Below are 136,660 nucleotides of genomic sequence, written 5' to 3'. Positions count from 1 at the left end.
TCCTGGGCGTCACTGCTGGGGGATTTTACCCCAGAGCTGGGTCCTGGATGTCCTCTGGGACAGGGAGAGCCCTGTGCCACCTCCTGTGCCCTCTCTGGGCACTGCTGCTCCTCCAGCTGTGACAGACACTTACCCCAGTCACAGAACTCACAGAACTCACAGAATTCACTGAATCACTGGGTTGGAAGAGACCTTCAAGATCATCGAGTCCAACCCAGCCCCAGCACCTCAACTCAACCCTGGCACCCAGTGCCACATCCAGGCTTTGTAAACACACCCAGGGACGGTGACTCCACCACCTCCCCGGGCAGAACATTCCAGAACTTTATCACCCTTTCTGTAAAAAACTTTTGCCTGATATCCAGCCTGTATTTGCCTTGGTGCAGCTTGAGGCTGTGACCTCTGGTTCTGTCAGTGCTGCACCAACATCTCCAGATGGTGCCCAAAGACCTTCCCTGCCTCCCCACAGCTGCCCCTGGGTGGGGACAGGTTTGGTTCATGGCCATGGCAGTGTCCCCATGGGTGGTGGCATCCCCAGGGTGGGGATCTCATCTGGATCCATCTCTCCTGATCTCTTCTCTCCTTCCTCATCCTCCCTGAAGAAGCCCTGGAGAAGCCAAAGAAGCCGGAAGGGAAGGGAAGGGAAGGGAAGGGAAGGGAAGGGAAGGGAAGGGAAGGGAAGGGAAGGGAAGGGAAGGGAAGGGAAGGGAAGGGAAGGGAAGGGAAGGGAAGGGAAGGGAAGGGAAGGGAAGGGAAGGGAAGGGAAGGGAAGGGAAGGGAAGGGAAGGGAAGGGAAGGGAAGGGAAGGGAAGGGAAGGGAAGGGAAGGGAAGGGAAGGGAAGGGAAGGGAAGGGGCAGCCCTGCTCCCCATCTAACCTAAGCTAATTCCCAGCAGCTGAAGTCATCTGGGATTGCTGGAAACCCCAGATCCTTCTCCAGCACTCAGGATGAGCCAGCAGCACTGTGAGCAGGGCGTTGTGGAGAGGAGCAGAGCAGTCCCAGTGCCCTGCAAAGCCAAGGTGTGCTGGTTAAACTGGGCCAGGAGGGAAAACAACCCCCACAGGCTCCTGAAGCGCCCACAGACAGCTCGATCTGAGCAAAGCCTTGCAGAGGCTGATGCTGGGTGGAGGAAGGGATGAGGGGAGACAGAAGGACAGTAGGGGGACAGCCAGGGAAGGACAGACCTCAACACCCGTGGGCCCTTTGCTTTCTGTCTCTGCCACCCTAAAACAACCCCAAATCCCACCCAAGAAAGGAAACAGAGGCACGGACGAGACTCGGTGAGGAGACATTTGGTAAGAAGAAACTTTTAATCAGACTCTGATACAGCTCTTACAGGGTTTCTCCCGGCGGCCGAGGAGCCGGGGCAGCGCTGCCCGGCCCCGCCCGGCACAGGGGGAACTACTGCGGAACCGGGGCCGGGGACGCGCCTCAGAGCTCTGTGCTTCACCTGTACACCAGGGTTTCGCTAGGGTTGTGCTTGTCCCACGCATCCCGCGTGTCCCCGGGGCTGTGCCATGTCCCCCCCCGGCCACCAAGGCCACCCGGCCCTCTCCTGCCACGCTCGGGAAGGGGGGGACCATTGGAAGGCAGTGGGAGCTGCTCCTGGGAGGAGCTGGGGATTAATGTGACCTGTCAGGGGCTGGGCAGGAGCTGAGAGGTGAGGAAGGGGCTGGTTTGGAGGGGCTGAGCCGTGGGACACCCTGGGGACCAGCTCCACAGGCCCTCTGCCTTGTACTGGGGTCCCTGCAGCAGAGAGCAGTGCTGGGGCACAGAGCATCCCAAATCCTGCCCTACAGCCCGGGGGACAGAGCATCCCAAATCCTGCCCTACAGGCTGGGGCACAAAACATCCCAAATCCTGCCCCACAGTGGGGAGCAGAACATCCCAAATCCTGCCCCACAGGCTGAGGATCACTGCATCCCAAATCCTGCCCCACAGGCTGGGGCACAAAACATCCCAAATCCTGCCCTACAGCCTGGGGAGCAGAGCATCCCAAATCCTGCCCTACAGCCTGGGGCACAAAACATCCCAAATCCTGCCCCACAGGCTGAGGATCACTGCATCCCAAATCCTGCCCCACAGGCTGGGGGGCAGAGCATCCCAAATCCTGCCCCACAGGCTGGGGAGCAGAACATCCCAAATCCTGCCCCACAGGCTGGGGCACAAAGCATCCCAAATCCTGCCCTACAGGCTGAGGATCACTGCATCCCGAATCCAGCCCCACAGGCTGGGGCACAGAGCATCCCAAATCCTGCCCTATAGGCTGGGGCACAAAACATCCCAAATCCTGCCCTACAGGCTGAGGATCACTGCATCCCAAATCCTGCCCTACAGGCTGGGGCACAGAGCATCCCAAATCCTGCCCCACAGGCTGAGGAACACTGCATCCCAAATCCTGCCCCGCAGGCTGGGGCACAGAGCATCCCAAATCCTGCCCTACAGGCTGAGGATCACTGCATCCCAAATCCTGCCCCACAGGCTGGGGGGCAGAGCATCCCAAATCCAGCCCCACAGGCTGGGGCACAAAGCATCCCAAATCCTGCCCCACAGGCTGGGGCACAGAACATCCCAAATACAGCCCCACAGGCTGGACCTGCACCTCCAGCAGAGGCCGGTGCTAGGAGCAGAGCATCCCAAATCCAGCCCCACAGGCTGGGGCACAGAGCATCCCAAATCCAGCCCCACAGGCTGGGGAGCAGAACATCCCAAATCCAGCCCCACAGGCTGGGGCACAGAGCATCCCAAATCCAGCCCCACAGGCTGGGGCACAGAGCATCCCAAATCCAGCCCCACAGGTTGGACCTGCAGAGCATCCCAAATCCAGCCCAACAGGTTGGACCTGCAGCTCCAGCAGCACAATGTCGTAGTTTTTCCAGCTCCCAAGGGCCAGAGTTGCCTTTTCCAGTTTGTTTTTCCAGTTTGACTCCAGGCCGTGCCCCTCCAGCAATTTCCTTTGTGCTTTCTCCAGAAGCCCCAGAGAGGGAGCAGGGTTTGGAGCCCTCCTGCCCTACCCAGCAGCAGGGACCCCACACTGCTCTGAGCAGCAGGATCTGGGCTGGGAACCCACCCAGGAGCTGATGTGGGGGGACAGGGACATGGGCAGAGGATCCCCCCCTCTTTGTCCCACTGCCTGAAGGAAAAGAAAACAGAAAAGTGCCTGTGCTCACAACTAGCAGCTATTCCCTGTGCCTCTGTGCAGAAAAAGAGGAAAAGTGATTTCTAGGGCTAAAAGCCACCGGGGGTCGGCCCAATCCGCAGCCTGGCACCCCGAGGAGGTTGTGTGGAGGGAGAACCTGCCCTGGCAAGCAGGAGAAACCCCCAAAAGTGAGCAAGTCCAGGCCAGAAGTGAATCCTAAAGGCAGCCACGCACACGGACACGCACACCCCACGGACGAACACGCACACCCAACACGGAGCTCCTAAACCTAACACACACACACTCACACCCACCCCAAAACCCCGTGTCTAACACCGAGCAAATGCCACGACAAAACACGAGTATTTCCACAGGTAAAAGGAAAGGGGGCGTCCCTCCTCCTCCTCCTCCTCTCTGCTGGATGCCCAGGGTGCCCCAGGCTGGGGGGAGAAGGGGACGTGCACCCAGCACACACAAGAAATAAAAAGGTAAAAATATGCCCTGCTCTAGAATGAGAATTGATCTGTACAGCACTGGGAATGAAAATAGGTCATGGGCCACTTTGGAATACGATTTTGTCATTTAACAGCATTTACAGTGACATTTACAGAATAAATATACAATAGAAATAGAGAATCTCTAGGTTATTATTCCATCTCCTCTCTCTGTATATATTTTATATATATATATAATATAGCTTCTTTGTTACCTTCTCAATGACTCTGCCTCTTATTGATGCTGCAAGAAGGGAGGAAAGCGAGCTCCTCCCTGGCTGGTTTGGGAACAGGGGTGGGGGAGAGGGAGGGCTGGATCCTTCCCCTGGGGTTCAAGGAGCATCCTGCCATGGGGGCACATGGGGCTGAGTGTTCTGGAGCACATGGGGCTGAGTGTTGTGGCTATGGAGGTGTTCCTGCTCCATTAACTCCATGGGAGCTACGGTGGGAATCCAGCCCCCGGGCTCAGGGGTGATGGGGAGGTGATGCTGGGCATGGATTTGACTCATCCTCTGTTCTGCTGGTCAGTGAGGATGGATTCCACAAGAAATGTTGCCTAATGATGGGGAAATGCCACTAGATTTGAGGTTCTCCCTTCCAGAGATGATGCCATGGGGACATTTCTGTGTCCCTCTTGCATGGGCAGAGGAAGGAGAAAGAGATGGGAGGGGATGAGGAAGGGGGAACTTCTGGAGGAACGTGGCTGATCCTGACTCACAGATCTTGGAACCATCACTGAGTTGCTTTGGTTCATTCCACTCCTCCATCTTCCCCCCAGAAAAACAGTTAATGAAGGGCTTGAGCTAATTGTCCTGGAAGAGTCTCCAGGTCACCAGCCAAGCCCACGGAGAAGGCTGTGAATGAAGGATCACACCCACTGTGGGAACCTGATGGCCCCAGGGATGCTGAAATTAAGTTAGAGGTGTGGTGAATGGACCAGCAGCTTCCTGCCTTCACCTCCAGCCAAGAGGAGAACCAAGGTGAAAGAAAAGCAATGCACAGGGAAAGCAGAGGGGATAAGGGCTCATGAACCAGCACCCACAAACGTGGCCTTCAGAGCAGCCTCAAAGATCTTCATGCACAACCCAAGTCCAGCAGGGCACAGGGTGAGGCATTCCCCAGCCCTTGGAGGCAGCAGAGGGCAGACTGTGCTGCTTCTGTGTCCCCAAGGAAAAGGGGACAATGCCAGGCTATCCTGACACCCTTGGCAGAAGTGCTTGGTTACAGGTGGGACTCAGGGAAATGACCCTCAGGACTCAGAGCTAGAAGATCCCACCCTTTCCAAACAGCCTGGGGAGAAACAACATAAGGGTCACATCATGGATCACATCCAAAACCATGGATGGGCACGATAGAGGCCCCTGGACTTCACAAGGGCTCCCCAGGCTGGATCCAGAGCTGCTGGGGACCTGGCACTGGCTCCCAGGAGCTGCTGTGGTCCCCAAGAGCTGCTCACCCCCATCCAAAGGCTGCTGAGCTCCTGTGGGTGTGACAGGAGGCAGTGACAAACCCAGGCTCGGAGGGGACACGAGGAGAAATGAGGAGGCACATCCAGAGAGAGCCAGAGCCCAGCTCACCTTGGCAAGGAGGGAAGTCAGGGGTGGTTTCCTGAGAGCTAAACCAGGAGTGTGGTAGGACTGGATGTCCCACAGCTCCTCTGCTTGTCCCTCTAAAGGGACATCTAAAGAGAGGAGTGAGAGGAGATGGTCACCATGCCAGGGATTTTGGTTCAGCAGAGCATCCAACACGTCAGGAGAGCACTCCTGACCCCCATCACATCACACCAACCCCATCCAGACCCCACACAGGCTCACAGCCCCAAACCACTGCCACTTCTGGGGTCCTCCTGACACTCAGCACCATCCAACCCATGGAGCATCCCAGCTACTCCATCCCATGGCTGTGACATCTCCCAGCCACCGTCCCTGTGCTGGTGGCAACAAAGATTCCAGGGATTCACCCTGCCCTGTCTCACACGCCCCAACATCTCAGCCAGCCCCACGCTGCTCCCTGCCAACCCTGGTCAGAATTTGGGGGGTTATTTGGGTGTGTCCACAGCTATAAAAACCTACAGGAGATACAACAACAACAACGATGGTGACAACAACAGCACCTTCTTGTGCTATGAACATCGATGATTAATTGTGCTCGTTGGAATAAGGCCATGACTCCTCCCGGCTAAAGGACAACAGACAGGGAGGGAAGAGCTCTGGGTGACAGGGGGAAGTGTGATTGGCTTCCCACCTGCTGCCAGGTCCTTGTTCCAACCATCAGCTGCTTAGAAAAGAGAGATTCTTTGCTTCGGATTTGAGCTGCACGAGAACAACTCTTGGAAAGGTATTGCAGCATCTCTTGCTCCTCTTCCTTTCCCTGGAGGTGAGTCCAGGGCTCCTGCCTTTCCACCGAGGGCTGCCAGAGGAGTCCTGCCCCTCCTGCCATCCCTTCTTCCCCGACGTCACCTCAGAAATGGCTGCTTTGCTTAACGATTTTAACAGGGGGGTTTCTTCTTCGTCTTAGTCACTAATTCATCTTCGCCCTTGATAATTAATTTTCCCGTCGCCTGGACAGCCAGGAGCGCCCTCCTCTCCTGGTGGGGGTGGCGGGCAGGCCACCATCACAGCTCAGACTCGGGGGTGCTGGCCAGCAGGTACCCGCTGCCGTAGCGTCCGTTGGGCGCCGCGCTCATCTCCAGCGGGGAGCTGCTGCCGGGGCCCAGGTAGGAGCGGTGCGTGGGCATGGGCGACGGCGTCTCGCTGGGCACCTTGCTCAGGATGAAGCGCGTCTCGTCGTTGTCCTCCAGGTTGGAGATGTCCTTCATCATCCGGCCCTTCTTGTAGGTGACGGAGAGGGCGTTGGAGCCGTCCGACACCAGGTGGAACTGGCGGAGGATGAAGACCAGGGGCAGGGGGAGGGAGGCCAGGATAATCAGGGAGATGAGGATGGCCATGGCCCACGTTGGGTAGAACAGGAACTTTTCAGCGGCCTGGAAGAGACAGATATCAATGTTTCAGGGCTGCTGCAGCGGTGATGCCCACCATGTGTCACAGATATCTTTTATGAAAAATCCTTTCCTAAGGATTTTTCTCCTGAGAAGCTGAGTTCAGGATTCTGGATGGTTATCTGCTGCTGTGGAATGCAGCAGGCGGATCTTTGATTAGTCTCATGTAGTTGTTGCTAATTAATGGCCAATCACAGTCAGCTGGCTAGGACTCTCTGTCCGAGCCATACGCCTTTGTTATCATTCTTTCTTTTTCTATTCTGAGCTAGCCGTCTGATGAAATTCTTTCTTCTATTCCTTTAGTATAGTTTTATTATCATATATATAATAAAATATTAAATCAGCCTTCTGAAACATGGAGTCAGATCCTCATCTCTTCCCTCATCCTCAGACCCCTGTGAACACGGTCACACACCAGGTACTTTAAGAGCCTGAATGAGGGATGTGGGACTCCAGGCAGTTCTCCAAAATGCAGTTTATTCCATCCAAGACATCACAGCAGTCCAGGGTCATGGGTGACAGAGCTGTGCCTACAGCTGTCAGCTCCAGCTGCAGGCAGGCCTGGAGACCCTTAGTTTAGGTTACAATGCACTATGTACTTTTCTTTTGGTTACAATCCATTCTATACTTTGCTGAGCATCTTAATACAGTACAACCAATGTACACCTTAACTATTATCTCTAGCCTATCATAACTACTATAATTACCATATTCATGTTACTGTTCTCCAATCACTCAAAGTTAGTACATTACAGTTTAAGCTAGAAGTTGTTTTTTAGTTTTCTTGCAGTGGAAAATTCTGAGACCTTTTTTCTACTTGCAACATTTGCTGACTTGTTTGCCTGTGCTATCTTTCTGCTTGGTAAAAACATCTTCTTGTTTGGGGTGGGTTTATCCTTTGCTCTAAGCCATAAAAACCCCTTCTAACTAACACACCCTTTGCCTCTTTAGATATCCAGTGAGACTGGCTCAGCAATGAGTTCCTTCTATATCAAAACTTGCTTCCATCTCTATTCCTTCATCAGACTCTACATTTAAAAATCTTTCTGCTAGGCACACATATCTGTGAGACTTTCTTGTCCAACTTTCATCCTTCCCAACAAGGTACGACATCTCTGAAACACCAGACAGCTCCTCCTGCCTCCTGCGAGACCCAGGGACACCACACAAAGGTGGGCTCAGGTCGAAGGGAAGGATCCTCACACAGGCACAGCATGGAGCTGTGGGAGCCAACCAAAATCAACACAAACTTCAGCCCGTGGGCAGAGCTGGCTGGAGATATCTGGGCAGCTTGAGCAAACTGCTCCCAGAGGATGAACAGGGTGGGAATGTCACCCAGCAGGAGAGGAAGGAGGAATGGGCAGAGCTGGGATGAGCAGAGTGCTCTGCAGCTCTGAGCTCCCCCTGATGTGCTGGGGTGTCAGAGCTCAGTGCATTCCTCCGGGTGTCCAGAGCTGCCCAGGACCCCACCAAGGGGCTCAGAGACCCTGGCACACAGCCCAGAGCACCTGGGGATTTGACTGTGACCCCTGGAGCAAATTTCCAGCTTTGTATGAGGACATGAAAGTCACAGAGTTTTGAATAGTATAATAATAAAATGATCACAGGGTGAAAATGTAGATTTTAGGATTTTTGGTATGGGAGTTATGGGGAAAAGATGGAGGAATCTGGGTGTGTCCATCCTTTCTTCTTCTTGTTCCCCATTTTCTGCTGTGATGTTGGCACTTTGGGATTGGTTTAGAGTAGAAGTGCACTGTCTAACATAGGTAATAGGTATTGGGAATTAAGTGTAAATATGTTATACGTAGTTTGTAGTAAAAAAAGACAACACCACCTTGGGGGCGGTCAGAGTGCCTGTGGCTGCCCTGCTGAGCAGACCTTGGCTGGGCAGAAAGAAAATTTTATAGATAAGAATTAATAAACAACCTCAAGATCGAAAAGTGAAGAGCTCTGACTCGTTCTTCGGGCACACTGGCCGAAACAGAGACATCCTGCACATCTCGGGGCAGCAATTAACAACCAGAAACCCAAGACTGGGGCAGGGTGGGGAAGGGGAGGGAGCTGTGCTCACCTCCTCTCTGATCCAGGCGCTGTATCCCGGGGGGCTCACTCCCAGCTGGATGATGCTGGCAGTCATGAGCACGGCCATGCAGATGGGGGACACGTACTTCCAGGCGTAGTAGTAGAACTGGTAGGGCCTGAAACCCAACATTTCCGTCAGCTCCTGCATGAACCTGCCGAGGAAAAACATTGAATTGGGGCATCCTGTTGCAGCTTGAATTGCTGCTGGTGAAGTCCAGGGTAAAGAAGCAAAAAAGGCTTTTGCATAATATCCATTGTCACAGACATCTTTTTACGAAAAATCCTTTCTTAGGATTTTTCCTTCTGAGAAGCTGAGAGGCCTCAGGAACAAAATGTAAACAATGGTTATCTACTGCTGTGGAATGCAACAGGTGGATTCATGATTGGTCTCGTGTAGATATTTAGATTTAGTGACCAGTCACGGCAGAGCTGGCTCTCTCTCTCTGTCCGAGCCAGCTGCTTTTGTTATCATTCTTCTCCATTCCATTCTTAGCTTAGCTAGCCTTCTGAGATGAAACTTCTCCTTCTATTCTTTTTACTATAGTTATAATGTAATATATATATCATAAAATAATAAATCAAACCTTCTGAAATATAGAGTCAAATCCTCATCTCTTCCCTCATCCAAAAACCCCTGCGACCACTGTCACCATCCACAGATGTTTAATTGAGCTGCGCAGTGAGATGTTCTCCTCTCTGACACACACTCCCCCAAGGTCCAGCTCTCTCCCCCAGGGGCCTCCTGGCTGACCTTGGGCTCCAGGCAGTATCAAGGTGAGATCCAATCAGGGAAAAGGGAGGGAGAGCCTCAGGAACACCTCTGTTCAAGCATAGGAACAGGGGAAGGAGCCAATGGGGTGTAACTTAGGAGAAGCCCCTCAAGGGTGTCCCCAACATCCCCCATCTCTGAGCGAGAAACAACCTCCCAGGAGCCCTGATGATGCTCAAGGTAGAGCCTGAAGAACCCAGTTGACCATCACAGCATCCCTCAAGCCTGAAGAACTTGTGGAAAACTTAGGACAAGATTATCTGAGCGATATCCAGAGCTGCCTTTGCTCTGGACAACTTTTGAACAAGGAGAACTATGGGGAACAGCCTCCCCTTCCAGGAGGACCTGGAAACCTCAGAAAAAAGGGTCATCACAAGTAACAGAGCATCACAACCAAGAGGAGATACCCATGAGAAGGGGCTGTGTTACACCAGCGCAGGGCAAGAGGATCAAAGTGAACCAAACTCCTGCCTCTATAATGATCCTTGGAGCATTTTCTCGTGAAGAAAAACCCAAGAGGTGGAAGGAGAGGTTTCTAGTCAGGAGTTACACCCCAGTTATTCCTTTTGCTGCAGGAATTCCTTACTTCTTGGTGCCGTAAATCCAGGCCACAGCGATGTTCTCCAGGATGACCACCACGGTGAGCGGCAGCGTGGCTGAGTAATCGTCAAACATGGTGACAAAATAGTTTCCAGAACGCTGCACAAAGATCAGCCCCACCACGAAGGCGAAGATGCAGCAACCGACTGTGGGGAGCAAACACACCTGGTCAGCAGAGCCTCCTGAGGGATACCAGGACCTCCAGAAGGTCCATTCCCTGCATGGGCCTGGTCAGCAGAGCCTCCTGAGGGACACCAGGACCTCCAGAAGGTCCATTCCCTGCATGGGCCTGGCCAGCAGAGCCTCCTGAAGGACATGAAGACCTCCAGAAGGCCCATTCTCTGCATGGGCATGGCCCAGTTCACCTCCCACCATGTCCACCCTCTTCTGGAGTGACTCCTCAAGGCAATGGGGACCTCCCAGCCCTTCCCAAGGAGGTTGCAGGAGAAGAGGCCTCACCTGTGAACACTTCCTTGCGCACCTTGAAGGTGTCGATGATGGGCGTGGTGATGCCCGACATGGTCCCGATCATGCTCCCCAAGCCCAGGTTGATCAGCATCAGGAAGAACATGACAGACCAGAAGGGCGAGGCTGGGAAGTGGGTCATGGCTTCTGTGAAGGCAATGAAGGCCAGGCCGGTCCCTTGCACCGACTGTTGAGGTGGGGAGAGGACCAAAAGATGAGAAGAAGCTTGTCAGGGACACAGAGTTTGAGCCCCTCTCGGGTTTCCCTCACCAAACCCTCTTAAAGGAAAGAAAATCCCAGCCTGAGTTGGTGATGACCCTGCTTGATTTGTAGTGGACAGATCTTCTCCCACCCCAGTACGACCCCTTTGTGCTGGGTAAAACAACATGGAATTGGATTCTCCATCCCTGGAGGGTCTCTAAAGGTTATTTTTCCAGATTCATGTGCCAGGATTGACACAGGGAGAGGCAATGGGGAGGGTGACCTGTTGCAGACATTTTATGAAAAATTCTTTCCTTATGACTTCTCCTTCTGAGAAGCTGAAAGGCCTCAGGAACAAAATGTAAACAATGGTTATCTGCTGCTGTGGAATGCAACAGGTGCATCTGTGATTGGCCCATGTTGGTTCTTTCTAATTAATGGCCAATCACAGTCAGCTGGCTCAGACAGAGAGTCCAAGACAGAGCCTTTGTTATCATTCCTTCTGATTCTATTCTTAGCTAGCCTTCTGATGAAATCTTTTCTTCTATTCTTTTAGTATTAGTAGTATTATTAATACTATATATTAGTAATAATACTATATATTAGTATACTATATATATACCACATTTTATATATATACTATATATATTATATATATACACATGCACATATATATATTATATAATATATAACATATAATATATAACATATAACATATAATATATCATATATCATATATAATATATCATATATCATATATCATATATCATATATCATATATCATATATCATATATCATATATCATATATCATATATCATATATCATATATATACACCGTACTATATATATACTATATTAGTATACTATATATATATTAGTATACTATATATAATACTAGATATTAATACTATATATATTATTATATATAATATATAGTACTATATATTATATATATAGTACTATAGTATTGCTATAGTAATACTATAGTATTACTATATATTATATATAGTACTATATATAATACTATATATTAATAATAATTAGTAATAATACTAGTAGTATTATTGATACTATTTATTAATATTAGTATTTAGTATTTTTAATGTAATATATATCACAAAATAATAAATCAAGCCTGCTGAAACATGGAGTCAGATCCTCGTCTCTTCCCTCAACCTGAGACCCTGTGAACATGGTCACAGTCCTGCTGGTCCCTCCAGGAGTGCCACCAGGTACCTTGTTGAGCTCATCCTCCAGCAGGCAGGCGTCCAGGCCCAGCTCTTTGAAGTGCCCCTCCTTCACCGTCATGATCACCCTGTACATCTCGTTGTAGTCCTTGGCAGTGAGGTGGGAGAAGTTCACGTGGGGTGGGATGAGGTCGTGGCTCAGCACATTGGTGTTCAGGTAGCCCAAGATCTTCTCAGCGTTTCTAAGGGAGAGCAGAACCCCTCAGCTGATGCAAGGCACCTGAGACACGCCGGATTCACAGCCCAGCTGCAGATTGAGCCCATCTTGGGGCTGGATTTTAGCTTGGAGGAGCTCAATGTCCAACTCCCTGAGCTACAGAGGTGCATCCCTGCAAATCCAGCTCCTGACCATCTGGAATGTGGGTCCACCAAACCCCAGCATCATCCAGCTCCAGACCCACCACAACTGGCAGCATCAAAGACCTGCCTACCCCAAACAGAGAAAAAGCAAATCTTACTCCACCACGCATTTCTCGTTCATGATGTTGGCCTTGAAGCCCAGCACAGCGAACACAACCAGGGTGGCCAGCACGGACGTGAAGAAGTTGATGAAGGAGACGAGGGTGGCATCGAAGTGGCAGTTGTTGTCCTGCTTGTTGTAGCTGGAGAAGGCAATGACCCCCCCAAAACCCAGGCCCAGGGCGAAGAAAACCTGCGTGGCTGCTTCACGCCACACCTGGGGGTCCAGCATCTTGTCCAGCTTGGAGGAAAGACAGAAGAAGGAGTTAGGTGGTCCCACAGCTCATCCCAGAGTGACATTAAAAGGGCTGAGGTGGTTTTGGGCGCAGCTGTGGCTGCTTTGGTGGGGTGGTGGAAGGAAATGATCTCTGAGGCTCCTTCCAACCCAAACCACTCTGTTATTCCATGATCTGCCATACTCAGGTCTGGCTTTACCCAGCAATCACAGATCCTTCTCATTGCGGGAATCCATAAAATCAGAGGGTTTTGGGAAAGCTGCAAAAGGCCTCAGAGACAGCAGAACTGTGATTGGAGCTAAGTAGTAGCCATGAGATTGGTCAGCAGAAAAATTACTTAAAAAGTAGAAAAGCAAGGACAGATAGAACAATCGTCTGTGTATTAACGCTTGTCCAGAATAACTCCCTAAGCTGCAGAAAAGTTTATCTAGCAAGATATTAGGAAGTTTGAAGCTTAATAATGGAGCTCTGTGCATTGTGTTTTAAGGCTTACAAGCAGGTATTGTATTCAAAATCAGCAAGCATTGTTTTAACCAAAGGTACGTGTGCTTATAGTGATTGGATAGAACTACTGTCAATATAGAATATATACCATACAGATATAAATACTGTCAATGTGCTTTTGCTTTGTGTGATTGGGCAAAAAACTTATAAAGTGAATTATAACATTGAGTTCTTTGTCTGCTACTGGGGATGTGAACTGATGGCATCTTCCCATTGTCATAACCATGTAATGAGACTGATGCTGAAAAATAAAACAGCTCAAGGCAGTTCCACAGCAGTCCTGTCCCATTTATGATTTGTACACAGACCCCAGTTGGTGATACTCCTCATTCACAGAGAGGGAAACTGAGGCACGGAGAGGTCAGGACACACACCACAAACCATATAAAACAATGACGTACTAGCAAACCAATCAGCATCATAATTGCCATCTTAACCACCATGTCCATCATCCTCCTTCCTATCTCCCCTGTAATCCTTACCATTGTCTAAGAAACTTAGGATTACCTAAACTGAAGGCCTTCAAAGCCTTAAACAAGAGTTAAACCCTCTTAGTTTCTGCTGTGGTCCCCCCCAGCCATGTTCTCCCTCTCCCAGGAGCCAGAGCTGCAGCCTGGAGACCTCCCAGCATCATTCATCAAGGAACCATAATTAATGTCTTCTAACAGCCTCGCTGGCTGAGCTGATTCATCTACATCTCTGCCTAATTAATTAATTAGCTGCTTAATTAATAAGTGCATACCACCAGCAGAGGTTTTTCTGCCAGCCAGCATCTCTCCATTAAATCTTTGTATTTATACATTCTCTTGGGCACCTCTGTGCCCCCCAGAAATATACTGGGGGCACAGAGGTGCCCAAGGGAATGTATATAGAAATATATTAAAATACTGATATTTCAAATATTGATATTTGAAAATTTTAATAGAAGCAATAAATATAATGTTGCATCTGGGTAGCTGAGGATGGAGTCTGTGAGGCTCGTGGCTGTCCTGGCCACATCCTGAATTTTGGGAGCCACTCCACACCCTGATGATCTATCAGAATCCCCAAGTTTGGGGCTGGTACTTTGATTTTCGGGATGGGGAGGAAAATAAGGGGAATAATAAGAGAATAAGGGAAAATAGGGCATGACCAGCCAGGAGGGAAAGTAGAACTTGGAACTCTCACCTTGGGTGTGAACATGTGCATGATCCCATCCACTGCCCCACGCAGCAGCAGCCCCCGCACCAAGAAGCAAACAAGCACCAGGTATGGGAAGAGGGAGCTGAAGTACATCACCTGGAGCAGGAGGGATGAACACACACACAGCCTCAATTCCTGCCCCTGGGCCCAGCCACCCTCCCACCCAGCACTGGGACAGCTCACAGGGGGGAGAAGGGAGCGTTTCCCTCCCCAGGATGGGGCTGGATCCCCAGGGATGAACTGTGGGACCCCTCGGGCAGGATGGTGCAGGTGGTTGGGCAGTGGCCAGGCTGAAAGGGACCTGGGGGCACTGATGGGATGCAGCTGGACATGAGCCAGCAGAGTGCCCTGGTGGCCAAGGAGGCCAATGGCTCCTGGCCTGGATCAGGAATGGTGTGGCCAGCAGGAGCAGGCAGGGATTCTTCACCTGTTGTTCCAGATTGCAATGCAAGATGTTTTCCATTACCATCTGTATGGCAGATTTTCCTTTGTCAAGTGGGCAGTTTTCCTTCTCTCTCTCTGAGTGATCACAATCACTCCTCCCTCGGGAGGGGACATCTGCTGATAACAGCTATTGAATGTCCCTGCATGGCTGATAAGAACTACAGCATCCCATTGGGAGATGTGAGCCCAGAGGGAGGAGCCAAGCATTCCTACCCAGATAGAATCTGGAGATTCTGCAACACCAGCACAGCTTCTGCACTGGATTGCCCAGAGGAACAGCAGCTGCCTCTTCTTCCCCTGGATCTTCAGAGGCAGAGACTGCACCTTTCTCCAGGATCCCTGCTCCAGCAGAACCAGCCCTGACACTGCAGGAGGGCTGAGCCACAATTCCAATGGGACTGCTGCCCACACCCTGACCCACAGGGTGTCAGGCTGGGCTCTGACTCTGTCAGTGTTGTTTATCCTGGAGAAGAGGAGGCTCAGGGGTGACCCCATCACTCTCTACAGCTCCCTGACAGGAGAGTGCAGCCAGTGGGTGTCAGGCTCTGCTTCCAGGACAAGACAAGAGGACACAGCCTCAAGCTGCACCAAAGGAGCTTTAGGTGGGATTTGGGAAGAAGATCTTCACAGAACAAGTGAATGGGCATCACAGGGGGCTGGCCAGGGAGCTGCTGGATCACCATCCCTGGAGGTGTTTAATGAAAGGCTGGATGTGGCTCTCAGTGCCATGGTCTGGCTGACAGGGTGGTGTTGGGCCACAGGTTGGACTTGATGTCCTCAAAGGCCTTTTCCAACCTAACTGATTCTGTGAAGTGCTGGAGCTCAGGGGGATTCTCTGTGCTGGTGACCAAGGCCTTGCTGCACGTGTCAGTTGGATTAAACCTCTTCCCTAAACCCTCTTCTGATCTTATTCTGGATCCCTCCAGAGGTGACCCCAGCTTTTGGGGGGGTGTGACCATCCCAGGGGACACAGCATTCCCCTGGAAATGGGACACAGGACAGTGTGTCCAGCACGTTCCTGCTCCCAGGACAGAGCCCAGCCAGGCTCAGGTGGCCACCAACACCCACCTTCCCCGAGGACTGGATGCCTTTGATCATGGCCAAGCCAACAAGGCTCCAGGCCACCAGCAGACACAGGGTCATCTTCCAGTTGAGCCCCCCGCTCTCAGAGATGGAGTTGGAGATGTCCAGGGTCTCCCGGTACCAGAAGTAGGTGGTGGCTGAGCTCCTCTCACATTCTGGCTCCACAACTGCAGGAGAGAGGCAGGAGAGCATGAGGGGAGAGGCATCCACTGTCTCCTGGGCTGGTCAAATGTCAGAGACCTGTCACAGACATCTTTTATGAAAAATCCTTTCCTTAGGATTTTTCCTCCTGAGAAGCTGGGAGGCCTCAGGACCAAAATGTAAACAATGGTTATCTGCTGCTGTGGAATGCAACAGGTGCATCTGTGATTGGTCTCATGTGGTTGTTTCTAATTAATGGCCAATCACAGTCAGCTGGCTCGGACAGAGCCTGAGCCACAAACGTTTGTTATCATTCTTCTTTGCTATTCTATTCTTAGCTAGCCTTCTGATGAAATCCTTTCTTCTATTCTTTTATCACAGTTTTAATGTAATATATATCATAAAATAATAAATCAGCCTTCTGAAACCTGGAGTCAGATCCTCATCTCTTCCCTCATCCTCAGACCCCTGTGAACACAGTCACAGAGATCTGCTGGAGGCAGCCAGAGAAGGGAGAGACACCTCTGGAAACTGAGGGGCAGAAATTTATGGGGCTCATTCTTAGCAGGGAAAAGAAGAGACAGGACATAAAACTACTGCTGGGTGAAAATGAGATGTTAAATACGGGGAGAGATGTTTTCATTTGCTATAAAACCTTTCAGAGAGTCCCAAGCTGATGCTCAGATGTTATAAAACCTCATTAGCTCCATCCATGTCTCAGTCAGGCAGTGGAGCAACCTCTGCCTGATTCTCTCTGCCTCCCTCCACGGTCCTGGGTCAGAGCCTGGCCTCAAGCACTGAGGCAGCCTGGAAATACCATCAGTGGGGACTCTGGATTGCCAAAGTGGCATCAAATCCCATTCTGGATACCCAAACTGGTATCAAATCCCATTCTGGATTCCCAAACCGGCATCAAATCCCATCAGTGGGGATTTGGGATTCTGGATTGCCAGAGTGTCATCAAATCCCATCAGTGGGGACTCTGGACTCCCAAACTGGTATCAAATCCCATCAGTGGAGATTTGGGACTCTGGATTCCTGAAGTGGCATCAAATCCCATCAGTGGGGATTCTGGGTCGACAAATTGGAATCAAATCCCATTCTGGATTCCCAAACTGGTATCAAATCCCATGAGTGGGGATTCGGGATTCTGGATTGACAAACTGGCATCAAATCCCATCAGTGGGGACAGAGAACACCAGAGACACTCATCCAACCCAAGGGGAGGTTCTTCACATGGTCAGTTGGACCAGAGAGGAACCTCTACCTGCTGTGGCCCCATGTTCTGCTGGGGTTGGTGACATGTCCCACAGGGTCCCAGAGCCTCCCTCGCCTGGTCCCTGCTCCCTCCCAGCCCATTCCCTGTGCCTCACCAGCCACCGAGCCGTTCCTTACGATGGGGCACTCGCTCCAGGGCAGGGGGTACTGGAAGGACTTGAAGAAGTAAAAGATGCTCCAGCCAATGATGACGTTGTAATAGAGACCAACAAAAAAACAGACCTGGAAGGGAGGAAGGAGGAGAACACAGCATCAAACCACAGGGCAGTGAAATGTGCCCAGAGCACTTCCGGGGCTGCTGGGATCCGGGGTGGGAGCATTCCAAAACCAGCCCCTGTCATAGACATCTTTTAATGAAAAATCCTTTCCTTAGGATTTTTCCTCCTCAGAAGCTGGGAGGCCTCAGGAACAAAGTGTTATCTGCTGCTGTGGAATGCAACAGGTGCATCTGTGATTGGTCTCGTGTGGTTGTTTCTAATTAATGGCCAGTCACAGCCCAGCTGGCTCAGACTCTCTGTCTGAGCCACAAACCTTTGTTATCATTCCATTCTATTCTTAGCTTAGCTAGCCTTCTGATGAAATCTTTTCTTCTATTCTTTTAGTATAGTTTTAATGTATTATATATAATAAAATAATAAATCAGCCTTCTGAAACATGGAGTCCGATCCTCACCTCTTCCCTCATCCTCAGACCCCGTGTGAACACCGTCACAAGCCCCTAGCCATGGGTGGAGCTGCAAAAACGCCTCTTGACCTCTCCAGCCTCCCCCTGGTGTTACAGGAGCTTCTTTGAGCCAGGTCTCATAAGCTCTTGGAGGTCTATTACTCACCCAAGATAGCTCAGCTACCTTTGGAGGCATAAAAATCAGCAGGCTGGCTCTTGTTGCAGTGTTGGAAACAAAAAGGTTTAATAAAAGGCAAAATAACAAACAGAAAAAAACTGAGCTAAGTGCAAGAGGTTCTTGCTCCTGGTAAAACACCTCACAAAAGCCATTTGTTTCTTTGTTCCCTTCTTTTTCTAGTAAATTGATTAGGTGAGACTTTTCAGCTCCTGTCAAACTGGCTATCCTTAAGTTTGAGGTGAAGTCCCCCAAGTCCTATGAGGTGTCTTTTCACCTAATCGGGGACAGAAACTTCTGGGGTCTTTTCCTTTTTGAGGAGACAAAGGATAATTTGTCACTCTGTCAACAAGGGGCCCATTCCTACACCCTGGGGCTGCTCGAGGTTTGCCTCACCCTGCAGACCCCGGGGTGGCCCTGGAGGGTCCTGGGGTGGGGCTTGAGAGTCCCCAGAGTGAGGCTTGAGGGTCCCCAGGGCTGGAGGGACCCCGGGTTGGCCCTGGAAGTTCTCTGGGGCTGGAGGGTCCCCAGGATGGGGCTGGAGGGTCCCCAGGGCACGGTTGGAGGGTCCCCTGAGTGAGGCTGGAGGGTCCCCAGGGCTGGAGACCCCTGGGGTGAGGTTTGAGGGTCCCCAGGAGTGGCCCTGGAAGTTCCCGGGCTGGCCCTGGAGAGTCCCCAGGGCTGGAGGGTCCCTGGGGTGGCCCTGGAAGGTCCCGGGGTGGCTCTGGAGGGTCTCAGGGCAGGGCTGTGCTCACCAGGCAGCTGGCATAGCCGATGCCCCCCAGGCGGGGGCAGATGTAGTTCCAGACGCCGATGCTGCCCCGGCGGATCCTCTGCCCCACGGCCAGCTCCAGGAAGAACAGGGGCAGCCCGATGATGATGAGCAGGACCAGGTAAGGGACCAGGTAGGCACCTGGAAGGGGAGAGAAAAGTCATTCCTGATTGATCTCCCTGCTCCGAGGACAGATGGACAAGCAGGGCAGAGCTGGGCAGGCTCTGCCTGGTCCATCACTTCATTTGCAAACAGCCTCAAGTTGTACCATGGAGGGTGAGATTGGATATGGGGACAAATTTCTTCATGGAAGGATGGTCAGGCACTGGCACAGGCTGTGCAGGGCAGCAGGGCAATCCCCATCCCTGCAAGGGCTTAAAAACCGTGTGGGTGTGCCAGCTGGGGACATGGGCTGGGGGTGGCCTTGGGCTGGGTTTATATTTGGACTCAATGATCTTAGAGAGGTTTTCCAACCTAAACGTTTCCATGGTTTTGTGGTCCAGGAATGCAGATCAGAGCTTGGCCTGAGGAGAAGCTGTGGAGAGGAAGAAACACACATGTGGAAGCAAAGGCTGTGGCATTCCCTGCCAGTGTGGATCATGTGGGATTGACCCCAAGGTCCCCAAGGACTCCCTGAATCCACACAGACAAATCTCCAATGTGTCCTGGATTGCAAAGCAATGTGCATTTCATTGCCATCTGTCAGAGATGAGGCAGTTATCTTCTGTTCATTGGGCAGTTTTCTTTATCTCTCCTACAGCCAATCCTCCCTCCAGATCTCTTCTGTTCATGGCCACTGAGTGTCCCTGCATGGCTGATAAGAACTACAGCATCCCATTGGGAGATGTGAGCCCAGAGGGAGGAGCCAAGCATTCCTACCCAGATATAATCTGGAGATTCTGCAACACCAGCACAGCTTCTGCACTGGATTGCCCAGAGGAACAGCAGCTGCCTCTTCTTCCCCTGCATCTTCAGAGGCAGAGACTGCACCTTTCTCCAGGATCCCTGCTCCAGCAGAACCAGCCCTGACACTGCAGGAGGGCTGAGCCACAATTCCAATGGGACTGCTGCCCACACCCTGACCCACAGGGTGTCAGGTTGGGTTCTGACTCTGGCAGTGTTGTTCTAGTGTACTGCATTGTTTATTTTATCCTTTTATTTTCTTTCTTAGTAAAGACCTGTTATTCCTGCTCCCATATTTTTGCCTGAGAGCCCCTTAATTTCAAATTTATAGCAATTCAGAGGGAGGGGGTTTACATTTTCCATTTCAGGTGAGGCTCCTTCCTTAGCAGACACCTGGCTTTCCAAACTGAGACACCATGTGCAAAGAGCCACCTCCATGAGCTGACCCCTCGGGACACAGCCACATTCCTGGAGCTGTCCTGTTCCCCCTGTCCCAACACATCCCCCTGGACGTCCCACATTCCCAGCAGCAGCATCCCCGTGCCATGTGCCACGCTGCATGGCGAAGGAGTGGAAACAACTCAGATTAAAACTCAATTAATGTCTGTCTGAGTGCTGGGGCTGGAGGAGCTGGTGGTTCCCGAAGCAGAAGCGATGACCGTAAGGGATGCGATGACTCACGCTGCAGCTCCTGCCTGAGGAACAGCTCCAGCTCCTGCCAGCAGCTCAGGAATGGCCTCAGGAGAATGTGCCCGGCTCCTGCAGGGTAGCAGAAGGTCCAAAGACAACCAAAATTCCCGCCTGGATTGACACTCCAGTGACAGCCACCACTGTCACAGACATCTTTTATGAAAAATCCTTTCCTTAGGATTTTTCCTCCTGAGAAGCTGGGAGGCCTCAGGAACAAAATGTAAACAATGGTTATCTGCTGCTGTGGAATGCAACAGGTGCATCTGGGATTGGTCTCATGGGGTTGTTTCTAATTAATGGCCAATCACAGTCAGCTGGCTCAGACAGAGAGTCCAAGCCACAAACCTTTGTTATCATTCTTTCTTTCCTATTCTATTCTTAGCCAGCCTTCTGATGAAATCCTTTCTTCTATTCTTTTAGTATAGTTTTAATATAATATATATCATAAAATAATAAATCAAGCCTTCTGAAACATGGAGTCAGATCACCATCTCTTCCCTCATCCTGGGACCCCTGTGAACACGGTCACACCCCACTCCCCAGGCCAGGCAGGACCTGGGCAGGGGGTGCTGCTCCAAGCAGGGACTCTGCAGAGAGAATCAGCCCCAGCACGGGTGGGGATGGTGTGTTAAAAATGGGGGCAGGGAGAGAAATTGAGTGTGGGAATCCACAAAATCAGAGGGGTTTGGGAAAGCTGCAAAAGGCCTCAGACACAGCAGAACTGAGATTAGAGCTAAGCAGCAGCCATGAGATTGGTCGGCAGAAAAATTATGCAAGAAGTAGAAAAGTAAGGACAAATAGAACAATGGTCTGTGGATTAATGCTTGTGTAGAATAACTCCCTCAGCTACAGAGAAGTGTATCTAGTGAGATATTAGTGAGTTCTAAGCTTAATAATGGAGCTCTGTGCATTGTGTTTTAAGGCTTACAAGCAGGTATTGTATTCGAAATAAGCAAGCATTGTTTTTACCACAGGTACCTGTGCTTATAGTGATTGGATAGAACTACTGTCAATATAGAATATATACTATATAGATATAAATACTGTCAATGTGCTTTTGCTTTGTGTGATTGGTCAAAAAACTACTAAAGTAAGTTGTAACATTAAGTTCTTTGTCTGCTGCCTGGGATGTGAGCTGGTGGCATCTTCCCATTGTCATAACCATGTAATGAGACTGATGCTGGAAAATAAAACAGCTCAAGGCACATTCCTAGCAATCCCATCCCATTTGTGATTTGTACATAGACCCCAGCTGGCAATATTGAGGTGCAGCAGCCCAGGATGAGTGGGAGGGTAAAAGGAGAGGCAGAGAGCAGAGCTGGAGCTCAGGGAAATTCAGGAAGGACCACGAGCATCCCATCTGTGCAACACTCTCCTGGCTATCTGACCCTACAGATGGGTGGATGTGAGGCAGATTCAGATGCAAATTTGTCCAGCATTGGAGATTTCCTTGCTGTGGTGCCTGTAAAGGTGAGCAGCAGCTCATGCCTGTGCAGCACCAGGGCAGAGCTGGCAGCCCGTTCTGGCTCCCGGCATGCCGAGTCCTGGGGATTTGGCTGCAGCCCATGCTGGCAGCAACAGCAGCCTCTCTCCCCCGCACACACCTGCTGGGGAACAGCAGGGAAAGCAGCCACAGCCACCGCATCCTGGAGCTGCTCAGAGCACCAGGAAAGCTCTGTCTGTCTGTCTGTCTGTCCGTCCCCCCCAAATGTCAGAGCATCGGGAGTAGGACGGTGGGGATGGATGGAGAGGAGAGATCTCTGCAGCCAGGGCTGGGAACTTGTGGGTTATTGCAAAGGGCCTGGGTGCAGGGCCCTGCTGGGAGCTGCCAGCCACAGCTGGGGCAGGGCTGAGAGAAGAGAGGGGCAGAGAGGATGAGAGGGTGAGAGAGTAAAAGGGGTAAAAGCGTAAAAGGCAAGTGCTAATAGACAAGAGCTAAGAGCTAAGAGAGCAAAGTTCCCGTTACAATACCATAAATCTTATGTGTTGAATATTCTAATTCTCACAAACCAATCTAGTACAAGATACAAATCCTATAGCATTTCCATACAGCCTATAAGAATCATTACATTACCACACTGTGTTACATTTTAAGCCCTAAAAACTCCTCTTTGGGCCCCTTCTGCCAAGCTGTAGGGTCTGCTCTGACCCTTGGGCCTGTCTGCAAGCAGAGGGTGTTGTTCCATCAAAAGGGGATCACCTTCAGCCAGCCACACCATTGTTTTCCAGCTGTTCAGTAACTGAGGTATCTCAAAGCTTGCTTTCATTTCAATCTCACTTATAGTTTCCATATTCTCAAAATCTTTTGCCAGGCAATCATATTTATAAGGCTTTCCTGTTTCATCTTCCTCAACACACAAACCCCTGCACTGCTCAGCTGAGGAAAAAAACCCCCAAATAACAGGACAGCAGAGAGCTCAGCCTAAGCTGAGGATTTTTCACTGAGTGCACTAATTATGGTTAATTACAGATTGCTGTGGCATGGGGAAACTGAAGCACAGCCGGTTTAATCCTTGCAGAGAAGAAGGATGCTGGTTCTCCAACCTCTGACTCTAAATCTGGTTTAAAAATCTCATTTAATGGGGAAATCTGGTTCTAAATATCCTTTAATGGGGAAATCTGGTTCTAAATCTCATTTAATGGGGAAAACTTTCCTAGCAATCAGAGGCCAGCTGTGTGATGAAGCCAGCAGGGCTGTGCTGACCCCTCCCGGCCCTGAATTTGGGGTGAACACCCATGAAGAGCTGTGCTTAGCCAAAACCAAGCCAAACTGAGCCAAGCAGGGCTCTGGGAGGTGCTGGGATGCAGGAGTCAGGCACTTCCAGCTCCATCCTGGATGGGGAGGGAAGGGAATGGGGCTGAGCAGCCCTGGGAGGGAGGGGAGTGCTGACTGCACTCACGAATGACTCATCCTGATGTGACACAGGAGATGTTTGAATTATTGAGGGCAGCTGCAGGGCTGGGGCCATGGTAAAAGATGGAGCACTGGGAACACAGAGAGGACAGGGGCACTGTCCTGGCTCCCTCCAATGGGACTGGGTTTGGATTAATAATGAGGAACCCACCCTCTCATTGGTGTCATGAAGGGTGGTGGGGCTCAGCACAGCTGGGAGAGACCTGACCCTCTGGGCTGCTCTGGGAAACCTGCTGGACAGACCTCAGCGGGTCAGAGAAAGAATTGAATAGATAAGGAAAAATAAACAACCTTGAAAACCAGAACCAAGGAATCGCAACTTCTTCCTTGGTCACACGGCTGGGAAAAAAGACTCTTTAATCCCTCAGGAGCCATTTCAGCAACACCAAACCCGAACCCATCCCTGCCGCATCTCTCACCTCCTCCATTCTTCTGACGTGTCTGGCACTTCCCCATTATTGTAAATAAAGTACGCGTAGTTCTTAGTATAAAGAACTAGAACCACCCCAAGGGCAGTCACTGTGCCACAACCCAACCTGCTGGACAGATCTCAAAGAGTGGAATAGATAAGGAAAAATAAACAACCCTAAAAACCTGAGCTGAGGAATCTCAACTTCTTCTTTGGTCACAGGGCTGGGAAAAAAGACTCTTTAATCCCTCGGGGGCCATTTCAGCAACACCAAACCCAAGACCATCCCTGCCCCATGTCTCATCTCCTTCATTCTTCTGGCAGAGGTAGGGTAAATAAAGGTAAATAAAGTACACATAGTTCTTAGTATAAAAAACTAACACCACCCCAAGGGCAGTCAGTGTGCCACAAACCAACCTACCGGACAGATCTCAGCAGGTCGGGTTGAGGTCAGAGAAAGAATGGAATACATAAGAGAAAATAAACAACCTTGAAAACCAAAACCGATGAATCTCAACTTCTTCTGTCGTGGGGTTGGGAAAAAAGACTTTAATCCCTCAGGAGCCATTTCAGCAACACAAAATCCTAGCCCATCCCTGCCCCATCTCCATTGTTCTGGCAGAGGTAGGGGAAGCACCAGATGTTGCTGGCACTTCCCCATTATTGTAAATAAAGTACAGGTAGTTCTTATTATAAAGAACTAACACCACCCCAAATGGCAGTCACTGTGCCACAACCCAACCTGCTGGACAGATCTCAGTGGGTCAGAGAAAGAATGGAATAGATAACAGAAAATAAACCTTGAAAACCAGAGCTGAGGAATCTCGACTTCTTCTGTCACGGGGATGGGAAAAAGACTCTTTAATACCTCAGGAGCCATTTCAGCAACACCAAACCCGAGCCCATCCCTGCCCCATTTCAAACCCCGAGCCCATCCCTGCCCATGTCTCACCTCCTCCATTCTTCTGGCACAGGTAGGGGAAGCGCCAGACGTTGCCCAGCCCCACAGAGTAGCCGATCTGCGCCAGGATGTACTGCAGCTTGCTGTTCCACGCCGGCCGGTTCTCCCCCTCCAGGTCCTCATCCCCCTCCTTCTGCTTGTCCCACGCGTCCCCTGTCACGTTGAGGACGCTGCGTTTGTAGTCCACGGGCTCCTGGTGGGCCAGCAGGTCGGCCACCGACTCGGTGACATGCTCGCTGCTGTGCTCCCGCTGCGTCACCTTGCTGTTCTTCGGCATCGGGGCGGCCCCGCAGCGGGATCGGGCACGGAGGAGGAGGAGGAGGAAGAGGAGGAAGAGGAGGAAGGTCCTGCAGGGAGCAGCACAGAGGGGGAGCTACAGCTCGGGCCTCACCTCCTCTTCATCAGCAGGACCTGTGTGGGGAAAGGGTCAGCCAGGGTCAGTTGGGTTTGGCTTATCTGCAGTGGTACGGCGGGAAGGGCAGCACCAGGAGAGAAGGGTGAACATCCCCTGTGACTGGGACCTGGAGCACCAGGAGAGAAGAAGGGTGTCCACCACTGTGAGCTGGTGGGAATGGCAGCACTCTGAGAGAAAGGTGTCCACCCCCTGTGAGCTGGGACCTACAGCACCCAGAGAGAAGGGTGTCCATTCCCTGTGGTTTGGGACCTGCAGCACCTGGAAAGAAGGGTGTCCATCCCTGCAGCACCCAGAGAGAAGGGTGTCCATCCCTGCAGCACCAGAAGGGAAGGGTGTCCATCCCCTGTGGTTTGGGACCTGGAACACCAGGAGAGAAAGGTGTCCACCCCCTGTGAGCTGGTGGGACCTGCAGCACCCAGCGAGAAGGGTTCCCCTGTAAGGAGAGAAGGAATTTCCTGTGATTTGGGAAACCTGCAGCACCAGGAGGGAAGGGTGGCCATCCCTTCATGTCTTGGGACCGGCAGCAGCAGGAGAGAAGGGCATCCATCCTCTGTGTCTGGGACCTGCAGCTCTCAGAGAGAAGGGTGTCCACCCCTTTGATTTGGGACCTTCAGCTCCAGTAGAGAAAGGTGTCCATCCCCTTTGAGCTGGTGGGACCTGCAGCACCCAGAGAGAAGGGGTCCCCTGTGAGGAGAGAAGGAATTCCCTGTGATTTGGGACCTGCAGCACCAGGAGAGAAATGTGTCCATCCCCTGTGATTTGGGACCTGCAGCACCAGGAGAGAAGGGTGTCAATCCCCCATAACTTGGGACATTCAGCTGAACCTGGAGGGTGTCCAGCTCCAGGAATGATGGACCAGGAGCAACGTTCTGGTTGAGAATTAGAGAGTACCAGGATGGTATGGGTTGAAGGGACCTTAAAGCTCATCCAAGCCCACCCCTGCCATGGGCAGGGACACCTTCCATGGACCAGGGACACCATCCATGGACCAGGGACACCTTCCATAGACCAGGGACACCATCCATGGACCAGGGACACCTTCCATGGACCAGGGACACCTTCCATGGACCAGGGACACCTTGCATGGACCAGGGACACCATCCACTGTCCCAGACTGCTCCAAGCCCCATCCAGCCTGGCCTTGGACACTTGCAGGGATCCAGGGGCAGCCACAACTGCTCTCATCCCTGGAGAAATGGAGAAGAGCCTCCTGTGTCCCAGAGAGAGGAGTTTCCCTGTGCTCCAGGGGACAGTGACAGGTGATGACAGGTCACATCCCTGTGACACCTCCAGCCCAGCAGCTGAACCTCACAAGGCCTGACACCAAACCCAGCCTCTGCCCTGCCTGTCCTGCTCCCTCCCCTCCTGACCATCAGCACAGCCCCAGCTTCGCTCCATGACAGCTTGGGAGCACTCAGGGCACGGTGACACATGCCCAGGCTATCTCTGCATCCCAGAAAGTTATCAGGAGTGACTGAAAAGCCTTGGAGCCTGATGCTCAATCTCCCCAGGCAGCTTTACAGCAGATAACAGCTGCAAAAACAGCAGCAGCCAAGGCAAAGCCATCACCCCTGGCACCTTCACTTCCCCAGCCTTCAGTGTGGGTCAGGAGGAGCAATCCTGCACAGAAGCACCTCAGGAGATGCCCAGAATCCAACCCAGCCCTGCAGATTTCCCCCCTGCCTCAGAAATCTTGGGTTCATTGTGGAAATCTGCTCCACTGGGCTGGGGATCCCCAAACTGGGAAAGCACCATGTCCTTTCTCTCCATACTGGGAGCACTGGGGTCAGATGGGGCAGAGACTGGACCCAAACTGGATCATGGTGCAATATCAGCTGGGGAGGAAAACACAGAACTGCCACAATAAATCCCTCAGCTTGGAGAAGGGACCCTCCTGAAGAGCTGCACTCTCCTCTTTGCTGTCCTCTCCATCTCTGCTCCCAGGGGACACCAGGCTGGTGCCTGGGCCATGGTGGTGCTCTGCTCCCAGACCTGACCCACCCCAGCTGGGTGCAGTACCACCTCTTCCCACCCTGGGGGCTTTTCCAGAGCCATTCCCAGCTCTTCTCTCCTGTTATAAGTAAAAAATCTGCCTTTTTTTTTTTTTTTTTTTTTTTTTTTAGAAAAAAAAATGGTTGCAGAGTGAAACCAGTGCTGCCAAGGTGAAGTTCTACCTGTTTTTTTGTTATTGTAACCATCAGTCATTTTCATTAAATGCTCCTTTTGTATCAATATAGCCCTGCTTGGGGCTAAGTTGGTGGTTCTTCTCCCCAGATGGGTGAGAGGCGGGGACATAAGAGAGAATGCAAAATAACCTCGGGACCAGCATGCCATGAGAAGCTACCCCACCAAACTTACCGAAAAGACCCCAAAAACAATGAGCCAACACAGAATTAAGAGATCAGAGTGATGTCTGGACATAAGGAACAGAGTGCTGAGCCTGCAGAGATGCCGAGAACCTTTGTTGTCCCTCATCCTGAGCAAAGACCTCAGCTGGAACCAAGACCACAAGACTGGAAAACCCAAAAGCTGTAACACAGGGTATATCCCCGCTGTTTTCATGAGGATGGGACCCTCAGCTCTGCCCTTTAGTGGATAAAGCTGCACATACCTCCTGCTACGAGTCACCCTGGGAGCAGCGATGGAGAAGCTGCAGATCCGTCGAGCTTCCCAACCTTGAGCTGATCACTTTTAATAAAGGCATTAAAAGGAGAAAAAGCCTCCTGCCCTGTTTATTTCATCTCCTCTTGGGCATTTTTTGCTCCAGCTCAGCCCACAATCCCATCCCTATTCAGGGCAGTGGGTTCAGCCCAGGCAGCAAAGCCCATCAGCCAAGCACCGGGAGCAGGAAACCTCCCCCTCAGCCACCCTCACCTCGGTGTTTTCTCACCCTTGTCGGAAGTTCCCCCTTTGCCAGGCCCTGTTCCTATATGAAAAAAAATAAAAAAATTAAAAAAATCTATTTTCAACTGTCGGCTGCATCCGTTGCCAGGCAACCATCTCGGCTCCACATCTTTCCTGGATCCGGCTCCTCCGGAGAAGCCGCTTGAGTTATTTTGTCGAGGCCAGGCCAGCGATGTTTAATTTCCTAACGAGGGCTCATTCACAGCAGCCGCTCGCTGCTCGATCGTGGCAATTACCGGCACGTGGCTGCCCGGGGCTGGAGCATCCTCAGCCGGCTGGGGATGGGCGCGGAGCGCGGCCAGGGCACCACCCGGCAGCCAGGAAAGGGCAGGATTCCCATCAGCGCTGGGTTTGTGCAGAGCTGGATAAATCACCCACGGGCTGCTCGCTGCTCCCTGTCTGCTCAGCAGCTCCTGCAGAGCACCAGGAGGGCTTGGGGTTCCAGTAGCTCTTAGGATTCTCTGAAGTTTCTCTTTAGGACCCATAAAATATCTCTTTAGGACCTCTAAAGTATCTTTTTAGGATCACAAAAATATCTCTTTAGGATCTCTAAAGTCTCTCTGTAGGATTCTCTAAAGTTTCTCTTTAGGATCTGTAATGTTTCTCTTCAGGATCCCTAAAATATCTCTTTAGGATCCCTAAAGTATCTCTTTAGAACTTCTAAAATATCTCTTTAGGATACCTAAAGTTTCTCTTTGGGATCCCTAAAGTATCTCTTTAGAACCCCTAAAATACCTCTTTAGGATCCCTAAAGTATCTCTTTAGGATACTTAAAGTATCTCTAGGATCTCTAAAATATCTCTTTAGAACCCCTAAAATATCTCTTTAGAACCCCTAAAATATCTCTTCAGGATCCCTAAAGTTTCTCTTCAGGATCTCTAAAGTATCTCTTTAGGACCCCTAAACATCTCTTTAGGATCCCTAAAGTTTCTCTTTGGGATCCCTAAAATATCTCTTTAGGATCTCTAAAATATCTCTTTAGGATCTCTAAAGTTTCTCTTGAGAACCCCTAAAATATCTCCTGAGGACCCCTAAAATATCGCTTTAGGACCTCTAAAATATCTCCTTAGAATCTCTAAAGTTTCTCTTTAGGATTAGGGAGAGAGCCAAGAAGATCCAGGACATGCTGGCCAAGCCCCCAGAGTACAGTGACCCACAGTGAGGGCACCCAAAGAGCTTTTTGGGGACACCCCAAGCCCTGGGAGATGCCAGCTGCAGGGTAGGTGGTGCTGAGCCAGGGGTCAGCACAGACCCCACAGCATCCCTGTGGATCCCAGCCTGTTCCTCTCCTCAGTTTAGGTCCCCCCAAGTTGTTCTGAGGAGCTGGGAGGCACCAGGACACAGATCCTGAAAGAGCAGGGTCCTTCCAGCACCCACAAAACCTCAGAAGTTCTCAGAGCCTTGGGAACATTGCTGTCTGGGGTGTCCTCCAAAGGATCTGGGAGAGGAGCAGGGTCCTCCCAGCACCTACAAAGCCCCAGAGCCTTGGAGGACACTCCAGACAGCAATGTTCCCAAAGGATTTGGGGGATCAGCAGGGTCCTTCCAGCACCCACAAAGCCCCAGATGCTCTCAGAGCCTTGGAGGACACTCCAGACAGCAACATTCCCAAAGGATTTGGGGGCTCAGCAGGGCTGCTTTAATGGGATGGAGATGGGCTCTCCAAACATTAGCAGGAGGGTGAAGGACAGGTACAAGTCTTCCCGTCCATGCTCAAGCTGAATTAGAGGGGAAAATCGAGCAGAAATCCAGATCCTGCTCCTGGCATGGCTCTGGCAGTGCCCCGTGGCTGCTTTGGGGAGTTCTGCTGTGTCCCCACGCCTCAGCCCCAGCCTGAGATCCTGGCAGAGACCCCAGCTGGAGGAGAGAGGATCATTCCCGATTCCATGAGCACACCCAGCCTTCTCCATGCCCATCCCTGCTGGGAATGGGAGATGAGCCCAGGCAGAGCCTGCACGAAGCCACCAGCCCACACAGACAGGAACAGGGCCCAGGGAAAGCCAGGTCAGCAGGGCTCTTCCTCCTCATTTCCTCAGCTTTCTGCACCAGCCCCGAGGGCTGCACCCTCAAACGAAAAAGCACAGCCCAAATCCATCTGAGAAAGGTATTTCTGCACATTCCTTTGGTAGGAAAAGGGAATTTAATCAAAAAATCATCTGCCAAAAATAACAACCACCCTGTGAGAAAGACAAGGCAGATCAGCTGACGAGCAGGAGCTTTCCGGGCTGGAGCGAGATAGAAAACCCTTGTCACTGACAGATGGAGATTCAGCTTGTTTACTTAGTCCCCATGACCTTAATTTTCTTAAATGTGCATTTTTTCCTCTCTCTTTAGAAGACAGATTAGGGTCTTTGAGAGCCCATGGCTTGCAAGAACCTCACTTGTGCTGCCAGACCAGGGCTGCCTTTGCACCCACAGCTTTGCCCAGGTAAAACCAGCACTGGTGGCACCCAGCTGGAGAGGGAACGTGGCTTTTGTCACAGCAGGACCCTGGAAAGGACCAGTTTGTGCTGCAGGCATTACAAGGGGAGGGAATAACTCACCTCATCCTGCTCCATGTCCCTGAGTGCGTCCTTGAATGGGATTCCCACTTCCCTGGTCCCAGTGGAAACCTTCACATGGAACTCATCAGACAGCAAACACCATTCCCTGAGCCCTGAGCACCATTCCACCATTCCCTGAGCCCTGGGCTGAGTCCAGGGCTCCTGCTGGCACAAAGTGAGAGTCCCCATCCATGCCCAGGTGGCACAGGGTGACCCCAACTACCTCCTCCCTTTCGACTGGTGTGGGAACCACCACAGCAGCAGATCCAAGGCACTGGGGACTGGTTTGCCACGGGACAAACTGGATTTAACCCACCAGGGGAAGGGCAGGGATGGAGAAGCTCCTGCCTTGTCACACCCAGGGGTTTAATCCTTGCTCAGAGCTTCCCATTGGTCCCAAAAGCAGCCATGGAGAAAATCTGATTTTTTCGGTGCTATTTGGGGTGAGTGAAGATTCCCCATACCCCCAGCCCTGACAGCAGCATCACCAAAGGTCAGGGGAGGAGGGAAGCTCCTGCCTTGTCACACCCAGGGGTTTAATCCTGCTCAGAAGCTTCAAACAATCCCAAAAGCAGCCATGGGGAAAAGCTGCTTTTTGGGGTGCTATTTGGGGTGAGTGAAGATCCCCTAGACCCCCAGCCCTGACAGCTGCATCACTAAGGGTCAGGAGAGGAGGGAACCTCCTACCTTGTCACACCCAAGGGTTTAATCCTGCTCAGAAGATCTCAACAATCCCAAAAGCAGCCATGGGGAAAAGCTGCTTTTTGGGGTGCTATTTGGGGTGAGTGAAGACTCCCCACATCCCCAGTATCGCTAAGGGTCAGGAGAGAAGGAAAGCTCCTGCCTTGTCACACCCAGGGGGTTTAATCCTTGCTCAGAGCTTCCCATTGATCCCAAAAGCAACCATGGAGAAAATCTGATTTTGGGGTGCTATTTGGGGTGAATGAAGACCCCCCAGACCCCCAGCCCTGGCAGCGGCATCACCAAGGGCCAGGGGAGGAGGGAGGCTCCAGGCCACGTGTCCTGGCTCTGCCCATCCTTGCTTTCTTGGGAAGGCAGCTGGGGAGCAATAACAGGCTGGAAATGTGTCAGCAAAGCTTTCAGCTGGGCCTGGGAGAGCAGGGGAAGGCAGGGAGGAGATGGGGATTTACAGCAGAGACAAGGAGAGCAGCAAACGTGCTCCGGGTCCAAATGATGGGGTGCAGGGGAATCTCTCCACTCCTGTGTCCAAATTCTACATTTATCCCTCATTTGGGTCCAGAAAGGAGAAACTGAGGCAGGAAAAGCCACAAGATGAGATTGGGTGAATTAAAAATGAGCATTTCAAGCCCTGGGGACTCTGCTGGTGCCTCCCTGCCCCAGCATTAGCATTTCTCCCCCTTCAGCTTGCACAGAAATCCCCCAGAGCTCCTAAAGGAGAGGGCAGAGATGCTCCTGGTGCAGCACCCAGCTCAGCAGGCCTGGGAAGCTCCAGCTCACCCCATCAAGGTCACAGAGCAGGGAAAGGAGGGAGGAGTGGGGACAGAGGAGCCGAGGGATTTCGGGAGGTGGAAATCTACTCTCAGCTCGGGGCTGGGAGAGCTGAGCATCAATTTGCAGCTCCTGACACACACACAGAGCCAGGGAAATGCTGCACCCAGGGCAAGGCTGCTCAGTGAGGAGGGGAGCCTGGCCCAGGGAGGAGAAGGGACAGATCCAAGGTCACCAAGGAGCAGAGGAGGAGGAAGGAGCACGGATCCCTCCTGTCCTCCCTCTGTGCTGCACAGCCAAGGGCCAAGGGAAGGAGACCAGGATGCTCATCCCACTTTGGTCCAAATCATGAGAAAACCATCTCCAGGCCCCTTCCTGCTGCTCCCTGAGGTCAGGGGAGCCTCTGTGCTGCGGTGGGGATGGCCCTGGCAGAGCTGCTCATTTGGGAAGCATCCTGCTCCTCCAAGCCACAGGAAACCAAGGGCAGGGCCCTCCCAGCACATCCAAACTTCTCTTCAAAGCCCCAGGGAGAGATTCCTGCCCAAGGCAGAGTTTTTGCAGCTCTGCCCATCCCTGCCCTGCTCTGAGGACTTTCCCACAGCCTCCACCACTCCAACCTCCCTTTTCCACCAGAGAGACTGGTCCAAGACACCTCCATCTTAAATCTGCTCCTCCTTGCCCGGCCTGTCGCTCCTTGGAAGAAGGGTTTTCCATCTGGGGTCACTGGGGTTGCTCCCATTGTCCCCTCGTTAAAACGAGCCCTGCTAATGTGTGGAAGGGACACAGGGTGACACAGTGCCACCAGGAAAGGATGCAGGGTGACACAGTGCCACCAGGAAAGGACACAGGGCGACACAGTGCCACCAGGACTGTCCCCTCCTCACACCCACCCCTGGGGAGGCACAAACTGCAGCTGGGGTCGGTGTCAGAAGGTGACAGAGCACGGGAAGCACCCCAGGGCTGGCTGGGGTTGAAGGCAGCCCAGCCTCTCACATTTCCCCCCCGAGCTGGAACCGCCCCTCGTCCTTCCCTTCCCGCTTTAGCATCGTGACACAGGAGAGCTGATGAATCAGAGCTGCCCCCGCTTCTGTCTTACACCCACCCCGCTGGCTGAGAGCGCCCAGATGTTATAAATATCCCAAATTCCTCTCCAGAAATCAGGGCTGGGGCTGCACCAGCTCTGCCCAGCCCAGGCGGGTCTGTCCCACCTCAGAGGGACACGGCTGTGACCCAACAGCAACTCTTTGTCCCCAGGAGGTGCCAAGGAACCTCCAGATGGGCTTTGCTGGTGGATCACAGGAGGAGCAGCCCCGGGTCCAGAAAGGAGAAACTGAGGCAGGAAAAGCCACAAGATGAGATTGGGTGAATTAAAAATGAGCATTTCAACCAGGTGGGTCTGTCCCACCCCAGAGGGACATGACTGTGACCTTACAGTGACCAGGAGGTGCCAAGGAACCTCCGGATGGGTTTTGCTGATGGGTCATGAGAGGAGCAGCCCCGGCACTCGGGATTGTCACGAAGCTGTGAGCTCATGGGTTCATGGGCTTAGGGCTCCTTTCATGTCTCATTCTTTGAGCTCATGGGTTCATGGGCTTAGGGCTCCTTTCATGTCTCATTCTTTGAGCTCATGGGTTCATGGGCTTAGGGCTCCCTTCATGTCTCATTCTTTGAGCTCATGGGTTCATGGGCTTAGGGCTCCTTTCACGGCTCATTCTGTGAACTCATGGGTTCGTGGGCTTTAGGGCTCCTTTCATGTCTCATTCGGCAGCATGAAAACACACACAGCTGCAATAACGTGACACCAGAGCAAAGGCAACCATCATATGATCCCTTCAGGGCTGGTTTGATTCACCAGATGATCGTTTTCCACTTAGACCTCAGCGATCCTTTGTAACTCACCCACTTCCAGCCAAAGGTTACTGAACGAGCCCCAAACCAGCCGAGATTTACCCTAAAAAGCAACGAAAAGGCAGCACCCAAAGCCCGCCCTGATTGCTGCTTTTCCCCGTTGTAATTCATGGAGCTGCTGCTACGTTTGTAAACAAACAAACCCAAACCCAGCCTGGGATGGGGTAAAAGCAGGGCTGCTCCTCCCAAGGCAGTGATTTCACCTGGACGTGGGCAGGTCAGCATCTGATTCGGGGTGAATCTGATCCTCGTGACTCCAGCTCTGCTGGAACTCCAGATTTCTCTGCAAGCCTCAAGTAGCAGTGGAGTCACTCCAGATTTAAGCTGAACCCTTTTATCCCTGCTGGTTTCAGCAGAGCCGTCTCCATTCCATCCCAGTGGACAGCTCAGACCCACATTTTATTTCCCTGGGAGCAGTCACAGCCCCAGCCAGGTTCCTTGACCTAGTCCTGACACCTCTGGAGGAATATTCACAAGGAACTCTCCACCCTGCCGAGAATAGCTCAGCTGCCGCCCTGCTCCGGGTTTTTTTCCTCCCAAGACCAGAAATAGTTACATCAGCTCCTGATGGATTGGAAGCTCAGGTGCTTCAGACACAAGGCGTGATCCAGGGAGCAGCATTTCACCTTCTGGGTCCTCTACAAAGAGCTGGGAGCAGATTCCTCAGCTGCTTTGAGCCCCACATTGCCGGAGTGATGGAAATTTGGACCAGCCCAAAAAACACACCTTTGGGTTTATCCAGCGTGCACAGAGGGCTCCCCACACCCAATCCTGGGAATTTCACCAGGAAATTCCCATTTCCTGGTGAAAAGGACGCCAAACCCCGTTTTCTACCTCAAACCAAACACTCAAGGAAGAGCACAAAAATAAAAGAAGGGACAAATCCCCCCCACACCACCACCACTCCAGGGACCAGGACTGAAATATTCATTGCAGCCCAACGCTTTCTCCTCTCCCAATGTTATCGTCAAGGTCAACCTGGAGGCTGCATTCCCACCCATCCTCACACGGGATGAGCCCCCCACAGCAGCAGGAGCCGGGCAGGCACCCAGATCCAACCCGGGCCGTGCCCCCCCAGCCCCTGGAGTGCCCCCAAATGTCCCCCCAGCCCCGGATGCCAGCACCCCGAGGGCCACGCCTGATGCCTCCAGGCTGGGCTGTCCCCTCCATTAACCTCACCCAGGTCCTGAGCATCTTTTCCCCGCTGGGGAGGGGGCACCAGGGCGGGCAGGGCGGGGATGAGGGGAGCATCCTCACCTCGGCGCTGCGGCGGCTCCTTGGGAGGATAAAACCAACCCGATTCCAGGAGAAATTCGCCCGATCCCGGAGGAAACAGCGCAAAATCCGGCAGGAATCACCAGGGGAGAGTGCGGGCGGAGGGAGGTGGCAGGGAGCCGGGCAGACGGGAGCGGCAGCGGCCGGGAACGGCGGGCAGGGCTCGGGAAGGGCTCCCGGGGGATGCTCCGAGGTGCCGGCGGCTCCGCTCCGCTCACGGTCCCCGCCCGCCCCGCCGCCGCCGCCCGGTGGATGCGCGCTGGGCTCGCCCGGCCCCGCCGGAGGGAGGCAACTCCGAGCGGCTCCCGGGAAATCAGCGGAGAAACGGGATAGAAAATTTAAAATAAGAGAGAAATTATAAAAGAAAAAAAAAAAAAAATCAGCGCGAAGGGACACGCAGCCCCTGACGCAGGCTTGAGTCACCAGCGCTGCGCGTCAAAGCTGGGGTGCCCGGCCACCCCCCCTGCAACGAGGGAGGCTCTGGCAGGCGAAAAAAAAGTAGCGTCGAGTCCTGACACAAAGGGGTGGGTCTGGTTTTGCTGTGGGGAAAAGAAAATCCCTTTAAAATGGCCCTGCTGGCTGCTGCTTCCCCTGGGGGAGGGAGGGTTTGGGGGGTTTGGGAGCCCCTTTGCCCTGATTTATTGTCAGAGATTTGCAGGGTGGTTTGAATTGGATGGGACTTTGATGATCACCTCGTCCCAGCCCTACCATGGCAGGGACACCTTCACTGTCCCAGGTTGGTCCAAACCCCATCCAGCCTGGCCTTGGGCACTGCCAGGGATCCAGGGGCAGCCCCAGCTGCTCTGGGCACCTGTGCCAGGGCCTCAGCACCCTCACAGAGAAGGATTTTTCCCAAAAATCTAATCTAAACCCGCTATATTTCATTATTTGAAAGAGGTTTTTCATATCTCTTTTATTATTTGGTGTTTCAGAGGATTTTCTTTGGCTGGGCCCGCACGGGAGGGAGCAGGAGCAGTGGCCAGGCCCCAAATTCTGCTCCCCTCACTCAGGTGTGAATCCTTCAGCTGCCCCTTCAGCGTGAGGGTGCTCAGTGCTGGTGCTGAGCCCAGGGACACTCGGGGAGCCCAGAGCCAGCCCTGGGCTCAGGGGACACCACAGCCCTGGGCACAGCAGTTCCCCTGCCAGGGGAGCCCAGGAGCAGCCCTGGCCTGATGGGCTGAGCTGGGGGCAGCCAGCTCTGAGATATTGCAGATTTTTGCATTTATTACAGAATAATTTATATTGATTTATATTTATAATTTATAATATTTGTGTATTTATATTTATATTATAGTATGTTCAATTCATAATATATGTATATGTATCTGTATCTGTATATGTATATGTATATGTATATTTGTATTTATATTTATATTTATATTTATATTTATATTTATATTTATATTTATATTTATATTTATATTTATATTTATATTTATATTTATATTTATATTTATATTTATATTTATATTTATATTTATATTTATATTTATATTTATATTTATATTTATATTTATTATGGAAGGGTTTGGCTTGGAAGGACCTTCAAGCCCTTCTCATTCCACCCCACCATGGCGCTCATCTTCCACTGCCCCAGGCTGCTCCAAGCCCCATCCAGCCTGGCCTTGGGCACCTCCAGGGATCCAGGGGCAGCCACAGCTGCTCTGGGCACCCTGTGCCAGGGCCTGCCCACCCTCACAGGGTAGGATTTTTTCTAATATCTGACCAAAATTCTCCTTTTTTCAGTGCAAATCCATTCCCCCTTGTTCTATCACTCCAATTTCTGGGGTCAGTCCCCCTCTGGCTCCCTTGAAGGCCCCTCAGCTCCTGCAGGGCTGCTCTGAGGGCTCCACCTTTAACCCACCCTTGATGCAGACAATAAAACCCTTCAGGTGAAAGGACACCACTTCCCAGCAGGACGTGGGATACAGCAGCACATTCCATTTGGACAAGGCAGAAATGCCTTGCACAAACATCTCCTGGGGCTGAGCAAACCCCAAATCCAACTTTTCAGGCCCAATTTCCCACAGCTTCTCAGGCTGCTTGGTGTGGGGAGCACAGACAGCTGTCCTGGGGCTGAGCAAACCCCAAATCCAACTTTTCAGGCCCAATTTCCCACAGCTCCTCAGGCTGCTTGGTGTGGGGAGCAGAGCCCAGGACAGAAGGAGGGCTCAGCCTTTCCCATTTATTCAGTGCTGCCCTCAGAAAACCTCTAACCAGATTTATCAGGAAAAGCACAGGGCTGTTAGGTTGGTTCACTGCAGGGAAAACAGGGGAAAAATTTTCAGAAGAGTTCATTTCTGGTTCAATATCTCATGGAAAAGTCTCCTCTCCTGAAAACACACATTCAGCAATGGAGCCTGGCTGCATTTCCCAACCAGTGTATTTCTGGTGCTGATGATGCTGGTACCAAGAAAAACCCTGATAGGAGGAAAAGCACCTTTGGAAGAGACAAACTCCAGAGGATTCAAACCTCCAGCCCCAAGCCACGCTGCCTCAGCTCCTGGATCACAGTGTTTATACACATTCCTGGCCTTTCCAGCCTATTAGGCACAGAAGGATCAATTCTCCCAGGTGCTTGGGAGCTGGGCCAGCAGCAATGGCCATAACTCTGCCTCTCCCTGGGAGGAACAAGCCACACTCCATTAACTGTGCCTCTCCCAGCCTGGCTCTGGGGAAGGCAGCCCTGGAAAGGGAACGAACCCATCGCACTCATGATTTAAAAGTCAAAACACACTCCCAGTGTGGCAACATCTCCTCTGATCCAGGAGCGATGGATGGTGGATCCAGCCATGTCCTGGATTGCCAAACAAATTGGATTCCATTTGCCATCTGGGTGGCACTTGACTTCTGTCCAGCGGGCAGTTTTCCTTATCTCCCCTGTTGGAATGTTGGGGGACACAAGACAGATGATGGACTTTGGACCTGGTTAACATAAGAGATTTGATAACAGGATGCCTTGGCAAAAACAAATGGAACTTTGAAAATTAGATCTGGATTGCAAGAAGATGAAATCAAACGGGTTACCAGAAAAAGAAAATCCCATTAAACTCTGCAAGCAAGAGATGTTGCTATATGCATAAGTTTGTGTATGTGATTTTAAATAATAAAAGTTTGTGTATGTGATTTTAAATAATTTAAAAATAAAATCATAGTCTCCCTGAAATAGTATATAAGCATTTGTATCCCGCAATAAAATTGGATTCTGATCACTGAGTCAGTCTCCCTGTCTCTCTCCATTGCCGACATCATCCACCCAATCCTTCCTGTGAAGAGACATCTGCTGATAACAGCCATTAAATGTCCCTGCATGGCTGATAAGAACCACAGCATCCCACTGGGAGATGTGAGCCCAGAGGGAGGAGCCAAGCATTCCTACCCGGATAGAATCTGGAGATTCTGCAACACCAGCACAGCTTCTGCACTGGATTGCCCAGAGGAACAGCAGCTGCCTCTTCTTCCCCTGGATCTTCAGAGGCAGAGACTGCACCTTTCTACAGGATCCCTGCTCCAGCAGAACCAGCCCTGACACTGCAGGAGGGCTGAGCCACAATTCCAGTGGGGCTGCTGCCAGCACCCTGACCCACAGGGTGTCAGGCTGGGCTCTGACTCTGTCAGTGTTGTTCTAGTGTACTGCATTGTTTATTTTATCTTTTTATTTTCTTCCCTATTAAAGAACTGTTATTTCCTACTCCTATATTTTTGCCTGAGAGCCCCTTATTTAAAATTGATAACAATTCAGAGGGAGGGTTTACATTCTCCATATCAGGGGAGGCTCCTGCCTTCCTTAGCTGACTCCCCTCTTTCCAAACCAAGACAGCCTGGGAGAGGTGGGATGTGGTCAGCACCTGCCAGGGGCTGCTCTGGACTGTGGTCAGTCCTTGCGACCTCTCCAAAGATTTGGCATTTCCTGTCTTTGTGGCACAGCCCTCCCTGTGGAACATCCCTTGCATGGTGGGGAAGCAAACAGGGAAGCCAAGGAGGAAATGCCCAGGCTGGGACAGGCAGACATGGACAAGACAGACAGTCAGGACCTCAATGGGGTTATGCAGGTATTGTGGGAAATGAATTTGTAGAGAATTCTCTACAAAGCTTGACAGAAGGCTCACATGGTGTGCATCTGCAAACCTTGAGATAAGAAATGTAAACCTTGAGATAAGAAATGCTGGCTTGGAAATGTCATGGAATAGGACAGAGAAATGGAGATAGAAACAAGAAATGGAACTAGAAACAAGAAATTGAACTAGAAACAAGGTCAGAAAAGGGCATAATCTGACAGGGGACACCTCAGGGAGGTGAGGCCATGGCACAGGGTGCCCAGAGCAGTTGTGGCTGCCCCTGGATCCCTGGAAGTGTCCAAAGCCAGGCTGGACAGGGCTTGGAGCAATCTGGGACAGTGGAAGGTGTCCCTGCCATGGCAGGGGTGACACTGGATGAGCTTTAAGTGCCTTCAACCCAAACCACTCCATGATTCCCTGAGTCTGGTTTCTGAAGATGGGGATTTTTGTTGCCTCCATGGGAAGATGGGCCTGAGCTAGGAGGGCTGGGGAAGGGGAGCTGCAGATCCCACAGGCTGCAAGTGCCAGCAGCAGCAAACTCTGCACACCCAGATTAACAGAAAGACAATCGAGCAACTTGATTAGGGGGTCTTAAGCAAAGAGAAACCAAGGATCCTTCTGAACGAGGGGCTGAACCAGCCACTGAGCTCCCTGCTCCTGCACATCTCATCAGGGAGCAGGGATAACCCCACTGCAGATGGGCTGACTCAATTTACACCTTAAGGTCTCACAAATCCTCCCCTGTGGATTTAAAATCTCCCTTTGGTTCACCTCACATCACCAAAGTGTTGGTTGGTAAACTCAATTACACCTTAAGGTCTCTCAAATCCTCCCCTGTGGATTTAAAATCTTCCTTTGGTTCACCTCACATCACCAAAAGGTTGGTTGGTAAACTGAGGCATGGAAATAATCCCAGATGTATCAGAGCTAAAACCAGATGAGACAAAGCTGGATTTGGGCTCTGCCATGAACATTTCCAGGACCAAAAAATTCAGGTTATGGCCCAGGCAGCCACCAGCAGAGGAGATGCCAGGGGCAGATGCAGGAAGGTTACGGCTGCGTTTGGCTGAGGCTGATTCAGAGAGATTCAGGCACAGGAAAAAATAAACCAGACCCTCTGCCCGGTACTTTTCCGACACCAGGCTGAGCAGCAGGAACAGTCTGGATTAAAGCAGAGCATGAGTAATGTCTCTCCTGGAAGAGCAGTGCCCCGGAGAGCCGGCGGAGGGCTGATAGCACGGTCCAAGGCAGACGCATTTCCATAAACGCTGGAGCAGCAGCCTATAAATAACTGCCTGAATTTACCGCTGCTCTCATGTGACCCTGATCCCCGCATTTCCCGCTGCCATCTGTCACCATGGAAATGGCATCACACGGCCACCAGCCATTCATTCATCGCGCTGGCCCGGGGGAGGGGGTCCGGCGCGGGGGAGGCTTTTTAAAGGATTGGAAGTTGTGATTTCGGGAGGAAAAATACAAGGGGGGAGGATCCGAGGGAGACGGTGAGGATGGAGCAGGCGGAGAATGAGCGGGGCCTCCCGGGAGGGATGCGGCAGAGCCGCTCCCAAAGACGCTGTGGGGAGGGACGGACAGACAGACAAACCGGGATGGACAGACACCAGGCATGAATGGGCACCTCCAAGGAGCGCAGGGATGAATGAATCTCCCCCTCAGGCATTTTGGAGTATCAGGAGGGAGCTGCTTTCCCCATCTCGTCTACCCTAGCCTCCTCCTGTGCCTTTAGAACCCACCTGAGCATCTCTTGTGCCTCTATAACCCACCTGAGCGCCTCCTCTGAGGGTGAAACAGCCCCCAAAAGGCAGATTTATCCCCCAAAACCAACTGGGAACAGGCTGGGGATTAACAGGACAGTGAGTGCAGAGTGCCAGAACGCTCTGGAGATGATTTTCCACCTAAGCTGTCAAGCCGACCTACATTCAAGTGATAATAATTGCAGGGGATAAAGCCCTCTGGTTTCTAAATAGGAATTTGCCTGCAAAGCCAGGGCCTGTCGTGGCTCATTCGGGGCCAGAACTGCAAACAAGGAGGGGAAGGAGCAGACCCGGGGAAGGAGAGCCCAGCCTGACTCAGAGCAGAGGAATTTCTGGCTCTTACAGAACATTTTGCACCCAAGAATCCCAGTCCCAGCTCTCTCTGCCAGCATGTTCCTCTCATCCCATGAGGCAGAGAGAAGTGTCCAAGAATGGGAGAGGCTGCAGCACGGCTGGGATCCCAAGCAGGGCATTCTTCTTGGGTTTGCCTTCCCCATCACAGAGATGTCCCTTCCTCAGGGACAGCTTGAGCCTCTGACCATCGACCTGGTGGCACTTCCAAGGGCTCCCAAACCTCTTGGGTCACTCAAGAGTGAGATGACAGCACCACAGGGCAGTGTGTCCCCAAAAAAAGGGGTTGATCGCAGACAGCCCCAGCTGGAAACATCAGGAATCACAGAAAAAATCACCTTTAAAATGATCATCTCCCTTTTTCAGAGATGTCCCTTCCTCAGGGACAGCTTGAGCCTGTGACCATCGAGCACACAGAGACTTGGTGGCAATTCCAAGGGTTCCCAAACCTCTTGGGTCACTCAAGAGTGAGATGACAGCACCACAGGGCAGTGTGTCCCCAAAAAAGGGGTTGATGGCAGACAGCCCCAGCTGGAAGCATCAGGAATCACAGAGAAAATCACCTTTAAAACCATCATTTCCCCTTTTCAGGGGTTCTAATTAACCCAGCCCGGTGCCCCTCCATGCACTCACCTGTAGGCTGTGTTAGAAGGAGCAGGGATCATCTATTTTTGGCCTAAAGATCATGTCAGGAAGACAAAAGCGTGGTTGGGAGGAGGCAGCAAGCCATGTCTGAGCACAAGAAAACTACACTGCTTCCCTCAGCCCCGGGGGACAGGCATGCAGGGAATAAAGGGGACTCTGCACAATAGAGGGAAAAATAATAAACCCCAGCCCAGGCAGAGGAATGAGAACCATGTCCCACGGCCCCTGGGAAGGGCTCCAAGCACTGGGACATGTTTTAAAGAGCTGCTGCTGCTGCTCCAGAGTTCTGGTATTCATTTTCTCCACATGCCAAGCGGGGCAGAGGCAGCCAGGGCGATGTTGTGCAACGGGGCGAGCTCAGGAGCACCAGGGCTGGGTGGCACCACTCCAGCTCAGCCTGGCACTGCATTTCCAGCTGCTTTTGGTGGCCTGGATGCATTTTTCGAAGGGATTTGGGTGATCTCAGAGAGCTTTTTAGGGTTTTTCCCATAGTTTGGGTGATGTTGATCCTCACATCAGATCTCTGGTGCTGCCCCTCGCCGTCTGCAGGGCCCATCTGAGCCAGCTCCATCTCCCTGGAGGATTTTCAGTGGGACAGACCCCAAAATCCCTCTCTCACAGCTGTATCCAGCCCTCTCTTGCCCTGCGCAGAGGCCTGAGCTGGGATCTGGGATGGTCTCAGTGCCTGGACCCACTCTGGGGAGCTACACGGTCCTTGGACATTTTGTCCTTGGAAATGAAAATAAAAATAAAAAGTAAAAATAAAAATACATGAAAAATAAAAATAAAAAGTAAAAGTAAAAATAAAAATAAATAAAAATAAAATAAATATAAATATAAATATAAATATAAATTTTAAAATAAAAATAAAATAAAAATAAAATAAAAATAAAAGTAAAATTTAAAAAAATAAAATAAAAATAAAAAATAAAATAAAATAAAATAAAATAAAATAAAATAAAATAAAATAAAATAAAATAAAATAAAATAAAATAAATATAAATACAATAAAAACAAACTAAAAATAAAGACAAAATAAAAATAAAAACTAAAACTAAAATATAAGTATGAATCTAAATCTAAATCTAAAATTATAAAATATAAATATAAATATAAATGTATAAATAGAAATATACCTATACCTATAAATATAAATATAGATATAAATCTCAGTCTGACTTGGGGCCAGTTTCTCTGAGTGGGGCTGGTTATAAGATGTCAGCAGAGAACAAAAAGAAGGATCCTGAAAGCGACACGTGTCTTGTAGGTGATCACACAAGGAGATGGGAAAGCAGATGAGAGCTGGCTAAAAATATAATAGCAATACTTTATAAATAATGCTTATCATGAAAATCAATACATTCACATTATACAATCAATACATCAGCAGTAAGTGTTTCAGGAAGTTAAGATAACATTTTTTACATTTTTTAAACATTTTTTTAACATTCCTTTTACATTTTTTTATGTTACATTTTTTAAACAGAGCAAAAACTTTAAAAACAGTTTGACATTAACCCCAAGGCCCAAAGGGAGGGCACAGCCCCTGCAGGGAGAGAGTTTGCAATGGTTTTGTCTGATGCTGCCCAAACCAACACTGTGCTTGCTCCTGCAGTGCTCACCCTGACTGCAGACCTGCCTGGTGGGCTCTGCAGGGCTCAAAGTGCCAAAAATGCAGGATTTTTACCCAAGCCTGCATCTTCTGTGTGGCAAAATCATGTCCTGGGCTCCTGAGCCAGCCCTTCCAAGCTGCTCATCATCATGACCCTCAGCATCTTGGCACCCAGCAGCATTTTCTGCCCAGCTAATGAGAAGCAGCCAGACATCATCCAGCCAGTCCCCACCAGTAGCTGCTTCCAACAGAAGTCACCCAAAAATCGCCTCGGGGCCGTGCAGCCACAGCCCCGGCTGTGGGAGCAGATGGGAAACAGGCGGCCACCTGCTGTCCCCAGCCCTGCCTGCTGTCCCCGTCCCTCTGCTGTCCCCATCCCTCCCTGCTGTCCCCATCCCTCTGCTGTCCCCATCCCTCTGCTGTCCCCATCCCTCTGCTGTCCCCAGCCCTCCCTGCTGTCCCCATCCCTCTGCTGTCCCCATCCCTCCCTGCTGTCCCCATCCCTCTGCTGTCCCCATCCCTCTGCTGTCCCCATCCCTCTGCTGTCCCCAACCCTTCCTGCTGTCCCCATCCCTCTGCTGTCCCCATCCCTCTGCTGTCCCCAACCCTGCCTGCTGTCCCCAGCCCTCTGCTGTCCCCAACCCTGCCTGCTGTCCCCATCCCTCTGCTGTCCCCAGCCCTCTGCTGTCCCCAACCCTCTGCTGTCCCCATCCCTCTCTGCTGTCCCCAGCCCTCTGCTGTCCCCAGCCCTCTGCAGTCCCCAACCCTGCCTGCTGTCCCCATCCCTCTGCTGTCCCCATCCCTCTGCTGTCCCCAGCCCTCTGCTGTCCCCAGCTGTAAGAGCTGTCATGAAACATGTGGGACTCCAGGCAGCTCTTCAAAATGCAGTTTATTGCATCCAAGATGTCACAGCAGTCCAGGGTCGTGGGTGACAGAGCTGTGCCTACAGCTGTCAGCTCCAGCTGCAGGCAGGCCTGGAGACCCCTTGGTTTTGGTTACAATGCATTATTTACTTTTCTTTTGGTTACAATGGATTCTATACTTTTCTTTGCTGGGCATCTTCATACAGTAGAACCAATCTATACCTTCACTATTATCTATAGCCTATCATAACTATTGTAATTACCATATTTGTTGAGGAAGATTAAACAGAAAAGCCTTACAAATATGATGGCCTGGCAAAAGATTTTGAGAATATAGAAACTATAAGCGAGATTGAAATGAAAGCAAGCTTTGAGATCCCTCAGTTACTGAACAACTGGAAAACAATGGTGTGGCCAACTGAAGGTGATCCCCTTTTGATGGAACAACATCCTCTGCTTGCAGACAGGCCCAAGGGTCAGAGCAGACCCTGGTAGCTTGGCAGAAGAGGTCCAAAGAGGAGGGTTTTGGGTTTAAAAATGTTACTATTCTCCAATCACTAAAAGTTACATTACAGTTTAAGCTAGAAGTTGTTTTTCAGTTTTCTTGCAGTGGAAAACTCTGAGACCTTTTTCCTACTTGCAACTTTGCTGACTTGCTTGCCTGTGCTATCTTTCTGCTTGGTAAAAACATCTTCTTGTTTGGGGTGGGTTTATCCTTTCCTCTAAGTCATAAAAACCCCTTCTAACTAACATACCCTTTGCCTCCTTGGTTATCCAGTAAGACTGGCTCAGCAATTCTTTTCTTCTATATCAAAACTTGCTTCCATCTCTATTCCTTCATCAGACTCTACATTTAAAAATCCTTCTGCCGAGCACACATATCTGTGAGGCTTTCTTGCCAAACTTTCATCCTTCCCAACACCCAGCCCTCCCTGCAGTCCCCAGGCTGGCAGAGCAGCTCCCTGGTCATGGTGTTAGCATTCAGGAGCACGGAGTCACAGGATGATTCTATGCAGGTGCTTTTATTGAAGAGCTCTGGGTGTCAGGGGTACAGACCCAAACCTGATTCCGACATGGGTTCACTATGAACATATTTTTATACCCTTATCATTATATAACTCTGAGGTTTCTGTGGTTGAAATGGCTCCTGAGTTATTAGAAAGGCTTTTTCTCCCAGCCCCACTACAGAAGAAGTTGAGATTTGTCAGTCTGCTTTTCAGGGTATATTTTCTCTTATCCATTCCATTCTTTCTCTGACCTGCTCAGATCTGTCCAGCAGGTTAAGTTGGGGCACAGTCCCTGCCCTTGTGGTGGTGTTAACTTTTAATGCTACAAACAACGTGTACTTTATTTACAATAATTTTCCAATACCTATCACCTTCGTTAGACAGTCTGTCTCTACTCTAAACCAATCCAAAAGTGTCACCATCACAGCAGAAGATGGAGGACAAGAAGAAGGATAGGACACACCCAGATTCCTCCATCTTGCCTCTTGAACCCCCATTCTAAAACCCCAAAATTCTACTTTTTCACCTTGTGATAAATTAACTATCATTCTATTCAAACTCTTGTGGCTTGTAAATCTTTACACAAAGCTGGTAATTGTTTCCATGGGGTAAAATCAAAGGCACAGGTGTCTTTGACTCTGTGCCAAGGTCTCTGAGCCCCCTGCCAGGGTCTCCAGTCCTCCAGGGCAGCCAGGGGAATGTCCTGGGCTCTGACATATAACTACATATTAATTATTAAACTTATATTGTCTTATTGTATACATTGATTTCATCTGAACATGGATTTTTGTAATTTCCATCAACCCCCCCAACATATTTTCTCATTATTCTTGTCAGGATTAAACAATAATTATATCCAATTACCAAACAATCACCACATTTAAAATTCATATCATTTATCATACAACAACAATATCTTTTATCACAGCCATTCAATGATTATACAGGTGCAGCTTCACATGATCCAGTAAAGCCTAACATCTTCCCAGGGGCCAACCTTTCTTTCCAACTCCCCTGAATACCCCATGATTTTAAAAACATTTTATCCCTAAATTATCAATGGCAAGGGCTGGGAAGCAGCTCCAGCAGGAGCACAAATCCCCAGGCTCCCCTGGGACTCGTGCTCAGAGCTCCTGTTTCACCAGCTGCCATGTGATTTTGCCCTGGGTATATTTTAAGCGCTGCGTTTGACGTCACACCTTCTTCCCCAGGATGCTGCTCTCTATAAGTTTCCAGGCAAAAACGTTCCCAAATCTCCTTTTCAGCTTCCCCCCAGCAGGCACAGAGCCACCCTGGCCTGGATCTCCCTCTTTCCCTGCAGCATTGGCTCCACACAGCCAGGTCACACCTCGGCAGCTGAGCAGAGCTGAGGGCAGGGAGGGGTTAATGATCCCTTGGGGAGAACAGGGAAAAGGTGGAAAAGCAGGCTGTGAGATGCCCAGCTCAGCCAGCAACCAGGATGGCTCCATCAGCCCCACGTGGGGCTGGTGGGTGTGGGGAGTGAGGAATCAGGGATGGATCCATGCAGGGTGGTGGGTTTGGCCTGCTCCTTTCTTTTTGGAGCACGGCACGAATGAAAAATCCTTCCTGTATGCCAACAGGGTGGGTCTGGGGAGCCAATGCTGCAGGGATGGATCCATGCAGGGTGGTGGGTTCATCCCGCCCCATTCTTCTTTTTGGAGCTTGGCACAAATGAAAAATCTTTCCTGTATCCCAATAGATGACCTCAAAAAACCCCATCAAACCCTGTTGCATCATCTCCACCCCAGCTGCACTCCTGGATCAAATGAAGTGCTGCATCCTTCCCCAAACCAGCATCAAACCTCCAAATTCCTCCTGTCCCAGGCTGGAGCCTCTCCAGCCACCTGAGGCAGAGGACCTGGGCAGGCACAGAGCAGCAGGACGCTGTGCTGGCTCTGGTGGCCCAACAGGGCTCGGCAGTGCTGCAGCACAGCATGAACTGACCTTGGAGCTCACACAGCTCATCCCTGAAACACCCCCAGAGAGCCTCACCCGAGCCTCCCACCACCTCTGACCCAGCAGTTTGGGCTGGGCCATGACTGATGCAGAGCAGAGGGGGTGATGATCCAGCCTGTTCTCTCTCCTGCTGGCAATTCTCACCTGTGGCTGTGTCTCAGCACATCCCACTGGATCTCAAAGGCACACAAATGCTCTTTGTTCTTCCCTGGATGTCCCCAAAGGCAGGAGGTGCTTTAGGAACACCCACTGACCCCCACATGGCACAAAGCCACCCTTCAGTGCCCTGAGAGCACCCCTGGTCTGAAATAAACCCAGAACACCTGGCTGTTGGGATCTTTAGCTTGTCACAGTGACCTTGAGAAAAGCTGGAAAGTCTCTTTTCCCTGCCCAGTGATTGAAGAAGGAGTCAGGGCTCTTCATTTCTCGGTCTCAAGGTTATTTATTGCATCTTATCTAGAAAATTCTTTCTCCTGCCCTGCCCAGGTCCGTCCAGCAGGACAGTTCCAGGCACTGTCCCCCCGGGGCAGTGTTATGTCTTTATACTTAAAACTATGTGTACAATATTTACAATTACTTTCCAATACCTATCACCTGTGTTAGACAGTGAGCTTCTACTCTAAACCAATCCAAAAGTGCCACCATCACAGCAGAAGATGGAGGCCAAGAAGAAGAAGGAGAAAGGCTGGACATGCCCAGATCCCTCCATCTTGCTCCCTGAACCCCCATTCTAAAACCCCAAAATCTACTTTTCCACCCCATGATAACTTCACTATCATTCTACCTAAACTGTTGCGGCTTGCAGATTTTCATCTAAGGTTGGTAATTTGCTCCATGGGTCATAATCAAACCCACACAGGCATCTTGGGCTCTGTGCCAGGGTCTCTGAGTCCCCTGACAGGGGTCTGGGCTGCTCAGGACAGCCAGAGGGATGTCCTGGGTTCTGACACCTGGCCAAGGGATTCTTTCCTTCCCCTGAACAGGCACAGCCCAGGTTTCTCTATTGGGAACACCCAGCCAGGTGTTCCCACAGCTGTCCTGTACCAGAATGTCTCACTCTGTGATCCAGCCCCACTTGAGTGGCCCAGGCACAGGAGGGCTCAGGCCTGGGAGATGTCACTGGGAGGACTAAAGCAGCTGATAAAAAAAAAATAAATTAAAAATCCCATCGCAGAAATTCAGCTGGAAATGATCATCCACGTGAAGACAGGCGGGTTGGGATGAGCTGCCCTGCCCTCCCCTCCCCTCCTTGGTGCCCCTCAACCCTCCAGGGTCCTCATCGAGCTTTAAGGACAGAAAAAGCCCCGAGGAATGAGGAACGCTGCTGGAGAGAGGAGCCTGGATGCCGTCCCTGCTCCCATCGAGCCAGGCTCCCAGCAGGGCTGGCAGCAGCCAGGGCAGCCCCCCTTGTCAGCCTGGGGCTGGTTCTGCTCTCCCATCCTGCACACAGCCCCAGCCCGCCTGAAACACAGCCAGGGGAGGGAATCAGGGAAACACAGCCAAGGGGAGGGCTTTGAGGAGCCATCCTACCCCAGCAGAACTGTGGGATCTCAGCACCTCAGTCCTGATGTGCAGAGTGGCCGAGACCACCCTTGGGGGGCTCGGGAGTCCTGGAATGTTGCCAGAAGTGTCTGGTGGCTGGACTTTGATCCTGCACGGGAGACGACACCTGTATGAGGATGGGAGGATTTCACTGGGTAAATGGTGAAGGGATAAGTTAATTAGAGTGTGAGACACAGGGTTTAGGATTTCTGTACAGGGGGGTCTAAAGAAGTAAGATGGAGGAATTGGGGCGTGTCCTGTCCTTCTTCTTCTTCTTCTTGGCCTCCATCTTCTGTGGTGATGTTGGCACTTTGGGATTGGTCATTACTAGAAGTGCACCGGTTAGTAAGGGTAGAAGGTATTGGGGAAAAATTATAAATATTGTATACGTAACTTCGGGTATAAAGACAAGTGACCACCCCGGGGGGCTCTCAGTGTGCTCATGGCTGACATGCTGTGCAGACCTCTGTTGGGCCGAGAGAAAATCTTTTAGATAAACAATTAATAAACACCAAGACCAGAAGTCTCTCCTCGTCCTTTGAAGCTCCGGCTGTCCAAGGCCACCCTGGGCCTTTCCAGGCCACCTAAACAGCCGAGAAACCGACACAGAACCTCCTGGGGTGAGCTCAGCGTGTCACCAGGGGTGCGGGGTCGTGCCTCGAGCATCCCACACGGAGAGAGCTCTGCAGGGACAGGGGAATTTTTCAGGCTGGGAAACATTTCCTGCAGTTTGGCAAGGCTCTCTGAGAGACGGATTTTCATCCTTACCTGACAGAAGCCAGGCATTGTGACCGTGTTCACAGGGGTCCGAGGATGAGGGCACAGACGAGGATCTGACTCCACGTTGCAGAAGGCTTGATTTATTATTTTATGATATATATTATATTAAAACTATACTAAAAGAATAGAAGAATGGATTTCATCAGAAGGCTAGCTAAGAATAGAAAAAGAAAGAGTGATAGCAAAGGCTTGTGTCTCAGACAGAGAGTCTGAGCCAGCTGGCTGCGATTGGTCATTAATTAGAAGCAACCCCATGAGACCAATCACAGATGCACCTGTTGCATTCCACAGCAGCAGATAATCATTGTTTACATTTTGTTCCTGAGGCCTCTCAGCTCCTCAGGAGGAAAAAATCCTAAGGAAAGGATTTTTCAGAAAATATCATGGCTACAAGGCATGAATGGACACCACCAGGGATCTCCCCCCAGGTGTCTCGGAGCATCAGGAGGGAGCTGCTCTTCCCATCTCATTCATCTCCTGTGCTTCTGGGAGGAGGCAGCCGCCTTTAGAACCCACCTGAGTGCCTCCTCCGAGGGTGAAACAGCTCCCAAAGGCAGACTTCTCCCCCAAAACCAAGCGGGAGCAGGGTGGGGATTAACAGGACAGCAGGAGGTGCTCCCAGCCAGAGTTTCCCACCGGTACGAGCAGGGCTGGCTGTGCTTGAGGGTCTGGTTTGTACCTGCTCCATCCTGCCTTGTTTCTGGCGTCTCCTCCTTTCCCCCAGAGCTTTCTGAGTTGGCTCCAAGTGGAGATTCCTCTGCCCTGCCCCATCCCTTCTCCCACAGCTCCAGCACCACCCGGAGCCAGGGGAAGCTGCAGCCAGCGCTGAGATCAAGCAACACTTGATGGGATCAGGGGAGGATTTACAAACGGGACTTTGCTCCCTATCCAAGAGCATTTAGAGCTTCAGGATCCCGCTGGGAACACCCTCCCACCCCTCCCACGGGCATCCCCGAGCGCGGGGGATCAGGGACACATCTTCCAGTGGAAATGCAGATCAGCATTAGAGGGAAACCAGCCAAGCCATCCTGCCTGCGGGTGCCCGTCCCTCCTCGCTGCCCAGCCCGCAGCACGCCCCATTGTCCGCGCCGCATCAGCCGCTGCCACCCGCGAGGAGCTCCGGGCATCCAACAAAACTGGCACGGCCTAAGAGAGCCCGGAGGAGGCGAGGAGACAAACGAGAGGAGAAATCAACCCCTCCGAACAAACAATGCGGCTCTCGGATCAAGCAGGGATCGTCCCCGCTGCTGCAGGGCTCGGGGGGAAAGGGAGTGCGGAGGAATGCGGGCAGCGGGGGTCCGGGCAGACGGGGAAATTCGTGATTGGGACAGGGGAGAGGGGATTGCAAAGCCCGTGGCCTTTTCAGAGGCTTGGGGCTCCACTTTGGCTGTGCCACCTGGGGATTTAACCCCTGGGCTGGGAACAGTCAGGGATTTGGGGAGTCAAGGGAAGAGTTTGGGGGTGCAGAGGGAGATAAACCATCCAATGAGGCTGATTTTATGGACATTTAATCCCTGGGGCTGACAACAATCCGGGAGTCAAGGGAAGAATTTTGGGGTGGAGAGGGAGACAAATCCAATCAGGCTGATTTTATTGAGATTTAACCTCCGGAGCTGGGAAAAATCTGGGAATCAAGGGAAGAGTTTGGGAGGGGGGAGAGGGGATTGCAAAGCCCGTGGCCTTTTCAGAGGCTTGGGGCTCCGTTTTGGCTGTGCCACCTGGGGATTTAACCCCTGGGCTGGGAACAATCAGGGATTTGGGGAGTCAAGGGAAGAGTTTGGGGGTGCAGAGGGAGATAAATCACCCAATCAGGCTGATTTTATGGAGACTTAACCGCTGGAGCTGAGAACAATCTGGGATTTGGGGAATAAAGGGAAGAGTTTGGGGCTGCAGAGGGAGATAAATCCAATCAGTCTGATTTTATGGACATTTTAACCCCTGGGGCTGAAAAAAATCTGGGAGTCAAGGGAAGAATTTGGGGGTGCAGAGGGAGATGAATCATCCAATCAGGCTGATTTTATGGGCATTTAATCCCTGGGGTTGACAACAATCCGGGAGACAAGGGAAGAGTTTGGGGATGCAGAGGGAGATAAATCATCCAATCTGTCAGATTTTAAGGATATTTAACCCCTGGGGCTGAGAACAATATGGATGTCAAGGGAAGAATTTTGGGGTGCAGAGGGAGATAAATCCAATCAGGCTGATTTTATGGACCCCTGGAGTTGAGAACAATCTGGGAGTTAAGGGAAGAGTTTTGGGGTGCAAAGAGAGATAAAACACCCAACCGGGCTGATTATGTGGAGATTTTATCCCTGGGACTAAGAACGATCCAGGAATCAAAGGAAGAATTTGAGGGTGCAGAGGGAGATAAATCACCCAATCAGGCTGATTTTATGGATGTTCTAACCTTCCCTTCTCTTTGGTACCTGGAATTTACAGCTCCTCCAAAAAGATGCTAGGGTCTGGAGCCAAGGACACGAAACACGTGGCAGCCTCTCTGCAGCTGGGAGAGGAAGGTGGAACCAGCAGGTCCCAGCCTCCTCCGTGCCTCAGTTTCCCCTCGGAGGGAGCTGTGTCCTCATCTCAATGCCTCAGCAGCTGAATGTGACCGTGTTCACAGGGGTCCAAGGATGAGGGAAGAGATGAGGATCTGACTCCATGTTTCAGAAGGCTTGAGTTATTATTTTATTATATATATTATATTAAAACTATACTGAAAGAATAGAAGAAAGGATTTCATCAGAAGGCTGGCTAAGAATAGAAAAAGAAAGAATGATAACAAAGGTTTGTGGCTCAAAGAGTCTAAGCCAGCTGACTGTGATTGGCCATTAATTAGAAACAACCACATGAGACCAATCACAGATGCACCTGTTGCATTCCACAGCAGCAGATAATAATCGTTTACATTTTGTTCTTGAGGCCTCTCAGCTTCTCAGGAGAAAAAATCCTAAGGAAAGGATTTTTCATAGAAGACGTCTGTGACAGCTGAAGCTTTGGCTTTGCACCGTGCACAGGGTGGGAATAGGGGCTGGGAATACAGGAGAATGTGGGGGTCCTGCTTGGCTGGGAAGTCCTTGGGGGGATAAATCAGCAAAATAGAAGAATAAGAGGAGCTGGGAGAAAGAAGGAGGAGAGGAAGAGCGAGGAGGCGGCGGTGGGGACCAGACGGCACCGACCATCTGTGAGCGCTCTGCACCGCTCGGGCTCGCTCCAGGTCTGCTGCCACAGCTCCTCTGAGGGGCTGCAGCTGAGGGGAACCATCCCCAGCACCAGGGAACCGGGCAGGACAAGCCGCAGCCCCCGAGCAGCCCGGAGACGACGGCAGAGCCGCGTTTTGTGAGGCTGAGCTGTGTAGGGCTTGGAACTTGTGGGTTATTGCAAAGGGCCTCAGTGCAGGGCCCTGCTGGGAGCTGCCAGGCCCAAAAGAGGGAGAGAGAGGTGAAGAGAGAGGTAAAGAGGATGAGAGAACGACGTTCCTGTTACAATACAATAAATCTTCTTCTGGTCTTGGAAATTGTGGTTTCTTGCAAAGGGCCTGGGTGCAGGGCCCTGCCGGGAGCTGCCACCCACAGCTCAGAGCAGGCCCCAGAGAGGAGAGAGAAGTAAAGAGGTCGAGAAAGAGAGGATGAGAGGATAAGAGAGTAAGAGAGCGAGGGTCCTGTTACAATACAACAAATCTTCTTCTGATCTTGGAACTTGTGGGTTATTGCAAAGGGCCTGGGTGCAGGGCCCTGCTGGGAGCTGCCAGCCACAGCTGGGGCAGGACTGAGAGAAGGCAAGAGCATGGTAGAGAGGATGAGGGAGTAAAAGAGAGGATAAAAGAGTAAGAGAGTGAGGTTCCCGTTACAATACCATAAATCTTCTTCTGTGTTGAATATTCTAATTCTCACTAACCAATCTAGTACAAGATACAAATCCTACAGCATTTCCATACAGCCTATAAGAATCATTACATTACCACACTGTGTTACATTTTAAACCCTAAAAACTCCTCTTTGGGCCCCTTCTGCCAAGCTGTAGGGTCTGCTCTGACCCTTGGGCCTGTCTGCAAGCAGAGGGTGTTGTTCCATCAAAAGGGGATCACCTTCAGCTGGCCACACCATTGTTTTCCAGTTGTTCAGTAACTGAGGTATCTCAGAGCTTGCTTTCATTTCAATCTTGCTTATCATTTCTATATTCTCAAAATCTTTTGACAATCATATTTATAAGGCTTTCCTGCCTCGTCTTCCCCAGCAGAGCTGGAGAGCAGCATCTGCCAGGGATGGCTCTGACACCAAACCAGGGCCAGGGAACCTCCAGCAGGAGAGCCACGCTGGAGCAGGGGAAGGAAAAGCTGCTGGGAGCAGCTGCAGAGGCTTCACAGAACCAGGCAGATGCCTGAGCCCTTACAGCTTTTTAAGGATGCCTCAATTGGAGTGCTCAGAGTGCACCTGAGGCTGCTGAGCTCTGCTCCAGGCTATAAATACCCCTCTGCTCCCCACAGCAACTTCTTGGCATCCCAAACACCTCCCTTGTGCTCTCCATTGCTGCCCTCACACCTGTGAACCCCCCCAAAACCCTCACCCAGAATCCCCATTCCTGTAGCACTGCTTTCCCCACACCCCAAAATCACCTTTGTCAATGGGCAGGAGCAGGAATGAAAATCAAAATGTAAAATAAAATAAATTTTTAATCATAAAATAAAATGAAAATAAAAAATAAAAATTAAAAAATAAAATAAAAATAGAATAAAAATAAACAATAAACATAAATAAAATAAAAAAATAAAATAAATATAAAAATAAAAAAATAAAATAAAAATAAAATAAAAATAAAATTAAAATAAAATAAAAATAAAATAAAAATAAAAATTTGGGCATCCCTCTTGAGTGTGAGATCTCCCACTGGGGGACCCCCCCTGCCAGGCAGCACCACTCTGGGTGGGTTTGGGGGTCCCCCTCATCACAAGGGCTGCAGCCCATGAGGTGTTTTTGTTTTCCCTGCCATAACACAAACAATAACAACAAGCCACCGTTATCCCCACAGCCCTTTCCCCCTTTGTTGGGGTTGAGGGGAGCCCTAGCTGTTAATTATTCCTTGCTGTTAATTATTCCCTCACCACATGTGCAGCATGGATGGACCCAGACCGTGCAGCATCCCCTCTCCAGGGGCTGCTGTTGGTTCACAGCTGGGCACCACCTGCCCTTTAGGGGCTCCCCAGGACCCCCCCAACCCTTCCTGGGCTGGATGGAGCTGCCAAGAACCACCATGGATCCCATTAACCAGGGCCTGTTAATTGCTGTTCACAGCAGGGACGGTCCTGGGAGGGAAATGCAGAGACAATGCTGCAGCCACGTGTCCCCACACAGCAGGAAAAGGCAGCAGGAGCTGTGGTTCCAGCTCCTGGCACTCCTGGGGGTTTGCAGGGTGGCCCCACAAGGGATTCCAGTGCTCCACGCTGGGAATATTGAGCTGTGTGCTGCCCTGTCACAGGGGACACTTTATATCCTACAGAACTTGTGGGGTTGGGATGCAGAGGGGCAAAGGAAGCTGTTCTCACCATGCCAGAGGGCAGCAGGGATCTGGTTGGGAAGCTCAGGGTTTGCACAAGCAGCAGAAGTGCCCATCCCTCCCTGCAGTGTTTACAAACAGGATCAGAGCTGCCAGCAGAACAAACATGCCGTGCCTGGGGTTTAAATTCCCTCCTTAGGGAAGGCTGGTGCTGAAACCCAGAGCTGCAGAGAGCTGCACTCACCCAGTGCTGGGTGTGAGGAGCTGCTTGGGCCTGGTCAGTGCTGTCTCTGCTTGTTAATCCCCATGGGGAAAATGATCCCAGCAAAGCCAAAAGATGGGGATGGACCTGTGGGCATCAGTGGAGGTAAGAGTCCAAGGGCAGTGAAGAGGATGTGTGTCGCAGATATCTTTTATGGAAAATCCTTTCCTTAGGATTTTTCCTCCTGAGAAGCTGGGAGGCCTCAGGAACAAAATGTAAACATTGATTATCTGCTGCTGTGGAATGCAACAGGTGCATCTGTGATTGGTCTCATGGGGTTGTTTGTAATTAATGGCCAATCACAGTCAGCTGGCTTGGACAGACAGCCGAGCCACAAACCTTTGTTATCATTCTTTCTTTTTCTATTCTTAGCTGGCCTTCTGATGAAATCCTTTCTTCTATTCTTTTAGTACAGTTTTAATGTAATATATATCATAAAATAATAAATCAAGCCTTCTGAAACATGGAGTCAGATCCTCATCTCTTCCCTCATCCAAGAACCCCTGTGAACGCCGTCACAGATGTGGAGGTGAATAAGTGCCCTGTGTTTTGAAGACCAAAATAAAAACCTGCCTGAAGGATTTCCAGGCACAACTGGGAAAATACAATGTCATAGTTTGACATGAAAAGAATTTAAAGAAGTAAATTCTTTAAAGTGATTCTTTAAACTAAAACCACCATATACATCAAAAGAGGTCACTCAGCCAGCAGCTCAGTACAACCAGCTGAGAGCACCAACAGGAAAAAGCTGCAGGTGAAAATTGGATCCTTAATCTTGGACCAAATTCTGCTCCCAGCTCTCCCCTCCCCACCTCATCCTGCCCCTTGGAACTTCAGGTTCCTTTTTCCAGCATCCCAGGAAGGTTTATCCAAGGTGGGTCACAGGGAGGGGACAGGCTGGGGACGTCCCTCCACAAGCACACGAGCTCATGGGAGATGTGTCTGAGCTGAACAGGGGATCCTACCCGTGATGAACTTCTGGCATACATGGGGCTGGAATGGACTGGTGCTCCCAAGGGAGCCACCAGAGCCGGGATAAACCTGAGGATTGGACACCTGAGCACTGAAAGGGTGATGAGGAAAGCAGAGAGCACCTCTGCCTGATGTGCCTCAGGGCCACCGAGGGATCTCAGGCAGATCCAGCCCAGGACAGCGACCCAGCCCCGCTTCCCAACTCCTTTCCCTGCCTAATTACCTCTCCCAATTACACCATCAGCATATGCAAAGGGAATTACAGATGGGAGGTGCATCAGCATCGTCCTCACATAGTGATTTCCATGGGAAACTGAGGAATCAAACAGCACAAAAAATATATCGCCTGCAAAAACCAGGGAGCAAAAAATTAAATCATCTGCAAAAACCAGGGAGCAAAAACCAAATCACCTGCAGAAACCAGGGAGCAGGGCAGCACTCCAGCCCTGCACACACCTTTGCACTGCTGTGGGCTGGATAAATCAGGGATACAGCAGCCTCGGAACAGTCTGGGATTGCGGTGGATGAGTTATGTTAATGCACACGAATCCTCTGCCCTGCTCCTTCCTTCTCCTCCAGCACAGAGCTGGGATTTGTGGCCTTTTCCTTCTTTCTAATCGCCCGCAGGGAGGCATTAATGGGCAGCTGGAAGGAGAAATTGCAGGGCTGGGCAGCTGCTGGCAGTTTAGGATTGCAACGTGTTAATTATGTTAAAGGCACTAAATAATTTAACTGTGTTAATGAGAGAGGGAGGAATGCTCTGGATGTCCGAGGCTGTCCTGGTTTGAAAATGAAGTGAGTTTTTTGAAGAATATATTTTCATGGGGGCACTGGCATTGCACCAGCATCAAAGCATGACAGAGGTGCAGGAGGAAATAAGATGAGATATATAAAAAATATATTATATTATATTATATTATATTATATTATATTATATTATATTATATTATATTATATTATATTATATTATATTATATTATATTATATTATATATCATATCATATCATATCATATCATATCATATCATATCATATCATATTATATTATATTATATTCAGCCAAAGCTTCACAGACACCTCGTTCCCCACAATTCCTTTGGAAAAAAAACCCCAGTTTTTAAGATGGAACAGCCCGGTTTGGAGATGTTCGGGTTGTGTTTGCAGGGAAGGAATCAACACGAAAAGGAAAAACCTCTTTTCCTAGGGAAGGACGGTTCCGCTCTCCCCTCCATCCTTTCGGGAGGAGCCGGGAGGACCCAGCGGGGCTGGTGCCACCCCTGTGGCGGTTGCCGTTGTCACTAGATGGCAGTGGAGCATCTCGGTGGGGCTCGGGGCTGTCCCAGCCTTGCAGACCCTCCGAGCCTGTCCCATCCCAGCCTGGGGCTGCTCCCGAGGGGATCCCGGCACCCCCGAGCGCTCTGCATACAGCCCGTTTTCTGGCTGAGATGTATTTGGGTGGAAAACAGAAAATTTTGGCTGCTGGGGCAGGATTTGTCCTGCAGCGGGCTCGGTTCTGGGCTGACATCCCTGCCCAGTCTGGGATCTGTCGGGCGGCAGCACGGGCGGGATGCAGATCCCAAATCCTCCTCTCTATCCCTACAAATAACCCTGTCAGACTGTCGGGATCTTTAGCTGGTCACAGTGACCCCGAGAAAAGTTGGAAAGTCTCTTTTCCCAGCCTGGTGCTTGAAGAAGGAGTCAGAGCTCTTCAGTTCTCCTTCTCAAGGTTGTTTATTGTATCTTATCCATAAAATTCTTTCTCCTGTCCAGCCGAGTTCCATCCAGCAGGACAGTTCCAGGCACTCTGCCTGCCCCCAGGGCAGTGTTATGTCTTTATACTAAAAACTACCTGTACAATATTTACAATTACTTCCCAATACCTATCACCTGTGTTAGACAGTGAGCTTCTACTCTAAACCAATCTGTGAGTGCCAACATCACAGCAGAAGATGGAGGCCAAGAAGAAGAAGGAGAAAGGCAGGACATGCCCAGATCCCTCCATCTTGCCTCCTGAACCCCCATTCTAAAAACCCAAAATCTACTTTTTCACCCCGTGATAAATTCACTATCATTCTACTTAAACTGCCATGGCTTATAATTCTTCATGTAAGGTTGGTAATTGTTTTTTTCCAAGAGCTAAATCAAAGGCACAGGGGTCTGGGGCTCTGTGCCGAGGTCTCTGATTCCCCTGACAGGGTCTCAAGCCCTCCAGGGCAGCCCAGAGGGATTTCCTGGGTTCCCACATCAGATCCTGTCAGACCCCAGCTGTCCCCTCAGAATGGGGACAGCACCAAGAGCGGGGACCCCATGTGCTCCAAGCCATAAAGGGGAGAGGCAAGACAAACCCTGGAGCTCCCATGGAATAAATCCCAGCTCTTTAACCAGGGCACAATCACACGGGAACGACCTCCCCAAGGCAGCTAAACTGAGTTTGCAGCAGAGCAGGGGATCCCAGCACTCCCAAACAAGGAATTCCCCAGGAAAATCAGATTAGTTCAATCGCTGCAGTGGCTGGCACGGAGATGAGCCAATCTAGAAACCAGCTCCATTAAATTACTGTAATTTCTGGGTGTGCATCAGTTCTGGATTTACAGACCTCCCAGCAGGGCACTGTCCAGAGAGGTCTGGTTTTCCTACCTCAGGACCTTCCCTCTGCCCTCCAGGACCAGCAGTCCTGGAGCTGAATCAATTCCTGCCTGGGAAAGAGACCGCAAAACCTGGAGATGGTTTCACCCCAGTGAGGTCAGGTCTGGGATGTGCAGCTGAAAGCTGAAATTCCTACTCAGAATTCACAGGGATACCTGAAAAGGGAGAAATCCACCCCAAATTCAAGACTAACTGGGAGGACAAAGTCCCCAGAGCCAGCAGAGCAGAGGGATGACAGCACACCTGCGTGTGAGAAAAGAGGGCAATAAATAAGCTGGAATTACCCAGGTCCTTGCTGGGCAGAGAGCATTGCTGCAGGGCTGCTGTGATAAGGGACATACCCTCCAGCCCAGTAAAACCAGCATCCCACAGTCCCTTCATCAGGCCAGACCCACAACCTGCCCAAGAGGTGCCCCCAGACCAGCTTGGGAGAGAGATTTTGGGGTTTACCTCCTCCTTTTGGACGCAGGACAGACCCCAAATGAAGGGAGCAGAGAGAGGGAACAGCCCTGACACCTTCCCAGGCAGCAGGTGGGACCCACGAGGCCCTGGGACTCAGCAACCACAGCAAAGCCTAAAAAAGAGATGATATTAATTCCCAATGAGCACCCTGATATTTTTGGGGTGCTTCAGTGGGTGCACCTGGAAGCTTTTAACCCTCAGAACGCAGCACTGCCAGCACAGATCAGGGGGATGAAGCCCAGCACAACCCCAGTGAGAGGCACTAAGACCCCATCCACCCTCCAAAGGGTTTTTTTTTGCAGTGGGAAGGAGGGAAAGCAGAGAGATCTGCTCATTCTCAGCCAGACTTCCACATCCCCCAGGAGCTGTGCTCCTGACACCGGGGCATCAGGTTTCCATGGCTGAGCATCAGCCTCTTATCACCAGGAGCTGCAGGAAATTGGGGCTGATGGGAGGCCCTGGAGGCCAGGATGGGGCTGGGAGGTTGGATCAGCAGCTGCCAGGACAGTCACAGAGCCCAGGTCCCCCTCAGCTCACCTACCTGGGGTGCACTCTAGGGGGGGAATTTTGGGGGTTACCCCAGTGATTGCTTGTTTGGGGAGGGCACAGCTCTCACCTCCTGCCTTCTGCCATCGGCACACAGGGGCTGGGAGGGGTACATGGATTGGGGGAGTGGGGAGAGCATGAGCTTCTGCTAGGCTGTGGAGCCATGGCAGGGAGAAATCCTCATCCTCACCCTCTTCCACAGGCTGCTGTGACAGGACACAGAAGAAAAGATGTTTGTAGGAGCGTCCAAGACAAGAACCCCCAAAGTCACAACCCTGTGTCCTGTTACCCCCAACCTCTGCCCTGAGCTAAGAGCCAAGCAGGAGGATCAGCAATTTCTCAGGAGCCAGGGATGGCAGAGCCTCAGGATGGGGCTGAGACTCAGAATGGGGTTGAACCCCCTCTCTTGGGGTGTCCCCAGCCCACCCAGCTCCTCCAGACAGAGCTGCTCCCCGCCAGGTCTTTCTGCTCCATATTTATTAAAATCACAAACAGGGGCTCTGCCTCCAGGTGCCCTCCCACATTCCTGTTCCATTCCATGTTCCTCCATGCTCCCACATTCCATTTTTCCCTTCAGCCTTGTAAAAAAGCAGCACCCCAAAGGCAGCTGTTGGGTGAAGAGCAGTGTCTGGGTTTGGAAAGCCAGGTGTGTGCTAAGGGAGGCAAGAGCCTCCCCTGAAACGGAGAATGGAAACCCTCCCTACCCCTCTGAATTGCTATAAATTTGAAATTAAGGGGCTCTCAGGTAAAAATATGGGAGCAGGAAATAACAGTTCTTTAATAGGGAAGAAAATAAAAATATAAGATAAAATAAACAATGCAGGAAACCAAAACAACACTGACAGAGTCAGAGCACAACCTGACACCCTGTGGGTCAGGGTGCTGGCAGCAGTCCCATTGGAATTGTGGCTCAGCCCTCCTGCAGTGTCAGGGCTGGTTCTGCTGGAGCAGGGATCCTGGAGAAAGGTGCAGTCTCTGCCTCTGAAGATGCAGGGGAAGAAGAGGCAGCTGCTGTTCCTCTGGGCAATCCAGTGCAGAAGCTGTGCTGGTGTTCCAGAATCTCCAGATTCTATCCGGGTAGGAATGCTTGGCTCCTCCCTCTGGGCTCCCATCTCCCAATGGGATGCTGTAGTTCTTATCAGCCATGCAGTGACATTCAATAGCTGTTATCAGCAATGTCTCCTCCCGAGGGAGGAGTGATTGTGGTCACTCAGAGAGAGATAAGGCAAACTGCCCACTTGACAAAGGTAATCTGCCATACAGATGGTAACAGAATACACCTTGCCTTGCAATCTGGAACAAGCAGAGAGACAGGCTTGGGGATGGTCCCCCATGGGAACAGGGGGCTGCAGCTCATGGAGCCCCAGCAGGGTGGGGTGTCCCAGCAGGATGATGGATCTCACCACACCTGACTCCAGGTGAATTATTTTTCCTGTAGCAAATGCTCTCCCTCCCACCCAATGAGGGAAAATGCCCCTTTTAGGGATGGATGGAACCTCACTCCTTCCTGGGAAGCATCTGAGCAGCTGTGAGCTGCTGTGCCCTTGCCCAGAGGTGGTTGTTTTCCTGGGGAAAAGTGAATTGATGGATCCAGGCTGGGCTGAGAGGCAGCGCTGCCAGAATCAGTGTGTGGATCTCAGCCTGGGAGACCAGGCAGCCTCCACAGGATCAGTGAATGCTGGTGTGGAGCCTCCTCTGAATTAAAGGATTAATGAAATTACTGTGAGCTGGAGGGACACAGAGCCATCCTCGCACCTTCCTCCTCAGGAAAGCATTGCCAGGGGATGCTCTGAGGGACAGGAGTGTGGAGATGCTCCAAAATCCCCTCCTGAGCATCCCCTCCTGCTGGGCAGTGCTGGAGGGATGGAGAGCAAAACAAAGATGCTGCAGCAACCTTCTCACTGCTGCTGCCTGCCAGGATCTTTAGCTTGTCACAGTGACCCCAAGAAAAGTTGGAAAGTCTCTTTTCCCAGCCTGGTGCTTGAAGAAGGAGTCAGGGCTCTTCATTTCTCGGTCTCAAGGTTGTTTATTGTTCCTTATCTATAAAAATTTTTCTCCTGCCCTGCCGAGGTCCATCCAGCAGGACAGTTCCAGGCACTCTGCCTGCCCCCAGGGTGGTGTTATGCCTTTATACTAAAAACAAGGTGTACAATATTTACAATTACTTCCCAATACCTATCACCTGTGTTAGACAGTGAGCTTCTACTCTAAACCAATCTAAAAGTGCCAACATCACAGCAGAAGATGGAGGCCAAGAAGAAGAAGAAGAAAGGCAGGACATGCCCAGTTCCCTCCATCTTGCACCATGAACCCCCATACCAAAAACCCCAAAATCTACTTTTCCACCCCGTGATAACTTCACTAATATTCTATTTAAATTGTTGTGCCTTGCTGGTCTTCATACAAGGTTGGTAATTTGCTCCACGGTCATAATCAAACCCACAGGTGTTTTGGGCTCTGAGCCCCTGGCAGGGTCTGGGCTGCTCAGGACAGCCAGAGGGATGTCCTGGGTCCTGCCAGCTGCCAGTGAACCCTCCTGGGGCAGCTCCATCCCCTTGGCAGGGCTGGGAGGATGGGCTGACCCTTCCCAGCCCCTCGGGGATCCTGGGCATAGACAGGGATGCTCTGCTGCCCTAACAGCCGTGACTCCTCCTGCGGAAAGGGGAAAAGCCTCGCTGAGATCATGGGGCAAGGTTATGGGATTTAGTTCCCCACCACGAGCTGAGGGGAAGGGGCAGAGCCTGGGAGCCATTAAAGCCCATCCCAGCAGGCACACGGGGCCCCAGGAGCAGGGGGGGGGGGACTCTGGTTCCTCCTCCCAAAATAAGGGTCAGGAGAAAAGCCCAGGGGCAGGGGAGGATGGGGCCAGGCAGAGGTGTTGAAGGAGGATTGTTGGTGCAGGTCAGGTCCTGCTCATGGAGCAATTCCACCACCTGGGAGATGTGCTGGGATCTGTTACCCAATTTAGCAGTGTCAGACCCAAATTTGGTGCTCCCTAAAGGCTAAAATTTTATATCTGTGCTCTGAGATCCTCTGTCCCAATGGAAACACCTCTTACAGAGCCCCCCACTCCGCAGGATCCCCCAGGAGCCCAAACCCAGGGTCCTGTGTCCCTCCCAATGCCCAGCACCAGGGGCTCCATCCCCAGCTCCCTCCCACACGTGGGGCCCTGTTCCAGCTCCTCCCTCAGCTTTTGGGGGCTGCACAGCCCAGCTGGAGTGGGGAACCCCTGCTGAAGATGCTCAGAAGGAGCAGCAACAAAAAAGAAAAACACAAATCAAATTTTCACCCAGAATGGCCCATCCTGCCCATTTCCCAAGAGGAATGTAGTGCCCAGACCACAGAGTAATTTTTTTACCCAGACCCACCTCTCTAAAACACTCATTTCCCCCCAAATTACCTGAGTTGATGACTTTCCAACAGGCTTCACATCCTGGATCTGGGTTCTCTGAGTGACCCCTCCGGGAGCATCCTGCAGGTGTAGGATTGGCTGCTGAGTCCTCACCCCCAGATCCAGGAGGTTTTCACCCTGGTTCCATGCAGGAAGGGCTGCTCCTGGCTCTTTCTCCCTCCCCAATCACTCTGGGCACTGGGGTTTAATGGGAAAATGCTGTTTGGGCAGCAGGAGGAAGGCAAGCCTTGCTCCAATTTGGCAGAGGTCGCCTCCACTTATTGCTCTGAGCTTTGCCTCCCGCTGCTGCAGAGGCTTTGAACCAGCTCAGATCCCATTAATGGGGTTGAACAACAGCAGGGAAAACACAGAGTGAGTAACTGAGGCAATAGAGGGAACCTGCTGGTGTTTAGGGCCTCATCCTCTGGGATCCAGGTTTTCCATCCTCTGGAAGTGGAGTTGTTCCTGATGAACACCCTGGAAAAGATCAAATCGTGGACGGAGTGGGATGAGTTTGGGGAAAGCCTCAGGGCACACAGCTCTCCTCCAGGGGCTCTCACACAGCCCATGCCCACACCAATGTGGTCCCCAGAGCCTAAATCCACTCACCAGGGGCCAAACACCCCCTGGGACGTGGGAGCCCTGCCTGATCCCCCCAGAGCAGAGCACAATCCCTTTGCTGAGCCACTGCATCCCCTGCTGCTGTGTTTCCACCAATTAATTAATTGCTCAAAGCAATTAAGGAGCTCCAACACCTCCAGCCATCACCTCCCCATCACAGCATGACCCAGAGGGTGTGAGCAGGAGATGCCCTGGAGCTGGGCTGTGCTGATTTGGGATGGGACAGAAAGGGAGGATGGAGCTTTGTTTCCATAGCTTTAGGCAGGAAGGGACTTTAAAATTCATGGTGTCCCATGGCAGGGACATTTTCACTACCCCAGGGTGCTCCAACCTGGCCTTGGACATTTCCAGGGGTTATTATCCTAAAAATATAATCTCTATACTAAATGTTGCACATATTAATGTGAATTTTACATAGATCAGCACCAGAGAGGTTCATACAAACTGATCCAAGAAAAACACCAACTCAGCTGCAAAGTATTTGTGTTTACAACTCCTACAAAGATGAAAACTGAAAGGCTTTCTGATTTGGATCTAATTCTGACTTCTGCATCCACTGAAATTACAGAATCTCAGAGTGGCTTGGGTTGGAAGGGACATTAAAGATCACCTTCCATTCCTTTGTCCGTCTCACCTTTGTGAGCACAGCAAGTGACAGACTAAACAAAAACTGCACATTTCGTCTAAATCTGAAAATTAATTTCTACTCTAAGTTAATTTTCTGACCCCTCATGTTTCAGCTCCAGCCCTATGCCTTGGACAGGGACACCAAGGGATCTGTCTGTCTGTCTGTCTGTCTGTCTGTCTGTTCCCAGTGCTGGGGCTGGCAGAGGTAAAGGCCTCAGCATCATTGAGGTCTCTCAGGGAACAGCAAAGGAGGTGCCAGGTGTCCCAAAACCCTTTGTACTCCATCAGGGTGTCCAGGGGGAGCACAGCAGCCCAGAGGGAAGGAGAGAAGGGAAGGAAAAGGGAAGGAAGCACCAGACCAGCCCTCCAGACTGATCAGCACCTCCTGCACATGGCCCTGCTCCTCAGCAGGGTTAAACCCACCCCATGCTCCTCGGGGGGGGCCTTTTTGGGTGCTTTAGAGCTTTTGGGGGGTGAAATTCCTTAAAAGTTCAGCAGCAGAGGGGTTTTGTTTCCTATCAAGGAGCCTTTGAGATGCGGAACAGCCCGGGCTCCTGGCAGGGGGATTTGTGGTTGAAAGGTCAAAGCTGTTTCTGGTTCCCCTTATCAGCTTTGGCCGAGCAGGAGGAAGTGAAGGAGACCCCGGGGTCGGGTCAGGGAGGTCACTGAGGGGACAGAGCTCAGGGGCACCAGGATTGGAGATGAGGCACTGATGGCAGAAGGTGTGGAGAAACCCAGGAGTCAGGAATGCTGGCTCTGTCCCTGCAGCCAGGCCAGGGGGGAAAATGTCCCCACAGAGCCATCGGGATGGTGGCACACAGTGGCCACACCATGGCCCAGCGTGGATTTGGGCACTGCAGTTACAGATTGTCCCCAGGAGTGGCCCTTCAGCTCTCTGGACCTGTTCAATGTCCCTCCCAGCACTGCTGGGTTTGGTTTGGGTCATCCATGGACATGGATGAGGATCCACACTGGATTTGGGGGCTCCTCCAGGAACACAGAGATGCCTGGGCACAGTTCCCCCCCTGAGAAGGCCAGAAGCAGTGTTGGCTTTGCAGGACCAAGGCCTCCTGAGCCTGATGAGTCCTGAGGGACAAGGTCTCCACACAGTGTGCGTCCCATGGGACCCCTTTGGCCTTAAACCCAAATAACCCAGAGCAGAAGCATCCGCCAACCCAGCAAAGCTGAAATGCTGCTGAGCTGAGCTCTTGCCCAACCTTGTCTTGTTCACAGCTTTCATCCTCCTCTTTCCATCCATCCATCCATCCATCCATCCATCCATCCATCCATCCATCCCCCATCCATCCATCCATCCCCCATCCATCCATCCATCCATCCATCCATCCATCCATCCATCCATCATCCATCCATCCATCCATCCATCCATCATCCATCATCCATCCATCCATCCCTCCATCCCTGTGTCCATCCCCCATCCATCCATCCATCCATCCATCCATCCATCCATCCATCCATCCATCCATCATCCATCCATCCCTGTGTCCATCCCCCATCCATCCATCCCTGTGTCCATCCATCATCCATCCATCCATCCATCCATCCATCCATCCATCCATCCATCCATCCCCAACCACAGAACCAGGGTGTCTGTCCATCCATCCATCATCCATCCATAGATCCATCCATCCCCCATCCATCCATCCCTCCATCCCTGTCTCCATCCCCCATCCATCCATCCATCCATCCATCCATCCATCCATCCATCATCCATCCATCCATCCATCATCCATCCATCCATCCATCCATCCATCCATCCATCCATCCATCCATCATCCATCCATCCATCCATCCATCCATCCATCCATCCATCCATCCATCCATCCATCCATCCCCCATCCATCCATCCATCCATCCATCCATCCACCCATCCCTCTGAGTTCTTGGACATTCCAAGCTCCCCTTTCCCTTCCTTCTCTTCCCAGGTCCTCCCCCACCCTGCCAGGCCACCCCCTCCATGCTGGCCTCTGGGGCAGGGAAGGAGCAGCCCCTGGGGCCCATCTGGTTTCTGTGTGGCTCCCGTGGTGCTCTCGGCGCTGTCACCTCTCATTCATCCTGACAGGTACAGCCATCACCCCCAACCTGATCCCTTCAAGTCCTGATGGGGACAATCCTGTTATGGGAAAACAAGAGCTCCTGCTGATGTGCCTGTGGGGAAAGCAGAGGCTCAGCAAAGCTGGGAGGAGTAGGAGGCACATGGGAAGGAGGAGAACAATCCCTGGGATGCTTGAAGGGGTTCCTTGGAGTCCACCTCCCTGTTTCTCCAGGTGTAAAGCCATCCAAACATTCCCAATCCACCAATAAACCAGCAAAGGGAGAACTGGGGGTTATTTGCAACCCCCAACACCCCTGCCACAGCCACGTGCCTCAGTTTCCCCTTGGAAAGAGGGGTGTTTTGTCCACTGGTGTTGGCTCCATGATGGAACCATGAGGATGAGGACACATCCAGCACTCCCCACCAAGCAACGCTGGAGAAGCCCTCTGAGCTCCATTCCACGTGTGCCTGGGAGCAGGAGCAGTGGGAAAAGGCAGCCCTGCCCCTGCAGAGCCCCGGCTCGGCTCCTTCCCCCGCCACCAGCCACCAAAAAAACCCCGATTACTTTCAGGTGTTGGCCGGTTAATAAAATCAATCTTCCCTCTAGGAAAAAGGAGGTGTGCAGGGGGGGATTTTTTTCTTTTTTTCCAAGGGCTAAACACAAACCAGAAGGCAGCAGACTCCGGAGCTCTGCTGTCCTTTCGGGACACGCTTGGAGACACTCGGCTTTATTTCTTTTCTCTTGTTTCACCCCAAGAGAAAAAAAAATCTTCCTTAATCTTTAGGAATTGCTACGAATTTATTCCAGGAATCTCAAGTTGATGCCATCCCACCAGCTTGACCTTGGGGAGTTTCTCACGTCGCTGTGTTGCTACAGATTTTTCCGGAGAAAACTTTTTCTTTCCGTGCAATAAATTTCCCACTTACATTTTTTAAGGGAAGAAAATGTTTTCCGGTGCTTTTGCTGCCTCTCTGTCAGGAGTGATTACTCCCAGATTTATTGGGACTTGCAAAGGAGGCAGCAATACCTGAGATCTTCGAACCTTGCCGGGATAATGATGCAGGCAGAGCTTGGCAGCCTCAGATCTGATTTATGGAGCAAGATTTCGCCCATCCCGGTGCGTATAATTTACTGGGATCTGGAAGTGGCTCATTAGGGAATGGGACGAATAAATCCATCAATCCCCCGGGGAGGGGAAGGGCTTTGTCCAGCTCTGCTTGCAGATCTCAGGGGGAATTGGGGTTTTCCTTGGTGGCAGCTGGGTTGGGAGCGGGGCCCTCACTGGAGCAATTCGGCATCCCCGGCACAGCACGGGATGGAAATGAACCCTTGGGGTTGGGGGAAAATCCTCCTGGAACATCCCCAGGCAGCCTGAGGGTCCTGGGTGGGAATCAGGGGGTGCTGAACCCCCAAATCCACAGATCCCAAGGAGCAGGGGAAGCTGGAGCTGGATGTGTTTGCTCCCACAAAGCCGATTTTGGGAACGTCTCCGATTTATCCCCGATCCCTCCCCGGATCACAGGGCTCTTTCAGTCCTTTTGCACTGCACAGCCAGGAGCTAAATTTCCCCCAGCCCTCCCAAATCATCACCTCCCTTTTGAATTTTCCCCCCATTTCCAGCATTTTCCAGCCGTTTTCCAGATAAACTCTGCCCAGGGGTAATCGCATGGAAACTCGGAATAATGGAGCCCAGAGCAAGAGGCTCAGCCCTGCACTAATGATGGGAATAAATTAATTTATGCCCCACAGGGAATTTATATTTCCCTCAAGGAATAAATTCCCCCCACTCTTTAGGAATTAATGCCTCCAAACCAGGCTGTTGTACATCCCATAGGAGGCATAAATCCACATAACTCCCAAATTACTCTGATTTACACCCATTTCTTCAGCTGCCGTGTTAATCCAGGGACTGGATCCTGCTCCTGGTTCTGTAGATCTTAAATCCAAAGTGATCCCACTTAATTTAACACCAATATTTGAGACTTACAACTCTTAACAGGTTCGAATTAAAAACTCAAAAGGATTCAAATCCTACCCCTTCCCAGCAAAGCAATTTTGCCATAAACTCCCTTCAATCAAAGATGGAATAAATTCCCTTTAATCCCTAGCTGCTTTCCTGATTTTCCAAGCACTATCAGGTTTTTAGGAGTCAAAAGAACAATTTTGCTCCCAGTTCCACAGCTTTTATTGGGATTAAACGGCATAAACATTAATAAACATAAACTCCCAGCCCAGCATCTCTCCTGAATCCCACCCACTGCCGGCTCGGCTCGCTGCCGCTTCCAGGCTTCACTTCCACCTTTATTTTTAATATAATAAATATTTTTGGAGCAGCTGGAAGGAAAACAAGGCTGAACTTGCCATCCTGAAGCACTTCCCAAAGCAGCCTGGAAATTCCCCACCGGCATGAAGGACAAATCTTTCCTTATTAAAGCAAAAATCCAGCGCAGCATCGGGAGAAGGGACCCACGGAGCCCCCTCTGCCTCCCGGTGTAAAATTGAGTTTATGGGCCCAAATTACCCAGGGGTGGAATTTTCTGACTGCAAGGAGGGAGCCGGATCCTCTTTTAAAGCAGCCCAAGGGCTTTAAACTGATTTATTCCGGCAGCTCCTCGAAAGGCCACCACTTTAATTTATAAAAACTTAGAATTTTATCCAGCAGCGGCAAAAAAAAAAAAAAAATTTATACTGGTTTGAATCGGGCTAAAATAATGTTTTATTTGTTTTTATTTCCTCCGAATCTTTTTCCTTGAAATGCAAAGGAAAAGTCCTTGAAAATGGAAGGAAAACCCCTCGAAATGCAGCAGAAAACGAAAGCGCCGAGCTCGGCGTTCCCGTCGGGTGAATCCCGTTTGTTTTCACGGGATTCGCTCCCTCGATCGTTGTTCAATCGTTAATTCACGGCACGGTTTGACACCGAACGCTGCTCCAGAGCCAGCACCGGGGCAAAAACAGGAGCATCGAGGCGTCAACAAGGCAAAAAACAATGAAGGAAAATTGTTAAAAACTGAATTTTTACGAAATTCGCTGTTTTCCTGGGAAAATTCCCTCCTTTCCAGTGCTGTGTCCATCTGTTATCCCCCCTTGCTGCAGCCACACGCTTTGTACGTACAAACTCCACGATCTCCATGTGTTTATACAAATTTAGGGATTTATGCAGTAACTTGCATGTGATTTCCACATGCTCATCCTCATCTTCCTGTCATACAGACACAAAATTCCGTGATTTTAGTGTCCCTGCGCTGAGAACATAAACTAACATGGAAATACACTGGTTTGGGGCAAAATAATTGTATTTGCATAGGATTAAGTTCCTAGGGAATATATCAGAGTAGCTATAAATACGTATATTTGTATAAATATGAATTAATATTTAAATATTATTCTATGTAAATATGCATGTATTAATATGGAATTACAGAATTACAGAATCATGGAATGGTTTTAAGCTCATCTCTCTTTACCATCCCATGTTGCCCCAAGCCTGGTCCAGCCTGGCCTTAAATATTTCCTGGGATAGAAAAATATTAAAAATATACAAAATAAAAATATTGCATAATTAATATTTTATTAATTCAATATAGAGCAGTATTTATAATAATTATAATATATATATGGTATGTATAATAATATCTACATTGATTTATATCAAATATATGCTATTTTTATGTATAGTATACAATTTATACATTGTATATTATATATTAATTCTATATTACATATTACATACTACATATTATATATTACATATTACATATAATATGTAATATATAATATGTAATATATAATATATTATATATAATATATTATATATAATATATAATGTGTAATGTGTAATATGTAATATATTTATATATTATATATTATATATTATATATTATATATTATATATTACATATTATATATTACATATTATATATTATATATTATATTTATAGTATACTAATTATAAATTATACTATATACTATATAGTATAATTTATAACTATTATATATATACTCTACTATTTATATTATGTATATAATGTAAATATTATATATTTTTATAAATCTATATATATCGTATTTATAGCTAATATTAATATATTGAATTAAGGTATTTTATAATTCAATACAAATATTTAATTTATATCTAAATTACATCTCCAAACCTATTCACATGCCTGTAAAACGTGTGTGACCCAGGGGCATGGTGATTCCTCGTGGGTGGATATTTGTGTTTGTACTTTAGCTTTTTTTGAGGTCAGGATCGTTCCCTGCATCGTCAGCCTCGGAAAACAACAAATCCAGCCTGGATCTGGGATCCTGAGGGGTTTCCAGCCCCGGTTCAAACTCCCTCACCCAAAACAGCCTTGTGACCAGCAAGGGATTTTATTTCTCTCGATATAAAATACATATCAAAATTATTTTATTGTTTCCCCGGGGAATTCAGCAATTTTTCCTGCCACCAACATGAACATTCCTGACAAAACCCAACGGTGGCTTGGGCTGAAGCTCTGCAGCGAGCTGGACACCAGGATCAGAAGGGTTGGGGATATCTGGGAGGTGAGAGGGACATGCAGATGGACAAGGACAGAGGGTAAGGGAAAAACAAACCTAAGGAAGGGCAGAGATTCCTTTTAGTGCCCCAGGAGGGGTCCTGGGACAGAGAGGGGCAGGGATGGGTGTCCTGGGACAGAGAGGGACACAGGATTGTTGTCCCCAGAACACAGAGGGGCTGAGATCTGCCCAGACAAAGCAGGGATCTCACTGGAACCTCAAGAGGTGCATCCCCCTGGGGAAGGATCCCCCTGGGGATGGATCCTCTTAGATATGGATCTCCCTGGGGATGGATCCCTTTGGGGATGGATCCTCTTAGATATGGATCTCCCTGGGGATGGATCTCTTGGGGATGGATCTCTTTGGGGATGGATCTCTTTGGGGATGGATCCCCCTGGGGAGCAGGAGAAGCTCCTGGAGCACTCCAGCCTTGGGACAACAGCAGAGGAGTAGGAGCGTGGCCCTGGCTGAATCCCACATTTTCCTCAGGCAAGGCAAGGAGCCCATGGGCATCCCCCAAATGCCCATCCCTTAAAGGACAGAGGGAATGGCCTTTGTGCTGCTGTTCCAGATCCCTTTGCCCACACATGGTGCTTCCCCAGGCTGAGAAGAAACAGGGATTTGTTTTGCCTGGGGTTGAGAGGAGCAGCAGAGCTGGAGATCATCCTCCAAGCCCCAATCTGGGCCAGGAAACACCCAGCAGAGCCAGGAATGCTGCAGCAGGGAGGGGCCTGCAGTGCCTGATCACCCTCCGGACAGCTGTCCCCAGACTGTCCCTTCTGCCACCACCCTGAAGCTCCTGTGTCACACACGGCCACGCTGAGCTGAGCTGAGCTTGGGAAAACTGCAACTTGGAAAACGCTGCAAGGACCCTCCAAAGGGTTCATATCCTTATACAATTATTCCTATTTTAAAAATTATTATTTAAATATTATAATTGCTGCAGATGCCCTGAACACCCTAGACAACCTTTTAACTTTTCAAAGAGTCCTAAGTAGGATTAGAAGCAATGTGAATATGACAGAAATCTTCCTTTCCAGACCTTTTCCTCCACAGCCTCCCAGGAATGGGCTTTAGTCCATAAATAAAACCCAAGTGCCCTTGAGGAAAAGCTGGACCTGGATGTCCTCATCTCCCCTGGCTGAGCCTCAGGCTGGGAGGGAAATGTGACCTTGGGGAAGGAGCAGGAGCACCGGGCATGGCTCCATCACCCCCTGCATTCCCAGGGAATGCTATGGAGCCTTGGCTGGATGTTCCTCCAAACCACAGAGCCCTGCAGAGCTCTTCTCTTCCCAGGGGAGGAGAGGAGCGCTCAGGGATGGCTGGAGACAGAGGGAAAGCAAAAGGGATGCAAAAAGGGAGGGGGAAAATCCTCCCAGCGAGCAGGAAACAAAGCAAAACCAGCTTTTCCCCACAGAGGATCCCATCAGAGTCCTCCTGCCTCTCTTGGTGGCTCTCTGGTGAGGATCACTTGGTGGAAGATCCCATTAAAACTGGGCCACAAGAGGTCATTAATTAAAACTGGGCCACAAAAGGTCATTAATTAAAACTGACAAAATGTCATTTCCATGCAAGAGCCGACCCCGCAGCTCTTCCCCTTACGGAGATGGAGTTGGACTCTGTGACGTTGTGCAAAGTTTCTCCTGGAAGCTTTTCAAGTTGGTGGGATCATTCTTTGCCCAAAAATAAACTCTGATCCATGGAAAATGAACCCCAGAGAGCGTCAGGAGCAGCACGGGGAGTTGCACAGGGTGCTGCAGTCAGTCCCACGCTGGCACCAAAGGGGCAGCACTTCTCAGCCTTTCCCTGGTCCCAAAGCATTCCCAAACATTCCCACCCCGAACATTCCCAAACCCAGGAGAACGAGGCACCCTGCTCTGGCTCTGCAGAACAGGGCAGGGGGCTGGTGGCAGGCTCAGAAGCAGATCCTGGGGGTCCTGATCCTCATCCTGCCCACTGGAAGAACCAAATTCCTCGGCAGCTCCAGGAACCAACACAAACCCCCTAAAATCTCACAAACCTCGTGCTGCCTTCAGCTCCAAACACCCCAAATCCCACCTGCCCAGGACCTCTCCACCTGCCCAGGAGGGTCCCAGCAATCTCTGGAGCCTGGAAAAGCAGCAACCCCTAAACCTGGAGCATCACACATGGATAGACTCATCCCTCTGCCATTAAATCCCTTTCAATGCCAGCAGTAAAACTGGGAGAGCAACCTTAAAAACTAATAAGCCTTTCCAGGAGTTATGTTATGTTTAATAATATTTAATGACCTGGTGTGAGCCAGAGGCCTCCCAGTCCCTATTTAGCCATAATTTACAGCACCCTGTGAGCTGTGGACAGTGGAACAGGGAAAATCCTGGCAGCTCCAGCTGCTGCAAAGGGAAAGTGTCAGGGAAGGCTTGGGATGCCCAGGGAGAATTGTGGGCATTAAAAGGGTGCCCACCCTGCTAGGAAGGAGCCAAATCCTCTTTTAAAGTAGCCCAAGGGGTTTATACTGATTTATTCCTGCAGCTCCTCGAAAGGCCACTACGTTCATTTGTAAAAACTTGGAATTTTACCCAGCAGTGGCAAATAAAAAATGTTGTTTGGATACTGGTTTAAATCTAATAATGTTTAAAGAGGGGGCATTGCATGCTCAGACCCCTCTGTGCAGAGCCAGCCCCTCACAGGATTCTGAAGGAATAATTTTGAGTCCAGGATCACAGCACAGCATTTCTCACAAATTCAGTTTCCCTGAGCAGGGCTGGAAAATGCAGCTGTGATTTACACCACAAACCCACCACTGCTGCAGCAACAACAGCTTCCCAGTGACCAAACAACACATCAACTCCTGCCAAGACACAGAGGTGACATTTACAGCAGAAACTCTTTGAAATGAGATTTTCTCGTGATTCCAGATTTTCACCGTGCCTGGGTAACAAAGTCCTGCCCCGGCAGCAGCAATGAGAGCATTAATGTTATTTATGGTCAGTGTTATCCCCTTGTTCTGCTATTTAACATCAAACATCACACATCTGGGATCCTCTGGGCTCCTCTCCACCTCTTTTTGCTGCTCACATGCAGCTCATCCCCTCCCACACCTGCAGGTTGTGTTTTCATACACCTGGAGCAAGGAGTGGTGCCCAAGAATGAACTGAAAGTGTTGAAAAACATCAGATGAAGAGATAAAACTTCATCCCTCAGATTTCCACTTAGTTCTTCAGGCCCCTTATTTAGTTCCGTCTCCAAATCTTTGAATTCCAGATCCTTCCCCTCATTTTGCAGACAAACACCCCCAAAGCTGTATCATCATTCCCCAGCCTGGAACTTTATCTCCCCCTTTTCTGCATTTTGCTCCTCCAGTCCTGGTGAGCAGAGGAGCAAAACGCAGAAAAGGGGGAGATAAAGAAATCCAAGCTCTGATCCACCCCAGTGCCTGATGCCAAAGCCAGACCCAAGCTGGGATGAGGGAATCCAAATTCTGGGGGTGGAAACACCAGCAGGGACACAGGGGGGATCCCCTTGGTGCTGGGAGCCACCAGGCACAGCAGGGCCAGCTCCAGGGACATTGTGGGATCCAGGGACACTGTGGGATCCTGGCTCACACATCCTGGGGTCACCATCACCCCTGAACCAGCCTGACCCGGGCCTGGCTTTGGTTTTGGGCAGGGAAAGGCTGCCAAGGGACGCTGTAGAGTTTGTGAAAGGGAAAATAAACCCAGGGAGCATCAGGGAAATGGAAGTTTCTCCCCTGCCTGGTGTTCCTTGCTGCTATCAGCAGTGAGGGATGGAGTTTGGGATCGCAGAAGAGCCCGGGGTGTGTGGTGGAGCTGGGAGAGCAGGGGTGGAGGGCACGGCTCGCCCTGCAGCCCCGGGGGATGTGACCCACGCGGGACAGCGTCCCCGGCAGGGCAGGGTTTGGGATTAGAGGGTTAACCCCGAGCCCGCACGTGACCGGCTGGGGGCTGGGGGTGTGCGGGCTGGGGGGGCTGCGGGCGATCCCTCCCTCCCTCCCCATCGCCCCCCCCATCCCCGGTGCCCCGCACAAAATCCGCTCCCGCGGAGCGTCCCCGTGCCCTGCGAGCTGCGCCATGGACGCGCCGGGCTGCCCGGCCTTCCCCCCGCCTCGCCGGCCCGGGGCTCCCCCGGGGCTCCCCCGGCCTCCCTCCGCCTTCGCGCTCGGCGCTCCGGGGCCCCACCGGCGGCCGCCGCCGCTCAGCCCCCGGCCCGGCCGCTGCCCGCGGTACCCGGGGGTGCCCAGCCCGGGTGCCCCCGCCGTGGCCGTGCGTGGGAAGCCGCTGTACCCGCCCGGGGCTGCAGGTACCGGGGAGCCGCGGGTGGATGGGGGGCCGGGGCTGCCGACCCCTCCCGGCCCCTTCTGCTTTTCTTCCCCCTCTCGGTTCAGCCGGGACCCCAGCCCTGACCCCTCCCGAGGGTGTCATTGCGCTGAGGCGGTGACATCGCATTGTCGCTGCTCCGAGGCGGCGATGTCGCGATATGGCCCCGTCGGGGACAAGCAGGGCGTCCCCCGACGGGAGCCGGAGCGGGGAAGGGCCGGTGCTGCCGAGTGTCGGCGGTGGGGCTGTGTCGCGACAGAGACCGTGGCGTCCGGGCTGTTCCCGTTCTCCAGAAACAACGAGGGAAGGGGGAGAAAAAGCGACAGGAGAGACCCGGCCCCGCTGCCGCGACGGCGGGGACCGGCCCGGGGTGGGGAACGGCGGGTCCCCGTTCCCGGGATGGAGAACGGCCCGGTCCCCGTTCCGGGGATGGAGAACGGCCCGGTCCCCGTTCCGGGGATGGAGAACGGCCCGGTCCCCGTTCCGGGGATGGAGAACGGCCGGTCCCCGTTCCGGGGATGGAGAACGGCCGCGCTCCCGGAGGAGGCTGCAAAGTCGCGTCCGGCCGCCGACTCCGCTTCCCGGAGCCCACCGGGCAGGAGCGGCGGCAGCACGGACGGGCCCGGGGCTCCGGGACCTGGGGGAGGCCGGGCTGCGGGGCTGGCAGCGCTGCCCGGTGTGCCCGGTGCCCGGTCCGGAGCCCCAGCGCTCCTGGTCCCTCGGTGCCCCTCTCCGGGGCAGCGCCGCTCTCGTTCCCAGTACCGGGTTGCGGCTCTCCCGGTTCCCCGGCTCTCCCCGGAGCTCCAGAGCTCCCGGTTCCCCTCGGCCCGGCTGTCCCGGGGCTCCGTGGCCGTTTCCAGGCTCGGACAGCACCGAATCCCTTCCCGGTTTCTCCCGCCGCTCCTTCGCGCTCTCCCAGCCCGGCCCGTCGGGGGCTGCCCCGGGTTCCACTTTCGCTTTAATTTCATTCCCCCAATTCTGCTTTAATAGAAAAAGCAAAAGGCAGAGCCTGGGGGCGATGGGAACCAGGTGGGACCCGGCAAAGCCGCCTCGAGGAACAGGTAGAAAAAACCCCGAAAAGCCTGGAAAAGCCGTCAGGAGCACCGGGAGGGCCCCGCTGCAGCGTTTACCTGCTCCAGCCGCGGCACGGGGATGCTGCCGACCCACGGGTGTTTCCTCCGGTTCCTGGGAGTCCTTTCCGTGCCCCCATCCCTTCACTAATGATCCTTTGGAGTTCCTTCCCCTCCCCATTACCCCAGGAATTGTGCAGCTGTTCCCCAGCTGCCGCCTTCCCCAGCGCCGCCAAATCTTTCGGGGGGTGTCAGTTTAGGAAGGAGTGGGAGAAAAATATCTGAAAAATATCTGAAAAATATCTGTGTCTTCCCTTTGTGCCCCGGTGCCGCTGTGTTTGTTGAGTTTCGTGCCTGTATCCCGCTCCTTCCTGCCTTTTCCTTCTTTCTGGCTATTTATTTATTTGTCTCCAAAGCCAAAACCCGCGGGTCATTTGGAAATGCGCCGCGTTGCCTTTGAAAAAAGGGGGGAAAAACCCCCAAACTCGATGCTTTATGCAGCAGGATTTTATTTTGGTCAGTTTTTCCTTAGTTTTGGTTATATTTGGGTCTGCTCTTTGGCGAGATTTGGTTTTGAATCATTAAAACCCTCCAGGCCAGCGGCTGAGCCCTTTGGAGGCCAGAGCAGGGAGGAAATGGCAATTCAGCCTCATTCCTTTGCCTTGTCCATGACCAGACAGGTCGGGACTGAGAGGGACCAGGAGCAATCACCCCCCCAAACCTCCCCCAAATTACAATTCCTCATTAATTCAAAGCAGCTGGATGGGAGCTTGGCGGCTCCATAGCCCCCAAATTGCCTTAATTAGAAAACAACCAAAAATCCGAAGTGAAAAGCTGGAAAAGGCCGTGCTGGGGCTGCTTTGGGTGGCTCTGCAGGGATGGGGACCCCATTTCCCTGCTCTCTTGGAGTGTGGTGGGGAGGAGGATCCATCCCAAAGGAGGCATTTCCCCTCCTGGCCCTCTGAGGCTTCACTTGCAGGAACCCCCAATCTGCAGCTGGTGATTGGGGTGGGATCAGGGCAAACCCAGCAATTTTAGGTTGTCCTTTCCCTAGGTGACCCCTCAGCAGATGGGGGACCCCAGGGCACCCCTCCCCATCTGCTAATTCCCTGCTCACTTCTCCTCTCCTTGTCTCAACCCATCAGGGTCCCAACAGCACCCAGAGATTTTGGAGCTGCCAAGCTCTGGGTGTCCCCATGTGGGGACAAAAGACCCTCCTGGGGTACAGAGGTGGCCCCCAAACATGTGGCAGGAATTTTCCTCCTTGATCCTACTCAACTATCTGCCCCAGCGATGCAGCAGCACCAAAGGGAAGGGGGAACCCCCCAGATTTCTTGCTCTGGTCCCAGAGGAGGGTGAGGAAGGGGAGTTTTCTTCAGCAGAAAAAGCAGGGTGGGATTTTTCACTCTGAGAGTTTTCCTGAGAGCTGCAGCTCCAGGGAAGGGCTGGCTCAGGGGCACAGAGCACCCCAAAGGGCACCCACTGCTCCAGCCAGGATTCCCCACCCTCCAGAGGCTTTTCCTGCCCGCAGCTCCTTCTTGGGGTGGATTTTGCCCTTCTCAGGATTGGATTTTTGCCCTTCTCAGGGTGGATTTTGCCCTTCTCAGGGGTGGATTTTGCCCTTCTCAGTGAGCGTGGATTTTGCCCTTCTCAGGGGTGATTTTTTGCCTTCTAAGGGAAAGATTTTGCCCTTCTCGGGGTCAGATTTTTGCCCTTCTTGGGGATGGGTTTTTGCCCCTTCTCAGGATTGAATTTTTGGCTTCTCAGGGATGGATTTTTGCCCCTTCTCAGAGGTGGATTTGTGCCCTTTTTGGGGATGGATTTGTGCCTTTCTCAGGGACGGATTTTGCCTTTCTCAGTGAGTGTGGATTTTTGCCCTTCTCAGGGATGGATTTTGCCCTTCTCAGGGGTGGATTTTGCCCTTCTCAGGGACGGATTTTGCCCTTCTCAGGGGTGGATTTTGCCCTTCTCAGGGACTGATTTTGCCCTTCTCAGGGACGGATTTTTGACCTTCTCGGATATGGATTTTGCCTTTCTCAGGGGTGGATTTTGCCCTTCTCAGGGACGGATTTTTGACCTTCTCGGATATGGATTTTGCCGTTCTCGGGGGTGGATTTTTGGCTTCTCAGGGAGGGATTGTGCCCTTGTCAGGGACAGATTTTTTGCCCTTGTCAGGCACAGATTTTCGCCCTTCTCGGCGATGGATTTTTGCCCTGCTGTGTGTCCATGCTGAGCCCTTTCTCCTGGGACACAACTGTGACATTCCCTGGGACGGGATGGGAGGGGATGGCATGGAGTGGGATGCCAGGGCTGTGGCACGGACAGTTCTGAGCTTCCTTGGCACTGTTAACACCCCTGGGCGCTGTGCCTCTCCCCCCAGGTGAGAAGGGCTGCAAAGGTGGGTTCCAGGCCATTCCCACAGCCTGCAGGGTCCCCCCAAAAGCCCCGGAGGACTCGGGGTGCCCGCTGGCAGCACCCCTGGGCAGCCTCCGGGATTATGGCATCCCTGAGCTCGCCGAGCCCCTGGGCAAGAGCAAGAGCAAGAAGAGGAGGAACAGGACGACGTTCAGCACGTTCCAGCTGGAGGAGCTGGAGAAGGTTTTCCAGAAGACACATTATCCTGATGTGTACACCCGGGAGCAGCTGGCACTGCGCACGGACCTGACCGAGGCCAGGGTGCAGGTATGGGCACAGAGGGATGGGCATGGGCACAGAGGGACGGGCATGGGGCTGCCAGGAGAGGGGGGGTTCTCCTCTCTGCAAGGTGGTGCTGAGATAGAAGCTGATTTCCCATGAAAATGCTAAAATCCAGATGGAATATCTCAGGCTCTGCACCCTCTGCTGTGGTTGGGTGTTGGTTGTCTCAGAACCCTTTGCACTTTCCCCCTGGACCCAAAGCGTGGAAAGAGCCAAAATTTGGGAGGTCAGTGCCAACCACCCCCCCCTCAGAATGCCCTCATCGTGATGCCCCCCACGAATCCATCATTCCCAGCTCAGTTCCTCAGGAGAGGAACCTCAGGAGCTCCCGTGGGTGGGACTGGGGCTGGGGTGGCACATCCTGGACCTGGGGCAGGGTGAGACCGACCCTCCCTGCCCAGCTCTGCTGTCCCCGTGGCGTTTGAGGCTCCAGGTGGGAGGAGGCAGCTGGAGGGGGCTCCCAGCAGGGAGGGAATGAAGGAGGAGGGTAAGGAAGGAGCAGGGAGCTGCCATCCCCAGGAGCAGGGACAAGGCACAGGCAGGGGGAGTGTCCCCAGGAACCCACCAAAAGTGCGCTGGAAGTGTCCCCAGGAGCCTCCAAACCCAGATTTGGGAGGGATTGAGATGAAACCATCCATAGCCATGAGCCTCAAGCCAGGTATCCCGGTGAGCATCCTCCTCTCCGGGAGTTGTCCCCACCCCAGCACAGAGGGGACGTGCACACGGGACATCAGCACCCGAAAAGCCTCATTCTGCAGCAAAGTCTGGGATAAACAAGTCCCAGAAGCAGCAGGGAGGGGAAGGGGGAGCAGGAAGGATCATTTTTTGTGCGGGACAAGATAATCCTGGTGTTGGTGAGAGAGCTCCAGCGCTGAGCACAGAGCACAGAGCAGCTTCCCTTGCTCGGCTCCGGCTCTGGGGCACCGTGCCCGGCCCCTCCTGGCCCTGGGGGGAGCACAGAGCTCGGCAGGAGCTGCAGAGAACAGAGGAAGGGTCCCCACATCCCCGCACCTCAGCCCCCTCCTCCATCCCCAGGTTTGGTTCCAGAACCGCCGGGCCAAGTGGCGGAAACGGGAACGCTACGGGAAAATCCAGGAGGTGAGAGGGAGATGGCTCGGGAGCTGCTGCAGCCCCTGTGAGCCCCCATTCCCAGGGGAGGGGTCCTGCCAAAGCACCTGGGGGTGCCCCACATCATTCCTGCCCCCCCACATCCCCACTCCTGCCCCTTCTACCCTACACCACCCATTCCTGCCTCCAACATCACCCACTCCTTCCCCTTCCCCCCACATCACCATTCCTTCCCTCCCTGCCCCACATTCCCATTCCTGCCCCTTTTGCCCCACATCACCCATTCCTACCCCTTCTCCCCCATATCACCCATTCCTGCCCCCCAACATCACCCATTTCTGCCCCTTTTCCCCCATCCTTGGGAGAAGTTCAGCCCAGGATGGAAAAGAGGGAGGGTCACATTTTGCCACGTGCTGTTTTATGTTCCACTCCATTCCCCTCTGGGACAGGTTTTGGGGTGCTCCTCTCGAAGATCCCCTTTAGTCTCTCACCAATCCGTCTGTGCTTCCTGCCCCCCTTTTCCGCAAAGCTTCATTTTCCCCCTCAGTATCAAAAAGCAAAAAAATAATTTAAAGTTGAGCTTCATGCACTTCCCTGAAGCCAGATTCTCTCGGGGGGGAATAATTCGAGCAGGATTCAACCCCCCAAGGGCAGAAAACAGAGCAAAGGCATCGCTCCCTTTGCACCCTGAGGGGAATCCTACAGCGGTGGGATAAGTTATCCTGAAGGGGAATAAAGCAGAATGGGGATCTAAAGCAGAATGAGGAAAACTGAACAGGGTGTGATGTCCCCACCCTCATTTCGGGCTTTCTGTTGTTGTTGTTGTTATTCCAGCTGCAGAACAACCTGTGGCCGAGCCCTGCGAGCCCCCCGGGGCTGCTGCCCCCCGAGCCCATCCCGCCGCCCTGCATGTCCCCGTACCCCCCCGCTGCCAGCAATGGCTTCGTGGGCATCCCCGCATCCCCGGGCATCAACAGCCTGTACCCCCTGCCCGGGCTGCCCCCGCCGGGGCTCCCCCACCCCTTGGAGCCCGCCCAGCACGAGTACAAAGCGCCGCCGCTGGTGCCGCTGAGGATGAAGAGCAAAGAGGGCGCCGGGAGCCTCCTGAGCTGGGCCACATGATGCCCAAGGGCACGGACGCGGAGCCTTCATCCCCCCGGAGTGAATCCCCCACCCCAGGGAGGGGGGGCAGGCTGGTGGGGTCACCTTCACCCCCTCTCTGCACCCCCCGAGCTTCCCCTGCAGCCACCCCAATGAGAGGGGCCGGGGGGAGGAAGAAGAGGGGCCCCCAAAGCCGGGGGCAGCTCGGAAACGGCTCCCCCAATTTCCTGAGCCCTCCCAGCATTTTCAGGGCTGTGCTTGAAGGAAATTCCCGGTGCTTTCCCCACCCCACCACCGTGTGTGCCCCCTGGCAGCCCTGGGTGGGGCTGTGGAGAACCAGGGCAGCACTTTTGGGGTAAATTCTCCCCTCCCCAGCTGAAATTTGGTCACTCACTCCCTGCCCAGCACAACCAGCAATGGCAGAAATTGGGCTCTTCCTCTCCCAGTCCATACTGGGAAGATCTGGGTCAGGCTGTGGGGTCTCCTTCACCCCCTCTAAGTATCCCCTGCATCCAGCACTGCCCTCACCCCAATGAGAGGGGCCAGGGGGAGGAAAAAGAGGGGCCCCCAAACCCAAGGGCAGCTCGGAAATGGCTCCCCCAGTTTCCTGAGCCCTCCCAGCACCTTCAGGGATTGGGTTTGATGGAGCTCTCCTCACCCCTCGTGTGTGCCCCTGGGTGGGGCTGTGGAGCACCAGGGCAGCAGTTTTGGGGTAAATTCTCCCTTCCCCAGCTGAAATTTGGCCGCTCACCCCCTGCCCAGCACAACCAGCAATGGCAGAAATTGGGCTCTTCCCCTCCCAGTCCCATACTGGGAAGACTGGGCTGGGACAGCTGCTGGTACTGGGTGTTACTGGGAGCAGGGCCAAAGACCCCCCAGAGCATCACAGCTCCCCTCTTGGAGGGGAAATAAGGCTCTGGCACAATAAAATCCCAAATTAAGGCTGTTTCTTGGGGAGGGTCACCCTGTTCCCCCTAGGAAGGAGTTTTAATCCCAGCAGTGGGAATAGATTCCCAGTGGGAACCCAGTAATTCCCAGTGGAACCCAGTAATTCCCTTTGGGAACCCTCCCAGCAGCTCCAGCTGGGCTGTTGGGGCACAAATGAGCAATTTTTGGGTGAGGGGTTTCTGCATTTTGAAGGCTTCTGAATGTTACTGGTGGTACCTTAAAAGCCAGTAGTGAGGGGGCACCTCATCTGTTCTGGGGGTCTCCAGGGGGGCTCCTCGAGTCCCCCCAAAGCCAGCATGTCCTGTCACCCACTGTGACCTCCCCCACTGTAGGAAACACCCTCAGCCAGGACATCTGACACCCCCTCCCACCGGTGGGCATTGTGTTATTCATTTCTAAACAATAAACCACATTTTTCATAAGTTAATTATGGCTCCAGCAGCCCTATAAAGTCAGAGGGGCTGGGGATGGAGATTCCAAACAGGCTCCTCAAGCCTGTTCTGGTGCTGGGAATGGGGTTTGGGGGCAGGATGGTGCTGGAGGCACCCAGGTGGGTGCTAGAGGTGGCAACAGCCCTGGCAGGGCACTTCCAGCAGTGCTCTGTGGTTCAGGAGGGCAGTAAGAAAATAAAAAAAAAAAAAAATCTCCATTTAAAACCTCTGTCCTAGGGAGGATAAAATCCTTTTGTCTTCCACTGAGAGCTGGGCCCTGCCAGGACCTGATGCTCTCTTGGAATGTGGGATGAGGGACGAGGTTTGGGCTGCTGAACAGCCCAGCCACAGAGTGCTGCAGTCCTTGGGGCTGGAAAAGCCCTCTGGGATCATCCCAGCCCAGCAGCACCACAGAGTTTCCCTCTAAACCACGTTCAGGGGTTCACTGGGGTGCAAAGGGGTGCTGAGGGAGCTTTGCTGGGTGGGTTTGCAGCGTCCTGAGCAGGGATTTCTGGAAGTTTTACTCATCATTAAACCAAGCCAGGGCAGCTTTTCCTTCTCTGTGATCTCCTGGAGGCACATCCAGACGTGGCTCTGTGGTGCCCACGGGGTCAGGGTGCAGCACTGGGCGTGCAGATGGATCCAGCTCAATGTCACCCCTGGCTGAGGGGGAAGAGGGCACGGTGGGGACAGCTCCAGGCCTGTTACCATCCATGCTGAGCCCACAGAACTTCTCTGATGGCTCCTAAGGCTGAGTTTGCTGCTTCCATGGCTGGGGCTGAGCATCCCCACAGTTGGATTCACTCCTGGAGCTCCACAGGCTCAGAATCCCAGCAGGTGATGGGGTGGAATTGGTGCTGCCCCAGGTTCCCTCTGCCCACAACCATCTCTGCAAATCCCTGCCTGAAATCAGGGTGAATCCCCCAGGGTTTCATCCCCCAGGGCTGCTGCTGCCCCTCTGCCAGGGAAACTGAGGCCAGGCAATGTGCAAGGCTGAGCTCTGGCAAGATTTGGTGTCAGGATTCTCTGCTGGGAGCAGGGACCAAAGAAAATCCAGGTGGTAACACCACAAAGAAAACCCCAGTGGTGACACCACAAAGACAATCCCAGTGGTGACACCACAGAGAAAACCCCAGTGGTGACACCACAAAGAAAATCCAGGTGGTAACACCACAAAGACAATCCCAGGTAAGACCACAGAGGTGTCAGAAATCCCAGCACAGAGCTGGGGAGGGTTCAGTGAATGGGACACGGAAATGCCTGTGAGAAGCTGCTCCCCACAACCAACAGACAGGGTGAAAAATAAGATTAAACCTTCTGGTGAGGAGCCATGTACCCCTGGGGTTTGAGGGATGAATGGGGACAAGGACATGGGATGAGGAACTCTCATCCCAGCCCAGCTCCAGGCAGGAGGGACAGGGACAGAGCCCAGCCACGCTCAGGGCAGAGGTATCACCAAATATATATAATATATGTACAGCTCCTGCACCCCTCGTGAGGTGAGGGGAGGCCACCCCAGCCCCTCAAGCCCCTCAAACCCCCAGAGGGGCTGGGCAGGGCCACCCAAGGACCCCCACTCCCACCTGCTCCCCCTTCCTGGCTGGGGGACACGAGAAGCGGGTGCCCCTGAAAGCATCACATGGGGTGGGTGGGCACAGATCCCCCCCACACCCAAAGGGCACCCTCAGCTTTGGGATAAGCCTGGAAGGAAGCTCACAGAGGGGCAGCATGTGGTCTCAGCTCCATCCTCTTCCCAAGCCCACCACAACAGCACAGACCCCCGCCCCAAACCTCGCTGCCCTGCCCCGTGAGCCTCCAGCACTCCAAGCTGCCTCCTCCCTGTGTCCATCACTGCAGCAGCTCCTCCCACGAGATGGGCCGCGAGAACACCTCCCTCTCCAGCCAGAGGTCGTAGTTGAGCTGGAAGTCCTCGGGCAGCTCCACCCTCTGGCCCAGCACGCTCTGCAGGCAGTTGTCCACGGGCACGAAGTCGGGGTTGCCGTGGGCGCGGTCGTAGCGCCGCGAGTTGAAGCGCTCGATGCTGGCACGCAGGGCACACTCCTCTGCCTGGAAATCCCAGGGACGGGCATCCAGGTCTGGAACGGGCATGAGAGGGGTCAGAGCAGAGCTGGCTGTCACAGACGTCTCTCTATGAGAAATCTTTTCCTTAGGATTTATGTCTGAGAGGCTTCAGGGACAAAATGTAAACAATAATTATCTGCAGCTGTGGGATGCAATAGGTGCATCTGTCTCGTGTGGATGTTTGGAATTAATGGCCAATCACAGTGTTTCAGACTCTGTCCAAGCCACAAACATTTGTTATCATTCTTTTCCTTTCTATTCTATTCTTAGCTAGCCTTCTGAGATTGAAACTTTTTCTTCTATTCTTTTAGTATAGTTTTAATGTAATATATATGCTTTCAGTATAGTTTTAATGTAATATATCTCTTAAAATAATGAATCAAGCCTTCTGAAACATGGAGTCAGATCTACATCTCTTCCCTCATCCTCAGACCCCTGTGAACACAGCTGGGGACTCCTCAGCCAGCCCAAAGCCCTCAGGGTGGTGGTGTAACCCCAGCCACACTGAGCCCCATGTGGCTGACTGCTCATTACCACACCAGCCAAAGCAGGGAAGAATCAGGAGGGTAAAAGCTGGAAAATTGCTGGGTTAGGATAAAGAATAATAAAGCTTTTGCTTAATAAAGAAAGCAAAAGCTGTGCAGCACAAGGAAAGAATAGCAAGGAATTAATCCCCCACTTCCCATGAGCAGGCAGGTGTTCAGCACCTTCAGGAGAACAGGGCCCCATCACGGGGAATGGTGGCTTGGAGGACAAACAGCATCACTCCCAACATCCCCCAATTCCTCCTTTTTCTCCCCACTTTATATCTTGGCCTTGGATGACAAACACCATCACTCCCTGTTGTCCCATTCTGGCCTTCCAGGTCACTTCCCCAGGTGTGCCTGTGCCTCTCTCCCTTCCCCCTTGCCCCCATGCTGAGTGAGTCCTGTCAATCAGGCTGAACATTCCAGCAAGGCGTCGTGTGGTTGGGCAAGTTCAAAGGATGCCCCTATGCCCAGAGGTCATTGGCCTGTCTGGGTGTCATCTTCCCCTGAGATCCTGCCCCTCTCACCTGGTTGGTGGCTCACCTGTACCTCCCCTCCCCCTGTCCCTGAGCTAAAAAGGTGATCAGACCATGTGGCCGAGGTTCTGTTGGAGCAGTTGCTCACGTTCAGACCTCTGTAACCATGGAATAAACCTCTGGACATTAAACCCTCCAGCAGAATCCTCTCCTTTTTCTCTTCACCATCGCCTGAAGCTATTCCTCCTGAGGTAAACGGGGTTCCTAACCAGCCTGGACTTGTTCAGTGCCCAGCTGCAATCTCCAGCAAGCCGAGGTATCTCTGGGGTGATACATTGCAGCTGCTGCCTTTGGCCCGGCAGCGAGGGTCAGACTGGCCCAGGCACAATCTAACTGGTAATACTGGGAGCTGTATTCCAATAACTCCCAACATCCCCCAGTTCCTCCTTTTTCTCCCCACTTTATATCTTGGCCTTGGATGACAAACACCATCACTCCCAACATCCCCCAATTCCTCCTTTTTCTCCCCACTTTATATCCTGAGCATGATGCCCTAGGGTCTGGAATATGCTTTGGTTCTGTCTCCTCCCAACAATCCATGCACCTCCAGCCCCCTCCCACTCAGGAAAGGCCTTTGTAGGTCAAACAAAGCACAGTCAGGAGGCACCAACAGCTCCTCCACCACTTCCAGCATCCCCAGCACAGGGAACAACCAAAACAAAGCCAGGAATGGGGGCTCCCTTTGGCCCCACTTGCCTCAGCACCAGGAAATGCTGGTACACCCCAAGGTCATTCTTGGGCTAAAACAAAACCCCCAAAACTGCAATGCCACCCTGTCTCATCTCCCACATTCTGAAGGTGGGAGGGAACACTCCACTGGGGCACCTGGACCCCCTTGGGGAGGCACCAAACCTGCTGTTCCAGCCCAATTTAGGCCAAAAAAGGTTTTCAGCCAAGGTTTGACACCTCTGGCAGAGCCCTGAGCCCTAAAATGTCCTCACCAAAATCCCTCCCACACCCCAGACCTGCTGGACAGTGTCTGGCTCAGCTGGAATTTGTTTTCCCACAGGAGTCCTGCCAGTGCTGGGCTTTGCAGTGGGAGCTGGGAAGGTTCTGGGAACCCACCACTATTCTGGCTCTGCTGGGCAGAGCTGGCACAGCACCAGCACTGTCTCCCAACATTCCCACCCCGTCAAGTGGATGCAAGATCCTGGGAGGGGGCACAGGCCAGCTGACCCAAATGAACAAAGGGAATATTCCAGATTCTATGATGTCAGATCAGATATAAACCCAAGGAAAGGAGGAGGAGAATGATGAGGCATTAGTTATTTAAAACATATAAAAAGCTGTGCCTTCCAGAGCAGCAGCTCCACATGCTGCAGCCTGGCCTCCCCAGAGTGCCTGAACATCACTTGCTCATGGGAAGTAGAGAACAAACCTATTTTTTTTCTGCTTTTGCTGTACTAAACAACCTCATTTCACCCTACAAGTCATTCCCCAGCTGATTTTTCTCTGAATGGACAGAGCAGCTTGGTGGGCACCTGGTCAAGCTCAACCAGCTGAGATCCACCAAGGTCAACCCAGAACACCTGCCCAAACCCCAGGCAGAAAGGGCAAGGTGGGGACACAGACCCTGGGGCAGGAGGGTTGGGGATGCCACAGAGCCTGGGGCAGGAGGGCTGGGGATGCCAGGGATGCACAGACCCTGGAGCAGGAGGGCTGGGAATGCCACAGAGCCTGGAGCAGGAGGGTTGGGAATGCCAGGATGCCAAAGACCATGGAGCAGGAGGGGTAGGAATGGCAGGGATGCCACAGACCCTGGGGCAGGAGGGCTGGGAATGCCACAGACCCTGGGGCAGGAGGGCTGGGGATGCCAGGGATGCAGAGACCTTGGAGCAGAAACTGGGAATGCCACAGACCCTGGAGCAGGAGGGCTGGGGATGCCAGGGATGCCACAGACCCTGGGGCAGGAGGGCTGGGGATGCCAGGGATGCCACAGACCCTGGGGCAGGAGGGCTGGGGATGCCAGGGGTGCCACAGACCCTGGAGCAGGAGGGCTGGGAATGCCACAGACCCTGGGGCAGGAGGGCTGGGGATGCCAGGGATGCCACAGACCCTGGGGCAGGAGGGCTGGGGATGCCAGGGGTGCCAGGACGTACCGTTGCCGTAGGCCCAGTCGTCGTTGAGGCGGTGCCTCACTTTCTGGTAGATGGCTGACATGGTTTTCATGTTGCTCTTCCTCCACTGCCTGCCCAGGTACTTGGTCTGCACCTTGAGCAGCTTCAGCACGTAGAGCTGCATCATGGCCTGCTTCACCTTCAGAGCCCGCTTCAGGATCGGCGCCGACTTGAACACCACCAGCATCTGCAGAACATTCCAGACCCAGCCGGGATGGATCCCTGGGCCAACCCCACCTCCACCCCCCTGCTCAAGCCCTGGCTTGTCCCAGGTTATCCCCAGTGCAGCTGCCTGGCCATGCTGAGCTCCAGAACGCTCCCAGGGCTCACCATGGTGCGGGAGTGCTTCCACTTGGTCAGCTTGTTCAGGATGCGCAGGAGGTTTATGCAGGAGAAGAGGTTCCGCCAGCAGAACTGGTTGTTGTCCCCAGCTTCCTGTGGGCAAGGAGAGGCAGGGTCAGGCAAGGGATTGGAGAGGGGATGGGGAGAGGCTGGGGTGATCTGAGGAGCTGTTGGACATGGGGACAGCACAGCATGTGGGCACGGAATCCTCCAATCATGGAATTGGTAAGATTGGGAAAGCCCTCTGAGATCATCAAGTCCAACTGCTCCCCCAGCACTGCCAGGGCCACCAGCAATCCCTGTCCCCAACTGCCACATCCACACCCACACATAATCTGAACACTTGCAGGGATGGTAACTCCAACACTGCCCTGGCCAGCCTGTACCAGTGCCTGACCATCCTTTTCACAAAGAATTTCTCTCCAATATCCAACCTGAACTTCCCCTAGCACAGCTTGAGGCCATTCTCTCTTGTTCCCTGGGACCAGAACCTGAACCTCCAGCTCCACCCTCCTGTCAGGGAATTGTGCAGAGCCAGCAAGTTCCCCTGAGCCTCCTTTTCTCCAGGCTGTCCCCTCAGCTCCCTCAGCCCCTCCTGGTGCTCCAGCCCCTTCCCCAGCTCCATTCCCTTCTCTGGACACACTCCCTCCCCAAAATCCCAGTGGTGCCAGGGGCTCAGCACAGGAGAGCTGAGGGTGCAGGGGCTGGGTGCTGGAGCCCTGCTGCCCCCCTGCACCCCAAACTCCCCCGGGCAGTACCCCAGGTGCCAGGAGTGTCACAGCAGGAGGACTCACCAGGCTCTCAGCTGTCAGCTCTGGCAGCTCATGCACCACACAGGAGGGGTAGTCCAGCACGGAGATGCTGCAGGAAGAGAGGGGTGCTTGAGGTGTACCCCCAGATCCCCCTGGCATGGGGGAAATGCAGCCCCCACTCCCCACACACTGCAGATGGGCTCTGGTGGGAATTTCCAGCTCTGCCTGAGGCACTGCCAGGGAGGGATTGAAGAGAGGCCAAAGAAACAGGGATCCCTCTGCACATCCCCCAGGAATGCAGATGTGTGTCACAGACATGTTTTATGGAAAATCCTTTCCTTAGGATTTTTTCTCCTGAGAAGCTGAGAGACCTCAGGAACAAAATGTAAACAATGGTTATCTGCTGCTGTGGAATGCAACAGGTGCATCTGTGATTGGTCTCATGGGGTTGGTTCTAATTAATGGCCAATCACAGTCAGCTGGCTTGGCTGTCTCAGTCAGTCACAAGCCTTTGTTATCATTCCTTTTCTATTCTCAGCCAGCCTTCTGATGAAATCCTTTCTTCTATTCTTTTCGCATAGTTTTAGTAATATATAGTAAATATATGGTAAATATAGTATATATAGTAAATTTTGAACCTATGATTCAGAAGTAATATGGTCTTTAATCACATTTGTATAACCTAACAGTGAAGAAAAGTGTTCAAATACTTATAAAAATGGGACTTGTGGCTATATAAAATATATATATCATAAAACAATAAATCAAGCCTTCTGAAACATGGACTCAGATCCTCATCTCTTCCCTCATCCTGGGACCCCTGCAAATACCACCACAGGTGTGCAGCCTTCTCCTCACCTGTTCTTGGCAGTGATGTAGGACATGATGTTCTGGTTGAAGAACTTGAGGATGAGTGGGATGCAGTTGGCAAAGACCAGGTGCTGGGCCATGTACTCAAACTGGGGAGGAGAAATGTGGGTGAACAGGGACCCACTCAGGGTCCTGCCATGCCCAGAGACCCGTGGGCACTGCTGGACTCCCTCACCTGGTAGATGTGGTTGAGCTTGAAGTGTTTGAGCAGGAGCAGCAGCACAGCAGAGATGGCTTTGACAATGATCTCCTTGTGCCTATTGACATCCACACCCAGCTTCATGCTCTGCAGCACAGTGGTCCTGGGGGACACAAAGGGACAGTGTCAGGAGGGATTCATCCCTCTCAGGGTGGCACAGGTTCTCCAGGGAAGCTGTGGCTGCCCCATGCCTGGAAGTGTCCAAGCCCAACCAGGTCTAGTGGAAGGTTGAGCCCCCTAAGGAAGGGATGGAGCCCCCTAAGGAAGGGGCTCAGACAAGCTATAAATACAGGATGAGATGAAAGCTTAAGGCTGCTCTCTCTCCCATCACTAGGTGGAGAAAGGGGAAAATGGTCAGGAAAATCCACCCTGAGCTGTGATGGGAGCAGGGAGATGGGCAAGGGGCACCCATCCAGCAGCAGGGTGTCCCTGCCAATGGCAGGGGGTGGAACTGGATGAGCTTTAAGGTCCCTTCCCACCCAAAACACTCCATGATTTCTCAAACCCTCCCAGAGTGCACTGCAAGGGACACCACAGCATGCTGAGCATGGGGACATCTACAGCTGCCCTTCCCAAACCCACTGTGCAGGATCACAGAATCATTCAGGCTGGAAAAGCCCTCTGAGAGCATCGAGTCCAACTGCTCCTGCTGCAGGAGGCCACCAGTTCCTGCAGGGTGCAATGCAGGGCAGAGCAGGGTCATGCCCCCCAGGGAACCCCAGCCCACACCAGGGCACTCCCCCAGCTCCCTCCCACCCCTCCCTCCCTTCCCAGCCCCAGCCAGCCCCTCTGCTCCACAGCCACTCACGGCATCTCCTCGGGCAGGACATCTGCCAGGATGTTGATGGAGTCTGTCTTGGCTTTGGAGGTGGGGGCTGCAGCCAGGAGGATCTTCAGCAGAGCAATCTAGGAAAAAGGGAGAGATGGAGGTGGAATGGGAGCTGCAGGAGACTGATAAAAGGCCCTTTCTCCACTGCAGGAGGGAGGTGAAAACGTGGGGTGCATCACTGGAAAGGGACTGATCCAGGGGATCCCAGTGCTCCCCAGCTCACCATGTACTGGGGCAGGCTGGGCAGCAGGCCTTGGTACAGGATCTCTGCAGGGACTTGCTCCACTTCCTCTTCCCCCTGGTGCCAGGAGAGACCAGAAAACCTCATCCCAGGAACTGCCACCAGCACCCAAGGGCAGGATACCCCCGACCCCTCTGCTCCAGAGAAACCCCTCCCCAGCAAAACAAACTCCTCAGTCCTGCCAAAAAACCTGGCAGGACCAAGTGCCTCCAAATTCCAGCCCGGGATCCCCATCCCATCCCATCCCATCCCATCCCATCCCATCCCACCCCATCCCATCCCATCCCATCCCATCCCATCCATCCCCACACTCACTCCTGAGAGCGGCGAGCGCAGGTACTCCTCTTCCATGTGCACCTGCACCTCAGCAATGGATGTGTACTTGTGCTGCAGGGGGACAGGAGGGGTCACCACAGTCCCCCAGTGCTGCCCCCAGCCCCAGCCTGCTCCCACCACCCTGTTCCATCCCTCCCAGATCCCTGTCCAAGGGGTGACCTGGCTAGATGGGCAGGGTGGGAGCTGCTGGGCTCAGGTCTGGGACAAGGCCAGTAGGAAAGGGATGAAAACATGAAGAGAGGGATAAAACCCCCTAAGGAAGGGATGAAACCTCTTAAGAAAGGGATGGAGTCCCCTAAGGAAGAGTTGGAATCTCCTAAGGGATGGAGTCCCCTGAGGAAGGGATGGAATCTCCTAAGGGATGGAGTCCCCTGAGGAAGGGATGGAATCCCTAAGAAAGGGATGGAGCTCCTTAAGGAAGGGATGGAGCCTCCAGAAAGGGATGGAATCCTCTAAGGAAGGGATGGAATCCCCATTAAAAAGGAATGGAACCCCCTAAGGAAGGGATGGAGCCCCCTAAGGAAGGGATGGAGCCCCCTAAAGAAGGCGCTCAGACAATCTGTGAATCCAGGATGAGATGAAAGCTTAAGGCTGCTCTCCCATCACAAGGTGGAGAAAGGGGAAAATGGTCAGGGAAATCCACCCAGAGCTGTGATGGGAGCAGGGATGTGGGCAAGGGGCACCCATCCAGCAGCAGGGGCTGGAGGAATTCCTCAACTCACCAGCTTCAGGGTGCGGATGCTCTCATGGATGGGCCTGGGCAAACCCACCACGGTGTTGGTGTCACTGGAGGAGGGAAAGAGCCAGGCTGGGAGCAGGGCTGAGCACCCAGGGGTGGGGCAGAGACCACCCAGGGATGAAGCCACAGCCCAGCCAGCCAAAGCCTTCCCTTCTGCCACAGAGAGACAAAAGCAGCCCCCAAACTGGCCTCTCCCACAGGTCCCCAGTAATGGCAGCACTGGGCTGGCTCTGCACCCACCTGCCCAGCGTGTAGCCGATGAATTTGCTGCGGCTGGATTCCAGAAACATCTCAATGTCCTTCTCCCTGCAGCAAAGGGAGATGGGAAGAGTCACACCCTCCAGGGCATCTGGAAGATGCCCAGCTAGGCACAGGGAAAAGCCTTGTGGTCAGGTAAAGGGTACCCAGCCAACCCCACAGGGAAACAGCCATCAGAGTGATCCCCCCAGCCCAAAAACCTTCCCTACATCCCTGCTGAGATTCCCAACATCCAACAGCCTCCATTTCCCTGACCCTGCTCCAGTTCTCCCAGCAGGGACACCCCAGACTCACCGGACCTTGGGGGCCCAGGGCAGCCCTTTGGGGCAGGTGATGCGGTCACTTGGGGGGTGCTGGGTAGGGGGGGGCATCACTTCATCCCTTTCCAGGGGGAAGGTCTCTCCCTCCAGGCTGTTGTCATCATCATTTTCCTCTTCTTCCTCACGGGAATCATCAGCTTTGTACGGATCCCTCTCGTTGAAGGCATCGAGGTTATCCTGCTTAATGAGGGCCTGGAGTGGGGAGAGCAGGAAGGGAATGTCCCAAAAACAAGCTCAGAGCCTTCTCAGAATCTCTGCTGGTCAGAGTGACCCCAAGATGTGTTAGAAAGTCTCTTTTCCCAGCCCAGCAGTTGAAGAAGGAGTCAAAACTCTTCTATTCTCCTTCTCAATGGTTTCTTTTCTATATAATTTTTTCTCCAACCCACTGAGGTCTGTCTGGCAGGTCAGGTTGAGGCACACTGACCACCCCTGGGGTGGTGTTATATTTTTATACTAAAAACTATGTGTACATTATTTACAATAACTTCCCAATACCTATCACCTATGTTAGACAGTGAGCTTCTACCTTCAACCAATCCAAAAATGCCAACATCACCCAGAAGATGGAGGCTAGGAAAAAGAAGAAGAAAGACTGGACACACCCAGATTCCTCCATCTTACCTCCTGAACCCCCATTCTAAATACCCCAAAAATCTATTTTTCACCCTGTGACAAACAATCATTCTACTTAAACTTTTTTTACTTGTAATTCTTCATATAAAGGTTGGTAATTCTTTCTTCCAAGGGCTACATCAAAGGCACGGGGGTCTTGGGCTCTGTGCTAAGCTCTCTGAGCCCCCTGGGCAGGGGCTGGAGCCCTCCAGGGCAGCCAGAGTGTTGTGGTGTGCTGTAATGTCCCATTTTGGCCTTCCAGGTCATTCCCCTAGGTGTGCCTATGTCTCTCTCCCTTCCCCCTTGCCCCCATGCTGAGTGAGTCCTGTCAATCAGGCTGAACATTCCAGCAAGGCATTGTGTGGTTGGTCAAGTTCAAAGGATTCCCCTATGCCCAGGGGTCATTGGCCTGTCTGGGTGTCATCTTCCCCTGAGACCCTGCCCCTCTCACCTGCTTGGTGGCTCACCTGTACCTCCCCTCCCCCTGTCCCTGAGCTTAAAAAGGTGATCAGACCATGCGGCCGAGATTCTGTTGGAGCAGTTGCTCACGTTCAGACCTCTGTAACCATGGAATAAACCTCTGGACATTAAACCCTCCAGCAGAATCCTCTCCTTTTTCTCTTCACCATCGCCTGAAGCCATTCCTCCTAAGGTAAAACAAGGTTCCTAACAAGCCTGGACTTGTTCAGTGCCCAGCTGCAACCACCAGCAAGCCAAGGTATCTCTGGGGTGATACGCAGTTGCTGCCTTTGGCCCAGCAGCGAGAGTCAGACCGGCCCAGGCACAATCTAACTGGTAATATTGGGAGCCTTTTTTTTTTCCAATACCAGAGGAATTTCCTGGGTTCTGCCAGAGCCTGGCAGTGCCCTCCCTGATGTCCCTGTCCCCACCTTGTGCTCCCTGCGGCCGCGTTTCTGCTGCTGCTCGATGAGGTCGGAGGCGGAGGCGGGCGGGGAGGCCGCGCGCATGTTGCGGATCACCTGGATGCTGTCCTCGGGCAGGGGGGGCAGCCCCAGCATCTCCCTCTTCTCTGCCTTCATGCTCTGCAGCTCCTCAAACCCTCCCAGGGTGCACTGCAAGGGACACCAGAGCACGCTGAGCATGGCACAGGGGGCTCCAGGGACAGCTACACCTGCCTTTCCCAAACTCATTTTGCAGGATCACAGAATTGTTCAGGTTGGAAAAGCCCTCTGAGATCATCGAGTCCAACTGCTCCCACAGTACTGCCAAGGCCACCAGTAATCCATGTCATCAGGTGCCACCAGTAATCCATGTCACCAGGTGTCACCAGTAATCCACGTCACCAGGTGCCACATCTGTGTGTCCTTTAAATCCACCTGGAGATGGTGACTCCAACACTGTCCTGGCCTGCCTGTGCCAATGCCTGACCACTCTTTCCATCAAAAAAACTTGCCAATATCCAACCTAAACCTCCCCTGGGACAGCTTGATGTCATTTTCTCTTGTCCTGAGCTGCCTCCTCCTGTCAGAGAGTTGTGCAGAGCCAAAGGTCCCTCCTGAGCCTCCTTTTCTCTAAGCTGAGCCCCCCCCAGCTCCCTCAGCCACTCCAGACCCTTCCCCAGTGATGTTCCCCTCCCTGGACACACTCCAGCCCATCAAAGTCTCTCTTGTCCTGAGGAGCCCAAATCCTTCCCCAGTTTCAAACAGGAGCTGCCTGTCCTGTGCTCCTCTTGTCATTGAGAGAGGCAGGAAGGACAAGAGGATGTCCAGGCATCCACAACTGTTCAGAACTTTCCCTTCCCCAGCCAGGGACCTTGCTTTGGGTTTATCTTTAGTATCCAGCTCCACACACCAATATCCAATGCTTCCCTGTGGAGGAAAAACTGGGACTGGACTTAAAGGAAAACTGAACACCAGAAAAAGAGGGTGGAGCAATTACAGCCAACTCTGAGAGCAGAATTCCCTCCTGTGCCAAGTATCAAACCACACACCCCACATCCCACAGCCTCTCCTTACCAGCACAGTTTTCCAGAGCAGAAGCAGCACCTTCTTCATGGGGAAGTGTGGAGCATGGCCACTGCAGAATTTGGTCACCATCCCAAAGAGCATGACAGAGAAGGGCTCATTGTTGTACAGGGGGGCTCCTGGAACCACACAGCACCATCAGCCAGGAATTCCTCATCCCTGGCCTCACCCTGATCACCAGTATCACCAGTTCCTGCAGCCTCCTCCCCATTAGCTCCAAGATCCTCACCTCACCCCAGACAGCACCTCTCCCCTTCCAAGGCCTTGTAAACTCTGTAATTTCTTACCTCTATGTTTAAGAGGAAACAACAGCTCAAATATTTCAGTTTTTTCCCAGGAAGAGAGCACCCAGCAGCAGCAAAGGCTGGATGGCTTCCTCTGCTCACCTCCCTCTGCCCCACAAGCTGAGCAGAAACCAACCAAGTGCTGCCAGTCACTATTACCCAACTCCTGGAGCCAAATGCCATGTCACTGTCTCCACCTCCTGGTCCTCACCCAGCTCTGCTCGGAAGGTTTGCCTCATGCTCTTCCACTCAGGCTTGTCCCCCTCGGCCTCCTGGCGCACGGTCTCCACAATCAGGTACATGATGTTCAGCAGCACCCTGCAAAAACCAGGGCAGCTGAATCCCTGCCAGGGATAACTTATGGAATCACTGCCAGCACTCAGGGAGAAGCTGGAGCAACCCAGACTACATCCACAATTCATGTACCTGCTCCAAACCAGCACACAGGCACTGGGGGGGAAAGTCTCTACAAGTCCCAAATTTCCCAAATTTTACTGCTTCCATATCCCCAACCTGTCTCATTCCTGCTGTGCAGGCTGAGCACAACGGACACCTGCAGAAACTCGCAGAGCTGGAATAGCTCTGGGACCCCTTCCAGTGCCTGCCTCAGCCTCCCAAAGCCCCCAGAAAACCCTGGAGCCTCTCCTGGTGGCCCCATTCCCACTGCATACCTGAGGTCGGTGCTGTCAGCCAGGGAAATGGCCGGTTTCCTCACGGCACTGGAGCAGGCTGCGCTGTTGCTGCAGAAGGAGAAGAGCTCAGAGAGAATTTGGGGGAATTCAGACTCTGCCATGGGCACTCCACGTGCCAGCTCCAAACCCTGAGACAGACACTGCTGCCATGAACTCCCTGCTCCCAGCACAGCCACGTGAGGAGGAGCAGAGCTGCCTGTTTGCTGTCAGGCACTTTGATTAATGGGGAATTTCAGGAGAAACCAGGTACAATCCTACATTACACACCCACCCAGGACAAAGGGAGTCATTCTGGTGAATTCCAGAGCCACTCCTGAAGTGTTTTCTCACAGTACTCACTCAATCTCCATGTTGAGCAGCTCCACCAAGGCGTTGAAGGTTCCCACTTCCAGCAGGAGGAAGATGTTGTACCTCATCCAGGCCTGAACCTCGGCCTCGGAGCTGCACTCACCAAAGGTGCCTGCAAGGAGACCCTGCTGATGCCAGCCCCACAGGCCCTCCCACTGCTCCTCGTATGGAAAACACACCCTCCACACTGGGGGAAAACTGGCATGCACAGCATGGAGCTGCCCTCTTTGGGGAACCCATTCCAGGTCTGCAGAACTGGGGTAACACAGGGAAATCAGCCACATTTTGGGCCAAACTGCTCTAAACTATCTGGTCCCATGAGATTCAGCTTGGTTCCAGACATCCCAGGTGGAATGGAATCCACAAGGAATGAGAATTCTTCTAAATATTATATATTAAAATAATTAGTAATTATAGGATCATATTAATACTATATATTCATTATATTATATACTGATATATTACATATAATATATATAATATATTGTGTATAATGTATAATATATAATATATAGCTATATATTATAGCTATACATATATAATATATAACATAAGCTATATATTATATTTTATATTAAAATACAATATATAATATATATTTATATTATACATATTATACACGTTATTCATTATGTCATTCAGTATTTAATATATAATGTATAAATATATTAAATATCCAATGCATTATATGTAAGACATAACATGTAATATATGTAATATATAATATACAGTTTATCATATATAATATGAATTGTAGATTACATTGTATTATGTATTACGTGTAGTATACATATTATAATTATTTTTATAGATATACTATATATGTGAAATTATATTGTGCTATGTCTCATATGTATAGTACATACACAGAATTATTACATACAGTGCATATATTATAATTATATATATGCATATATTATAGATATGAAATTATATTGTACTATGTCTCATATATATAGTATATACAAATAATTATAATGTGTATTTTATATGTAACACATAGTACCATATAATCTACAATATATATTATAATACAATATACATTATACTATACATAATATAAAACTCTATATTATCTGTTGTATTATATACAATTGTATTAGTGTATATATTGCATTATATCGTATATATATAATTGTATTATATAGTACATGTAGTACATAATTGTATATATACTGTATATAATACTATTGTATTATACAGTATATATACTATATGCACTATATAAAATGTATTAAACATTTATAAGATACATAAACATTTATATATAAAGATATATATATCTTGTATCGAATATATTTAAAAGATACCTTATATCTTTCATATATATTTTAGATATAACTCATATCTATACATCTTATATATATTTTAGATATATCTTATATATATGTCTTATATATAACTTATATATATCATAGATAAAACTTACATATATATCTTAGATATACCTTACATATATCTTGTATCTATATTTCTTATATCTATATCCCGTATATATATTTTAGATATATCTTATATCTATATATCTTATATATAACTTGCATATATTTTAGATATAATATATATACCTTAGATATATAATCATATATCTTATATCTATATCCTACATATATCTTATATCTTACATATATAAAAACTTTACGAACATAAAAGAGTTCTATACTAAATATTTAAACATACACTATATACAAAACAGTTAACACATACAACATAACACATACAACTCTCTAACTGCACAACTCTACTGTACAATATATATAATACGTATAATATACATAATATATATATTATATCTATTATATATATAATACATATATAATGTATTATACATGTATTATCTATATAATATATAATATATGATATATGATATATAATATATAATATATAATATATTATATATTATATATTATATATTATATATTATATATTATATATTATATATTTTATATTATATATTATATAATAGATAATATATATTATGTAATATATATTATATACATATATATTATATACATATATATTATATACATATATATTATATACATATATATTATATACATATAATATATAATATATATATTATATATGTTATATATATATTATATATATAATATATATATTACAACACAACCCATTTCAGGGAGCTAGCAGGGGTAAGCAGGTGTCAGGGGCGGTGTCACCTTGTGCCACGTAGAGGATGGCGCGTGCCACGCGCAGGCGCCGCTCGCGCGCCGTCACCTCCAGCCCGTCCAGCAGGCGCATGGCGTGCGTGCGGTGCTGCGTCCGCTCCAGCTCCGGCCACTTCTTGTCCCGCACTGCAAACCACAGCAGGGCTCTGGGCACAGCCGCAGCTGGCACAGCAGAGCCAGGGAGTGCTGGGGATGGCTGAGGGCTGAGGGATGGCTGTGCTGTCCAGCAGGGGATTAGAGAAGTTCTGGCATCATGGAATGTCCTGAGCTGCACAAGGATCATAGAGGGCAACTCCTGGCACTGCACAGACACTCCAAAATCTCCCACTGAGAGCATTGTTCAAACGCTTCTGGAGCTCTGGCAGCCTCGGAGCTGCGTCCATTCCCTGCGGAGCCTGGGCAGTGCCAGCACCCTCTGGGGGAAGAACCTTTCCCTGATCTCCTCCCCTGACACAGCCCCAGCCATTCCCTTGGGTCCTGTCCCTGCTCACACAGAGCAAAGATCAAAGCTGCCCCTCAGGTGTAGCTGCAGAGCCCAGTGAGCTCTGACATCACGCTCCTCTTTCTCTAGGAAGAAAAATCCCTGTGCCTCCCCAGGGGAGAGGAATCCAGAAAAAGATCAGCTCTTACTGTGGATCCTGAAGTCCTCCTCGAAGCATTTTCTGTTGAGCAGGAACTCTGGCCCCTCTGTGTAGCTGTACAGTTCTGCCAAAAGAAAAGAAGTTCCAAAAACCTGCACTGAGCTGCAACTCAGCCCTGGAGACTGCAGTTTTAGCAAAATATCAAAATGTAATAAAACCCCACCCAGTGTAAGGCCAAAAATATGAACTACACATATCCTGTCCCTTTTAACATCAATACAGCATTTAAATATAACAATAACGAGATACTGGACTTGACAGTTCCTTTAATTCTACCAGGAGAGGAAATGATGGTTGATTAATTGATCCATCACAGAATTATTCCTTACCTGAGAGCTCTGCTGTCCATTTATCCGTGTCTGCATATTCAAACTCCAGGTCTGGTGACTCTGAATAGCCCTGAAAACACGGGGGAAAAATCAGGTCCATTACACCACATTTCAGGAAAACCAAAACCCCTGAAAACACTCACAATTCACCTCATCCTCCTGCAAATCCAGGGCTGGTCTTGCTGGTTTAGGGACCAAAATCATTTCTGCAGCAGCACAAACGTTACCGAGGCAACTCCAGCCCACCTCCTGCGTCTGCACAGGCTGTGCTGCAGCCACTGCAGCACCCCCAGAGCACGGGGGGAGCCCCCAAAGCACAACAAACACAGCAGGACACAGGGAGAGGGTTCTCCGAGATCAAGCAGCACTCAAAGCTCACCCATTTCACACAAAATTGGGAAAATTTGGGCTAGCTCCCTGTGCTATCCCAGCAGATGGGATTAGTGAGGATGAAACAACTCCAAACAGCTTTGGAGAAGCTGCAAAAACACCCAGGAAAACCTTTAGAGCACAAAATATCATCAGCTCCCTTTACAGAAATCAAGAACATCAACCCACAGCATTTCAGGGCACCCAGCCCTGAGTGGGGCAGGTGCACACCAAGACTCTCACAAATTTCAGGATCCTGAAATCCACACCAGAACTCTCCTGAATTATGAGGCTCCCACTCCTGAGCACGGGGAGGATACAGAAAGAATCCTCACCCACCTCTGAGTGAGGGGCAGACCCATATAAGAACCACCCCAAATTTTGGGCACCAACTCCAGAATGAGGGGCAGACCCTGAGCAGAATTCTCCTCAATTATGGGACTCACACTCCTGAGGGAGGGGCAGATCCACACCAGAATTCTCCCAAATTTTGGGACACTCACTTCTGAGTGAGGAGCAGACCCTGAGCAGAATTTTGGGACACACACTCCTGAGCACAGGGCAGACCCACACCAGAACCCTCTCGGGACACCCAGCCCTGAGTGAGGAGCAGAGCCACAGCAGAACCATCCCAAATTTTGGGGCACAAATTCCTGAAGAAGGGGCACACCCAGAATCAAACTCACACAAATTTTGGGGCACCTGAATGAACCCACAGGCAGAAGTGTCCTAAATTTGGGGGCTCCCACTCCACTCCACATCAGGACAATCCTGAATTGCAGGAGTCAGAGAGGGGTAGCTCCATTCTCCAAGACTCCCCCTCACATCCATCCCCTGGCATTCCAGGGACTTTTCTGAGGAACCATGGGAGAGAACGGCTCTAGGGCCATCCCAGGAGTGAAAGGCTTTGGGAAAGCCCCAGGACACCTCAGCTCCACACAACCCTCCCACCCCAAGGCTCGGGGTGACCCTGAGGGGTTTGGTCACCTCTGGCTGGAACCATCCCTGGTCCGAGCACGGCAGCGGGACCCGACACCCCACCCCGGGCTGGAACCGAACGGTAACACCGAGAAACCCCCGGCTGAGCCGGGAGACCCCCGGGCCAGCCCTGTCACTCCCGTTTGGGACCGGCCGACCGAGCCACCCTCGCGGCCCAGCCCGGTCACAGCGGCCCGGAGCTGGGGAAGGGATTGATAAAGGGGAAATCGGCACCGACCGAGACCGGGCAACCCCAGGGCCGAGCAGGGAGAGGCCTCCCGGCTCCACAGCCCAGGGAACCGGTACCGAGGGAGCGGCCGGTCCAGGACCGGCCCTGGGACCCGCACTGGAGCACCGGAGCCACCGGCCGAGCCGGTCCCGGGGAAGGCGGAGCCCAAGCAGGGCTGGAAGGGCCGGACACTGGCACCCCCAGGCACCGGCACTACGGGCATTGGCACCCACAGGGACCCACGAACATCGGCACCGACCGAACACCGGCACCGCCCCCGGGCACCGGCACCCATGGGCAGGCCCTGGCCGAGGCCCGGCGCGGCCCGCCCCGCCCGGGAAGGCCGCCCCACTCCCGGCGGCGGCGGCGCTGACCTCGGAGTCCTTGCGCGGCGGCCGGGCCAAGTCGCGGCCCCTCCCGGGCGCGGCCGCCCCACCGCGGCCCTTGTTGTTCCCCGGGACCGGGATAGGGCCCGGCCCGGGGCCACCACCCGGCTCCATGTCGGCCGCTCCGCCGCGCCGAGCTCTCGCGAGGACTCACCCCCTCCTCTCGCGGGAGCGGCAGGGAGAGCCGGGGCAGCGCCGCCGCCATGTTGGGAGTGGCAGCAGGGGGAGCGCCGGTGTCTCCGGTGGGTGCGATGCAGCTCCGCCCGCCGGCCCCGCGGCTCCGCCGTGGCGGCCGCGTCACGGCCGGCGCTGCCCGCCCCCGGCGGCCACGGACGGCGCGACACACGGCCGGGCGGCCGGCCCCGCCCCCGCGCGGCCATCTTGGGTGCGGCGCGGCCCTGGGCGCGGCCATGCTGGGTGCGGCACTTCCGCCTCGCCCCACGGTGGGCCCGGGCCTGGGGCCGCCATGTTGGGAGTGGCGGAACAGGCAGGTCGCAAACTGAGGGGCCTGGAACAAAGGAACGCTCCAGTGAAGGGGCTGAGGGGCTCAGATCCCAAATTGAGGGGCCTGGAACAAAGGAACGCTCCAGTGAAGGGGCTGAGGGGCTCAGACCCTAAACTGAGGAGCCTGGAACAAAGGAACGCTCCAGTGAAGGGGCTGGGGGGCTCAGATCCCAAATTGAGGGGCCTGGAACAAAGGAACGCTCCAGTGAAGAGGCTGGGGGGGCTCAGACCACAAACTGAGGGGCCTCAGAGGGGAGTCAGACCCTGACAGGGTTTAGACCCCAAACTAAGGTGCCACATTGGGCTTTAAAGAGAATGAGACCCCAAAATCCAGAATTTGTGGCAACGCTCAGAAAATTCTGGCAGGACCCAATCCCAACCCCAAGCTGACCAAAGGGAGATTCCAGCCCTGCCCTTGAGACCAAACAAACCACAAGCACTTCATTTTTCCTAATAGTTTAATTAGACTTTAATGATTTATTGCTCATCTGCAAGGATTAATATTGCATTCATTAAAAATCATTCCTATACAAAATAAACCTCTCGCTCCCGGCCCCGCCGCTGCCGCCGCCGTCGCCCCCGGGCTCCCCCAGCATGGCTTATACAGACACAGAGCCCTTGGCCGAGATTCCACCCGGGACGGGTGGGAACGGGGACCCCCGGGCGTGGGGGGCTCACAGGGAAGGGGGGATGTCCCCATCCTTCCCACAAACGCCCATCCCAGCTCGCAAAGCTGTCCCCAGGGAGGTCTGGGGGATGGTGGAAGGGACCCAGAGGATCCCTGGGATCTGTTGGGGAGCGAGGCAGGTGATCCCCAAAATCTATCCAGGAGGAGACCAGGCAGGGTGGGAGAGAGGAACAGTCAGAGGATGTAGAAGGGGATGATCTCAGCACCTCTCCCATCCCCTGGCGCCCCAAGGAGTTCTGCACACCCCAAAACCTGCAAATTCCCTGGGAAGGAGCCGTCCAGGTGGATCCCTGCAAAGGGGGGAAGGAGCAGCTCCACCATCCAGGAGGTGCCAGCAGCTCCTGCCCTCCCCTGAGTGGGGAAAGGAACAGGAGCCAGGAACAGGAACCTCAGTGGGTTGGAAGGAGCTGCCCACACCCCAGCAGAAGCTGGGAAAGGGAAATGTCAGCAGGGAGGGCATGGAGGAGGTGATGGGAGCATCCAGGACACACCAGGAGAAAGTGAGGATAACAGTGACAGGGAGCAGAGGGGCTGGGCTATGGGGAAGGCTCATCTCTGCATCCAGCTCAAAAAAAAAAAATAGTGAAACAGCCCCAAAACCCACCCCAGACACCCTCAACACCACCCAGCACTTCCCAGTGGGAGATGGGAAGGCGGCCACGTCCCCAATGCTTCCTTTTTAAAACATCTAATAACAATCTCCACCCTCTAAAACATCTCTGTAAGGATCAAAAAGGAAAAGAGGAAGAAAAAAAAAAAAACAAATAAACAAACGGAAAAAAATGTTTAAAACTCAATTAAGGTGCAGCTTGGCTAAAAAAAAAAAAAAAAAAAAAAAAAACCAACAAAAAAAAAACCTAAGAGAGATGAGGATAATGCTGGGAAAGCGACCCCCATCCAGATTCAGATTAGCACCCTGAAACACTGAACTCCCCTGGACCCAGGTGGCCACCAAACCCAGGCCAGTGGCCACCAAACCTGGGCCACCTCAGCACAGGGACCTGGGCTTGGGCACAGTCACCCCCTTTGCCAGGTGTCCTGCAGGCCACTCTGCTCCCAGGGAACACCTGGAGCAGGGATCTAGCAGCTAAAACTGGGCTCTTTAAGGCAATTTAGAAGTTGCAGATAATCCACACAAAGAAATAGAAGATAAGGTAGAAGAGCATCTCCGGATCCACAGGGAGCCCGGCTGAGACCGACGTGGGCTGGAAAGGTGGGAAAAAATACAAAATAAAAGCCAAAAGAAACCATTGCTGCAGGAATGAAGTGCCCTTGGCCTTGCAGAAAAGGGAAAGCCCCTCCTGGAGCCAGGGCTGGGAATCAGCAGCTTCAGCCACATGAAAGCAAGAAGCAAATCCCAGGTTGTCTGGCAAGATCAGACAGGGATGCGATCATGGAAAAAGGGGAGAAAAGAAAACCTGACCTTAAAATCACAGATAAAATGTAAAAACAGGTTCTGGTGGTGGTTAACCAAAAAAAAAAAAAAAAAAAAAAAAAGGTAAACCAAAATAAAAATGATTTTTTAAAAATAATCTCTCAAATGTTGCCTTGTGTGGTCTGGTCCTTCATGGAAATGGTCCCGTCAGTATCTAGGAGAGAAGGAAGGGACAGTGAGGGACATGGGGGTGCTGCTGTGCCAGGGCAAGGGCATCCCCCAGGCATGGGAGGGATTCCAGACTGGTTTGGGCTGGCAGGGACCTTAAAGCTCATCTCATTCCATGGACAGAGAGACCTTCCACTGTTCCAGTTTGCTCCCAGCCCTGTCCAGCCTGGCCTTGGACACTTCCAGGGATCCAGGGGCAGCCACAGCTGCTCTGGGCACGCTGTGCCAGGGCCTGCCCACCCTCACAGCCAAGAATCCCTTCCCAACATCCCATCCAACCCTGCCCTCTTCAGGCACTGGAAGGGACTCTAAGCTCTCTTGGGAGCCTTCCAGCCCTCCCAGAGGGGCTCCAACCTTCAAAGCATCTCCGTGGCCTGCCCTGGACCCGCTCCAGCAGCTCCACATCCTTCTGCTGTTGGTGACCACAGAGCTGGAGGCAGAACTCCAAACCAATGGGGAGCTGGGAGCTCCTGCCCCAGCAGCTCTCACCTGTAGTAGTTGGGTTTGAAAGGCCCATTTTTGTTGAGTCCCAGGTATTTGGCCTGATCGTCCGTCAGCTCCGTCAGGTGGGCGTCGAACGAGGGCAGGTGCAAACTGGCCACATACTCATCTGGGAATGGGACAGGGAACAGGGGATCAGGGGTTCACACCCCACCACAACATGGGCAGTGATGACTGAAGGGTCTGGCTGGGCAGCACCCCAGATTCACCATCACCCAAAGCCTGGGCTGGATGTGCCCCTAAAGGCACAAGGAGGGCAAACTGGCCACAAACTCAAACTCATCTGGGAATGGGACAGGGAACATGGGATCAGGGGGTCCACATGCCACCACAACATGGACAGTGATGACTGGAAGGTCTGGCTGGGCAGCACCCTGGATTTACCATCACCTAAAGCAGGGATGAGTGCAAGCCTGGGCTGGATGTGCCCCTAAAGGCACAAGGAGGGCAAACTGGCCACAAACTCAAACTCATCTGGGAATGGGACAGGGAACACGGGATCAGGGGTCCACACCCCACCACAGCATGGGCAGTGATGACTGGAAGGTCTGGCTGGGCAGTCATCACTGCCCATGTTGTGGTGGGGTGTGGACCCCCTGATCCTGTGTTCCCTGTCCTATCACCCAAAGCAGAGCTGAGCCCAAGCCTGGGCTGGATGTGTCCCTAAAGTCACAAGGAGGGATGGAAAATCCCAGAGAAGGGAGGCTGCAGGATGTGGGATGCCTCCCACGCTGCAGAACACTAACAAAGATAAAGCAAATAACCCCCACGGATTTTAAGGTCATTGCCTCTGGCTTTCCTGAACTTGCTGTCCCTCTGGAAGCATTTCCCAGCCCAGGTTTGAGCTCTTCTGACACTGCTGGCACATGGATTCCCCAGGGAAAGTCAGTTCCTTCACTCACCCATCTTCTTTGGCAGCAGGTAAACGTCCTGCTTGTACCGGCCCTCGGGGGCGTTGTAGAGCTCAATCAGAGCCAGAGCCTGTGGAGAGCACAGGGACAAGCTGGGAACAGTCAGGAATGGCCACCAGCTTGGGCAGCACAAAGCTCACAAAGGCAGAGAAGGATCTGGGAGCTTGAGGGACTGTGAAACCATTTCTAAGATGCCTTGAGAGAAAGGCTCCCACCCTGGGTACATCCCTGGCTGGGTCTGCACAATCCCACTGGAGGGATCAGAGAGCAGGGATGAGATGCCACCCAGCCTGTTTGCAGCATCTGGGCTCAACACCCCAGGAAAAACATGAGGATGGTTCAGGGTTAGCAGCTCTTCTCTTAAACCACCCAGCTCCTGCAGCACATGGGAATGGAGGGGCTGCTCCTCAGAAACTGGCAGCATTCAAAAACCAGGACAGAATCCTTCAGGACAGATGAAACTGCATCCCCTGAGTGCTGGCTTCCACTGTTGGGAACCAAGTCCAAAACACAGGCCTGTTCCCTGTCCCCTTGGGGTGACAGGAGTGAGGATAAGGGAATTCCCCACTGTCAGCATGGCTGTCCTTCCCCATGATTGCCAGTGCCACCAGATCTTTCATATTCCCAGTGCCACCAGACCCTCCATGCTCCCAGTCCCATTAATCCCCTCAGTGTTCCCAGTCCCATCAATCCCTCAATGTTCCCAGTCCCATCATCCCCTCAGTGTTCCCAGCCCCATTAATCCCCTCAGTGTTTCCAGTCCCATTAATCCCCTCAGTGTTCCCAGTCCCATCATTCCCTCAGTGCTCCCAGTCCCATCATTCCCTCAGTGTTCCCAGTCCCATCAATCCCTCAATGTTCCCAGTCCCATCATTCCCTCAGTGCTCCCAGTCCCATCATTCCCTCAGTGTTCCCAGTCCCATCATTCCCCTCAATGTTCCCAGTCCCATCATTCCCTCAGTGCTCCCAGTCCCATCATTCCCTCAGTGTTCCCAGTCCCATTAATCCCCTCAGTGTTCCCAGTTCCATTATTCCCCTCAGTGTTCCCAGTCCCATCATTCCCTCAGTGTTCCCAGTCCCATCATTCCCCTCAATGTTCCCAGTCCCATCATTCCCCTCAGTGTTCCCAGTCCCATCATTCCCTCAGTGTTCCCAGTCCCATCAATCCCCTCAATGTTCCCAGTCCCATTAATCCCCTCAGTGTTCCCAGTCCCATCAATCCCCTCAGTGTTCCCAGTCCCATCATTCCCTCAGTGTTTCCAGTCCCATCAATCCCCTCAGTGTTCCCAGTCCCATCATTCCCTCAGTGTCCCCAGTGCCACCAGCCCCCTCCATGTTCCCACCCCAAACAAAGCCTTGCTTTAAGGTAAGCTCAAACCTGTGCTAGGTGGGCTTAAACACATGCTGGGGAAGCTTAAATCAGTGATAGAGGGGCTTAAACCTGTGCTGGGGAAGGTTAAACCCATGCTAGGGGGTCTCAAACCTATCCAGGGGAAGGTTAAACCTGAATTCCAGCCCAGCAGGATCTGTGCCATGAAACCACTCATTTAAAAGCTCTCCCAAAACTCGCTGTACCCAAAACACTGGGTCTGTGCCAGCAATAACTCCAGCCCAGAAAAAATGGTATTTCTGGCAGTGGTGCCACCTCAAGGACCAATCCCAGCATGTTCCCAGCTCCTTCCAAACCATCCCCACCCCGAGGCTTGTGCAGGGCCCCACCCATTACAGACCTGCGTGGTGGCTGTGATGGAGAGAACGAAGGTGGGAACTGTGGAGCAGCTGAGGTTGAGCAGGCGGCCCTGGGAGAAAGCAGGAGTCAGCACAGAGCTGGACATGCTCCCAAATCCAAACCAAACTGGGTTCCCAGATGGGATTCACCCCCATCCCCTCCCTGCACACGGAACTAGGGGCACAGAGAACCAGAGCATTTAAATTCTGCTCCAGTTTCCACCTTAACCCTTCATTTCAAGGCAGGGGAATGTCATGGTCCTTAGAAAAGCCAGAACAGCTCCTGTGGGAAGAGGAGCCACCCAGCACCTGGGAAATCCTGCACAGATGGGGTTTGCCTGAGTGGGATGAACCCCATCTCAGAAGAACAGAGTCACACGGCACCTCAGTGGCTGCATGTGGGATATGACACACCCGCCCTCAAGAAAGGAAAACAAAAAATAAATTAAATAAAAAAACCCTTTTTTGAGCCCTGAGGCTTCTCTCAGCACCTTTCCACCTGGCTAACTCAGACAGAGGCCCAAAGCAGCATGGCCCAGCTCCCCACACACCTCGGCCAGCAGCACCACGCGCTTCCCGTCGGGCCAGATGACGTGATCCACCTGGGAGCGCACCCGCTCCCACGTCAGCTCGGGCATCCGCAGGCTGGTCTGCAACGGAGGGCACAGCCTGGGTCAGGGCAGGGGGGCACAGAGGGGAGGCACAGCCTGGGTCAGGGCAGGGGCTGGCAGGAGGGCACAGAGGGGAGGCACAGGCTGGGTCAGGGCAGGGGCTGGCAGGGGGGCACAGAGGGGAGGCACAGCCTGGGTCAGGGCAGGGGGGCACAGCCAGGGGAGAGGCACAGCCTGGGTCAGGGCAGGGGGGCACCAAGGGGAGGCACAGGCTGGGTCAGGGCAGGGGGGCACCAAGGGGAGGCACAGGCTGGGTCAGGGCAGGGGGGCACCGAGGGGAGGCACAGCCTGGGTCAGGGCAGGGGGGCACAGAGGGGAGGCACAGCCTGGGTCAGGGCAGGGGTCACAGCCAGGGGAGAGGCACAGCCTGGGTCAGGGCAGGGGCTGGCAGGTGGGCACAGCCAGGGGAGAGGCACAGGCTGGGTCAGGGCAGGAGCCAGCAGGTGGGCACAGCCAGGTGTGCCAGTAGGAGGGCACAGCCAGAGGAGAAGCACAGGCTAGGTCACGGCAGGAGCTGGCAGGTGGGCACAGCCAGAGGAGCTGGCAGACAGGCAGGCACAGCCAGAGGTGCTAGCAGGCAGGTGGGCACAGCCAGAAGTGTTGGCAGGCAGACACAGCCAGGGGTGCTGAGCTGGCAGGAGGGCATAGCCAGAGGAGCCAGCAGACAGAAGGGCATAGCCAGGGGTGCCAGCAGGCAGGCACAGCCAGAGGGGCTGGCAGGAGGGCACAGCCAGAGAAGCTGGCAGGTGGGCACAGCCAGGAGTGGCAGCAGGCAGGCAGGCACAGCCAGGGGTGGCACCACTCACAGCCCCAGGGGTGGCAGCAGAGGGGCACAGCCAGGGGTGCCAGCACTCACAGCCCCAGGGTGCCAGCACTCACAGCCCCAGGGTGGCAGCAGAGGGGCACAGCCAGGGGTGGCAGCACTCACAGCCCCAGGGGTGGCAGCACTCACAGCCCCAGGGGTGGCAGCAGAGGGGCACTGCCAGGGGTGGCAGCACTCACAGCCCCAGGGTGCCAGCACTCACAGCCCCAGGGGTGGCAGCACTCACAGCCCTAGGGGTGCCAGCACTCACAGCCCCAGGGTGGCAGCAGAGGGGCACTGCGAGGGGTGGCAGCACTCACAGCCCCAGGGTGCCAGCAGAGGGGCACTGCCAGGGGTGGCAGCACTCACCACGTCAATCTCGGTGTTGGAGTGGCCCATGTTGCACACGATGCAGCTGTTCTTCATCCGGTCCAGGTGCTCCCTGGTCACCACGTTCTTGTTCCCTGCAGGCACAGAGGGCACAGCTGACCCCACGGCAGTGGCAACACAAACCCTCTGGTTTCTCCTTTCCTGAACTCGAGTCAGAGAAGCTCAGCTTGGGGCAACATCAGAGGAGCTCCCCTGGGGCTGAACCCTTCTGGCTGTGACAGAGAACATGTGGGACAAGAGCTGTCATGGGATACCCTCAGCTGGAAGGGATCCACAAGGGCCATTGTTGTGGTGTGCTGTAAAGTCCCATTTTGGCCTTCCAGGTCATTCCCCCAGGTGTGCCTGTACCTCTCTCCCTTCCCCCTTGCCCCCATGCTGAGTGAGTCCTGTCAATCAGGCTGAACATTCCAGCAAGGCGTCGTGTGGTTGGTCAAGTTCAAAGGATGCCCCTATGCCCAGGGGTCATTGGCCTGTCTGGGTGTCATCTTCCCCTGAGACCCTGCCCCTCTCACCTGCTTGGTGGCTCACCTGTACCTCCCCTCCCCCTGTCCCTGAGCTTAAAAAGGTGATCAGACCATGTGGCCGTGTTCTGTTGGAGCAGTTGCTCACGTTCAGACCTCTGTAACCATGGAATAAACCTCTGGACATTAAACCCTCCAGCAGAATCCTCTCCTTTTTCTCTTCACCATCGCCTGAAGCTATTCCTCCTGAGGTAAAACGGGGTTCCTAACAAGCCTGGACTTGTTCAGTGCCCAGCTGCAACCACCAGCAAGCCAAGGTATCTCTGGGGTGACACACTGCAGTTGCTGCCTTTGGCCCAGCAGCGAGGGTCAGACTGGCCCAGGCACAATCTAACTGGGAATATTGGGAGCTTTTTTCCAATAGGCCATCAAGTCCAACTCCTGGACCCTGCACAGGACACTGCCAACAACCCCACCCTGTGCCTGAGAGCATTGCCCAAACACCCCTTAAGCTCTGGCAGAACTGAGACCGTGACAATTCCCTGGGGAGCCTGGGCAGTGCCCAAATCTTTGATCTCTGCTCCCATGAATTAACCAGGCTCCAGGAGATCCCAAAATACCCTGAGAACATGTGGCCAAGATGTCCCTCCGCTCTGGGCCAGGACTGTGGTCATACAGCAAATCAGGGTGAAAAGCTCCTGGCAGAGCTCAGTTGTTGTGGACAATCAGGAGCACAGAGCAGTGAAATGTCCTCCATCCCCAGCTCCCTTGAGACCCCAGGGAATGGTGCTCCTCAGCCTGCTCCAGCCTGGGCTGTCCCTACCTGTGCAGGTGATGACGACATCCACCTGACGGATTACTTCACTCAGCTTCACCACCCGAAATCCATCCATGCTGGCAAAAAAAGGGGACCACAATGAGGAGGAGAAGCTTGTTCCTTCTCTGCCCCAGGCCATGAGGGATCTCAGCAGCTCCAAACTGCTCTGGCAGCAGCCCAGACTCTCCTCTACCCCTCCAGGGACACCAGTGCCACAAGGGAGAGCTGTGCAACAGTTGGGGTGTCCATCCCACTCTTGGAAATGTTGGATGAGCCAGGAATGTGTGGCATAGAGGCCTGAGCAGCCTCCCCAAACCAGCCAGTGAACACCTACCCAGTATCCCATCCCTGAAAGCTGCCCAAGCCCTTTCCTATCACACCCCAACAAGGTGCATGCTCTCCAAAATGCACCACAGATCCCTGGCTTCACTCCAGCCTCTGGCAGGGTTTGGAATAGCAGAGAGAGAGAGAGAGAGAGAGAGACTCCTGAGCAGATGGGAGCACCTTACCAGGCCTGGAGAGCGCAGATGGGGTCGATCTCGGTGACGTACACGATGGCTCCCAGGGCTTTCAGGGCAGCACAGCATCCCTTGCCAACCTGCCAAGGCAGAAGGAGCAGTGAGGCAGGACACAGACACACCAGTGCCACAGTCCCTGCCCTAAGCAGGCTGGAAGATCCTCATCTTACCCACTTGCCCAATGCCAGGAGCAGCTCAGGATGTACCTGGTGAGTGGCACAACTGCCACAAGCCCAGTTCCCCCTCCGAGGCCAGCAGCCTCCCACTGCCAGAGGGCAGGATTAGACAGGATATTGGGAAGGAATTCTCCCCTGTGGGAGTGGTGAGGCCCTGGTACAGGTTGTCCAGAGAAGCTGTGGCTGCCCCAGCTGGAAATACCCATGACAGGAGCTTTCCCAACCCAACTCTCACAGCTTGTGCAGCCCCAGCATTGCAGGAGCCTTTCTCCAAGCAGCCTAGAGGAGCACACACTGCCCCTTGCCTTCAAGCTGCAGGATTTCAGAGCCATCCTGCACTCCTCAGGGGGCACATCCTCCATCCCATGCTGCCCATATCAGCATAGGGGACACAGGGTTCCTGCAACAGCATCTTGGACTTGCTCCCTCTCCTCAGTGGAAAATAAAAACAGAGCCCAGCTCTCCACATCACCAACCCACAGCAACACCTGGCTCTGCTGCACAGATTCTACTCAGCCCCATTTTGTGGACCAAAAACATTTCCAGAGCAATCCTCACTTATCACCCAGCTCAGACCTCAGGTCTACTGAACACAGCTGGACTCAACTCACACCCAAAGGGGAAACCATTCATGGTGAACAGGCTGGGGGAGCTAAGGGTGCTCAGCCTGCAGGACAGCAGGCTGCAGCAAAACCTTAAGAGCCCCTTCCAGTATCTAAAGGGGCTTCTGGAGAGCTGAAGAGGGACTTTGGACAAAGGACAGAGTGACAGGGCAAGGAGGAATGGCTTCCCACTGCCAGAGGGCAAGGTTAGATGGGATAGTGGGAAGGAATTCTTCCCTGTGAGGGTGGTGAGGCACTGGATGGAACACTTCAGAAAAGCTGTGGCTCCTCATCCCTGAAGATTTCAAGGTTGAGTGGGGCTTGGAGCAACTTGGTCTAGTGGAAAGTGTCCCTGTCCATGGCAGGGGGTGGAACTGGATGAGTTTGAAGTTCCCTTCCAACCCAAATATGGGTTGAAGTCTGGGATTCTCTGACTCTCCTGTTGTGAAGAAGAGTCAGAGAATCTGACTGAAGTCCAGTGAAGCTTAGGACAGACCCTGGAGACAGCAACACCCAGCACAACTCCTGCCTGGAGAACCAGGCACCAGCCCAGAGCACTCACTGAGAGCCAGCACAGTCTCTTGGTCAAGCAAAGCTGTACTCCACTGGTGCCTAAATGAATTAGGGAGCAAATTCCTGCTGGGAAGAGCCTTTGCAGCTCCTGCCAGTCCCTGCACAGTGCTGGAAGATAAACACCCACACAATGTGCACAGATGGAGGGAAGGTGGCAGCTCCCAGCTCCAGCTCTTCCAGGGTAGAATCAGTTGCAAGTTCATGATACAATTTCCCTCTGCCAGAGTATTATTCCCAGGGAGAAGCTGCCTGCCCTGCTCAGTGACAGCCAGGCTGGATGCTGAACCTGGGCCAGGGACAGCAGATGGGAGCACCCGTGGGTAGTTATAACCCAGGCCAGTGTTCCCAGCAACTGTCAGCTGTGCAGCCCAGTTCATCTGCAGCAAACTGGGAAATCTGATCCCTGATCTCCATCCTCCCAGCAACATTTCCCTGGTTATTGCTCCCCAGGTTGGATCTACTCCTCATAGCAAGGGCAAGTGGCCTTTGCACAGGGAATTGCAGGATGCTGAGCTTGGGGGAGGCCAGCACAGCTCACAGAACTCACCTCCCCATAACCACAAACCACCACTTGCTTCCCTCCAAACATCACATCCGTGGTCCTCTTCAGGCTGGGGGACAGAGAGAGACCTGTGTTGGGATCAGTCAAGCCCAAACCCAGGTCAAAGCAGCAGAGCCTGATCTCTGCTTATGAAGCAGCCAGAGCCAAACCCACCCTGTGGAAGTCTCATGGGGAAAAGAGCCGGACTCACCCATCCAGGATGGATTCCCGGCAGCAATAGAGGTTATCAAACTTCTGCTTGGTGACAGAGTCATTCACATTCATGGCTGGGACACAGAGCTTCCCAGCCTTGGAGAGCTGGTACAGCCTGGGAGAGGGCAGAGGCAGGTCAGAGCAGACAGCAGCAACTCCCTGAGAGCTCTGGCTCTGCCTTCCCAAAGCTCCCACCTGTGCACTCCTGTCACACTCTCCTCCACAATCCCTCGGATCTTCTTGAACACGCTGGGGTATTTCTTATAAACCCAATGGGTCAGGTCCCCACCATCATCCAGGATCTGGAACAGGCAAGGAAGAACAGGGAGCAGTCAGGCCTCCCACTGGGAAATGCACTGGCTGAGGACAGGATGGGGAAAATGATTTGGAGAAGCATCTTCAGGCACTGCTGGAGGGGCTGTCTGGGCAGAGACCTGGAGACCAGGACTCCCAGGTTCCCCAGGTGCCTGCAACTTGGGGTCTCCTCTAAACACAGATTCCTTAACCCTGTGTGGACCGTTGGATCCTGACAGGATTTCCAGCCTGGGAAGGTGACCACAGGCAGCACAAAGTAACCAGGCTGGGCTCAGGACACCACATTGATGCCCAGAAAGCAAACAGAGAGGACAGGCTGTGAGAGGTGTCACGGCCCATGGACACATCACTGGTGACCACAGACCATGCACCAAGGAGGGACATCAGCTTTGACAAGGGAAAGGTCCCCACTATGAAGGGTCTTTCCCAGCTTTGGGAGGGAGAGGGCAGATGGCAGAGAGAGGAGTGGCTGGGGCAGCTCCTGCAGGGGAAACAGGTCCCATTTCTTGGCTCATGGCAGCTGCACCAGGAACTGTTCCCTTGCCATTGGGATGTGCCAGCTCAGGACATCATCTCTGCAGCTCCTGCCATTCCCATGGCTGCTCCCAGCTCATCTCCAGCTGCTGCTCTCCAAGAGCCCCACTTTAATGGGGGTTAAAGGCCATTTCGAGGTCAGCAGGCTCCCAGGAACAGCCCCAGGGTGGAAGGGAGGAAGAGGAAGGGCAGGAGAAGGCTCCTTACCATGTTTGCCTGCCAGCCATCTACGTTAACACAGCGGTCAATGCACCACCAGAAATCATCCTCTGACTCCCCTTTCCAGGCAAACACAGCAACACCTGCAAGAACAGGAGCATCCCTGGGGTTTGCTGGGTGTGGCAGAGCTCTCTCCTGCTTGGCCAGCTCCAGAAACACACGGACACGAGAGCCAGGGGAGCATGCAGAGATCACATCACTGCCACAGCAGGATCAGAGCCGCCCATCCCTCCCTAGAAGAGATTCCCCCAAAATACTAATTTCCTCAAACAGAAATACAAAATTTAAAAATAACAGCCAAAAAACCAAAGAAATAATAATAAATAATAAGAAAACAATAGTACTAACTAACAATAACTTGTAGTAGTTATTATTGTAGTAATACTACTATTAGCACTAATTAATGTAGTAATACTACTATCAACTGTTTAATTCTAAACAGTATAAAAATAAATAAAATAGAATTAAAATACGGTTAAATACAAAATAAAAATATATGTTATGTTTTTATAATTTTGTATTTATTCCTATTTATTTTGTTTATATTTTATTTATACTCTATACAAAATATATCTATAAGCCCTTTATAAATATCTATACATGTATTCATATTATCCTGTATATTTTATGTGAATGTATATATTTATCTATAATATATATTATTAAAATATTTATTTATATTTCTATATAGTATAAATATTCCTAAATATAAATTTTAATTTTATAATTTCAATATAATTGTATATATTTATCCATAATATATATCATTAAAATATTTATTTATATTTCTATATAGTATAAATATCCCTAAATATAAATTTTAATTTTATAATTTCAATATAATTTTATATATTTATCTATAATATATATCATTAAAATATTTATTTATATTTCTATATAGTATAAATATCCCTAAATATAAATTTTAATTTTATAATTTCAATATAATTGTATATATTTATCCATAATATATATTATTAAAATATTTATTTATATTTCTATATAGTATAAATATCCCTAAATATAAATTTTAATTTTATAATTTCAATATAATTATTATTATATATTATAGTAAATACAAAATTTTCATAAATACAGAATAAAACCTAGAAATATTTGTTCTATTTTAATATAAATATTTCATACAGAAACATAAACATTGATATAAATATATTTATATAAATATAAAATGATATATCTACAACTGAATTTCCCTGGAAGGTTCCCCCGGGTGAGGCCAGGGAGGCCGGAGGGGCCGCGGGGCTCTGGCCCAGCTGCACTCACCAGCCTCTGCCAGGGCCGCGGCCACCTCGTTCTGGGTGGAGTAGATGTTGCAGGCGGACCAGCGGCACTGCGCCCCCAGGGCACACAGCGTCTCGATCAGCACCTGCGCGACAGCGGGTGGGCCGGGTCAGGGTTAACCCGGGGGACAGGGGTGTTCCAGGGCTCGGGGGTGTCTGGGGTGTTCCAGGGATCAGGGGTGTCCTGGGGGTCAGGGGTGTCCTGGGGCTCGGGGGTGTCCGGGGTGTTCCAGGGATCAGGGGTGTCCTAGGGATCAGGAGTGCCCCAGGGTGTTCCAGGGGTCAGGGGTGTTCCAGGGGTCAGGGGTGTCCTGGGGGTCAGGGGTGTTCCAGGGATCAGGGGTGTCCAGGGTGTTCCAGGGATCAGGGGTGTTCCAGGGATCAGGGGTGTCCAGGGTGTTCCAGGGGTCAGGGGTGTCCAGGGTGTTCCAGGGATCAGGGGTGTCCAGGGTGTTCCAGGGGTCAGGGGTGCCCCAGGGGGACAGGGATAATCCAGGGGTCAGAGCTGTCCGGAGGGCCAGGGGTTAGGGCCAGGAGTCAGGGGTGCCCCTGGGATCAGGAGTGTTCCAGGGATCAGGGATAACCTGGGGCTCAGGGGTGCCCCGCAGATCAGGGGTGTTCCAGGGATCCAGGTTGTCCTGAAGGTCAGGGGTGTTCCAAGGATCAGGGGTGTCCTGGGGATCAGGTGTGTTCCAAGGCTCGAGGTGTCCCAGGGGTCAGGGATGTCCTGGGGGTCAGGGGTGGCCCAGGAGCCAGCAGTGCCCCAGGGGGTCAGGGGTGCCCCAGGGATCAGGGGTGGCCTGGGGGTTGGGATAACCCAGGGGACAGGGACATCCTGGGGGTCAGGGGTGCCCCAGGATGCCAGGGGTGCCCCAGGGGACAGGGATAACCCAGGCACCAGCAGTGCCTTGGGGGTCAGGGATAACCCAGAGGTCAGGGCTGTCCCAGGGGTCAAGGGTGCCCTGGAGGTCAGGGGATGACCCTGGCACGAGAGCAGACTCCCAGGGTGCCCCTGACCCTGGACAGCAGTGATGGGCACAGGAACCAAATGCCACCAGCACATCCTTTCCAAAACACACCCAGGTTCTACTGAACGTGCCTTCTCCCATTCAAAGAGATAAAGAACTTTGTTCCCCATGGAAAAGCTGATGTCCCAGCCCAGGCCCCCCAGATAAGCAGCCACTCACTGCAGTCTGTGCTGTGATGTGGGTACAGCCCACAATTTTAGCTCCAGCCAAAGGCTTCTCCCCCTGGGCTCGTTTCCTGAGCGAAATCAGAGCAGACATGTCTGCAAAAGGAAGAGAGGTTTTAATGTTGGTTCAGTCTGCAGGGTCCCCTCTCTGCCACAGCTCCCCTCCTTTCAGGGCCTCCTCCAGCCCCAAAATTTCTGCTGAAGCTGTTACACAGGTAGGGAGAAAACTCCTCATCCCTGGCCTGGCAGGTCTGTGCAAAATGGGACCAAAACATCAGTGTCATTTGTCACTTGACCAAGGGACAAGGAGAGAGGCAAGGAGGAGTCTGGGACTGGCACTGCCTGGGGAAGGCTCCTAAGGACAGTCACCAGCCCTGTGGCAGCAGGTGAAGCACCTGAACCTGAAAACAGAGCTGCCACATCTCAGAAGAGCTGCTCTAGATGTGTCTGGATTATCTTCCCCTTCTAAAAGGAGAGTTACCCAATCACCCCACTGACAATGGTAATTCAGCTTCCTACCACCCCCACAGGAAGGGGTGGGATTTTCAGCTTTGATATCTCTGAAAGTGTTACAAAATCCTTGTCCATCCAAAGCCAACAAAACATTAAACCCTGCAAGAGCTCTGCTCCTGCTAGAAAAGGGGTGGGACACAGCATCAACATTTGCTGGCACATCTCACTCTTCCCTAACAGATTTTGGGGGAAGGAAACAGGACATCCAAGGCTGCAGCAGGAGTGGGAATCGCCATTCCTCAGCTCCTGGTGTCCAGAACCTGCCCCAGGCCCAGAATCCCCACCCTCCACTCTGTACCTTGCTCAGCGATCTCAATCTCGCGGCGCCCGAACTCGGCCTGTTTGATGTTCTTCACACAGAAATTGCTGCTGCCCTTGGAGTTGGTTTGCTGCTTCTCTCGGGGGGACACCTCATCATCAGAGCTGTCTGTGTACGAGGCAGCTAAACCAAAAGAGCAATGAATGAGTGTTATGCCAGGCCTTATGAACCCAGGAACCTCCTACCCTTCAGGTTTCTGCTCTGTTTCCCTTCCCAGCTTTCACTCATGGCTCAAACTACCAAGCTCCTAAGGAAAGCCAATGCCCTGAAGGAATTTTGCACTCTTTTTCTCTAGAACAGCCCAGAGGTAACAATTATCAACTGGCAATCAATCAATGATTTGATTTGGGAACGGCTGGAATCATTCCCTTAGCACCCAAGTACAAACAGCAGCACAAATCCTGCCTCAGGGTGTGAGCAGCACATTCAGTGCAGCACCCACGCTGGGTTTTTGAGAGGAACACACAAGGACAAGGAGCTGGCACCTACCAGAGCTGTAGCTGTCAGTGGAAGACTGGGAGATGGAGCGGGACAGGGACCGACGGCCCGTCTTGGTCGGGAATTTGGTGAACTCCTGCATGTCATCTGCAAACTGGATTTGCTGGGAGCAAAGGAAAGAAATGCTAAATCAGGATGTGTGATCCTCAGGGCATGGCACCTCCCCAAGCTACAGGGAGCCACAGATCTCTTCAGTCCACAAAAATTAACATCACCAAATAGAAGGCTAAAGATGCCGAAAATTAAATCCCTTCCTCTGCCTGAAAAGCTGCCACCAGGTTTTTGTCACCCTGCAAGTTTGACACACCTGAAGATAAAAAGAGCTCCCTGAAACATCCCCTTTAATCCCTTGCCAGCTCCCTAAGGCTCCTTCAGGAATTACTCCTTGTACAACCCACATCTCAAGTGGAGGCAGAGCCCTTGCTCCCACAGCCCCTGCCCCAAGCAATCCCAGCAGATTTCTGCCCAAAAATGCAGCAGCAAGAAAGCTGGGGTGGTCCCAACAGACCCCTGGTGATTCCAGGCTCTTCCCCAGGATCAGAGCATCCCACAGGTTAAAAACACTGCACATACTTCCAAAACTGACACTAAAAGCACAGGAAAAAAACCTCAGCAAGAGAGAACATTTCAACAAAAAGAAGTTGACATTGCATTGGCTTTCAGCCTCCTCTGCAGGACAAGATGTTTCCATTGGAAGAGAACCCCCAAAACAGCCACCTCTCTCAGCCAGAGGCAACTCAAAGCTCCAGCACCTTCCACCAGATCATCAAATTTAACTGTGTTGGGCCAAAAAGAAAGGAAAAATAACCCAAAACTGCTCAGCTGCTGCGCTCACCCCGAGTGAGCCTTACTGCTGCTCCTGCCAGGGCAAGGCAACAGGGATGAAAGGGAATCAGGGAAAGCAGCAGCAAGCCCAGCCTGCAGCCCCCTCCCTGCTGCCATGCAGGAAACCCTGACAAAGAACCCCAGCACGGCCCCTTCCCTCAGATCATGTCACTGCAGGATTTAATTTTGCCATTTAACAGGGATGAGACGTCATGGCACGGAGTGGGATTAACAAAGCATCCCCGAGACCCAGGAGACCTTGAGAGGAGTCCTAGAGAAATCAAGATGATGGAAAGAGACAGCCCAGAGCAGCCACAAGGAGGGGCTTGCAGTGCCACAGCCATCCCAAAAGCTCCCTGAAAGCTTTGATGCAGCAAACAGCCTTCAGAGGGGAGAAGAATGAAAGTATTTAGTTGAAATGATCCGTTCCAGAAAGGAGGAATCTGCACAGCCTGGAGCTGGGGTGCCTGCAGCACCAGGACAGATTTTTGGGCTGGAAAACGTTGCCACAATCCTACAGAATCCCAGGAGATGGGCCAAAACCAGCATGGTATTCCACTCAGGAAGGGACAAGGGGGCATGAAACCCATGGCTGACTCCAAGGGAGGGCAGGAGGGATGATGTGGGAGCCCAGCATCCCTTCCAGGAACTGACTGGCACAGATCAGATCCATCACCACACCCAGCTAAGCACCCCAGGCATTCCTGCAGGTGCTGCTGCTGCAAGGTTTCCGGGCAGCTCCTCCATCCTGGACACACCACAGGCCAGTACCTGTTTCCCCAACCAGGCCTCCCAGCAGAGTCCAGCTGGATTCTGATGTAAACTACTTTAATTTGTATTAGTGGAAGGAATAGGAAGGATAAATGGAGATAGAAGGTTTGGTTTTGCAATTGGTTGAGGTCATTTGGCGCAGAGGCAGGTTGAGGGCACCACAATCTCCATCCCCATGGGGGAACAGAGGGAGGATGCAAAGAGCAGGATCCAGAGGGCATCCCAACCCTATCCCACAGGAGTGCAGAGGGAGGATGAGGAGGGCAGGATCCAGAGGGCATCCCAACCCTATCCCCATGGGGGAACAGAGGGAGGATGCAGAGGAGACCACAACCCTCATCCCCATGGGAAATCAGAGGGGAGATCTGGAGGACATTAAAACCTCCATCCCCATGGGGGAACAGAGGGAGGATGCAGAGGGCATCCCGACCCTATCCCACAGGAGAGCAGAGGGAGGATGCAGAGGGCAGGATCCTGAGGCCATCCTGACCCTATCCCACAGGAGAGCAGAGGGAGGATGCAGAGGACACCACAACCCTCATCCCCATGGGAAATCAGAGGGGAGATCTGGAGGACATTCAAACCTCCATCCCCACAGGAGAGCAGAGAGAGGATGCAAAGGACAGGATCCTGAGGGCATCCCAACCCTATCCCCACAGAAGAGAGCAGAGGGAGGATGCAGAGGAGACCACAACCCTCACCCCCATGAGAAATCAGAGGGAGGACCTGGAGGGCATTGAAACCTCCATCCCCATGGGAGAGCAGAGGGAGGATGCAGAGGCCACACAACCCCATCCCCACAGGGAAGTTGGTTCTGGGATAAAAGCACTTCCAGGCAGGTACCAATATTGTGCTCAGGGTGTGTGGCAGGAGCTGGCAGGATTCCCAACAAGGAGTGGTGTGGCTGGAATTTGTTCAAGGTCTATTCCTGGGAACAAACTTCCCCACACAGCCTGGGATAGGCTTGTGCTACTTCCACACCAGTGTATTGCTCGTGGGCACTTCCAAGGAAGAAAAAGCATCAGCAATTTCAGGACACAAGATTTCCATGCCTTCACATCAAACTCTTCCTCTGGCAGCTCATCAAACCAGAGGGTATAAAAAAAAACATTCCTCATAAAACAGCTGCTGGCATTAAAACAGCTTAAAGTGTTAGCTGAGGAATTTTCTGTATCTCAGGGAAAGGTTTCCAGGGAAGAGGTGACCCAGGAGGGGGAAAAAACAAAAGCACAGTGCTCCAGCCCAGGGTGCAGGTCTGTCCTGGCCTGCAGCATCCAGATGTGTGTGCTCTGGGACAGGGCAATTCCCTTCAGGGAAATGTGTGCAGTGGAAAAGAAAGGTTGGGATAGAGGCAATTCCCTTCAGGGAAATGTGTGCAGTGGAAATGAGAGGATGGGATAGAGGCAATTCCCTTCAGGGAAATGTGTGCAGTGGAAAAGAAGAGGATGGGATAGAGGCAATTCCCTTCAGGGAAATGTGTGCAGTGGAAAAGAAGAGGATGGGATAGAGGCAATTCCCTTCAGGGAAATGTGCTGCCTGCATGGTCTCAAGGAGCAAAGTTCATTTGGGATGGAAAGGAAAAGAGTGGAAGTGGAAAAGAGAGGATGGGACAGAGGGATGCTGCACTGCCCAGTCCCACAACATCCCACACAATCCACCTCCCCTTCAGGGCTCCAGCTGCAAGTGCTGAGCCAGCTCTGAGGCACAACCCCACCCTGCAAGAGAAACAACAGGTTTAGAAACACGGGAATGAGGGGATTGAATGCAAGGGGAGAGAAAAAGCAAGTGCTAAGCAAACCAAGTGCTGAATTACCCCCAGTAATCCCCGCCGTGGCTTTACCAGGGCTCAGCTGAACTCCCCAGCTTAGCAAAATCTGTCCTGGCTAAAATTATCATCAAACACCACGAAGAGCACCCAAACCTGAGGAACCATGGCAGCATCCAAGCCCTCCTTGCCCAGGGGATCTCCTCTGTGTCTGCAGCACGAGGGGCAGCACAGGAGCTGGGGCAGGAACCGGAGCAGAGGTGCGTGACCAGTGCCCTCCACGTGCCCAGCTCGAGCTGCATTAAGGAGACAGAGAAAATCTCCTAATCCCTCTGCCTGTCATGGGAGCTGCAATGAACAGCATTCCCAGCTGGGGGGCTGTGGGTTTTAGTGCTCCCTGGCTCAGCAGGATTGGGGCTGTCCAGCTCTCAAGAGCACGGTGATGAATTGTATCCCAAATTTCATCCTGCTGGAAGCAGCTTTTCCAAGCGGGTGGAGCACAAAGGTTTAAGTGCAAGGAAAATATTTTTTCATCCCAGAAATTTGTGGTCAAGGAGGGAAAACAAGACAGCACCCACTTCTCTGCATAGGAATGAAGCCAGGGGTTTTCAGCATCACTGCCTGCAAAAGGAGAAGGGGCTGCAGATCTAAGGGGCCAAACGAGCAGTTCCTCACTCAGAACAGCAGGGATTTTGGGATATGTTCTGCAGGAAAACAGCAGGATCCACCATCTCCTGCCAAGTTCTTCCAGAGCATTGCTGGGCACTGCCTGCTCCCAGTGACACCAGCCAAGCCAGGAGGACATTTTTTCCCTTTGGGAGAACTGTGGATTCCCTTTGGGATATCCACTGCCATTCCCAGACAGATCTGACATTTCCCAACAACACCCACTCATATTCACCTCAAACCACCCTTTCCAGGGCTGGAGCTGAGGGAGCACTGTCCACCCTATCTGGCCACACATCCCAAACCACCAGGAAGCTGAAGACTAGCCTGAACAAGCTTCTCTCCAGGGCATAAGGAAAAATCCACCGAGAGCATTGGTGGGGCAGCACCAAGCCCAGCAGCTCAAGTGTCCCCAGCACACACAGCCTCGTTTGTTTAATTATTACGACACAGGGAGGACAAACAGATTGCAGGTCTGGATTGGTACCACCTCACCAAACAGGCAGCTCATGACTGCAGGGTGTGCCATCCTCCATGGCTGACTCCAAGCACCTTCCCAGTGGTCAGCAAGGAGAGCAGTGACAGAGTCAGAAAATTCCACTCCCTGGCTCCAGGATGAGCCCAGCATGTCCCTCTCACACAGGACAATCCCACTTTCCATTTTAACACTTCTTCCATTCCCAGAACAGCTCCAGAGAGGTCATTTAAGTTCCTTTGTTGTGCTACACATCCCTGACTGCATCCCATGCAGCCTTGGGGGAGAGCAGGAGCAGATTGTGGAAGGAACAGAGATTTTGGAAAGCATCCACCAACTCACAGCTGACATGGCTCATCAATGCACAGGCTCCACAGGGGAAAGGACACAGGCTGGGAAGCAGCTCCAGGCTCCATTCCTAGCACCCCCAAGTTTGCTTCAGCAATCCTTTTATTATTATTATTTATTATTAGGGACAATGTGAGCATCAGCACATCCACAACCATGGGAAAAGTGTCCTCCCAGCCAATTCTGTCCTGGATAAGTGGAGCGAGGACAGAAGCAGGCTCCACACATCACTTAAGATAAGCAGGAAGCAATGAACCATCTAAAACCCTCCAGACCTCTGAGTGTGACATCCGTGGATGTGAGGACACAGCACAGTTGCCCAGGGAGGAACAGCAAAATGGGAGCAGAGCACGTTCCTACAGCCACACAAGCACCTCTAAAGCAGAAGAGTCTCTGCAACCCACTTCTGTCCTCCCAGGAGAAAGCCTGGAAGCATCCAGAGTGCTGGGACCCTTCCTTGGGCTGCAGCAAACCAGCAGCAGGGATCAGCACTACTCAGTGCAGCCAGTTCCCCTTATTTTGTATGCTCTCCCAAACAAAAACTCCCTGGCAGAGGCTGGGAGGGCACTGCTGGATGCCCATGCTGCCAAGGCAGCCCTGACGTGACCTGTCTCTTAAGTTCATCATTTCTTTGTCACTGCTGGAAATTCAGCCAGACAAGGAATGTTTCACAGCTCAAACAAGCATCCTCCTCCTCACCATCCCTGCTCCCACACGAGACAGGAGCAGCAGCTCGGAGCAGGGCTGGGTTTTGCCCACCTGGAGATGGGCACCTTCAGGTTTCAGTCTCCAAGGATCCCTTATGTGCAGAAGGACAGAGAGCTGCTGGTCGTTCCTGAGGAGGAGCTGGGTCAGGCATTTCTAAAGGACAAGTTGTTCTAATCCAATGATTTGCAGAAGCAACTCAGCATCCAGGGAGGGCAGAGGCATCCCAGGGAATGAGGCCCTTCAGCACCACCAGTCAGATAATCAGTGTTCACCTTCATTCCATGTCAAAGAGAAGAGAGGAGCAGCTTTGCTTGAGCCCCCTCCTCAGAGAAGGGACAGAACTGTCCCATGCTGTTCTCACAGCCTCCCTAGAGAGGACTCTGAGTTTTCTGACTGGGAGAAAAGAGCAATTGCCACGTTTGCATCCCTGAGGCCATCCCAAAGCCACCAGCTGCAGGTTCCCAGTGCTCCCAGTGTGTGTCCCTGTGCTGGCCCCTGCAGCTGGCACCGTGCCCACCGTGGCCATGCCAGGGCACTGGGTTTGTTTAGAGGACTTGGCTGCCCTGTCCCCAGGCCCCCTCTGCTCTGCCACCAGGCTGGGAGAGCCAGCCCCTGTTCCCACAGCACAGTGTCTAGACATGAGCCTGGGAACAGGGGACACAGATCCTGCTCCACAGCCCAACAGGACTGTCACCCTGGTTTTTTAAGATTTTCTAAGCTTTCTGATGTTGACATTCTTGTAGTGAACTTTTTCACACACTTTCTGTAAATAACTCATTGTTTTGCATTTCTTTATAGAAGAAGAGAGAGTTGATGCACTGTTGGTTTGACCAGTGTCATTGGAGAGGTGGCACTGCCACCCTCCAATCTGCTGTCACTTTTAGAAAACTATAAATGTTGGAGTCAGAAAATAAACTTCCCTTTTCTTCACCTTCAGAACAGCAGTGTGAGCTTGTGTTTTTTTGTGTCCTATAGTGACACAGGACATGGATTTTTGGGGTGGGAATCAGCAAGGCACACAGGGATGGTTTTAGGGTTCTTTTCCTGGGAGGTTATCCAGCCTGGAAGGGTATTTCTGGATCACAGCACTACTTAAGGATGGAAGGGAAGGAAAAACAAGGTGCTTGGAGAAGAGGGATGGGGAATCAGGACCAGAAAGACTCTCACCCTGACAACTCATCCCCAAAGCACTGGGGAGGAGAGGGTTTGGAGGTGGATCAAACCATCCCATTTTCCCACCTCCAAGCTCTGGTCACACACGCCAGTGCAAACCTGGATGGCAAAGGGCTGCATGAATTCACAGCAGGCTACGGCCAAGCCATGGAGGAATCACCAGATTCCCAGTTCAAATCCTGCCAGCAGCAAAAAAAACCCCACTAGAGCCCATGGCCAGGTGAAGGCGGGGGATTTTCCCCAGCAGTGCTTCACCCCACCATTCCTGCTGGAAGAGCAGGAGAGCTGCTCAGCAAGCATCTCCTGGTCCTTCACAGCTTGAGCACCAAGGGCTCTGTGAGAGCTGGAAGTGAAACAACCCTCAGGAAAAAGGACTTGTTTCTATTCCAGGTGTGGCTTTTACAGGAGGAGAACTTTGTTCTGGTGGTTTCCCCAGTTTTGAGAAGAAACCCCAAGTGCTCCATTCAGACATCACAGGTGGAAGAGCTTCCTGAGGGTGCTGCTCTGTGCATGGAGGCAGAGCCATGGGGAATTTGGTGCTCCTGGATCTGTATTTCTCACTCCCAGAGGGCTCACAGGGCAGGCTGGAAGAGCAGGAGAGCTGCTCAGCAAGCATCTCCTGATCCTCCACAGCCTGAACACCTGTGAGAGCTGGAAGTGGAAAAAGGAAAAAGGACCTGCTTCTGCCCCAGGTGTAGCCTTGGCAAGAGGAGAACTTTCTCCTGGTGGTTCCCCCAACTTTGATAAGAAACCCCAAGTGCTCCATTCAGATATCACAGCTGGAAGAGCTTCCTGAAGGTGCTGCTCTGTGCATGGAGGCAGAGCCACGTGGATTTTGGTGCTCCTGGATCTGTATTTCTCACTCCCAGAGGGCTCACAGGGCAGGCTGTTCTCCCAGAGGCACAGACCTGCCTGGCACTCTCCCCACCAACTCCCCAAGCAGGAATCCCAGCCAAATCTCCACCTGGAAACCTTTACACTGTTCCCAGTGAAGAAGTAAAAGGGCACTGAGGTTCTGACAAAACAAACCAGCCAAGCCCTGATCTCAACATCCATTTTCCTCTGCCAGGGAAAGGCTGGTTGGGTAAAGCACTGAGGGGAAAAAAACCAAACCAAGTTTCTGTGAGTCCAAGAGGAGAATTAAGGACTTCCACATGAATCTCAAAACTCAGCAGAGAAAAAGAAACACCAGGAAAGAAAGAGACCCATTCCAAAGGTTACTAGGCTGGAAATCACCACAAGATTTCAGTCATGGTGGGAATCACTGTAAATGTCAGTTAAAGGAAAAATAAACGGAAGGAAGGACTCAATAAAAGAAATGTCATTTTGAGTGTTAAATAGTAACTGGGGATAAATCTGCCTCATAAACACCTGGAGGTCAAAGGTGTGCTCCAGCAGGAGCAGAGGGAAAACTCCTCACCAGATAAGGAGGCAACTAGCCCTTGGACTGCAGGAATTGAGGCAAAGGCTTGGGCCTGGCTTTGATGGAGTGGGATATCACCTGAAACACACAGGGATATCCACCTGAAACACACAGGGATAGCTCCTGAAACACACCGGGATATCCACCTGAAACACACCGGGATATCCACCTGAAACACACCGGGATATCCACCTGAAACACACGGGGATAGCTCCTGAAACACACAGGGATATCCACCTGAAACACACAGGGATATTTCCCAGAAACACACAGGGATAGCTCCTCAAACACACAGGGATAGCTCCTCAAACACACAGGGATATTTTCCAGAAACACACCGGGATAGCTCCTGAAACACACCGGGATATTTTCCAGAAACACACAGGGATATGCTCCTGAACCACACAGGGATATCCACCTGAAACACACCGGGATATCCACCTGAAACACACCGGGATATCCACCTGAAACACACGGGGATATTCTCCAGAAACACACGGGGATATCCTCCTGAACCACACAGGGATATCTCCCTCCTGGCAGGAACAGCACAAGTCCAATGTCTGGGATCCCTCAGGGCAGTGAACTCGGGTCATACCTCACAGGTTAACCCCATAATCCCCATCAATGGGCAAACAGCAATGGTTAAAGCCATCCCAGATTTCTCACCTCTGCATTCCTCCCCAGTGCCCACCCAGCCTATGGCACAGCACATGTCTGGGCAATAGGAAAATCAGAACAAATTTGAGTTACCACACAGGAAGAAGTGCACAAGCAACACAAGGTCATCCCTTGCAAGGACAAGGGGGTGGATTCCCACTGCCAGAGGGCAGGGATGGATGGGATATTGGGAAGGAATTGTTCCCTGTGAGGGTGGGCAGGCCCTGGCACAGGGTGCCCAGAGCAGCTGTGGCTGCCCCATGCCTGGCAGCATCCAAGGCCAGGTTGGATGGGGCTGGGAGCCACAGCAGAGAGAGAAATTGGGTGAATTTTAAGGACCCTTCCAACCCAAACCATTCCCTATTCCAGGAGTGTGGGTTAAATCACTCCCAGCCGCTTATGGGGCAATCTGAGGACTGCTGGCCTCCAACAGGCCAGCTGGCAGAGCTGGAAACCCATGGAAATGTGTTTGTGTGTCAGAGCTGAGAGGGAATCAGCTTTAATTAGCATCAATTTTTAAACTAATTAGAAAATGCCTCTCCAAGCACAGTTGTATGAGACCAAGGGAACACTTGGAAACACTGTCCAAAAAATAGCTCCTTCAACAACACCTCATGGTCTGAAGGGAGGGCTTGCCACAAAAAAAAAACAAATTGAGAAGGCCAAACCTCTGCTCCATAATTCTAAAGTAGCCCCTGTGATTTGGGGGAGGAATCATTCCCCTTGGCACTCTGGGCACTCCTCCCCCAAACTGCCTTGGAGAATCTCAGCATTCCAAAACTTCTACTGCTCTTTCAAAAGCCAAAACAGCAAATCCCACTCAGGAGAGCCTCCAGCTATTCTCAGGTACCCTTAGCTGATCCTCCAGCCCTGTGGCACAGCTTTAAGGGAAAACACCCCTCAGGATCAGCATGGAAACAGGAGCAGCTTGTTCTGGAAAAGTTGAAATCCATCCTCCCCCTGCCCTGACTCCCAAAGCCTCTCACAGTGCTATTCCCACTAGAGCTGCCCATTCCTCATTTACCAATAGATTTTTTTCAGCCCTGGAAATTACTTGGATTTTGATGCAAAGCAGGAGAAACCTGAGCCTTCAGCACTGGCTCCTCCCTGCTCAGGAGTCTGAGGAATTACCACCAGGATGGACAAACATCAGACTTGTGTCAGAGCAAGGCCCACCTTTTCCTGCAGACAGGGCTGATTCCATGAAGTCCCTTTCTTCAAAGGGAAGCAGGAGGGATGAAAGTGATTTCCTTGTGGAGATGGCAACCTCAGAGAATATTTGGAGAAGGGGTTAGTTACTGTAGGAGACACTGTGCTGCCTGCAAGATGCTGACAGCTCCAAGGTCAACAGGGATCAGCCAGATGTCCTTGCTCCAAAACATGCCCAGGTTGGATGCAAAACTCTCCCCACAGTGCAGGAATGTGAAATCCAGAGCTCCCTGTTGGGAGGTGAAAGGAGGAGAGGCAGCAAACAGCAGACACAGCTGAACCTCACCCTCATCTGGAAGGCGGACACTAAAACATGAATTTCAGGAGGGCAAAGCCTCAAGGAGCCTCCTTTTCGAGGCCACACAAATTTTCTCACTGAAGAAGGCCAAGAGGAGGGGTCCCCTCCACCCACAGCACACAGATAAAACAGCTCCAGCAGCTCCCAGCCAAACCCTGGCTCCTCAGGCAGGCAGGAACGGGCACTGCCAGGCAGCTCCAGCTCTGTGGGGGCAGCCAAGGGGAAGCTGCACCCAGCTCTGAGGGCTGCAGGAGCCTCACCCCACTCCCAATGCAGCCTGTTCAAGGAGCTGGAACATCATGTCCTCGGCCACCTCGGGCCTTTGGCTGTCACCAACCTGGAGTAAACACATTCTGCAGCAGCAATAAGCTCGTTACCAAGGCCACCGTATTGATCCCAAAGTGTAATTAAAATTCACAGTCCAAGCAGCCCAAGTCAACAGGGCAATGAGGGCAGCTCCAAAAGGCAGGACTGGCCTCAGCTTCCGCGTCCTGCTGGCTCAGAGAGGCACAGAACCCACGGGGAGAGCAGCTGCCAAAAAACCAGCCCAAATTCCTCCCTGTCAGAGTAGGGAGGTCCTGGCACAGAGAAGCTGTGCCTGCCCCATCCCAGAAGTGTCCAAGTCCAGGCTTGGAGCAACCTGGGATTGTGGAAGGTGCTCTTGACTGTTGGAGCCCTGGATAATGAGAATTTTAAATTTTCTGTGCTGAAAGGCACAGACCTGCAAGAGAACACTGCATTTAACCTAAGGCTGTGGAGAGGGCTTCCAAAATTGATTAATAGCACTGGGATTGCTGGTGTGTAATGGCAGGGGTGGAACTGGGTGATTTCCAAACCAGCAGCTTCCTCTTTGGACCTTTGGGCCATCAACCAAGATGTGCCAGAGCACCCAAGGGTTAACCATGCCAGGGAAGCCTGCAGGGATGATGTGGGCAGAGTGGATTCCAGCACTGCTCAGGGTGCCCAAGCCCCTGGAATTATGCAGTGCCGTGGGAAGGGGTTCCACACAACCTGCTGAGGTGTCACCATGATGCTCCTCCTTGGTGGGGCTCCCTGACTCTTCTCCCAGCCCCTTACAGATTCAACCCCTGGTTTCACAGAGTCTCACGAGTTCTTCTCAGAGTCTTCCTCAGAGTGACTGAGGAAGCTGGGGTTGTTCAGCCTGGAGAAAAGGAGACTAAGGGGAGACCTCATCGCTCTCTACAACTTCCTGAAGGGTGGCTGTGGTGAGCTGGGGGTCGGTCTCTCCTGAAGGGTGGCTGTGCTGAGCTGGGGGTCGGTCTCTCCTGAAGGGTGGCTGTGGTGAGCTGGGGGTCGGCCTCTTTCTCCGGGCGACAACAGATAGAACAAGAGGACACAGTCTCAAGCTGTGTCAAGCGAGATGTAAGTTAGAATTAAGAAGGAAATATTTCACAGAAAGAGTGGTCAGATACTGGAATCATTTACCCAGTGAGGTGGTGGAGTTATCATCCCTTGAAGAATTCAAAAAGACTGGATGTGACACTTGCTGCCATGATCTAGTTGAACAGTTAGAACATCGGCTGGACTTGATGATCTTATAGGTCTCTTCCAGTCTTGAACTTCTGTGTGAAGTTCTGGCACTGAGGGCCCTTGGGGCCACCAGCAGGTCCCAGGACAGTCACCTGGAACGTCACTACCATGTGCTGAGTGAAGGTGAGCCAGAGGCCCCAGATAAGCAGCTCTGATCAAAGGGCTCAGCAGGAAACATAACAAGCCCTCAGCAAATGGACTGTCACCCCCAGGAAACTCCTGGGGATAAAACCACAGCCAGGCACAAGCAAACCCCTCGGGCTGAGTGCTGAGGTTCCACACATTTCCTGCTCCAAAATCTGGGACGAGGCACCCACCAACTCCTCAGAGCAGCAACACAGACAGGATCCCTACTTACAAAGGATTAACTCCAACCTCCCTTGAAAACCTGATTTCCAGAGTGAAACATCCCAGCCTCAACATCTGGGAGGGAGCACAGGAACTCATTCCAACATTTGCACAGGCTGGAAAACACAGAGAAAGCTGTTCCCAGAGAAAGTATTGTGGTAGGCCAGTCCCCAGCAGAAGATAATCTGGCATGTCAGAGAAGGTCAAAACAAAACACTGAGCTCCTGCTCCAGCTCTCTTCCCACACTCCAGACCCGGCTGCTCACATAGGAAGGGGGTCCCAGGGTGGGTGGTCTCCACGCCACACCATTAAAATATGACAAGAGAATACTGGGAAGAATGAATATCCAACTCTTCTCCCATCTCCAAAGGGCTGATATAACAGTGGAACCCCAGCCTCCTTCAGGGATGCAGGAAGGGGAAAGCAAAAGCCACAGGTTCTGGCACATCATTTTGAAGATGGTTTGTGACCATCAAACTCCCAAAAATCTCCTTTCTTCCCCTCTCTGGTTCAACAATTCAATTAAATGCCTTCTGGCCTTGCCCAGTGCTGGGACACTGGCACAAGCCTCCCCGCTGGACATCAAGGAGACCCTCCAAAACACCAAAACAACGGGAAGGTCCCAAGAGCAACTTAGAAAAAAATTAGGATTCTATCATATAACACCAGGAGTGACCTGGCTGCCCCAAGTCCTGGTAATTCATCTCCACTCCAAACATCCCTGTGCTTTATTTCCCCACCTATCAGGGTTTTCCTGCACCCCAGGGAAGGCCAAACCCTCTCAGGACATCCATAGAGGATGATGAGCTCATCCCAGCCCAGGCATCTCATGATGAGAAGGAAAAACTCAGAGCAAGGAATCAAAGAACTGAAGATCTGGGCAAAGGAATGAGGAGAGCCAGGTGCACGGTGCCTGCAGAACAGCACGACAGGAGGTGGTAGCCATGGCCCCAGACAGGCTCACAAAGGCACAGAGGATTTATGAGCAGCCACTCTAAGGAATTAAATTAAAGGGACAGGAAAAACCAATGGCTGCAGGAGCTCTGTCAGGACAAACAAGGGCAGCCTCATCCCCCTGACAGCCCCAAGGGGAAGGTCTCACCCAGCCTGGCAGAGCTGCAGGGACCTGGGATAAGTCAGGACAGAGCAAAGTGGGGCAGGAACAGGTCTTTGGGAACGGGCTCTGCAGGGCAGGGATGCAGCAGCTGCAGCAAGGTCAGCGGTGCAGCAATACCAGGGAGGATGCTCTGGAGAGAGGATGCTCTGGAGAGGACACCCAGCCCTCCCCAGGGGCAGCAGCTCCCCACAGGCCCCATCCCCCTCTCCCCAGCTTCTCCCGGCTCCATCCCTGCCACCCCCACAGCAGGCAGCAGCCGGCTGGCTGCCACCGCAAAGCTGCGGCGCTGTGCATTAGCATTCCCCGCCACGGGCTGTGCGGGATCCCGCCCGAGCCGCAGCCGCAGGGGCTCAGCGCCGCCCCGACACCCACACCGGCTCCAGGGACACGGGGCTGCCACCCCACTCACCTCCCCGGAGCCACACCGCAGCCTTCAGCCCATCTCAGAGCCCGGCAATGCTGCAGGAGAAAGATCTGTCCGCAGCGTCCGTCTGTCTGCCAGCAGCCAGGTGTGGAGGAGCCCAGCAGGCAGCGATGCCAGCGGGACAAGGACACAGACAGGGACAGCACCCTGCCCTGCCACAAGCACGGTGCCCCTCACTGCGTCCTTCCCTCTCCAGGGCACCCCAGCCTGGCTCGCTGGGAGTTTCAGGCTCCGCCGCCCGGCTGACGTGGATGGGGAAGGCGACGGCTGCCAAGGGCACCTGCAGTCTCCAGGGAGGCAGGGGAGCAGATGCCCAGATGCAGCAGTGATGGCACACAGGGATCTGGAGGAGCACAACCTGCCCTTGAGCTCTGCCACCATCATCTCCGCATCCACGTTCACTAAACTGGGTAAGCCACCAGCCTCAGCGTTCCCAATCTACCACAGCCATGGCTGGAGAAGGTGCAAAACTCAGCTTCACCCACCTCTGCCTGCAAAGCACTCCTGGCCAAGAAACCACCTTGCTCAGACTAAACTGGGGTCATTATGCTGACAAAACACCACAAACTGCAGTGAAAAGGGAGCTCTGGCAGAGCCAGGGAATCCCAGCTCTCGGGGAAAACGTCCCTATTCCTCCTTTCACCTGCACTGAGTCAGCTCCTACTTCAGCCTGGAGTTGATCATATTTAATCTCTTAATCTCTTACCCCCTGCTTGTTTCACTTTTTTCACCTTAAACAAGTCCCTGACAAGAGGAAACAGCAATGCCAGGGGCTGACTCCCAGCTCCAGGTGACCCCAACAAGGAGACCCCACGGGTCCAACATGCTTCCAGCTGCATCCAAGCGGCTCCTGCAGGTCCTGGGCTGGATGCTGTGGGCTCACACTGGCACCTTCCCCAGGCTCCAGCACAAGTTAAGGATCCTCTAAAAATCCATTCACAGACAGAGACAGAGCCTGCACTGAACTTGGCCACATTCCACCCTCCCCATCTCCAAACACCTCACACAAACTGCATCAGCAAAGTTCAAGGAGCTTGAAAACCCAGGAAGGACGTGCCTCAGCAGCACGGCACTATCTTGCCCACATCCATGCTGGTAAATCATCTCTCTCCACTATCTCCACTGGCCTCTGACCATGCCAGGAGGTCCAGGGCAGCTGGCACAAAAACCACTTTGACTTGCAGGGAGTCAGAAGGGCATTTTAATGGCTTAATTGCAATCCTGTTCTGAGACATCAGAGCTGGAGGCACTCAACAGCTTATCTCAGGAGAGCAATTCTCCCTTCCCTGGTCTTTCATCCTCCTGCCAAGGCCTCTGCCTTTGCCCAGCACTATTTGCAGGAACTAGCCAGGCAAGGAAAACAGGAGCCCGGAGCAATTTGTTCCCTGAGCTCAGCTCAGCTCGCTCCCCATCTCTGATGTTATCAGCCTCAAATGTCGTGTGTCGCTCTGGGCACCTTCAATATCCTCACCCAGCCAGGAAAAGCAGCAGCCACCGAGTCCAACCAAGGCTCCTCACGCTGCACAGCCAAGTCTGCAGCAGAAAATTCTGGGGATACAACATCTCATCCTCCTGAGAGGATAGCAAACTTCCCTCTGAGGATGCTCGATGGATTCCCCTTTATTTTGGTTCCATGGGATGCTTTGGGATTAGCAGCCTGCTGTTCCCTTGGAGCAGCCTTGTGCTGGTCTCTCTGACAGAGATGATGGTTATGAAAAGGTAAAAACAATCCCTGAGCTGGAACTGTGCTGAGCCACTGCTGGAAGAGGCAGATCCCAGCCCCACATTCCTCTGCTTGTTCCTCCAGGCCATGTCCACAGCCCAGATAAACAGGGCCTAGTCTCCAACTCCTGCTCCCTGGGAGACACCTCAAATCCAGCTGACCTTCCCCAAGGGTCAGACACCCTCCAATCCCACCCGTGGCCAGAGCAGGCAGGAGAGATCCCCCCCAAAGAATGAGGATGTTCCCATTCTCTGTGACTGCTCCGCCTTCGCATTCACCACTTCCAGGCGGCTGCAGCCCCGAGGGGAACACAATGTTCAGCTGCACAGATCTGTGCAGGGCCTGGAACGTGGCTCTGCCTCCCTGACAGCACTGAGAGTTCAGCACTGAGCCCAGAGCCAAATCCCCAGGTCGCTGGGGTCCTGCACCTGCTGCAGCGGCAGGACCAGGGCTCACCCACCCTGGTGCCATCTGAGCAGCCCACAGGGCAGTGGGAGCAGCACTGGAGAGCTCAGAGCTCCTGGGAGGCCTTCAGGGATGGAGGGGGACTGAGGTGACTGGGCAGCCTCTTCCTGAGCCCAAAGGTGCTCACACCTCCCACCCACACCTCCAAAAGAACTTCTGTCCCCAAAAAACTCAACACTCTGAAATCTCTTGGCCACCCTTCTGAGTGACCCACAGCTGATTCCAGGTTGCTGCTTTTGCCTCTTCCCATATAACAGGTCCCCCTTGCTTTCACCCCACCACCAAGCCCTGTCACCCCACAGTCCCACACAAGGGGCCCACCCTGCCTGTCCCCTTCTCAGGGTCACCCTGTCCCCCTGCACTCCTATGCCACAGCCAAGGTCCCTGCTGTGGCCCCAGCGCCCCAGAACCTGCCCTGCAGGTACCGCTCCTCCCCTCACCCCCACGCAGGCCAGGGCTGTACCCTAGAACCCAAGCCCTTCCATCCCACCCCAAACTAGGCCGGCAGCCCCCTGGCCCACACCAGTCCCCTCGGGGGTACCAATCTCCCTCTCTGCCACCGAATGGGGACAAGCCCCACTTCCCAGTTACCGTCACATTGGACCAGTTCCAGCTTTCCCAGCACAATCCCCACCTGTGCGGCCAAAGCCGGGTCACGGTCGTGCTCCCCCACAACCAAGAGCTTCTCCCCCCAGCTGATGGCTTCTCCCCGGCCCGAACCGGAGGCTGCATCCCCCCCCAAACCGGGGCTGAGCCCCCCGACCAGGGGCTACTGCTGCCCCAGACCGGGGGGGCTCTCACCCCGCAGCCGGGAGCTGCTCCCCTGAACCAGGGGCTGTTCTGCTCCCAGAACCACGGGCTGTTCACCCCCTGAACCAGGGCCTGTGCTCCCCCAGAACCAGGGCCTGTTCACCCCCAGAACCACGGGCTGTGCTCCCCCAGAACCACGGGCTGTGCTCCCCCAGCACCACGGGCTGTGCTCCCCCAGCACCACGGGCTGTGCTCCCCCAGCACCACGGGCTGTGCTCCCCCAGAACCACGGGCTGTGCTCCCCGTGAACCACGGGCTGTGCTCCCCCCAAACCTCGGGCTGATCCCCCCGAACCTCGAGCTGTTCACCCCCAGCACCACGGGCTGTGCTCCCCCCCAGCCGGGAGCTGCTCCCTGCTCCCAGCACAGGCTGTTCCCCAGCAGCGGAGGGCTCCTGCCGGCAACCGGGGGCTTCCTCCCCCCTAACCGAGGGTCCTCCCCCGCCACAGCCGGGGGCTGCTCGCCCTAACACGGATCTGATCCCCCGCTCCCCTCGCTACCTTCTTGGGTGCCTTGGTGACGGTGGCCATGAAGGAATACTTCTCGGCGTCCTCCACCTCCTTGGCCTGCTTCTCCTCGCCGCCGGCGGGCTCCGGCACCGACATCCTGATGCGGCGGTGAACGCTGGGCGGGCCGCGGCCGCCGGCGGGACGAAAGGGGGCACGGTACGGCGGGGCGGACGGGGGAGCACCGCGGGCGGCTCTGGCTCGGTTCGGCCCGGCCGGTCCCTCACGCTCGGTGCGCTGCCGCCGGCGCGCTGCCTGCGGCGGGTCTGCGGCCGCCGCGCCAGGGGCGGGGCCTCGCGACGTCACTGCGCCGTGGCGTCACCGCGCACCCGCCGGGGTGCTGAGGCAGCGGGGAGCGGGAGAGCGGCAGGGCGGCCCCTGGCGGACAAGGAGGGGAGGGCGCTGAGGGGGCGGGGCCAGATGGGGCGTGGTTATGGTGTGGGG

The 136,660-nt window shown here is 52.4% G+C and overlaps 4 protein-coding genes across 9 annotated transcripts; 1 reads left to right on the top strand and 3 right to left on the bottom strand.

Annotated features, from left to right (window-relative positions):
- Nucleotides 1-1,291: 1,291 nt before the first annotated feature.
- SLC6A17 (solute carrier family 6 member 17) lies at nucleotides 1,292-35,679 on the bottom strand. Its single transcript, XM_058039825.1, has 12 exons — nucleotides 35,307-35,679; nucleotides 24,802-25,221; nucleotides 18,917-19,074; nucleotides 17,419-17,545; nucleotides 15,890-16,071; nucleotides 14,363-14,473; nucleotides 12,455-12,696; nucleotides 11,986-12,178; nucleotides 10,542-10,734; nucleotides 10,069-10,228; nucleotides 8,703-8,865; nucleotides 1,292-6,616 (listed from the first exon to the last, which is right to left on the bottom strand). Exons 2-12 carry the CDS (start codon nucleotides 25,085-25,087, stop codon nucleotides 6,248-6,250), a joined length of 2,184 nt encoding a protein of 727 aa, XP_057895808.1. The 5' UTR covers nucleotides 25,088-25,221; nucleotides 35,307-35,679; the 3' UTR covers nucleotides 1,292-6,247.
- Nucleotides 35,680-75,610: 39,931 nt separating this feature from the next.
- On the top strand, nucleotides 75,611-83,061 carry ALX3 (ALX homeobox 3). The gene is made up of 4 exons (XM_058039840.1): nucleotides 75,611-75,839; nucleotides 79,307-79,608; nucleotides 80,659-80,721; nucleotides 81,526-83,061. The coding sequence occupies exons 1-4, from the start codon at nucleotides 75,611-75,613 to the stop codon at nucleotides 81,811-81,813; spliced, it is 882 nt and encodes a 293-aa protein (XP_057895823.1). The 3' UTR covers nucleotides 81,814-83,061.
- A 1,783-nt stretch (nucleotides 83,062-84,844) lies between these two features.
- Nucleotides 84,845-102,597, bottom strand: STRIP1 (striatin interacting protein 1). 4 transcript variants are annotated; one of them, XM_058039823.1, is made up of 21 exons: nucleotides 102,516-102,597; nucleotides 100,400-100,469; nucleotides 100,060-100,134; nucleotides 99,421-99,555; nucleotides 97,232-97,352; nucleotides 96,872-96,940; nucleotides 96,412-96,518; nucleotides 95,908-96,035; nucleotides 94,822-95,004; nucleotides 93,294-93,511; nucleotides 92,982-93,047; nucleotides 92,725-92,788; nucleotides 91,982-92,053; nucleotides 91,649-91,723; nucleotides 91,405-91,502; nucleotides 90,573-90,699; nucleotides 90,386-90,486; nucleotides 89,570-89,636; nucleotides 88,764-88,868; nucleotides 88,416-88,620; nucleotides 84,845-85,267 (listed from the first exon to the last, which is right to left on the bottom strand). In XM_058039823.1, exons 1-21 carry the CDS (start codon nucleotides 102,564-102,566, stop codon nucleotides 85,020-85,022), a joined length of 2,385 nt encoding a protein of 794 aa, XP_057895806.1. In that variant the 5' UTR covers nucleotides 102,567-102,597; the 3' UTR covers nucleotides 84,845-85,019. The 4 variants fall into 4 exon arrangements, with proteins under 4 accessions (XP_057895806.1, XP_057895804.1, XP_057895805.1 ...); XM_058039821.1 differs by lacking the exon at nucleotides 102,516-102,597 and adding an exon at nucleotides 102,350-102,484; XM_058039822.1 differs by lacking the exon at nucleotides 102,516-102,597 and adding an exon at nucleotides 100,550-100,650.
- A 708-nt stretch (nucleotides 102,598-103,305) lies between these two features.
- Nucleotides 103,306-136,453, bottom strand: AHCYL1 (adenosylhomocysteinase like 1). Of its 3 annotated transcripts, none has more exons than XM_058039830.1 (17): nucleotides 136,211-136,453; nucleotides 118,943-119,054; nucleotides 118,433-118,576; nucleotides 117,617-117,717; nucleotides 116,413-116,515; nucleotides 115,117-115,211; nucleotides 114,256-114,362; nucleotides 114,059-114,175; nucleotides 113,854-113,917; nucleotides 111,947-112,035; nucleotides 111,444-111,514; nucleotides 110,139-110,233; nucleotides 108,848-108,946; nucleotides 108,299-108,367; nucleotides 106,560-106,638; nucleotides 105,646-105,766; nucleotides 103,306-105,142 (listed from the first exon to the last, which is right to left on the bottom strand). In XM_058039830.1, the coding sequence occupies exons 1-17, from the start codon at nucleotides 136,313-136,315 to the stop codon at nucleotides 105,136-105,138; spliced, it is 1,578 nt and encodes a 525-aa protein (XP_057895813.1). In that variant the 5' UTR covers nucleotides 136,316-136,453; the 3' UTR covers nucleotides 103,306-105,135. The 3 variants fall into 3 exon arrangements, with proteins under 3 accessions (XP_057895813.1, XP_057895815.1, XP_057895814.1); XM_058039832.1 differs by lacking the exon at nucleotides 136,211-136,453 and adding an exon at nucleotides 132,699-132,836; XM_058039831.1 differs by lacking the exon at nucleotides 103,306-105,142 and having other exon boundaries at nucleotides 105,642-105,766.
- Between the last annotated feature and the right edge of the window lie 207 nt (nucleotides 136,454-136,660).

Source organism: Melospiza georgiana, chromosome 23 (genome assembly GCF_028018845.1).
Source record: "Melospiza georgiana isolate bMelGeo1 chromosome 23, bMelGeo1.pri, whole genome shotgun sequence".
In the NCBI taxonomy this organism is placed as follows: Eukaryota; Metazoa; Chordata; class Aves; order Passeriformes; family Passerellidae; genus Melospiza; species Melospiza georgiana.
Note: the sequence above shows the minus strand (reverse complement) of the source record. Positions and strands in the feature narration are given on the sequence as shown.

Bases quoted from the DNA above. Each gene is read 5' to 3' on its own strand.
- SLC6A17 (XM_058039825.1), bottom strand. From the start codon at position 25,087: ATGCCGAAGAACAGCAAGGTGACGCAGCGGGAGCACAGCAGCGAGCAT. The intron at 14,474-15,889 runs GTGGGTGTTGGT...CTCCTGCTCCAG, and splicing joins GCATCCAGTCCTCGGGGAAG to GTGATGTACTTCAGCTCCCT. The intron at 12,179-12,454 runs GTAAGATTTGCT...GCTCTCCCTTAG, and splicing joins AACGAGAAATGCGTGGTGGA to AAACGCTGAGAAGATCTTGG.
- ALX3 (XM_058039840.1), top strand. From the start codon at position 75,611: ATGGACGCGCCGGGCTGCCCGGCCTTCCCCCCGCCTCGCCGGCCCGGG. The intron at 75,840-79,306 runs GTACCGGGGAGC...CTCTCCCCCCAG, and splicing joins GTACCCGCCCGGGGCTGCAG to GTGAGAAGGGCTGCAAAGGT. The intron at 80,722-81,525 runs GTGAGAGGGAGA...TTGTTATTCCAG, and splicing joins GCTACGGGAAAATCCAGGAG to CTGCAGAACAACCTGTGGCC.
- STRIP1 (XM_058039821.1), bottom strand. From the start codon at position 102,475: ATGGAGCCGGGTGGTGGCCCCGGGCCGGGCCCTATCCCGGTCCCGGGG. The intron at 90,487-90,572 runs GTGAGGGAGTCC...TCTCCTCCCCAG, and splicing joins AGCTCAACCACATCTACCAG to TTTGAGTACATGGCCCAGCA. The intron at 88,869-89,569 runs GTGAGTCCTCCT...CCTTGCCCACAG, and splicing joins AGCTGACAGCTGAGAGCCTG to GAAGCTGGGGACAACAACCA.
- AHCYL1 (XM_058039830.1), bottom strand. From the start codon at position 136,315: ATGTCGGTGCCGGAGCCCGCCGGCGGCGAGGAGAAGCAGGCCAAGGAG. The intron at 119,055-136,210 runs GTAGCGAGGGGA...CTTTGCTCCCAG, and splicing joins TCACCAAGGCACCCAAGAAG to CAAATCCAGTTTGCAGATGA. The intron at 106,639-108,298 runs GTCTGTAATGGG...TGCTCTCCACAG, and splicing joins CCATCACAGCCACCACGCAG to GCTCTGGCTCTGATTGAGCT.